General features: G+C 38.8%; 1 protein-coding gene across 2 annotated transcripts; it reads left to right on the top strand.

Annotated features, from left to right (window-relative positions):
• Nucleotides 1-5,203: 5,203 nt before the first annotated feature.
• On the top strand, nucleotides 5,204-109,165 carry RERG (RAS like estrogen regulated growth inhibitor). Of its 2 annotated transcripts, XM_065887443.1 has the most exons (5): nucleotides 5,204-5,368; nucleotides 9,037-9,200; nucleotides 98,267-98,323; nucleotides 106,886-106,959; nucleotides 108,508-109,165. In XM_065887443.1, the coding sequence occupies exons 2-5, from the start codon at nucleotides 9,140-9,142 to the stop codon at nucleotides 108,913-108,915; spliced, it is 600 nt and encodes a 199-aa protein (XP_065743515.1). In that variant the 5' UTR covers nucleotides 5,204-5,368; nucleotides 9,037-9,139; the 3' UTR covers nucleotides 108,916-109,165. The 2 variants fall into 2 exon arrangements, with proteins under 2 accessions (XP_065743515.1, XP_065743516.1); XM_065887444.1 differs by lacking the exons at nucleotides 5,204-5,368; nucleotides 98,267-98,323 and having other exon boundaries at nucleotides 9,140-9,200; nucleotides 108,508-108,915.
• Nucleotides 109,166-144,179: the final 35,014 nt, after the last annotated feature.

The raw sequence follows: 144,179 nt of genomic DNA on the forward strand, positions 1-144,179 counted from the left end.
TACCATGTATCAGCTCACCTATACTAATTTTTTTTTTTTTGCCCGTGGAGCAAGATAGCGTCTGTGGTTAAAAGAAACTGGTAAGTACTTTAGCCTGATTGTTACCTGTATTTCAGATTTTGAGCCTGCTGTTTTATATCAAAATGTAGAAACACACAACTGTCTAAAACCTTATGGATTTATCTAATTCAGAGATGAAAACGCAAAATTAAATAGTTCCATGTTCTGTCCCTGCCATTAACAAATCCTTGCTATTAACCCCACAGATAAAACTATTCCCTGAACCAAAACTAACACAAGTATATTGTCATAACATATTAAAAGTAGCAAGTGATGGATTTTCTCCATATAGGGCAGGCCTGGGGATACTTTCAGGCCTGAGGATACTTAATAGGTAGCTCTAAAATAAAAGTCACTTCACTATAAAGTGAAGGTTTAGGTCAGTAATGCACAATGCCTTCCAGGAAGGACCCAAGTCTCAAATTCTTCATATGCCATCAAGGTTGCTAGAGAATTTTACATCCCTGCAAAGCTTCCCTCACCATAGCAGGGAAGGGACCGTGGAAAACCTCCCTCATCACAACCGTGAAAGCTTTTTGGAAAAGGAACACCCTAGTCTCCTAAGACTAAATGTCATCCCTTATGGAATGCTTCCAGGTAATGGTAAATGATGGATGTCAAAATTTTTTTTTTTTTTTTTTTTTTTGCGGTATGCGGGCCTCTCACTGTTGCAGCCTCTCCCGTTGCGGAGCACAGGCTCCGGACGCGCAGGCCCAGCAGCCATGGCTCACGGGCCCAGCCGCTCTGCGACATGTGCGATCCTTCCGGACCGGGGCGCGAACCCGTGTCCCCTGCATCGGCAGGCGGACTCTCAACCACTGAGCCACCAGGGAAGGCAGGAAGTCAAGTTTTAAAAGTATTTCTTGAAAGGTGAAGATCTAGGAACATAGTTAAGTGACAGCTAGAAGTAGCAAGCCAGGCTGAGGTTCTGGACAGGGCTGAGGAGGACCAGAATCCCTGACTCCGACATGGGAGAAGGATGCGCGCTCTAAACACTGTGTCTGCAGATACACAAGTCTCATCCTGTCTATATATTTAATGATTATTTAATATGTGTGGGTATTTTCTTAAATAAGTCGATTCTATGCTGATAATGTCTCCCCACTATAAAGGTATGCCTAGTGAAATATGCCACAGAGGGCAACAATCCTAAGTTTGGTATCCCAGCCTTTCTGCCATGGGGTGACTATAACCAGGCTTCTATGTGTTCAAGTAGCCCTGAGTTGTCCCTTGGAAAGGTTGGAAATAAGAGAAATACACTTACTTTCTGGGAGTTAAACTAGGGACATGAATGGTGTGGGTATCTTACTGGAGAACACAGACTTGAGTGTCATCGTAGCTGAGAGCATGGTGGACTTGGACAGCGCGGGCACCTGGACATCTGGGGGGGGAGTGGAAAAGAGGATGGAATTCCTAAATAAACAATTGACAAAGAGATGTATATATTTATTTAGTGCCAAACAGCCTTTGCTTCTTCTTGTCTCCTAGTCCCGGACTCTTGCTTCTATATTTTGACTTTGAAAAAAACCTGCTTGTCTGTACCTCTTTCATTGAACAACTCCCTAGACTTTCACATCCTCCTATTTCACCTTGGCTTGTCCTGCCTGGTCTACGTAACTCCAGTCCTTGAGAAAGCTCTCTGGCTGGGGCGACAGATCAGTTCATACGAGGTAAACATTTTCATAGCGTTTGGTAAAATGCTGTAAGAATAGATTCATGCTCTTAACGTAAGAGCTTCTTCTTGGGTATTCATCCCTCTTCTCTTCCACCAGCCAGAATCAGCACACTTGAAAACCTCTAAATATCAAATTTGCCCTCTTTCGCTGTGCATTCATCAGACTATACGATGTACAGCACCATGAATATTTTCAGATGCTTAAGATTTTTTTCAACCTAGTTTTGATAAAAGATTTGCTTACCTGATTTGCAGCATCTTAACTTGGGCCTATCTGAGGCATTTCTTTAACTTGAGTCTTTACAATGAAAACAAAAATGTATACTCCAAGAATGACTGTCTTACGTTATGAAATTAGGAATAATTACACATCAATCTGCTTATATTGCCCGATAGTTGATGTTACTTCCCAGTTCATTCCTTTTAGGCAACTAGTAAAAGATGAGCAGTAGGAGAACAAGCTCTTTCCTCCTTGATTCCAAATTTCTTTTATTACATAATCCAGATTCTATTGATGTTCTTCTGCCAGTTTTAGGTTACTTTTAGGTTCCACTCTCAGATGTGACAGTCACTTCTTTGTATCAGAATTAAAGAATTCTCAGCTCCTGTATTAGTTAAAAGTTTACTTTAATCGCAGATCTTTAAGCTACTAAAATGTAAAAGAAATTGCTTTCTTCCAATGTTTTTGCTAAACACCTAGAAATAGCTTTTTCTTGGTTTGTATGTTTTGCCCGCCTCTGAAATGCTGAGCTCCATGTTATATTAAGAAGTTAATGGTAAAGTTTGGTGCTTGCTCCAGCAGTGCTATCTCCTGATATTACCTTCTGGCTAAAGGAAAGAAAGGAATAAAGGCAAACTGTGTGTGAAATACAGAAAAGGATGCTTTCAATAAGGCCACCTAAAGGGGGCTGTACTGGAGTCAGGCTTTTGTAAAAGTGAGCCCCTTGTGCCATCAGCCCTGTGGTAGCACTAACATGCCTGGGACCAGCAGGACTGTCAGCAGCACAGCTCCCGTTCCCAGTCTCAGACATGAGTGACAGCGTCTTTCTATTCCCTTTCATGCCTTCCTGTCATCACTCTTTGTAAGCAAGCTGGCTGAAATATCATTCACCACTGCAGGAGAAGAGCATAGAGGCATCTTGGCAGCGTTCATGTAAGAGATATAACTCTACAGATATAACTCTGTAGACGCCGACCATGTACCCTTTTTTGTACTGATGGTTTTGTTGTCGGGCCCATTTTCCTTGAACAGGCTTTTTCAACCATCTCCAGAACGCATGTATCAATATTAACTTTGTATTTTCATTATTATTTTAAAGAACAATACAATTTTTGTTTTCTAACAATTATAATACACAATCTTCATTATAAGATGAATTCAATAAAGCCAACAAAAATTTATAAATAAACCTAATGTTCCCTTTATCTATGAACACCAACCCTAGATACCTCTCCACAGGTAACTAACTGTTCATTTGTCGGCTTTACAGCCTTCATATATTTACTATGAAGCCATGTGTGCATGTTTGTGTAACCACATAGAAATTATATAGGGTTTTATACATAAATCATGTCAAATTTTATATACTATATCCTGTTTTGTGTTGGAAATATTTTTATGTCAGTACATGTGGAAATACCACATTTTTAAAAACATTTTTATTGGAGTATAATTGCTTTACAATGGTGTGTTAGTTTCTGCTTTATAACAAAGTGAATCAGTTATACATATACATATGTTCCCATAACTCTTCCCTCTTGTGTCTCTCTCCCTCCCACCCTCCCTATCCCACCCCTCCAGGCGGTCACAAAGCACCGAGCTGATCTCCCTGTGCCATGTGGCTGCTTCCCACTAGCTACCTATTTTACGTTTGGTAGTGTATATATGTCCATGCCTCTCTCTCACTTTGTCACAGCTTACCCTTCCCCCTCTCCATATCCTCAAGTCCATTCTCTAGTAGGCCTGTGTCTTTATTCCTGTCTTACCCCTAGGTTCTTCATGACATTTTTTTTCTTAAATTCCATATATATGTGTTAGCATATGGTATTTGTCTCTCTCTTTCTGACTTACTTCACTCTGTATGACAGACTCTAGGTCTATCCACCTCATTACAAATAGCTCAATTTCATTTCTTTTTATGTCTGAGTAATATTCCATTGTATATATGTGCCACATCTTCTTTATCCATTCATCCGATGATGGACACTTAGGTTGCTTCCATCTCCGGGCTATCGTAAATAGAGCTGCAATGAACATTTTGGTACATGACTCTTTTTGAATTATGGTTTTCTCAGGGTATATGCCCAGTAGTGGGATTGCTGGGTCATATGGTAGTTCTATTTATAGTTTTTTAAGTCACAGAGCAAACAGTGTTTGAGCTTTCTCCAAGAATTTGCAGGACTACTCCTGCACAGAGAGGCAATTCTTACCTCTGCCGCAGACCCAGCTGTTCCGGTCAGCGTGGCCCACAACTCGCGTCTGCAGTGGCTTTCCAGGTCAGCCAGCCCCGGAAACTGCCTCCCTGGCTACATCTCTTCCATCAAGGACACGCTGAAGACTGTTCACTCAGCCCTAGGTCCCGGTCTGCTCTATGCGGTGGCTTTCTGGAGGCCACCTGATATCTTGCTAAGAACACCTAGGTTTCAAAGGAAAAAAATAATGTAGGTGTTTCCTGTTCCTCTAATCAAAATTTTCTCAGTCTTTGGGAAATGATTTCACCTCTCTGAAACTCACCTCCTTGTCTCTGAAAGGCTAATAATTTTAAATACTAGTGCTTACCTCAAGGGAGATTATAAAACACCAAATGAGATGAGCGATGTGAAAGGCACAGCACGGATATTAACCATCTTTGTTAGGTTTTGAGGATGATGGACGATGACTTCAAACGTTGTAAATGCTGACCTTGTAAGGACAGTGTGAAGCTTTTGGAACTTTCTCAAATATACAGATATGAATTTCAGTTGAATTCACTATTTATGTCTCTTCTAGCATCTCAGTTTCCAATCCAGTCTGGATTTCATTCCAACCATTTACTAGCCTTGGACAAGTTATTCTAAGTTTCCTCTCGGGTATCATGGGGATAATTAAACGTGTCTCTCAGGGACGTTGTGAGGATGGTTTGAAGTATGGAATAGAAAACATCACCTAGTAATGCTTTCACACGCAAGGTTTTGACCAAGGAAAGAGGTCCTTCTGCGGGAACCTAGAGGCCGGGAACTGAGCTGGGGCAAAGGGAAGCCTGTCTCCGGCGGCGCGAAGGCGGATATTTGGATGTTCGTACTCACCAGCCTGGGGCGGCCTCGCGGGAAGAGCCGGGCGCTGGCCCCGGTAGGGGGCGCCCGAGCGCCGCACTGCAGCATCCTGGCGGCCTCTCCGGGCTGAGCTCGCGTCCTGCCGCAGTCCCTCGGCGGCTAGTCTGAGCGAGTGGCGGCGAGGAGGTCCTGGCCGCTCCGCCAGCACTTGCCGCAGCTGCCGCCTCTCCCACCCGCGATCGCAGCCCATCAGCCGGGAAACGCGCCCCCCCGCCCCCTGCAGACTGGGCTGCGCAGCGTGGGAGGGTTAGCGGTCCCGGAGGACCGATTCCGAACTTGCAAGGGGACCGCGGCTCTCCCGGGCCTGGAGAGTATGAACAGGTGAGTGTCACGCACGTGCCCAGGTGGCTCTTTCGGGATTGCTTCCTGCAGACCCTTTCGAGCCCCTGAACGCTCGGCCTCTGGGGCGGTCCTCCTGGTCACTGGGTCCTCCCAGGCGGGGGTTGTGGGTCACTGAGAGGGAGATGTGAGCGCCGGCGCCCAGAGCTTGACAGCGCCCTCCGTCCGAGCTGAGACCGACCGAGAATGCCCTTTTGACTTAGGCTGCATTTGCTCCCTAGGTCGAGAGCAAGTGACCTGCAGTCCACGATGGGCTTGTTTATCATTCCAGGATACCTGTTGCTTTCCGAGCAACGGTATAGCCAGGGGTCTCGTTCAATCATCCTCATTCCTGTGCGTGCTGCGTTGTGATAAGGGAGAATTTCTGACAATGAGACCAGGAAAACTTGATTTCAGAGCTAGAGAAGGAGCGGCCCAAAGAGAATCTCATTCCCACGATCAGACTAGATTCTTTGCTTCCCTAAACACCTGCACTTTATTTTGATGAGACCATAAATATAGAAGTTACAAAACTATTACCGTATAAAGATGCTTGCCTTTTTTTTTTTCCAAAAGGAAATAGAAAGCATGGACCTTGATAAGTGTAATAGTCTTGGGATTGATTTATTATGGATAAATCATTATTTTTAAATAAATATGAAAATAGGGCTATTAGTGAACTCAATGTCATAGGCCTATTGAATTGTAAGCTCCTTGAAGGTGGCCATTTAGCGTAAATGCAGGATGAATCAATGCATGCATTAATGTAACACAGAATTTGGGGTCTTGCTTTTTTCTCTTCTTCTTTCTAAGCTTTCTTTTGGTATCTTTATGTTTAGGAAAAACCTTTAATCTCTTAAATACCTAAGTGTGATTTTAGCTTTAGGAGTGACTAGAACTGAGATGTTTTTGCCCTAATAAAGCGCTGTCCACGTAAAAAGTGGATGGCAGCTTCAAGACCCAGCCGGAATATTTCTGCAGAACAACATGAAAAAAAATGTTTTCTTCTATCCGTGTTACGGAAGCTCTTGGATCATGAATTATTTTGAACATCAGAGACTTGGCAACAGGTCCCTTATTAAAACAGTTTACACATTTATCTTTCTTTTCTATCTTTATCAAATGTAACTTTTCACATTTTCATGTGAGAAAATGTTGAAGAATATATGTCAGTTTTGTGTCTTCCTTTAAGGGATTTTTCTAAACATAACCTAAGATTTACAATAACTAGCTACATCTTTATTAGGTTATGTATGGAAAATTTAACCTACACAATTTTTCTTTCTTCTGTGAAATTCCTATGCCTCTGAGGCCATTTGGGAGTTGCTGAAAATTTTAACTTAACAAATGTTTTGTTTTGTTTTTTTTAAACCACATTTGATGGCTACTTTCTTGATTTATTTGGATTTTTATGTGCATGGGAATGAACAGTTCTGTATGAAATAACAAATTGTTGTTTACACAAGCTCCAGACACTTGCATGTTCTATGTTTCAAAGAAATGCTTGCCATTCTTATTCGGAATTTATTTAGTTAATACATCTCGATAGATTATGCTTCTGTGATGCTTCTTTGATGAACCACTGAGCCTTAAGCATACAGGCCTTTTCTTTTTGATTTTCAAAATTTTTTAGATTGTATCTTTTTCGTTTTTTAACATCTTTATTGGAGTATAATTGTTTTATAATGGTGTGTTAGTTTCTGCTTTATAACAAAGTGAATCAGCTATACATATACATATATCCGCATATCTCCTCCCTCTTGAGTCTCCCTCCCTCCCATCCTCCCTATCCCATCCCTCTAGGTGGTCACAAAGCACCCAGCTGATCTCCCTGTGCTCTGCAGCTGCTTCCTACTAGCTATCTATTTTACATTTGATAGTGTATGTATGTCAGTGCCACTCTCTCACTTCATCCCAGCTTACCCGAGGCCTTTTCGTAATGAATGCATATAAAATGACAAATAATGAAATTCTTTTTATCTTTAGCCAAAAGTGTGGGACTGGACAAATTACAGATGTAAAAGCTTCTGGGTTTTGTACTATTAATGATCACTAGGGAGTTTGTTCATTATTCGGATGAAGTAAACAACAGCCAGTGTTATTGTTGACCTTTCTGTCCTTCGGAGGAAGCTCTGGCACTGTGGAAATCAGCGAATACAAAATTTGTGAGGTACAGGTCCATAGTTTAGATGCGTAATGAAGGAGACGATTACACGTTAACGTCTTTGTAGAAACACTTTTTCAGAAAGACTTTTACTTTTTTCTTTCTCTGGAAAAGCTCTTTTTGAAAATTTGTAGATGCCAAAACTCTGGCAGGAACAGTTCATGTGTTTAGATAACAGACTTGAAAGTGAAGTCTTGTACTTAGGTTGAAAACATCGATAGCAGAAGTTCAGAATAGGGGAGCCTGCAATTCACGTGAAAAATGGGAGCCTTAATATGAGTGTACTGAAATATAACTACAGTGCCAGATGAAGAAGAGGAAGAATCGTATGAAACTTTTGCTGGGTCATTTGTCAGGTCGTATCTCAAGGGGCGAATGCAGAGGGTGCCACATTCTTAGAGTAATTAAAATGGCAAATACCAGAGAAGAGAGCTGCACATGGTCAGGAGGGAAGGTGAGGGTCAAGAAAACATAAACAAGAACAGATGTCCCATGAAGAACCAGGGAAGATGATTGGGTCTCATTTTCCTAGAAAGTAGACATCTAGACTGGGGCAAAGGTTCCTAATAGCTGCTTGGCTACTTGAAGGGCTCTGAGTGAAAGAAAAGAAAAAGTTGATATAATGCTTCTCTTCCCCCCATACCTGGAAGTCATAAATTAGACCCAGGATGTTTGTTAGATGGTTGTCTGATCAAAAAGGAAGGCTGGATGGATATTTCCATTGACTCCAAGGCTTTTTCCAATTTTACATTTCCATGGTACCAAGGACCTAGGTGTCCTTCCTAAAGCACCCAACTATATAAAATGTGCTTACATTGTATATAATGTCATTTCCCAAGTGTCAGGACAGTACCATAAACTAATTTACTTGAGGTTGTCATAGAAAAGGAATCAGAAGTCAGCACATGTCATTTATCTTTTGTGTACCAGGGCATTGTGCCCAGAAAAATATAAAAATATTATCTAGATGTTATATATCAATTTTGGAACATGGGTATCTGTCACATGACTCAACCATGTGATCCAGTGTGAACCGAGATAAAATTTAAACCTTGGAATGCAAATTCAATCATATTACGATGGGATACACTAATATGAATGTGTATTATTCAGCCCAAAGGGAAAAAAGAGTTCCAAATGTGACTCTCCCCATGTGTGTATGTATATTGGATGTTGGCAGACATATGGTAAATACACGTATTCACAGCCAAGTATTTATTATCAATGACTGACAAAAAACATTCTTTGAGGAAGTACTTTTGAAAATGCTATCTTGTATAAAAATGCATTTTTTAGAACCAAAGAGATCTATGTGCAAGTCCTGGGTCTATCACTTTTTAGTTGAACGGTTTACAGTGTATTGCTAGAACCCTCTCGCAGGATTGTGGTGAAGATCACCAGGGAAGATGCTGATCGAGTGAATGGTGCTGGCACGTAGGAGATGCTTCAATAAATATGAGTTTGTTTCTCCAGTCAGTTATGAATTCCCAAATCTCTTTTGTTGAAGGATTGCTGATTTACAATGATATGGTGAAACCAAGGGCTGGAACCAAAAAGATCTTCTCAGCTCTTTAGTTTGAACCACAGTGAATTGCCTACCAGCAGGCGGCATGGCTAAAAGTTCAGAGGTCAAACTGGCAATATTTGGGAGAGCAGGCGTGGGCAAGTCAGGTAAGTTTTTTGTGGTGGTTTTGTGTGTGTGTGTGTGTGTGTGTGTGTGTGTGTGTGTGTGTGTGTGTGTGCCTCTCTCCTGTTCTCCTGTGTTGCTCTTTTAGATGAAGCCTCTTTCTCTTTATCTGAAATTTTCATTTTGTATAACCAGGTTTTATGTCCTCTTTTGCTCCTCTGTGGTAAAGAAGCTCTGCTGGTAATACACAAGGCAATGGATACAACACAGGTCTTGGTATTCTGAGGAAGGATGTTCAACTTCCAAAGAAATCAGATTGTAGAAATTAAAAAGTACATTTGCTCTTTTTTTCTCTATATGAGATCTTGAAGGGCCAATGTAATATCTCATCAATCTTGATGCAGCTGGCTCAATGTCGAGCATGTGTTGGGTGCTGAATAAACGCTTGCCGAGGGGATATATCTTTACAAGAAACAGAATTGTATTATCACCCAACACGTCTAAAATTGGGGAGGACTGGTGAAAGCTGGGGCGCGTGTGACCTCAAGTAAGATAGCTATTGCCAGAACCTCTGGGGTGAATTTAAATGATCCAATTGTGGCCCACGTTGGTAATTCAGAGGCTTTTGTATTTCACACCTCAGTAAAGGTTTGCAGACCTTTAAGATGAAGGGTGAAACGGTGGAAGTGAAAATGTATCTAATCCAATATGAGAAACGGATCTCAGATTTTATAATTAAATGTTAAGTACATGTTGCTGAAATATCAGGGCAAAGTGGTTTTTCAGACAACGTCGCTTTGATCTCTCACTGGAGGAAAGACTCATAATTGACTTTGCCTATTGAGCTCTAGGCTCTCAGCAAAGGACTCAAACAGACACCTAGTAGGTGTGTGTTTGTAGAGGGAAACCCATTCGGATCATCCAGTACAAGTCATCCACATAATCTTAAACAAACACGCAGGAGCAGCTTTGAATTCTGTGACCAACCTCTCTTTCCAAGCCTGCTCTCTGGTATAATTTCAGCAATAAATCTTCCTTTTCTGCCATCACCCTTTCCTCCTGCTTGCTCTGGCCTCTGGCAGAAACCAAGCAAAAAAAAAAAAAAAGATAGCTGACAAGGCTAAGAAACCGCCAGCCTTCAGGAGATCGAAGGTCGTCAAACTCCTGATGGCATGAGAACAAACAATTTCCGTAGCTGGTGGAAGGCTCTGGAGAGTGAGGAAACTGTTCCAGTGAGTGGAGGACCAAGGCGACGCCGTGTGTGGGAAGACGTGTTCTAACAAGAGCTGGTCTAAATTTTTCACGACCGAGGGATCTAGACTTAGAGCTCAGCGTTTAACATTCATGCATGCAAAATTTAACACAGGCAATAAGGGAAGGGGAATTTTTACCCTTATATCATTTACCAAAATAAACTCTGCATCATTTGAAAAGTGAAACATAAAAATAAAAATCCAGTGGAGAGAACCACTTAACTCTGTGTACCGTATACCCACCCTTTTTCATCTGTATTATCTCAGAGCAAACTGGGTATCTCTTCCTGTCAAGGCTGATCCATCAGTTAGACCTCAGTTTCCTTTGTCTTCCCCCAAGTTGTTTCAATTATTTCTTCAAGGATTCTTCTCATTCTCTACTGACATTTTCCCCTCGAGCATTTCTTTGTCCACTACTCCATCTTTTTCTTTTCTCCAAGGTTATTGAACTTGGGTTCTGCCTCACTGTCTTAACTTTTTTGGCCTTCCCATTCATTGCTTAAACATGTCAATCTTCCACTGTGATCATGCTGCTGAAACTGCTTTTGTGAGGGTCACCACAGATCAATAACCAACCAATCTAATGAATCTTTCTCAGTTCTGGTCTTCTTAGAACTCTTGTTACCGTTCAACATAACCACTTACGCTTTCCTAAAACTCCTTCCCTCCCAGGTTCCCATGACATCACACTTCTTGGCTTTCCTGCCACCTCTCCATTGACCCTAAGCAGCCATCTTCATGCACTGCTTTTTACTGGCCTACCTCTCTCGAAGATTGGGGCTCTCAGGTTCTACATACCATCCTCTTGTCCTCTCACGGCAGACCCTCTCCCTAGGGGAAAGCCCTCAGACCCAGAGCTGAAGATGACACCTGCACACAGAGGCCACATTCTGTTGACCTTGGTTTTAATTTATGCAAAGGGCAGAAGTTGAACTTGTTCATTTAGGTCCTTTCCAACTCGAAAATCCGATGACTCTTGATTAATGACTCTTCTTTGGACTGGTTTTCCTGTCCACCTAATATGCATTCTACCATGCGTGTTTATTTTCATTTAGGTGAAAATGACAGTGATAGACCACACGCCTTTAAACAATTGCCTTTTTGTCTGTCATCTATAAAGTGTTTTCCTATTTCAACATGAGACTGTTTTCCTGAGACCTTGTAACCACACCTCCCGTTTATAAAGTAGACCGGTTTGACTTATGCATGGGAGACAGTTCTGAGACCTTTTCCCATAGTTCGGTGAGACCAACCATAGAGTACTTCATATCTTATCTCTCAGCTTTGAAACCAAACTGTGAATTCACGTTTATACTAGTTCTTAATTAATATGGAGATCTCTGCCTAATCATTGTATCCCACCTTCGCCTTCCTATTGTACAGATTCAATTTGTCTCATAAGTAACTTTTGTTTTTTTACGTCTGCAAGAAATTATACCTGCTGGAATGTAGCTACGGCTCCTCACTTACTCAGATGCCTCCCCCAAATGGTCCTGACCCACCCGTGGGCTCAAACAATCCATTTCTCACCAAACATTCCTGCAAAGGGGCGGCAGCTTGTGATCTTGGAGTGGTAGAAACTTGAGCGTCTCTGATTTGAACCTGGGTCTGTGCGAATTGCTTCAGAGGCTTCAAGCCTTACCTGACCCATCTGCTTTCCTGCACGGTGAATACCAATTTGGAATTTGGGGTAAATAAGACCATGTTGGCCATTTGCTAATGGAGTCAAGAACAGGAGACCTGGAGTCACACTCTTAGGTCTGACTCCCTGTTCTACACTTTATTAGCTGTGTGAATTTAGCAACTTTAACAAGGTACTTAAATTTTCATTTTCTGCAATTATATGAAGGATGTAATCATGCCTATTTCAAAGAGTTGTTGTTAGGACTGGCTGAGTTATTACACGCAAGTCTCTTAGAACAGTACCTGGCACGTAGTAAGTGCTCAAGTATATTAGCTTAAATTATTACAATTTTTCAAGGTGTGCTCTTCTTCATTTGTAAGTTGTCTAGTGAAACCATACAATCAAAGATATATCTACGGGCTTCCCTGGTGGCGCAGTGGTTGAGAGTCTGCCTGGCGATGCGGGGGACGCGGGTTCGTGCCCCGGTCCGGGAAGATCCCACGTGCTGCCGAGCGGCTGGGCCCGTGAGCCATGGCCGCTGAGCCTGCGCGTCTGGAGCCTGTGCTCTGCAAAGGGAGAGGCCACAACAGTGAGAGGCCTGTGTACAGCAAAAAAAAAAAAAAAAAAAGATATATCTACATTCAAGTGTATATTTGGGTTTTCAGTAAAAGTCAGAAAGCTTATAAGAAAAAATTTTGTATTGCTTGCTCAGCACACCCTAACCACACACACACACACACGCACACACACAGACACAGACACACACACTTTCTCAGTCTCTCTCTTTGTCTTAAATCCAGAGTCTGGTTTATGTCAATTACAGCTTGACCGCTGCTGATCATAACAATACTTCTCCTGGCTAATATCTTGGAAATCTTGGAAAAACAGCCAGAAGTATTATGGTGTCATCAATAAATTAACACCGTTCAATTTGAAAGTGCTTCTGGTATGTGGTGGATGGTTTCCTAAGCCCAGGTAACAGATAAGCCTTCCATGTTTAAAACAGAATTTAACGTTAGCCAGAAGTCTTTGGTTGACAGGTTGACATTGGAAGGGTCAGCACAGGCGAAACTTAATAATGTGTTAATTACAAAACATGTCGGGTATGTATACATGTGTATGTATATTGCAGTATTTACAGGGGCTTTTGTTTCAGGAGGATTCTTCTTCCTTTTGCCTAGTTTTGGCAGTTCTTGCAGTTCTGTCTTCAAGTGAGCTTCCTGGCTTGGCTAGCTTGCTGGTTCAGCATGGGGAACGCTGTGTGGAATCTTCAAAGTGGAGAGCCAAGTTTTCCCAGCCCTTTGCTTCTTCTCTTGCCCCAGCAGAGTAAACGTTTCCCTTCTCTGGCTAAGGGTAAGGCAGCCAGTAATAACACGGCATGTAGGGCATAGATTTCCTTACTCGTGTGTGCCAGCCTGTAATGTGGCAGGCTCCAAGTAATGAAAGCAAAAAGACCTGCCATAAAACCTAGAATGCACACCATATTTATGTAAATGCTTCCTGGATTCACATTATTCGAATGTGTAGTAAGTGGGAGGAGTCGAGAGAAAAACAACTGAAATTTTCAGTTGCGTTTCACAGTTGACGTTCTCATTTTAGGACTAAAATACCGTGTGCCATAGCTAAATATATTTCTTGAAAGGGATAGTCTCAAAGTTAATGGAGTAATGCTATTCTCTGATTCAAAACCAATTGATGCACTCGTCCGTGAAGGCTTAAGTTCTTAGACTCAGGTTGCTGGGCTATGAATTGGGTGCCAAACACAAACAAGCATGGGATACCGTTTCCCTTGGCACAAAGAGATTTATTTTTTCTTCCTTGTCCTTGTTCTTGTTTGCTTTTCCCCCTCTCTCTCAATTATTAAAAGTTTTAAAAAGCCTTTTTCATTTTATTTTCAAGTGAGACAGGCAGGGACAATTCTGATTTTAATTATGACTTTTCCAATGAGCACCAGATACTGCTTTAACATATATGTTTCTTGATGGCTGAGTTACGTTTATGAGATCTCATATATATTAAATAAAGACAATATCAATAGCATCTTAGGTAGGTCAATTTCCTTATGCTATAGAGCTCAGCTTTGTGTTTTAGAACTTTTTCTTTACCCAAGTAGCTATACCAGTTCGTTCCCTTCATTTAGACTTCATGGTGTAGTCTGATGCTTCTTAAACGTTGTCTTCAAAGTACTTCTAAAAGAAGGAGGAGAAAGATCTAGGGGATTGGGTCATGCAAGCATCTCATTACAATCATGTAATTGTTTTGCATGTTTTATTACTTATAGAAATATAGGCAAATTTTAATCCACAATATGTCTATGTTTGTTTGAATATAAAAACAATTTTATCCCCAAATCGGTGACTAAAATGGACTCTTCAGGAAGATATAGCAAATTGATCTGTGACTTCAATAATGCCTAGGCTTTGGGTCCAGTTTCAGGACCACGAGCAGAGGAAATAGCCTCAGCTGTGTGCATCACATGAATGTGAGCACCGGCAATGGTCCTGGACCTCACTTTCTACCTACTTACGTTGCCAAGCAGCTCTTCAAGTTCTCGTTTATTCTTGTTCTAAGATTATACAGTATAATATTCATGGTAATTTTTCTTTAAATATTTGTTTAGGTAAAAAGAGGGACAGGTTGTGTTTCAGGTGGGTACAGAAGTTCCACAACTCCTGGAAACGTGTGTGTGTGTGTGTGTGTGTGAAGAAGCCTTTCCTAAGTGGTTGTTGAAATTTAAAGATTACCGGAAATCAGGTCCATTGGTTCCTGTGTAGATGGTGGTTAGAGAAATAATTGTTTTTTAATGGACTGGGCCAAAGGGAGGAAGGTGGCATTGAGACAAGTTAGGATAATGCTGGAAAAATAGCTGTTCTCTTGTCATAAAATACCGTGATGTGGTTACCTGTGGCTTTCAAGCATTTATGCCTTCCTTTACCTGCAAAGATAGAAAAGCAAAAAGAGACAAACAGCCACAATGAGTTTATTTTCATTTGATTCTTCCACCCCAAGAGGATTAAAAGGGTGTTTTCAAACTGCAGGTGTATACCTATGGATATGTACAAAAAGTCAGACTTCTGTGCTAGGCTTAAGTCACACAGACTTTTCTTGCATGCCCAGGAAGTTAAGCAAAGATGAGGAATCGTGCATATAAAGACTTAGAAAAAGAAAGAGAAAGGAAAGAAAGAAGAGGAAAGAAAAATTAAAAGAATCAAAATCAATTGTTTATTGGTGGGTAAACATTTTTGTAGGCTGGCAGTGGCCAATTCTTAAGCTTTTCTCCCAAGAAAAATATAATTAGGAAAGAAACAATACTGGAAAACAAAACAAAATCAAGAACTGTTTTTCAAAGTCAAAAGGACATATCTCTGTCTCTGCTTTTTTCTGCTGGGATATATTATCAAAATTCAATTGTCCTTAATTTTTATCTGATGGCTAATTTATTTATTGAAATATTTTGCTGTTGTTTAATTATCAGTTACCAATTGGTTCCATTTTGATCATGACTTGTTTTCTTGGCAACAAAGACTAAATTTGAGGGAGGGAGTGAAGAAAATTGTAAATCATCCTTGTAATTCCCCTTTTTATTACTGGTATTTCTCCAACTCATGGGTTTGGGGAAATCAGCCAAATTTTCAAGGTGGTACTGGCCTTGAAGCCAAAATTCCAGTGCAAACGCATCCCTATTGCTCCAGCTGCCTTTAAAAATTGATGTCGTTTCAGAAAAACAGCCATAATTTCTTCCATCCCATTAAAAATGAAAGTAGTTATATTATGAAGACAAGGCAGCCTGAAATAGGTAATTTCAGCTTGGAATACGCAAATAGGTAAAGCTCCTATATATACACATGAGAGAGATTCTTACCTAGATCACCCAACTTATTGGAGCCGCACCCAAGTCTAGAATCCCAGTTTATGACTGTGCGAGGCTTTTGCAACTTTGCTACTAAGTGTTTTCATTTTGTATCACCCTGTTCCTCTCAAACAGCTTTTATTAGGAAACGAAATGATCATTAGACTTTTGTAATACGAATTTTGTAAAAAAAAATCTAAAGGGTTTTATTTTCATAAGAAATTTCCAGTAATCAATGAATTATCAATGCGTGGCAAAGCCCCCTGGGAGTACGGGGTAAGTTGCCAGTCAATACAACCAAGATTCTCAGCACCCCGTATATGTAGGAAAGTTCTCCTGTAATGCAGTATTCCATTTGTTATAGCTTTGGATCAAGAGTAAGAAGACCAATGAATCATCTTCTACTAAAGGGTACATTTTCCGTCGTTACCAAAAGAGACTATGATGCTCCATGTCCTGTCAGTATGATCTAATGAAAAAGAAAAGCACCCAGCCGAACCGAGTGAAAGGATTGGGGTTTAAACTTCACCTTCAACCCATCCATGACTCTCTCTTTTTATTCATCCATCAAATGATACTTTTATTCGCTTTTTTTTTTTTTTTTTTTTAGCAGTGATGCAGGTCGGATAGGCTGTGAAGGTACTTTGAAAAGTTACACGTGTGATATAAATATGGTTCTCATACTATCATGCTTTTATTATTGAAATCTGTGCAGTTCTTCCCCTGCGTTCCTTAACATTCGTGTTTGGAAAAGCAGTATGGTCGGTTTCCCGGCTGTCCATCACTGGAGGCTGGATGAACATGCTCAGGTCAGTAGTTGGCTATGAGGGTTCCTCCACTGAGTGTATAACGTTACAGACTATCCAGAGGTTGTAGATTCTGTGCTGAAGGAATCTGCACTTTCAAATGTGTGAAATGAATAGACATTAAGTCAGGGTGCTTTTTTTAGGCTCAGTATGTAAGGGGGTCAAAAAAGGAGAAGAGTTTAGGAAAATAATTTGGACTTATGCCTTACTGGAGAAGGAAATATGGCATGTTATAGAATTTTTTGATAATCAAATCTTATCCTTATTAAAAAATTAAAGCTTTAAAACATTTACATATTTTTGATAGAAACATTTCTCAAAAAGTATATAAATATATATATCTATATATTTCCCTATAATCTTAAACTACGTTTTTATTCATTCATTCAATTATTGATTCAACAAGTATCTGTTGAGCGCCAACTTTGTGTTCTAGAATAGCTTGCACATAGTACAGGATTCATGTACATTCCAAAAAAGCAGAGTAGTAACTATTTCTGCTCATTGTTATATTCCCAGAGCAGATGAAGACTGGCTCCCCAATAAAGTGAATAAATTGAGATAGAGTATGTGGTCTACATGTGCTATATAATTCCATCAAGAATCATATCTTCTAAACGGTCTCTTTATTGTTGCCAAAGTGGTTTCCTCTCCTGCACTTGAATATCTCTGGTAACAGAAACTCAGCATGAGAAGAAATAGACCATTCTATCCTTGGGCAACTGTATCAGTTACAGTCTTCCAGAGAAACAGAAACAGAACCAGTAGAATACACACACACACACACACACACACACACACACACACACACACACACATTACGTCTTTCTATATTTATTTGGGCTGGCAAGAGTGAAATCTGTAGAGAAAGATGACAGTCTGGAAAGTCAGGGAGGAGTGAATGCTGCAAGCTAGAGGAAGAATGTCTTTCGCTCTGGGAAAGCTCAGTTTTTGCACTAAAGGCCTTTCAGTAATCAGCTAAGGTCCACCCACATCATTCAGGCTAATCTCTTTTGCTTAAGGTCAACTGATTGTAGATGTTAACCATATCTACAAAATACCTTCACAGCAACTCCTACAGTAATATTTGATTGAATAACTGGGCCATAGAGCCCAGACAAACTGGCACATAAAACTATCACAAGCCTTCCTGTCTGTTACTTTACCTTCTTTGCAACCAAAGGCTGTTCACCAGTTCCTACTCACTGACTTTAACCCCTTCAAGTTCCACAGAGCACTTTAAATTCTTCTTCCTTATGACAGCCCTTAACATATTTGAAGATAAACCAGCATGCCTCCACCCATGCCTGAGTTTTCTTTTCCATTGTCTGGTTCCTCACCGTGATTTCATTTGCTCTGCAGAGATCACGGTTTCTGGTCACAGCATCATCCTTGCTGTTCCACTCCAGCTGTGCACTCCACGAAGTGTAGGGCTTGGAAATGAATGCAGGCATTTCAGATGTGGGATGCCCAGACCAGATCAGAGCACAGCTGTGGTTTTGATACCAGATACTTTGCTTCTGCTAAGACATTCTAAGGTCACTGTTGCTTTCAGGGTGACAGTGGGTACAGTGTTGGCTCATGGGGTGTATACTGCAAATGAAGTCTTTTTCTTTAAATATATGCTGTTGCTGAGTCAAATCTTCCCATACTTGTACCTGAGTGTGTGTATGTTTCATTCAGGTGTAGAAGTTAATTTTTATCCTCTAAAATACTGTTTTGTTAAATTTAACTTATACTTCTGGCTTGTCAGGAGCTTTTTGGATACAGCATGTGTATCATCCTTCTCTTCTTTCTGTCATCTAGAAATATGTTGGTTTTGGAACATCTTAGGCCCTGGATGCTCTTACTGAATCATAGAATTTTCCACTTTGGTATTATTTAGCTCACTGAAATGATGAGGAATCCCAGTGAGTTTTTTGGATACTTTTCAGCTAGTAAAGAAAAACAAAGGTCTTTGACTCTTGGTGTGGGGACATTAACACCATATCACGTTACTTCCACGTTCATTAAATAAGTTCTGTTTAGATTTGCCACAAAATAGGTTGTCTGGGGGGAAGCCTTACACACAGTCTTGTCTTACGATTCAAGGTATCTTGCTATATAAAGTGCATAAGAGTGATCAACTTTTATTGGCCCACATATCTAGCCTTTACAGAAAGTCATTTTCCAGAGAATCATTCCAGGATATGTATGTTTCTGTGCTGAAATAGCTGAGTTTATGTGATGCAAATCAGAGCTGAATTTTGGAAAGAGTTTTCTTCCTTAGATTATACTGGTAGATATCAAACTTTAGCATGCCTCAGAATCACCTGGAGGGCTTGTTAAAATATATGTTTCAGGTCACCACTCCTGAGGTTCTGATTCAGCAGATCTGTAGTAGGGCCAGAGATTTTTTTTTTTTTTTTTTCCGGTACGTGGGCCTCTCACTGTTGTGGCCTCTCCCGTTGCGGAGCACAGGCTCCGAACGCGCAGGCTCAGCGGCCACGGCTCACTGGCCCAGCCGCTCCGCGGCACGTGGGATCTTCCCGGACCGGGGCACGAACCCATGTCCCCTGCATCGGCAGGCGGACTCCCAACCACTGCGCCACCAGGGAAGCCCGAGAATTTGTATTTTTTAACAAATTCCCAGAGGATGCTGATGCTGCTAGTCTGAGGACCACATTTTGGAAAACACTAAGTTTGCTAAGTACTCAGTTTCCATTTGAAATAGGTGTTTTCGGCTTTGGAAAAGCATATAGATTTTTGTGAGCTACATGTAATAAACATTGAGTGCCAGGCACTGTCATGGGTACCAAGGATACCAGGGTAAATAAAACAGACAGGGTCTCTGCACTCATGCAGTTAACATTCTAGCGGGAGTAGACTAGGCCAAAAATTACTCTATTGGGGCAGAGCAAATGTGAGCTTTCCCTGTGGTTCCTTAAGACTAGAATTTTTCATTCGCTTCATAGTAAGATAAGTTTTGTTTAAAAAAAAAAAAGTGTAAACATCAACAACTGTGACATGCTGAGCTTTGATTTTAAGATGATACTTTGAGCTATTTGGCAACAGTACGGGTGGGTTGGGCTAAACTACAGTGTTAAGAGTCTGGGAGTTAAACATGGTCGAAGACCATGGTACCAAATATCCTACTGACAGAAGCTAAGTAGACCACATAGGAATTGAACCTAATAAACTTGAGCCTATTAACACAATGCTCCATCAGTCAATTAAAGCCAGTGTAGGTTAGCTTTAATTAATATAAGATAGTTGTTCTTTCTCCAACATTTGGAAAAAAACAATTTTCAATTGCTTGCTGACAGTGGCATTTATAAAACTTGCGCAATGATTGTGTAGACAGAACTACAATATTGAGAAAAGTTCATAAGTTTCCACTGTTTTGGATAGAAAGATAACATCTTTTTCTCAGTGATGCATTTCCAGGTTTTTTTTAAAATGTTTTTTAAACTTCTCTTTTGCTTTATGCTGTTGGACAGTAATTTAAGTGGTGAAGCCAAAAATTAAAAAGTAAGAATAGAATTGTGAATATTTATCTGTCTGAAAAGTATTTGACTTCTTTTTCCATTAAGGATCTTGTAAATTACAACTGAACCTAATAACTGAGCCAGCTTCCTAGTCATTTGGCAACATGTATTGAGTTAGATGTTTTAAAGGAAGACTCAACCACACTTAGTAGTGTGAGTAATGGTTATCTGTTCCAATGCCTGGGACTATTTTTCCATTCATATATTTTATAATTGGAAACTGTTTTTCTAGCAGTTTCCAAAAGAGGTGAAATCTAGAGCACAGTAACCATACATTTAAATCCTTGAGTCCCAAAATTTAACCCATGATTTCTTAATGTTGCCCACTTATCAATTTACAAATATTTATGAAATTCCTCCTATGTTCCCAATTATTCCACCCTCTTCATCCTCCTGCCATATGCCTAGTGAAATGCCAATATTTGGGGGGAAGTCCAGAGAATTATATGATTATCCTTGTCTCAAGGACCTTAGTGTTTTGTTGGGCCTGTATGACTTGCAACTAGAAATCAGCTGGTGATGGTTTCCAGCACAATGATTGATTTTGACAAATTTGCATCTTGAAATATTTTTAGAAAATTGTCAGATTTGCAAAAACAAACAGAGAGCCCTTGTGTACCCTTCACCTAGCTTCCCCCAATGATTAACACCTCACATAACCGCAATACATGATCAAAACCAGGAAACTGACATAGACAGTGTATCAGTTGTATGACATGGTTACAACTAAGCTGTAAATATTAGAATGATTGATTTTTGACTCAATTCAGGCTCGGGACCCTTTTGAAAAGACAACAGCGATACAGAAGGAGAGACTTCAGTTGTTTTAAAATTAGTAATTATTTATTTTACAGTCTGTTTGAAACAGGCTTTTAATAAAGGCTATGGACTGTAATTTTGTTTGATACATGTCTTACATATGGAATTTATGGAATTCATGGAATTTATGAGATTTAAATTTCCTCCTCCATCAATTTTTTTGGGTATTATTTTTGTTAAGAAAAGTGCATCATTTGTTCCAAGCAGTGTCCTGCAGACTGGAATCTGCCATCTGGATCCCCAGAGTGTTGTGTAACACAGTCCTCTGTCCCCTGTATTTCCTGTAAATACAGGAAATTGGTGGTTAGATCCAGAGGCTTCATTTTATTCAGGTTTTCTTGTTGTTGTTTTTTTGGTTTTTTGCAAGGTGTTATTGTATACTTCTGTCACTCAATGTCTGGTAGCAATTGAAGCTCATTGTCTAGAGTAGACTTTCTAGAACAGCACTTTCCAACAGAAATTTCTGTGGTGATGGAAGTGTTCCGTATCAGTCTTTACTTATTAGCGGGAATATTTTTATAAGGAGAAACTTCCTCTTAACAACTGTGTTGCAGCTGTGAGGTTCAGTTTATATAGGAAAGACAGAAAAATTGTTTAATTCTTACTCTCTATTATCAGCTGTCAAAATAATAAGTTGGTTCCTTAGCATTCTCCAAAAGTGATGCACCCTCATCTTTATGTGTTTTTTGTTGTTGTATGTTGTCATAATTTGCATTTTAATTTATTGTAGTTATTCTTGTTGAGGCTCAAATCGGTCAATCCTTGGCCAGAGGGGATTTATTCAAATGAAGCTCATCATGGGTTTTCAAAAGGTGAAATTCAATAAGCTATTTACTATCAGAAATTTATTTTTTGAGACCTGTGCAAGTTAGTGTCTTAAACTGTACACAAGACAGTGTTCTAGCAGTTGAGTTCAGGCCATAAATGCTATAAGAGTCAAGAAGAGGGAGAGAAATCAGTGGGAAATACTTGGGGAGCTTTGAGGGAGGCGGTGGGAGACTGAAATACCATACGTTCAGTGAGATTTTTATGGTTCCCTTTCATTTCTTATCTTTCAAAATTATGATGTTTTCTTCATACCAATTCACATATGTCATTAATATTGGAATTAGGAGGGGAAAAAGGACAACCAAGTAATAAATGAAAGGGATAGGAACTAATTGATGCTTAGGGAGCGTGAAGAGCCTTGGGCATCCTGCTGATTCAGTTGCAGGAAAAGCCCTTATAAAGCTTCCCAGAGCCAGCTTTTCAGTCTTCATTTCCCTTCAGTGGCAGGAACACAGGTTTGGAGCCTGACAGGCCATATATTAACTGTGTGTGTGGTCAGCTTACTTAACTTCAGTGCACCCCAGTTTCGTCTTCATCTTCTATTAGGGCTGCTGTACGCCAAGCCCATATGAGATCTGATGATAACCAGCAATTGCAATAATTAGCTAATGTTTATAGCATTGACTATAAGCCAACCGCTGTTATAAAACTTGACACGTATGAACTCACATAATCATAACCACTCCTCTATGAATTGGCCCTGTTATTATCCCTTCTTTACAGATGAGAAGCTTGAGGAGGGTGTAAATAACTTGCCCAGGGCCTTACAGGTAGAGATGAGACTCCAGCAGAATTAGGACTCAAACCCAGGCAGTTTGCCTCTGGTGTCTGTGCTTTTATCCACAGTACTCGCAAAATTTCCAACAAAATGCCAATGCAGAGTTGTAGATGCTCAGCGATTGCCTTCTTCCCTTCTCCCTCTCTTGTCTTCTCTTCCTTGTTACTTGGGAACATTCATTTCGATTAATCAGTATCCATGAAAAGTACTTTACTTCACTGGAACCATTACTAGGGAAAATGAGGAACCAGAACAGAGGAAACGGTGCTTAAACTACCAAGAGATCTTCTAGCTTTATATTACACTTTTCTTCAGCTCAGTTTTTAAAATAATACTTCTATTCCAAATTCTGCCTATGATTTCATGCTGAAACCACTTATTGGGCTTTTGAGGCACAGCTGTATGCGAAGGAGGTGTTACGGGAGAAAGGCGGAAGTTGTACAGAAAGATGGGCGAGCTTAGCACTGAATATGTGAAAAAATGTGAAGCGTGTTAAACATCTTCAGTGGGAAGGGAGGATACATTAATAATTTGACCTGGAAGAGCCCCAAAAACAAAACTCAGAAGCTATTTAAAAACGTGAAAGTCCTAGGATGTCAACGTTAAGGAAAATATATAGTCAAGTCAAAAATTGTAAATGATGGGGTGTGTTAAAAATATTGGATTGCCGAGAGTTGCTTCATTACTTATCACAATAAGAGGGTGTTTTCTTTCTCCACTGAAATGCAAGATGTTCTTGTGAACCAAATAGCTGGAAGAATCGGGCTCCTACATGGGGCAAAATGCCAGAAGGCTTCAAACATTTTATGAGGGCGGATTGGATCCCATCAGATAACTGGAAATCTTTTATCTGCTATGAATAATTCATGATTCATTATTGCTGGAGACTTCTAGGTCAATAAATATTATTGAAGACTACGACGCTTCTTATAAAGGCAAAGGACCTCTGTCATCATTATTGATGATTGTTTTTGACTCCGTAATTCATTATGCAAAATTACTTTATGGTGGTGCTATTTTGAGTGTATAATTGGTGTAAACAGCCTTGATGGCAAAGCAGAAGTTCTACATATTGTTTTCTTAGGTCATTTTTTTCAGAGTCAGTCAAAAGGAGATGCTGTTCAGGACAAAGTAAGAAATTCCTCAAGCCAACCATCACGAGAAAACATGAGCTTTTGTAAATGGGTTTTATTTAAGGCATAATGAAAGAAGATTTCTTTTGTATTGTCTTTTATTTATGCAATGTAGCATTGCCATAGTTAGTGAGTGAACACTTTTATCTTATTTGGTCACCTTCAGGATATTCATTATAATTTCCCAAATGCCTTTGTCTGTGTGCTCAGCCAAGACTATTGTTTAGTCCTGTGTACTTGTGCCCAGTTCCAATAGCATTCACAATATCGATAGGTTTTATTTCTAACATGTTCTGGTTTGAATGGCTTAAAACTTACTGTAGAGTAATTTTATTACAGTGAAAGGGTTTCATTTTATTGAGGGACACATGCAAACAAAAAGAAAGAACTTGCCAAGAAATATCAAGTTCATTTTAATCTTGGAATGCTCTTTCTATAAAGATGTATCGATAAAGTTAGAAACAAAACTGAATTCTTCATGCTCCACGTTTTCAAGATACTGGACTAGCCATTAGATCAAATTAGATAATTGAAAAATCTCCACTGTTATTTGATGAGTGTGTGTATGTGAGTGTGTGTGTGTGTGTGTGTGTGTGTGTGTGTGTTGGCTAAGAATGCTAGTCCAGAAGATCAGAACCTCAACCAATTATGAATGGCAGTGGTTTCTACATTTGAAACACATGAAAAATTTTGAGATACGAATGGGCTTAATACTTAGTCTCTATTTAGTCTCATGTTTAGCTTTTTCCTCCATATGTGGCAAATCTAGAATATAGGAATAGAAGAAAAACATATAACTAGCTCTGCCCTGGGAGTAGAGAGTTGCAATCAGAATGGGAAGATTGTAATGGCATACAGTAGACATAGTGGGACATGCAGGAAAAAAAAAAGAACACTCATGGTCTTTTCAATAAACGCCTCAGAATGCCATCAGGAGTGGAAACCTTTGACAAAATGTGTAAACTATAGAAATAAAGACAGTTGAATTATTTCAAAACATTCACATTAGAAAAAGGCTACCTTATGTTGCCACCTAGAGCCTCAGCCTTGCCTGGTTTATCTGAAGTAGATAATGAGATTTGGGACTTTTGAGCTGATGAGATTTTGAGGAGATTTTTGGACTTTGAGTAGATGCTGTAATGGATTGAGAATATTGAGGACCTTAGGACGGCATGAATATATTTGCAAGCGGAATTCCCTTGTGGGGCCAGAGAGAGGAACGAGATGGACAGAATAATGATCACAAAGGTGTCCATGTCCTAATCTCCAGAACCTGTGAATATGTTACCTTACAGGGCAAAAGGGACTTTACAGACGTGGTTGAAGTTACGAACCTTGACATGGGGAGACTATCCTAGATTCTCCAGGTGAGTCCAGCTTAATCACGTGATTCCCTGACACTGAAGAACCATTCCAGGCTGAGGTCAGAGGCTGAGGTCAAGGGGAATTGTGGCGAAGAAGGGATGGTCACAGAGATGTCATGGTGCTGGCTTTGAGGATAGAAGAAGGGAACCTTTAGCCAAGGATTATGGATAGACTCTGGAAGGTGGAGGAGGAAGGGAAATGGATTCTCCCCAAGAGCCTCCAGAGAGGCACTAATGACCTGTGTCAGACTTCTAACCTATGGAAGCGTAAGATGGCAAATTTGTGTTTTTTTCAGGGCACTAAACTTGTGACCGTTTGGATTCTTATTCATGAAAATGCAGCGTGACTCCCAGAAGCTTTGATTTCATACACTAAGAGCCTGCTGAGAATCAATATGTATTTCACAGAATGAGGTCTCTGAGTCTGTGCGGACATTTGCCCCCTTACCCTGACGTTCAGAATCATCTGTGGAAACTAAGGAATGGAGCCCAAATCAGCCTTGAGGGCGACCAAATGGATGGGGATGATCAATATCCCGAAGAATCATAACTGGTCAATTTCCAAGTTTAGAGAATTGCATTGAGCGGTCATTTGAGTGGGCATGACCCAAGGGGATTCGAATCCTGCACCCCTCTTGGTAAAGAAGGGGAGTGCCTTTGAGAACGACACCCAAAGGAGGCTGCTCACAGGTCAGACCGTATGGGCTGATCAACAGAAGCATCCTCACTAAGAGAGAGGACAGGAAGATAGAGAGCAAAGGAAGTAGATCCAGGGGTTGTAAAGGAAAGAGAGCTGAGGCCCCAGGGGTGGAGCACCCAGACCAAGAGACAAAGCGGTTTGTGACCTTTAGGCATCTCTGCTTTCTATGGGCTCTGCGTGACCTGGTCATATTGTGGACAGAGACCTAAAGCAAGCAAAGCTGGGGACACAGGATGAAAGACTCAGGCTCCTTGATACAGGGAGCTCCGTTTTGGTGCCCCTGGATAACACAGGATGTGTGCACTGCATCTTGCTCTCTGCACTGCCTGTGCCCGTGAACACACACACTGAAGACACATGGGCTAGAGACCTCTGCTCTGCCTCAGTCCGTGCAGTCAGGCATTTATACAGTGCAGGGCTGACGCTCCAAGACGACTTCAATCGGCTTCTGACATTTTATTGTCCGGCTTTGCGGGTCCATAAGAAACAAATAAGAAGAATAATTTACTTTCTACAATGCCGGGCACTTGGCAAAGTATTTTATTTCTCTTATCTCATTGAATAACTCACCACAACACAAAGAATGTAGGTCTTGTTATAATTTCTCTCTTCCAGACGAGACTCAGAGAGGCTTAACAACTTGCCCCAAGCATCCGTGGAATATATAGCAGAGCCAGATCTTGAACCTGGGTCTGCTGAATCCAAACGCCAGCTCTTTTCAGTTTCAGGCCCTGCTCCTATTTCCATCGAGAAGAGCAATCCAGCCACATCAGTCACAGAAAACACATCTCTCCCAGGTGTTTCTCTCCCAGGTGTTTCTCTCCCAGGTGCTTCTCTCCCAGGAGTTTCACATTTAACTCTTCGTGATCTAAGAGATTCTTACTGGTCTCCAAAAGAGGCTGCATTCTGTGACACCTACTAATAACTAGGATGGTTTTACAGCCCAGTAGCCAGACTGCTGAGGTTCAAATCCTGGCCGCACTGGGATGTAAGTTACAGAATGCAGGCATTTGGGTGTGTTTTGATCGGAGCAACAGCCCCAGCCCCCAGACTAGCGTCTGACACGTGGTAGGTGCTAAATAGATATTTGGAGAATAAAAGACTGCTTCAGTTGTCACTGTAAGTATTAAGTGGAAGAATCCATGAACATACTTAGAACAGCACCTGACAACGAATAAGTGCTCAGCCAATGTAAGCGATTGTTATTGTACATGAGATTGACACCCTTGGTCTGTGGTCCAATAGGCCTGGTATCCCTCAAGATGCCAGCCATGAGGAGGTTCGGTTATTTTACGATTAGAACCTTTCTCCCTCATTCCTAACCTTTCTTATTTCTCCTCTCATTCTCACCTAGGACTGTTCTGGTTCAGAGGCAACAATTAAAGATTACACAGTGTTTCTAAAATATAAACTGTGCTATGAATGCTGAACTATACTCCTCTGCAGTATAGTTATGTACAAAATACCTTTCTCTGAATGAATTACTGACAGTACTTGGAGAGTCGCCATTTCTAACGGTCTTTGGAAACCATTTCTCAGCCCAGAGAAGCGGCATAGGTTTTGTTTTTAGTGTAAACCAGACGCTCACAGATCATCAAAAGCTTTCCCTTCAATGTGTTTACTGGAGTTGATTCTTAGTATATTTGGGGGGCAAGGTCCACAGTCTTGGTAGCAGAGGAGACGTGATTGACCTTTCCACCAGGGTTTAAAACTTGAGCGGTGTTGCTAATATGAAGCCCAAGTGTGGGGTTGCATCTGTTTGAGAAATACTTGCTCAGGGGAAAAGAATGATTGAGACAAGGTGTCATTTTCTAGCATGTTTGTGCCAACCTTGTAACAAGCTGATAATGTTAACTATCTCCATCCAAGGAGCCAGGGTCAACTCTTCAGTCAGAAAAGCTCTGCCTGGGCAGAACGAAATATTCTTTTTTTCCCCCAGAAATAGACGAAAGCTCTGCCTCTACCCCATTTCACTGGGATGCGCGGTGTGCCCCTTCGTCTCCTGGGCTTCTTTCTCATTTGCCTTAAGATGAATCCTGTTCACCAAATCGTTAACTAGAGAGGTCTCACTTATGTGAACTTGTGGAGGAACAGCCCCCCGTTCTCGGATTTTAAATGTCCTGAAAGGAGGCGGGAAGTGATGGGATTGTATTCCTCAGGTAGTCAGGGCTCACACACTCAGCTTTGGATGGGGCACGTCTGCAGCGCACTGAGCTTCATGGGCGGATGGCTGCGTCCCTTCCATGTGCTTGTCCGTGTAGCTTGTAATGTGGCTCACGATACACAAACCCCCAAACCATCCGACTGAGTGGCTCTTCGCCTTACGTTGTCCAAGTTAAGCCATGATCTGGGGACAGGAACATAGGGTGGAACTGAAGCTGTGAACCTTCTGGGGAGGAGGATGGCGTATGGACAGTGCATTCATCATCAGTGATGCTGCTTCTGGGTAGCTGTGTGACTCAGTCTGGTGCCACGTGGCGGCCGACGCTGTTTCCTCCCACCTTCCTGAACTGATTTTCTTTTGACCTCAGTTCAATTTGAGACCCAAAAATGCTGATAGATTTGGGTAATTAACTAAACCAACAGGAGAAAAATGAATAAATAACCCACAGCCAACCTTGCTGTGCATTAACAAGGTAAGTGGAGATTTTCCCATGGGCGGCTACAGAACCAGGATACACAGTCATTCGTAGCGCAGGGTGAAAGCCACCTACTTAGCAGAAAAAAAAAAATGAGTGGGCAAAACCTATTCAGAGATTACCAATGACCTCTGTTGATTCAACTCTTTGTTTCCTAATTAGGCACCCTTGGCATTGAAGGCATCGCCCCTTATGTTTGAGGTGGGAAGGGGAGGGGAGGTGACTGTAGTGTTGGCACTTCATGCCTTTTCTGACACCTTAAGCTCATCCTCAGCCATACTGGACCTTATCCAAAGCAACACACCTGAAGGCAGTGCGGGAATCTCCTCAATTCTGCCACCATCTCCTGGTGGCTAATTAGAATTTTTCCATTTCATCCCTTATTTGTTCATTAGCCCAGATGATAATGACGTGCAGAAGGGCTAGACCCAAGTCACTTGGCAAGCATTAATTTGAGAGGCTCTCTAGCTTTCTGGGTCGTGCATTAAACTTTTCCACAAAGCGTATTCTGGAAGATAATATAGGTAGATGTTTCAAAAACCAAACCAAACCAAAAACTCTCTCCCTTTCTGATGGATGTAAAGGGGTGAGTCCTTGACATACGTTACCCCATGCCATCTGGCAACCGGAAATTGGTCTTGCAGAGGTAGTGGATTTCAAGTTGGTGGCGAAATCCTAACATCACCGGTACGATTTTCTCTGTGGATTTCATCAAGTTCTCAGTGGTCAGACCAGCAACCCAGGATCCTGCAGCAAGCTGAGGGTGAAAAATGGACATAGCAAGAGATCCTGCTGTCAACAGAATTGCTTTAACAAAATAAAGCAAAGTAGAACTTCCTTCTTGGCAACTGCCTAGAGAACGTCATGTGAAGCATTCTTGGAAAGATGGGCTCCAGGCTTTTAAACGACACCAAGACTGTACATACTGTGCATGAATCTGAGCTAATGAAATACTAGTAAAAGAGTAAAGCATTCCTCCTACAGATTTCACTTGAACCCCATTTTTTTTTTCAGGAGATCAGAAAACTTTTTTTTTTCTCTCTTATTAAAAACAGTCTAATAAAACCTATTTTCAAAAGTATAGGTTCTGAGGGGAGAATGTATAGATTTGGGGAACTGAGGGGCAGCAGACCATATGTGAGAGGGGGTAGGAAAAGGGTGCTTCAAGAGATCTGTTTCTAGTGACTGCGAAAGGATCATTTACAACCCTGCTGAAATGTCTTCTGCCTTTCCTTCCTTCACGGCAGGCCTGGAAGGTGCCATTGAAGGAAGTCAGGGTTTGTTGTTTAGAGCCCAGCCTGGATCCTGTAAGTGTGTGTCAGGCAAGCTGTGGGAGTCCAGCTGTACACTGTCTCTTTTTCACCCTTCAGCGTATAATTTAGCATAATCCTCTGAAGCTTTTCAAAACAGGGAAATAATCTTAAATCCTTGCACCGAGTTTGTGAGTCATTGTTTTGATTGTTCTTGTAAAGGTACGTACCTTTCTTCCTGTTGGCAAAGCAAAAATCTCAGATTCAAATTATCTTGGAGGAGGGGTGGGAAAGTTGAGGATAAAAAGAAGCAAGCCTCTTTTCCCCGATTCATGCCTTTTTATAGAATAATAACCTGAGTCGCTTGCCTACCTCTGAAATTCAGGAACAGGAGAATGAATGCAGGGGAAGTAATAGCCAAGCGTTCGGAGGCAGATTTCTCTCACTTGCAATGGTATTTATAGTTTCCCGTACTTACAGTACTTTTCTCTCCAAGCCAGACCCAGAGTCAAAATGCCGGATGATCAGAAACATCTCCCAGCTCTAGGTTCAGCGCTCTTTCCACTACACCGTATTGCTGTGTCTCCATTATTATGTCCTGGACCCACAGAGTTTCTAAAGCTGTCATTTTAAGTGTGTCTTTCTTTGGGGGAAATAAAAGAGGGGATTTCAGTGTGGGAGCATAAGAATGAGTGCACAGATAAGACTGTCACAATGGCAGAGAGGCAGGTATAATTCTCCACTAAAAGGAACAAGAATTCCTTGGAGAAGGGGTTCCAGGGCTGGGGTAGGCAAGTGAAAGATGAATGTGGAACACCTTGTGGCACCAGAAAGTAAGAAAGTGCTGGAAAACGAGAGAGGAGGGAAATATATCCACCAACCTGAAAGGGCTCCCAATGGCCAGAGTTGGAATAATTCGAGCAAAGCAAATAACAACATAAATCCAATAATAGTATCGATTATAATTCAATGGATAACATGACTCTCCTTGAGCCCACACTGATATAAACAAACAACCAGCTAAATAAAGACGAAGAAATAACAAGTCTTCTTTACAAAACAATTCCAGTTAATAAATATAGAATGAATGAGAGGAATAGAACATTATAACATCACAGGAGTAATTTATGCAGGCAACCATGGATGGATTTTGTGGGTGAAAGTTTTAAGCAGAAATGGGACACTTGCATAGTTTCAAAAGATCTCCCCTAAAATAAACATTTACTAATTGCAAAGGAAAAAATAGTAACATTATAATGAAGAAACCTGGCAGGCACCACCTTAACCGAGTACTAAAGGGGAAATTAAATAAGAAAACAACTAAATAAAATAATAATCACTAAGTGCAAGGCATATCTACATAGTATGATTCACTGAGAAGGGTACATCGTATCTGTGGCAGTCTTTCCAATAATGTATAACCTCAGTCTAACCGTGGATTAACACCAGACAAACCCAAATTGAAGGGCATTTTGCAAAGAGCTGGCCAGTACTCTTTAAAAGTGTCAAGGCTGTGAAAAGGAAAGTCTGAAGAACTGTCACAAAATGTAGGGAGACTAGAGAGACATGATAACAGAATGCAATGTGACATTCTAGATTGTATCCTGGAAGAGAAAAAAAAAAAGGACATTATTGCAAAAACTGGCGAAATCCAAATAAAATCTGTAGTTTGGTTAATAGTATGGTATCAATGTTAATTTCTTAGTTTTGATAATTGCACCATGGTTACATGAGATATTATCATTACATGAATGTGGGTGAAGGGTGTACAGAACTCTCTATTTTTATAACTCTCCTGTAAGTCCAAATTTATCTCAAAATGAAAAGTTATTGCATCGGTGATATTTAGTTATCTCTCTATATTTTTCAACACTGGAAAATAAATGAGTGTAAGGCATCCGGGACAGTGGCAAGAGAGCTGCTTATAAGAAAACTTGGCATTTGTTCATTCAACAGTTATTCAGAAGCCACTAGGTTGAATCACTGTGTTCGTTTCAGGGATTTAGCAGCTAACAGGCGAGACAGTTCCTGACAAATCAGTAAGTGTCAGCATAAAAAGTACATGGTTCTATGTGAAAACACCGAAGCAACACTTAACTTAGGCTTGGGGGGTCAGAGATCACAGAGCTGAAGATGAGTACAAACAAGCCAAACTGATTGGGTAAAGATGGAGTGCAGGGTTGGGGGGAAGTAACAGGCAGTAGAAACAGTGTATCAACAGTAGAAGCAGGAGAAAACGTGGAACTTTGGAAAAACAAAGAAATAGTGAACTTGGCTGGATCCTGAAGCTCAAGGGGAGCTAGAAAGGTAAGAATCCACCTGCCGATGCAAGGGACCTGGGTTCGAGCCCTGGTCCGGGAAGATCCAACATGCCACGGAGCAACTAAGCCCGAGCACCACAACTACCGAGCCTGCGCTCTAGAGGCTGTGAGCCACAACTACTGAAGCCCGCGCGCCTGGAGCCCGTGCTCTACAACAAGAGAAGCCGCCGCAGTGCGAAGCCTGCACACCACAACGAAAAGTAGCCCCCGCTTGCCGCAACTAGAGGAAGCCCACGCACAGCAACGAAGACCCAACACGACCAAAAATAAATAAATAAAATAAATTTATTCAAAAAAATAAAAAAAAAGGTAATCAGAAACCAGATGATGTTAAGAAGCTTGTAACTTAACCAAAATGTGAGGGGCAATGAGTAAAGAGCTCTAATCAGGGAGTGACGTTATCAATTTATATTTTAGAAAAAGTACTCTGGCTTCCTTGTGAGGACCAGATTATACGGGGAGGTGGGGCAGAGGTGGAGGGGTAGGGACACCAACTAGGAAGCTACTACAACAGTCCCAGCAAGGGATGGTGACAGCCTTGACACCACAGTGAGGGCTTTAAAGAGAAAGTGGACAGATTTAAGAGGTTTCAGGAAGGCATAATCAACAGAGGTCAATGCTTGATTGCATGAGGGTGGTGAGGGAGAGGGAAGATTTACTGTGGAGAATGTTCAATTCCACATCTAGACTCTATACGTCATTTCTTAGGCTACACATAGATTGATGCTATCATGTATGGCAGTGGCCTGTGACTCAAATATGATTATCTGGGGATCCTTGATGATGCTTGTGTGACTGTGACAGACACACCTTAAGATGACCCCTAATGAGCCATGTCCCTTCCCCTTGAATTCACGTAGAACTGTGACTTGCTTCTAAACAATAGAAAATGGCAAAGGTGTCACTTCTCTGATTAAGTTACATTACATAAGACTCTGTCTTAGCAGACTGGAGTGAGAGAGACACCCTCCCCTTGCTGGCTTTGAATAAGTAAGATGCCATGTTGTGAGACAGCTGTGTGGCAAGGAATTATGGGTAACTTCTAGGTGCTCAGAGCCCCCTAACACACACCCTCCTCCCCACAACAGTCAGCAAAAAAAATGAATATTAGTCCCCAACCATGAGGAACTGAATTGTACCAACAACCCGAGGAGGCTTGAAAATGCATCTTTGCCAAGTCAAGCCTCTGATGCGACCACAGTCCCCGGCTGACCCCTTGGTGGCAGCCCGGGGAGCCCCTGAGCAGTGTGGTGGGACAAGAAGCTACGAGATACTAAAGGGTGTCTGAGCCACTACGTTTGTGACCATTTGTTATGCAGTCACAGAAAATGAATACACTTGCTCCAGATGCCTTTATTCCCTCTTTTGTATTTCCTATCTTTAGCTCTGTCCATTATCAGGGTCTTCAACCAGGGATCTTGTTCTTGTTTTTACCTATCCTTATATTTTTCAGCTATTAAACCTGGAGGTTCCGAATATCAAAAACTCTCTTTGGCTCTAGTACCAGAACCTGGGTTAACTTAAAAATTAAGGAACATCTTACCACCTTTGGACAACCCTAGGTTATGATGTGTACATAACCCATGACCAGTGACATTGGCTTTCAGGTTTTGGAGCAGCCTAAAGGTCTTCTCACTGTTTAATCTCTGAGGACCCATCGTAGACCCAAGTTGCCTTTTTGTGCTCTCCTATGTCCCTTACCATAGGCCCTGTGGATGGAAGGTCTTTCAGGCTTTACTTAAGGTGTCAACAGCTGCTTTAATTCTTGCAGTTCTTTGAAACCCCTAATCTAATCCCTAAGCCAGACTCTATATAATGCACCCCCAACTCCTCCCTGTCTTTCTATTACTAAGAATAGTAACATTTAAAATTAATATTAAGAAGTGGATAGATGATTATGAAAAGAGCATATGTGGAGATGTATGGAGTCTAAGAAATCATATGGATTTCTTAATGTCAAGATCTCTGGTCTGTATCCTTGATGAAATAGGTGATAAATAGGAAACTGTGGCTTTCTGCCTTATTCATAAATTTTTGAGGATGGGATTTACCAAACTCTTCACTTCATAACCCTCACTTATTGTGAAAATTCCTCTCCCAGAAGCCCTTTCTTCCTAACAGTCTAGCTGTAGAATCATTTACTCAATCAATATTTATATACTAGTCACTGTCTGAGGCTCTGGGAATATGGCAATAAACAAAATAGTTAAGAACAATGGAATCTGCATTATAAAGGGTCAGAGATATAATAAGAACATGAATATTTGCAATGTACATTATGTCAGAGCATGATAGCTGTGATGGGAAAAAATAAAGATGGGAATAGAAACAGAGTGTTGAGGATTGCAATTCTAAATAGACTGATCAGAGCAGATGTCAGGAAGAAGACTGCATTTAAGCAAAGATCTGAAGAAAGTGAGGGAGTGAGTCATATGGTCATCTGAATAAAGAACATTCCTGGCAAAGGGAACAGCGAGTGCAAAGATCTTATGTCTGAAAGGACACCAAAGAGGAAGCCCAGTTTAGCTGGAGAGAGAGGAGTGGAGGAAGAAAGAGGTCAAGGAGACTCTTGAGGATGGTGAAACCACATAGGGTCTTAGGTCACTGTAAAGACTTTAACTCTTACTGGAATGACATGAAAAACCACTGGAATTTTTTAAGCAGAGGAATGACATGATATGGCTTATGTTTTACTAACACTACTCTAATTTCTACACTAAGAATACAATACGGTGTGCACTGGGGGAGAGAGATTGAAAACAAAGGTAGGAACAGAGACCCCAGTTAGGAGACTATTTCAGTAATCCAGGTAGCACAGTGCAAATACAGAACATCTCCATCAACAAAGAAAGTTCTGTTTGACTTATCGGGAAGAGGGACAGTGTGGGATACCCTGGCTTCTTCTGGTGACTGATGTCAAGAGATCCCTTGATCTCTTTACTCTGAAAGAACATGTGGGGTTGGGGTGTTCTCTTAACTCCTGCCAGTGGAGAGCGGAGAGCTATGGAAGGGTTAATAGATTCCTCCTTCTCTCAAGTAGAACATTTATTTCTCTCTAAGAACTGTAATTGGGGCTAGAAAAGCCCTTTGAAGGAAAAGCAAATAACAGCTTACTATTGATCACCCGTTACATGCTAAATACAATTTTAATATGACATTGGTATAAGCACACATTATGTGTACCCATTCTGTGCTAAATACAGTTTAAACAGTATCTCATTTTTATCTCCACACTAAATGTGTAAAGGATACCTTCATTTCTTGGTAAAGCCACAGTTCAGAAAAAAATTAATGACATGTTCAGAGTAGGAGCTATAGTGCTGGAGCAAGTCTTGATCCCAAAGACCGTTCCCTTTTCATTGATGTACTTGTACTGCCTCCTTTCTGAGCATCTCTTCATGCACGATGATCAAAGAAGAATGTTAATAGATTCAAAACCTTTGTCTATGTGTTTGTGTAACTTCCTCAGTATATCTGTAGAGACACTGTGACCTTCTCCAAGTAGCAGTGTTTACCCAACCTTGGATATTTGAGCAGAATGTGCTTTCTTATCCTTTGTCAAAAGCCTATTCTGTTGGAGTGTGAAAGATAGACATCTCTTCAGAGAAGGCATTAACTCTGGCCATGTGAGAAAAAGAAAACACTGGCGGAAGTACGTGAACATTGGATTGGGTGAAGGAGGGGGGAGAATTTATGGTCTTGACTTTGCCGCTAATTAGCCTTGTGACCTTGGGCAAGTAAGTTATCCAGCTCTTTGTATATCTATTTCTCATCCTTATAATAATACTACTGCTCGTCCAAGAACCCATTCTAGCTCTGTAACTCTAGAACCCAGCTTGGTGTTCTTTATCCTTATTTACTCTGGTGGGAAGAAATTTTCTAGGTTCCTGTATCTTTGGTATTTATTTCCTGATAATGCAGAGGAAAACAATATGCAGTCTTATAAAATTATGATAAAATCTTACTTCAGTGTAGTTCCCCTAGTACGATGCAAACAAGGTCTCGGGGCTTCACTGGTGGCGCAGTGGTTGAGAGTCCGCCTGCCGATGCAGGGGACGCGGGTTCGTGCCCCGGTCCGGGAAGATCCCACATGCCGCGGAGTGGCTGGGCCCGTGAGCCATGGCCGCTGAGCCTGCGCGTCCGGAGCCTGTGCTCCACAACGGGAGAGCCCGCAACAGTGAGAGGCCCACATACCACAAAAAAACAAAACAAAAAACAAGGTCTCAGAGTATTTCATTTTGCTGCTAGAAATAGCCAAAAGACCAAGAAAAAGCAGTATATGTGTATGACCTTAATTCCCATCTGTACCTAACATTGTCACACTTAAGAGCTAACAGTGTTACGGCTGGTCATTGCAGTACGAGCAAATTAGTAATAGTGCTAAAACCCCAGACCTAAAGAACTTTCTGGCTGCCAGTCCAATCATACTTAAATTTTGCATTAATATATTCATATTTAGCATTTGGTTGTGCTAAATACTACATTTACTCTCAGGTTCGTGGTAAGCTTTGCTCTCCCAAAAGAGTAGTGCTTTTTACTTAGGATTCATCATGGTGCCTTAATCCTACTTGTTGACTGGAACGCTGGTTCTACCACCTCTTGAAATCCCAATTTTCCTAAAGTCTATTGTTACTTCTTTCCCACCTTCTCAAAAGTTATCCTGGTCATAACTCCCAGTTTAGCCTGGGGTAGTGGAAAAGTTTTACCTATAGTTAAGAGACTTGAAGAGTGAGAGAGGAGATAGGCGGTCTAATGATCTCTGTAGGAATCTGAATTGAAGCCAAATCGTCCCCTGCGTTAATGTTTTTTAATAGGAAGAAAAAGAAGAAAGCAAAAGCAAGCACCCAAGTCCTCCTCCATTTTCTGCTTCATAGCGAAGCTAACAAGAGGCTTTTCCTGGGTATTATTCCTTGACAGGCATCATTTTGGCCGTCCCCAGGGCCATCGACTCTTCCCAGCTGCTCCATTAATCTCCGGGAAATCCCCAGAGCTGCAACTGTCACTGTAAAATTAAATGCTTTGTTATTTTCTGCACAGTCCTGTACTTCGGCAGCTTATTTTCATTAATCGCAGGGCCTGTTCTTTGTCACTTATCCCATATGGCTGTAACAAAGTAGCCTCTGATCTTTAGTCTTTTTTTTTTTTGCGGTACGCAGGCCTCTCACTGTTGTGGCCTCTCCCGCTGCGGAGCACAGGCTCCGGACGCGCAGGCTCAGTGGCCATGGCTCACGGGCCCAGCCTCTCCGCAGCATGTGGGATCTTCCCGGACAGGGGCACGAACCCACGCCCCCCTGCATCGGCAGGCGGACTCTCAACCACTGCGTCACCAGGGAAGCCCTTTCGTCTTTTTTGTTTCTTCCTCTTCTCCTTCTGAATCAAGGAGTTTCCCGCGTTCTTTCTTCCCCCGTTCCTCCTCACCTTCTCCCCGCACATTTCGTCCTCCTGCATCCCCTCCCCTCCTTCTCCATCTCTCCCCCCTCCCCCTTCCCTTCCCCTTCCCCCTCCCTCCCTCCCTCCTCCTACTCTCCTCCTCTCCACCCTCTTCTCCCTCATCTCTTTGACTCCAAGACAGATTCTCTAAATCATATATCAGATTGATATCACGATTTTTAATTTTCCTTCTAACCTTTTCCTCCTCAGACGAAGATTTAAAACTTTAGCATTTAATGTGCATTGCTTTTTTATGTTTCCCGCACAGGGGTTAATCTTTGGCTTGAGTGCACGGCTCGGCAGACATCCAGACGCTATGAATGGCTGTCAAAGCTGCACAGGAAAAAAATCAACCATTTCACTTCTCGAGGTTGTCATCATGCTAGTGATTTCTTAATTGTGGTAACAGAGACCACACTTTGATAATAATACAGGAAGATCTTTTTAAATCATTATGGTCCCCAGAGAGTCCAACCTCAGAATTTCCCCCTAAGATACCTTATTATTGCTCAAAAGTGATGCCATCACTTTCATACACACTTAAGAGGCTTCCTGACACTAAATGAAGTGTCTTCCCCCAGTGGAAGGTAGTGGCATCTGAGGAGATCTAGGGGAATGAGGGGCTCCCAGGGTGGATGGTCACTGAGTTGAACTGCAAGTTCCTTAAGGAACTTCCCTACCCATTTTCAATTGATTCTCAGCCTTTGGGTGCACGTTAGAATTAGGTAAGGGAGCTTTACAAATCTTGATATCTAGGTCACAGCCAAGACCATTGTGAGAGGGGATCGTTAAGGGGAGAGGTTATTAGTTTCATAACTCCAAAGGAGAAATTGGTGATGAGAAATGACTAAGAGTTCTCACTGGAGGCCAAGTGATCACACAGTTATAAATTGGGTACCTGCCTAGCCGTCTCACTTTCTCCTTACGTGGAGCAGGTGATGCATAGGCTCTGGAGTAAGACCTGGATGAGAACTAGCACTGATGCCTGAAACCTGCAGCAGTGCTCTTGACCTTTCTGGGCCTCAGTTCTCTCATCTATAAATGAGAATAATTATGCCTCCGGAGCCTGTGCTCCACAACGGGAGAGGCCACAACAGTGAGAGGCCTGTGTACCACAAAAAAAAAAAAGAAGAGCACACACATAATGTGTGACACTTCCCAAGAACCTAATAAATAATTAAGGCCTTGTTTAGCATGATGACGCTGGTCTACACCTTGCTTCTCTTCCGTGTGCCCTCCGCTCTCGCAAACTCACAGCAGATGATCCAGTATTCACAATTCTTGTTCATGCCTCTATAATTTTATTTATGTTTTTCATTCTAACCACAAGAAGCTATCTTCTTTGACTGTTTACTTGGCAAAGTAATATTTATCCTTCCTGGCTTAGCTTGGTTTCTACCTGTGAAACATTCTACAACTTCCATAATCAGACTTAAGTTCTCCTTTGGTAACTTTCCTCCTGAACTTTGTACCTACCTTGAAAAGGGTAAAAAGTATGCTGATGGTTGAAAGGCCCATCTGTCTTCCCACTAGATTCTAGTTACTAAGGCCAGAACTAACTGGTTTTGTTTTATATTGTTTTATATCCTGGTGCCAAGCACAATACCCAGAACAGAGTAGCTGTTCAATAAATATTTTTTGAATGAATGGGAACAAATGAGTTCTTTTAATGCATTTTTCGCAAAAAAAGGTTGGAGTTGCCCAGAATGCTGTCAGGAGTCAGAAAGGAGAGGAAGACATGGAGAGCTAGGCCTCCGAAGGTAGAGATTACCTGGTAGTCAGAGAAAAGAAACTTGGAAGTTGAAAAGAGGGGGTCAAATGCCATTAGCCTCTCAAGGAAAAGTGTTGTGTTTTTATTTTTGGTTTTTTTTTTTGCCACGTGGCATGCGGGATCTTAGTTCTCAACCAGGGATCAAACCCATACGCCCTGCAGCCCATAAGCACGAGTCTTAACCACTGGACCACCAGGGAAGTCCAAGGAAAAGTGTTTTGATTGTTTATTGAGGGCTCAAATTTTAATTCATTAAATTGAATTGAATTGCAAGCTTCCTGGGGAGCTTCATACTCACTTTGCTCCCCTTTTCCACTGACTCTCAAGCTGTCAGTGCATATTGAGATTATGTGGGAGCTTTTAAAAAAATCTTCTGCTGGGCTTCCCTGGTGGTGCCGTGGTTGAGAGTTGGCCTGCTGATGGAGGGGACACGGGTTCGTGGCCCGGTCCGGGAAGATCCCACGTGCCGCGGAGCGGCTGGGCCCGTGAGCCGTGGCCGCTGAGCCTGCGCTTCCAGAGCCTGTACTCCGCAACAGGAGAGGCCACAACAGTGAGAGGCCCGCATACTGGAAAAAAAAAAAAAATCTTCGGCCACATCCTAGACCCAGCCATCAGCATTTTTTAAAGTTCCCCTTCTGACTTCGGTGAGAAGCCAATGTTGAGGGCCATCGCCCAGCGCAGAACCCAGCTTAGTTCGTTGCCCACAGTGAAGGCTCAAAGTCTGTTTTCCAATTTCATCACTGAACCTCTCACTCATTACCTAACTCCTTCCTAGCTTATCATAGCTGAGAATGAGAGCACAGAGCAGTGTTTTCCAAATACTGAATTAATCAGACCTACAAGTCTTCAGAACAGACAGGAGCAACTAATTTGTAGCTTCAGGGAATGAATGTTTGTTTTTACTACTTTTTTGTGTGTGCTCATCTTTGCTGTCATATTAATATATTATGCTCTCAGAGTAGTAAGACAACTCTAAAACTATTGTGGCAGGAAATGGTGATTCAGGGAGGGAAATAGCGTGAAGGGGGCCTCTGTTTCTGACAATTGATCGTTCCAGAATACTGTCACCCTTATCGAAGCAAACAGAAGATTCTCCCATGAGGACATTGGCCGTTCAGCACATAAAGGCCTGTAGGCATTCCCCAAAACTGCTGCACTGGACTTAATCGTTAGTGTCAATGTAGAATTTCACAGCATCATATGGTAAAAGGAAGAATCTGCAAGGATCAAGGTAACAATCACTCCCACAAGTGAGAGCACGTTTATTGCACATTTGAAGACAGGAAGTGAAAGAAGAAAGGAGATTAAGAAGGAGTACCACTTTTAACTCTGATTTACCTTACCATCTTGGAAATCAAGGAATTCTGACTTCCAAACCAAACCTCAGAGCCTGTGGATTCATGTTGAAACACGCAATGCCAATATGCTGCTGATGGCTTCTGCAACTCTTGCATGCCATAGAGAGAAACATTTAAAAGCTCATCTTTCATCAGCATTCCTTGAGGGGGTGGATGCGCTGTGCCTTACAGATTGGCACAGATGAATATCATTAAGGAGATTGACTTTGCTTCCTTCAGAAGTACATTACCATAGAAGAAGCAGTTTAACTCTTTAAACTTCACAGGTGTTTAATGTAGTACCTTGTGTTGCAGCACGCGGGGACTTCGTTGCGACATGTGGGGTCTTCCTTGCGACATGCGGGGTCTTTAGTTGTGGCGTGTGGACTCTTAGTTGTGGCATGCATGCAGGATCTAGTCCTCGACCAGAGGTTGAATCGCGCCCCCTGCATTGGGAGCGCGGAGTCTTACCCACTGGACCACCAAGGAAGTCCCTCTTATCCCAGCCTTATGTAACATCATAATTATGGGACAGACGTCCCATCACCTTTGCCATATTCCATTGGTTCGAAGCCAGTCACAGTTTCTACATTCAAGAAGATGTGTGGGGCAGGGGTTTGCACAGGTTGGGACTCATTGCTGGGACTATATTGTGTTTGTTGACCACAATATTCTGAACAGGCATTTTACTGAAGTTGTTGATTTATTAGAACCAACTCAGTAAAGGTGGCATAGGTGAAGTAGAAGAGAGAGCCCTGGGGTTAATGTGCTTTGCAGTCATGCAGCTCCATGACCTTAGACTAGTTACTTAAACTCAGTTTTATCTCCAGTAAGATGGGAACAACTAACACCTACTCTATAGAACTGTAAACAGAATATTACATGTGTATTTGAAAGTTCCTCTATGTTGTTCAATCAGTCTTAGTTTCCATTAAAAAGAGTGATCGGTAGAGATTATTTTAGTATGTCTGAGTCCTTTAAACCCAAGATCAAGTCACCAAGATTAAATTCTTTTTCATTTAACTCCATTTCTGGAATTTCAGCAACCTATCTGGAAACAATACAACTTCTTTTCTCTAGTACGTATGAACTCCTCTAATAAGCGTGCAGGGGAAACCTCCAGTTGAATCCTCCAGGGCCAGATTATATAGATGGAAAAATAATCAGACAAACCGAGGTAATTTAATTACTCGAGACTTTCCCCCTCCCTACGAAAAGGAAGAAAGAGGCACAGTTTTTACCATGGAGATTATAATGAAGGTCTTAGAATATCAAGCTATAGCTCCCAGAATCCTCTCCCAGCTCATACTATCCCTTTTTAAGGAACGCATTTGAGGTTTAGGTTGTTAACAGGCACTATTTTAGGAATATGGAACATACCGCTGGACCAGAGAAATTAAATATTTTGTGTTCTATATTCTACTTGTTGAAACACTGCATGATTTGGATTCAATTTGTGTGTAGTCTAGCAATTGTGGCAATCAACATAAGATCTAAATGTTTGCGGGGAAATGAATATTATATAAACATAGCCACCAGGAAAAAAATGATCAGGGGCGTGCACCCTTCCCTAAGACTTTGCCGGCTTAAGGATAAAGTAAGCGTTGGGGGAATTGTATGGAGGCTACTTGTGCAGTGTTTGGTCTGTGTTTGACAAATTACTGGAGCTGCTTTTCTGTCACTTTCCATCCGAGTGTTATATTAGGTTACGGGAAAATAAAATTACATCTAAAACAGAATATCATTTTATGCCTGCCTCCGTTCTTCCTTGTGGTATTTCCGATCATGCCAGTTAAGGGAGACATTTTAAGTACCTCGGTTCATATTCTGAAAGAACTCCTGAGGGTTGGCCCACTTAAGAAGTAAGAAGTACGGTCACCCCCAAACTGACTTGGTAATAGGCATTTTTCATAATTCCCCTCTGACTGCTTTTGCGACACACCCTCTGTCATTATGATTTGCTGTCATTGGATGCTATTAGATTCATCAGTTCAAACACACTCTCTTCCCAGGTTTACAGCTTGTAATAATGATCTGGATCTCTGTGCATTCCTGATAAATTAGGCCCGTATGATCACGTAGCATGCATAGGGATTAAAAAGTTTCAGACATTCTGGCTTATTGTATCTTCTCTAGAAAAACATGTCGCAGGTCATACTTCTTTTTGGAAGAAGAAGCAAGCCGATAGTTTAGAAAAGCAAACAACTTCCGTTCGAGGATAAATAACACCTGCTTTCCTGCAAAGCTAGTCCTATATACAAAGGAACATCTTTCCCTTTTATTTGGACTGGACCCGTTTGGTTTAATCACCTGTCACTGTGGTACTGATATATTATTTGCCTTATAAAAATATATAAAATGTAGACATTTTTAAGAGATTAAAATTAATAGAAACAGAAGTTTGAATATTTTCTCCCTGCATCCCTTTGGAAACTATTGGTGTGTGTGAGGAAATGGGATAAAAGGTGTTGTGATTCGCCCCTTTCTTCCCTTCCCTGATTTGTGCTCAGCACCATATTCTGACTGCTAAGTGTCACTGGGTTTGATGTGGGTGTCTTGGTCACGGGAGTTGGGGAGTGACAGCGGTATAGAGCGGATTTCCATAAATTCACATCACACGTTTTACTTTTGGAAAAGTTACTTGGCTTCCTACAAAAATCTGATAGGAGGACAGAGATATTAAGTGTTTGCTTACAGGCTCCCTATTAGGCTCTGCAGGGAAGATGAAGAGATACATAGTTGAAATAAAACTGGGCATTATTCCCAGCTGGGTTCATGGCAGGCTAATCCTGAAATGTGTGAGTTTAGGGTTAATCAGGGTGAGCTTTTTCTTTCTATGCTATTCATGGGCCTGTGTAAGAACTGTGCTTTTTATGGATTTAGGATAAACTGTAATAAAATAATTTTTCTAAAATGATATGTGCAGGTCAGTTATTTAAAGAAAAGAAAACATCTTAATAGCTTTATAATTTTTTGAAATCTCAGAATGACAGATTGTAAAATAAACATGCTGTAAGGTATAAAACTTTACATAACATCAGGGAAAATATTCTTCCTAGGTTAGAAATTGTACACCTGAACAAGAAGTTTGGATCGAATACCCTATTTCATGCCTTCATTGGCTTTCTTTCACTAGTGATTGAGAGAGATGCTTACAATTTTTTGGCTGCTAAAAAGGAAGGCTTTTTTTTATCAGCATATATTTCCGGAAGATGACACCAATTTTTGAGTTGTAAACAAAGTGGGGAATGAGTATACCATTACACGTTTAAATTTGTAAACAAAATTATTTTTATTTAGCATTTATTTTTAAAATTCTCAACTAAGTTGATTAGTCAATTTGAATGCTATAGTGCTTTCTTGAGCACAGATTATTATGTTCTCCCACTTGTCTCACAGGTTTATGTTAAAATTTAAATGACATCATGACTGAAAAGGCATTTTTTAAACCATTAAAGATGATATGATATGAGTTATTATTACATTATATATTATTACATGTTATTATATTATTATCATATTTCAAGTTATTATTATTACATTCATTGCAATTTATGTCTTCCAACCCACATAGCTTCCATCCCACTTTTTCATAATGTTTGGACACGAATCTCCCTTTATTACTTTCTTAATGAGATAGTGTCTGTAAAATATTTTGAGGTCATCAGGAAGTGAAAGATCATTATTGTTAAGTCAGAAAGTCGAGACGAACCATTTATATCACTCGACATTGGTGTTGTTCTGGAATCAACGTGTATATGTAGAAAGTACATGTTTTGCAGTTTAGCAATTGACTCACTTTTCCTGGAATTGTGTATCGTTTAATGGCTTTAGATGAGGAGAGAAGAAATAAGCCGTGTACCTTATGATGTGATCTTACATCTTGGAGTCAATATTCGATTATTTTTTCCCTCTGAAATTCTTACTACCCAACAGCTATTCTTTGATTTCATTATGGTTAACCCTTGGGACTTGGTGTGGATGGATAGTTCTTTTAGCAAGAAGGCAGACCTTTTTCAAGACTAATCTGCCAGGTGTTTTCTTCTTCTGAGATAAAATTATCTCATGAACTGAAATTTAATTCTTCCAAGTATAAAAGAGAAAATGATTGAATTTCCTGGTGGCCATAAAGACATTCTTCCAGAATTTACTGTGTGACTAGCAGAGCCATTTGGCCACACCTTTGCAACGACCTCCCAAGGGCATTTTCCACCTGGCTGTATGTGTGACCTCACTTCTCCCCTTCTTTCTTCCATTCTCTACTCTCTCCTCATTGAAGTAAGCTTAGAGGGCTACCCCAGCAGACTTTTATCATTTCCTTTCTTCCTATATGGGATGAAGAGTAGGTTCACCCAGACATAATAATAAAATCTAACATTTATTGAGCTCTTCTGATGTTCCAGGAATTGTTCTAAACATTTTATGTATATTAATTAAGTCCATAACAACTCTATGAAATAGTTAACAGTATCCCTGCTTATAGACGGGGAAACTGAGGAGAGAAGGTTAAGTAAGTGGCACAACCAGGATTCGAAACCTAGCAGCCCTGGCTCCCAACACCTTATACTGTGTCCCTACTTATTGCTCTGTCTTTAAGTCTGCAAAGCTCAGCGATTAGCCATCTTGGTAAATGGCATACCTGTGGACACGAGGAAGGAAACAAACCCCATGCCCGCTTTTGAATTGGATGCGAAATTTCATAAAAGGGTTCTAGCTTAATATTTCACATATTGTTCAGATCATTAAGATTCTTCAGGAAGAAGAAGACTCCCTTACTGGAGGTTGGGTTCCTGACTTAAATTCTCATGACTCAGTCATTATGGGAATCGCTCTGGGCCTCCACTGCCTTGCGAGTGTTGAAGGCTTTCTTTGGCCTACTCTGTATGTGCTGGTTCTAAATGAAACCAGAGTCTCAGATGCAGAAGGTGAACCAAAAACAAATTTTCAAAACTATTGATATCTGTGTTTGGTTTCTTCCCAAGGGAAAAAGAATAAGTGGAAAAAATGAATGTCTGGATGCAATAGAATTGTCACTCTTAATCATTTTGTACATATTAGAAGAATTGAGACTGGGAATTTATGAAATATTCTTATAATCCATGGTCTGCCTAACGACCTTCCACCCAGAAAGCTAGGGGCGTCCCCTTCTGTCCCTCACCACATCAGAGGGGGAAGATATGTCCCCATAGAGTCTTTTTTTTTTTTTTTTTTTTTTTGCGGTACGCGGGCCTCTCACTGTTGTGGCCTCTCCCGTTGCGGAGCACAGGCTCCGGACGCGCAGGCTCAGCGGCCATGGCTCACTGGCCCAGCCGTTCCGCGGCATGTGGGATCTTCCCGGACCGGGACACGAACCCGTGTCCCCTGCATCGGCAGGCGGACTCTCAACCACTGCGCCACCAGGGAAGCCCCCCCATGGAGTCTTGAGTGAGGCTTTTACCTATGAGTGAGGCAGACAGCCACCTCGGATATTTATGAGTAGTGCAAGGAACAGATGGCGGTTCAGTCACCTAGTTCCTAGCAGACAGGAGGGCTCCACATACTTCCTATCACCTTCAGCCAGTGTGACTTCAGTCTCAAAGCCTGTGCCTCCAGTTACAGGGTGTTGGGGATGATCTACTGGATTTGCCTTAAGGGCGTGGAGCTTTTCATTTGAACATACTTGGCCACAGTCTGTGGAGCTACTACTTACAGGAAGCTGGGCTGTCAGGACTGTGCAGAGAGGCAGGTTTCCTCTTCCTGCCAGAGTCTCAGCTAGGAGCTCAGGCCTCCCCACTCAGGGCCCCAGCTCTCCCACCTCTCACTCCGGGACAGGAAGGAGTAGTTTGAAGAAGGCTCCTGAGGGGCCGAATGGCCCAAGGCGGGGCTCTCAGGATCCACAGTGGATATGCCTTGTGGGTTCATTTCACACCGAAAATAGGGCTGCATCTTTATCTTTTTTTCGAAGTATGTTCGATTTACAGTGTTGTGTTAGTTCCAGGTGAACGGCACAGTGATTCAGTTATACATGTATATGTATGTGTAGCTCTTTTTCCAATTCTTTTCCCTTATAGGTTATTACAACATATTGAGTAGAGCTCCCTGTGCTATACAGTAGGTGCTTGTTGTTTACGTATTTTCTATATAGTAGTGTGTTTATGTTAAACCCAAACGCCTAATTTATCACTCCTAACCCATCTTTATTTATAATTTGATAATTCAGACCTTTGTTCACTTCCTATATCAGCACTTTGCAGTAAAATTCCAAGGTTTCATGTGGAATTCCTCTCTGTTGGAAAGGACAGTATTCCATGAGATTTTTTGACTTTGCAGTTTAGAAAACGTTAAATCCCTAGCTAAGAAATACTGTTATCTTTTTCTTTAATTTTCTTGCACTGGAAATCTCCCCAGATAGGTTCACATGGGTGAATTTCATGTCACTTCTTTCTTCTTCCCCAAACTACTAAACTCAACCCACCTGCTTTGCATTACATTACAACTTTGGCCTGGCCACTGACCCTCAAGATCTGTGTCCAGGCTTGTGAAGTGCTGTCCTAGGCGCTTCACGCGAAGTCCAGAAACGATCTTTTGAAGCTCCCGCTGTGCGGTGGAGAAGCTGCGATAAAGTGTGACTATAACTGGAACTGCCCACCCCGCATCCCTCTGTGCCTCATTTTGCTTTCTCTGTTGATTGGTAATTTTCTCCGAGAAAAGCCATGAATCACTGTTGTGGCTTTCAGAGATGGCAATTGGAATAAGAAAACCCGTAGGCATTTTCTCACACTTCTCTTAATACCTTGATATTTTTGGATGTTACGTGGCAGCAAGCAAATGTTTCCTAACAGTTTTTTGGAGAGCGATGCAACCTAAATATGGAAGATAATGCATTCAGCGGAATAAGCCAGACACTTCAGAATTTTTTTGATGGAAATTCAGAAAATCTCTACATTTAACTGTAGCACGGTGGGGCAGAAGATTGCATTTGAGCAGGTACAGAGCTCTCATCCTGGACTTGAACAGTGATTGATGGCAGAGTCCTTAATGTAGTTCTACAGTTCAATTTAGTTAGGTAAAAGCAGTGCCAAGCCCTAGCTTTCAGCCCTTCTGAACTACATTGGTTTTGGAGATCCTTTCCTTCTAGACTGCCTTTGAGATTGCAAGATGTTATGGCCGATCAGGTAAGGAGAAAATCGCTGCTGTCTTTAGAAGCAGTTGTATTTAATTAATATAATACAAATTTAACTAGGACAATGGAGGGGTTTACCTTGGTCCCAGGATAGCTAAGTAGTAGCCACCCACAGCAGCCCCCGGCCAACACACATACACACTCATTCCTACCGCCCTCTCTTCCTCACCACCTCCCCCAACATAATCACACATTCTCTCTTGCTCTCTGCCTTCCCTTCTCTTCTTTCTTTCTCTCCATCTTGAATTTTTTAAATTAAAAAAAAAACTTTTGTTTTGGCTGCACCACGTGGCTTGCAGGATCTCATTTCCCTGACCAGGGATTAAATCTGGACCCCAGCAGTGAAAGCCCAGAGCCCTAACCGCTGGGCTGCCAGGGAATCCCCTTCCCTTCTGTCTTTTCCTTTCACATTTCTGATGTCCAAAATCTTCATTTCACAGGGGCATGGGGAAAGAATTGTGTTTTAAGCAACACACTAACTAGAGAAAGCAGAGTTATAATTTCAACACAAACTTTTAGTAATTAATTAAGAAACTTTTACTGTAGGCATTCACCTCTTCTGAGATAAAAGAGTTGACCTGATTTTTAATACAACTGTAACTCCAGAAAAGAAAACAGTTATTTACCAATAAATAACTTTTCTTCAGGAAAGCACAGTTTTTTCACATCTCTAATAGGTTGGTCCCTTTACCACATCTCCACATAAGTTGAGGAACTTGGAGAATGTTGCTATGCACGTGTCCTAGATGAATGTCTTGGAGGTTTGTAGGGGTCAAACTTTCGTTTCAATGCAGTCATTTAATTTATGTTGATGATTTGGTCCTCACATCGGGTTTCATTATCCATATTTTACAGATGAGAAAATTGAGGCTCAAATATTATATGTAACTTGCGTAAGATCACACAGTAAGAGATGAACTTGGAACTCAAGTCCAGGCCTTCATGAATCCAAAGCATATTCTCTCCCCAAATAAAACAACAGTTTATAAAATTAATGAAAAAAGAAAAGAAAAGAAATAGATGGATACTGTCTTGTGTACCTTCCTTGATATTGTGTTGATCATTTCTCATACTTTAAGTTTGCAGAACATATGTCAAGTCTATTCATTACTGCCAAGCTCCCAGTCTTCATATTTTTACTACAGTCTCCCAAAATACATAACAGTAAATATTGCAGAAGACCCAATGGTGTCATTTTAAGTGGAGTGGGAAAATACAATGTTTCAGTCAGAAGAATGGTTGAAATGAATAAGAAGAGTGTAGTTAGTGAGTTTCTAGAGAGCTTAAAGCTACTCTTGAACTTATTTCATTATAGAATCAAGTTCTTAACACAGTCAAAATGAGAGAATTGCAGTGTATCCCTCCATTATACCATTTAGCTTTCCCCTTTCCTGCTCCAATATAGCAGTAAAAATGTGAAATCTGTTCCCTTAGTCATCCAGGGAAGGGTTTCAAACTATTTGGGGAAAAAAAGCTGAAAAGGGCAGATCTGGGGATGATAGCATGTAAATGTCTAAATATATGCTTCCAGCTCCCTTTGTTCTATGTGCTCTGGGTTTCTGGTTAATACAGCAAAACAGTAAAGTTATCATGCTTTTAAACAGCAAAAATAATAGATGATACAAGTAGAAAAGAAAGAGATGGAATCAAGAGAGATCACAATTTTAGTCTCATTTTGTCTCTTGCTTCTTTATTCCTCATGTCCTTTATAGATTCTGTCTTTCAATATATATATTGTATATATATATATATGTATATGTATATATTTGGTCTCTACTCTAGATTTTCAGCTGTAGCCAATGTGTTTATAGGCTAGGAGACTGATAACAAATGTTCCTTGAAGCTGACAGCTTAGGTGTCTTTAATTTTAAAATACTGTGATTATTTTTGCTGCCTTTCATGATCAAACATGGAGCCATTGGACTTATCAGAAAGACATACAATGTGAGGTGCTCTATTAAGCAGTGGTATGAATTTCAGAAGAAATTCATAAACAAGTCAGCTAAATCAGAGGGAGAATTTTTCTATATGAGTTTTAAAATTTTTAAGAAATTAGAAATTATCATTTCAAAATATATTCTTAAATTTATTTGAAAGCAATCAAAAGGATTATGAACACCTGTATATCATTTAGATGTAGAAAAACCAAGCGATGATGTTTTCAATAAAATCAATCATTTTCACACATTATGATAACATTTTAATAAGATATCAGAAAGGTGTAGCCACCCTCAAATAAATGTGTTTACAAATAAATGTGTTTACCCTTTTTGTTTGTATTATTGGTACTTAAGGGGTGTGAGGGGTAGTTAGTTAATGGGAGTGTATTCTTTTATTGAAAGATCAATTATTAGAAAAGTTCTCTAAGGCAATGCATTACCCAGAAGAAGAAACTAGATTAATGTAGTTTTTTTTTAATTAAAATATCTTTAAAGAATACAAAAGAAAGTACCAAGTAAAATTTTGTGTGTGCTGGTATTTTAAATTATATCCTTATAATCATGAAAGATGAGTGGACTTTTTTTCTTTCCATTATTTCCTAAAGTATTTATGTATCATGGTAGGCAGTTTGAAAGATGTCAAACTGACTAGCCTTCTGACCATTTTCAAATTGCAGTATACCTAAGTACCTGACCTCCAACAAAGAAAAACTAATTTTTTCAGCATCTATTTTACAATTTTCATTGTTCGGTGTCCTATTTTAAGCTGATATGGATCTGTGCATGTTCGCATACTCAAGCAAGTGTGTACACTGAAAAATAAGAGCAATAGAAGCATAATACCTATTATGGGGAGATGGAAAAGCCCTCCTATGTTCTGCAAATGTCTGATAGCATAGGCATATTGTGTTCTGTTCTGGGTACCAGTGATAAGAAACACAGTCAAAATAAGGGGAAAGAAAGGAGGATCACTTAGGAGATTTAATATTATTTATAATATGAGGAACTATGTGATATAAAGAAGGGACTGGAAAAAAGTAGGAAAATTTAGATTTCTGCCACATGTCATAAATTCATGAACTTTGAACTAAAATGTGTAATCACCTAAATAAATTAGATGAAAACAAAGATCAAGAATCACTTATATGAAAAGTTTCAATCAAATTACATTTCTCTTTAAGAATAAATAATGGTAGGAGACTTCTGGAATGGCTGAATGAGGAGCTCTGTAAATTCGCCCTCCCATAAAAGCAAAGAAAACAATGGCAAAACCATCAAAATCAACTTTTTAGACCACAGGAAATTAACTGAAGTCTTGTAACAGTCTGGTAATAGTTTATTTGGGAAAAACTGCTGAACCTCATTAAGAACTATAGAGTTTGTGGCATTTTAACTTGATCTGCTATTGTTACTCTCTTCCCAACTCTGCACAGTAACCTTGAAAACCAGCCTCACAACCACATAACTGTGAAAAATGGCAGCCTTGGAGTCAATGGAGGGGCCGTCAGGTTGGGTTTGGAGCTCCTCAAAAAGTTCTACCTATGGAGCATTGTCATCATTTGATTTATCTCACAGCCTGGGGAAAAGCCCATTCAGGGTGTTGTTATTTGATCTGACTCAGAACAGCTGCTGGAGGAAAAACCCTATCCCCAGGGCATTTGTCAAAAAAAATCAGTAGTGATTGTTTAACATTACAGACAAGCAACTAGAGACTTAAAAGGAAGATAAGGGAAATGTGACATCCATAGGGGGTTTTGAAACGCTTCTAACATGTTCCTGGGGATCTAGAAGGTTGTATTCATGTACAAAGTTATATGCATGCCCAGAAAAGATGTGAAAGGGCCTAAATCTCTCATCTCTAGCCGATCTTGAAGCTCTGTGCAAGTAGAAAATGAAGTCTAAGGCAGAGATATAAACTGACTGCCTGGGCATTGAAGTCATGTCCCAACACACAGGGAAAGTCTGACAAAAAAGGTTGGAAGACTTATTTTTTCAAGACTTTTAAAGAAGTCTCGGACCAATCACTAGCTGATTAATAAGTTAACTGAACAGATACTTCAGCTGTTATATGCTACAGAGAATACAAACTTTGCAAGATTGGTCTGGGAAAGTTATAAAACAAACAAACAGCAACAACAGCAACGACACAAAAATAATAACAACAGTGACAACAAAAATACTTTTTTGGGAAGGAGTGATCTAACTTCAGAGTTTCCATATTATTTTAGAAGTCTAGTTTTCAACAAAAAATTATGAGACACACAAAGGAATAAGAAAGTACCACCCAGACACACGCAGTCAATAGAAACTGTCCCTGAGTGATCCCAGATCATGGGTTTAATAGACAAAGACTTTAAACCAGCTTTTACAGATATGTTCAAATAACTAAAGGAAATATGTCAACAGAATTAAAGGAAAGTATGAAAATGATATCTCACCAAATAGAGAACATCAATAAAGAAAGAGAAATTACAAACAAAGAGCCAAATAGAAATTCTGGTTTTAAAGTTACAAGAACTAAAATGAGAAAAATTCACTAGCAGGACTCAACAGCAGATTTTAGCTGGCAGAAGAAACAATCCGTGAACTTGAATATAGGTCAGTTGAGATTATCCAGTGTAAGGAACAGGAAGGAAAAAGAAAGAAGAAATATAAATAGAGTCTCAGGGACCTGTGGGACACAATTAAGAATACTAACATACATATAATGGGAATCCCAGAGTAGAAGAGAGACAGAAGCAGAAATATTTAAAGAAATAATGGCCCCCAAACCCCACAAATTTGATTTAAAAAAAAATTAGTCTCCACATCCAGGTAGGATACAAACTCCAAGCAGGATAAACTCAAGGAGATCCACACTATACATATCACAGTCAACATTTCAAAAGGCAAAGACAAAGAGAGAATTCTGAAAGAAGCAAGAGAAAAATTATCCATTGTATATAATGAATCCTCAATAAGAATAACAATTAACTTTTACTGCAAAGCTATGGAGGCCAAAAGGCAGTGGAAAGACAACCAAAGTGCTGAAACAAAAAGGCTGTCAACAGAGAAGTCAATATCCAGCAAAACTATGCTTCATAGAGATTAAGACACTTCTCCCAAAAGAAGAAGCTGAGGGAGAATTTGTCTCTAATATATCTGCCTTACAAAACATACTAAAGGAAACCCTTCAGGAAGAATTGAAAAGACACAAGGGAGTACTTGATACCACGTGAAGAAACAAAGAGCATCAGTAGAGGTAACTGCATAGATAAATATAAAAGGCAACTTACAGGTATGTTTTAGTAAAAGGATCCAGGTTAGAAAGGAAGAAATAAAACAATATCTGTTTGCATATGGCATGATTCTGTATACAGAAAATCCTAAGGAATTCACACATACACAAAAATCTACTAGAAATATTAAATGAGTATATTGAGATCTCAAAATACAAAATCAAGTTACAAAAATGTTATATTTCTATACACTGACAATTAACAATTCAAAAATGAAATAAAGAAAACAATTCTATTTAAAATAGCATAAAACGAATAAAATGCCTAGGTATAACTTTCACAAAATAAGTGCCATACTTGTACCCTGAAAACTACAAAATATTGCTGAAAGAAATTAAAGAATACTGAAGTGGAAAGATAACCCCTGTTTATATATTGGGAGAATTTCTATTGCTAAGATGGCAATATGGCAGTACCCCCCAAACTGTTCTTCAGACTCACTGCAGTCCCTATTGAAATTTCATCTGACATTTTTTCTGAAATTCATAAGTTGATCCTAAAATTCACACAGAACTTCAATGGATCCATAATAGCTAAACGATCTTGATAAAGAAGAACAAAATTGGAGATGCACATTCCCTAACTACAAAGCTACAATAATCAAGAAATTGTGCTACTGGCATAAGGATAGAAATATAGATCAATGGAACAGAATTGACAGCCCAGAAATAAACTCATATTTATGACCAATTGATTTTTGACGGAAGTATCAAGAACAATTTAATGGAGAAAGGATAGTCTTTCCAGCAAATGGTTTTGAGACAACTGAACATCCACATGTAGAAGAATGAATTTGGACATGTACCACACCATATAAAATTTCTAACTCAAAATGGATCATAAATCTAAATATAAGAGCTAAAAACATAAATTTTTAGAAGAAAAAAGAAAAACTAGGAGTATTTGTGACTTGGGGTTAAGGAGTAGTTTGTTAGATATGACATGTAAACACAAGCTACAAAGGAAAAATAGGTACATTTGACATCGCCAAAATTAAAAGCTTTTCATGCATCAAAGGATATTATCAAGAAAGTGAAAAAAACAACTCAGAGCATGAGAAAGTACATTCAAATAAATTATCTGATAAGGGACTTATATCTAGAATTTTATAAAGAAACTTTACACTAAATGATAAAAAAGATGAATAACCCAATTTAAAAGTGGACAGAGGGTTTGAATAGACATTTCTCCCTGGAAGACATACAATAAGCAATAAGCACATGAAGAGATGTTCAACATCATTAGCCATTAAGGAAATGCAAATCAAAGCCATAATAAGATGTCACTTTGCACCCACTAGCATGGCTATAAAGAAAAACACAGATAGTGATAAATATTGGCAAGGATGTAAAAAAAAATGGGACTCTCAAACAATGCTGATAGGTATGTAAAATGGTGTAGCCCTTTGGGAAAAAAATAGCAGTTCCTCAAAATGTTAAACATAGAGTTACTATATGAAGCAATTCTTCTAGCTATATATCCACCCAATAGAAAGAAAACATATGTCTACGTCGAATCGTGTACATGGATGTTTACAGCAGTATTATTCATAGTAACCCCAAAATGAAAACAACCCAAATATCCTTAAACTGATGAGTGAATAAACAAAATGGTATATCTACATAATGGAATAGTTTCAGCAATAAAAAGGAATGGGTACTAATACATGTTATAACATGAATGAGCCTTGAAAACATTACATTAAGTGAAAGAAGCCAGGCACAAATGATCACATATTGTATGATATCATTTATATGAAATTTTTACAGTAGGCAAATCTGTAGATACAGAATGATTAATGGTTGCATAGGGCTGGGGGCAGGTGAGGTGGGGTGGAGAGTGACTGCTAATGGGCATGGGTTTTCTTTTCCGGTGATTAAAATATTCTAAAATTAGACTGTGTTGATGGTTGTACAACTCTGTGAATACACTAAAATACATTGAATTGTACACTTTAGACTGGTGAATTTTGTGTTGTGATAATTATAATCTTCTAATAAAGCTATTTTTAAAAAGCTATTATGACAATCTCTAGGTCCATCCATGTCACTGCCAATGACATTATTTTGTTCTTTTTTATGGTTGAGTAATATTCCACTGTATATATGTACCACATCTTCTTTATCCATTCCTCTGTCGATGGACATTTAAGTTGCTTCCATGTCCTGGCTATATATATATAATAGATAACTAATAAGAATCTACTGTATAGCACAGGGAACTCTACTCAATACTCTGTAATAACCTATATGGGAACAGAATCTAAAAAAGAGTGGATATATGTATATGTATAACTGATTCACTTTGCTGTACAGCAGAAACTAACACAACATTGTAAATCAACTATACTCCGATAAAAATTAATTTTAAAATGCTACTATATAGCTTTAAAATGTAAACAAAAAGTGTTAGGTCTTATACATGTTAAAATACTTCATGGGAATTAGAGTGCTACAAATCATTATTTTATTAATTACTAACATAATTTTTATCGTTAGGATGTTTAACCAATACTCCCATTATTTTAGGTAGGTTGCACTCTTCAAATGTGTTAATATTATTTCCTATGGAAATACATCACTTACAAAATACTCATTTGTATGCGCTCAAGGAAGCAGAATAATTTACAATAATTTTATTGACATTTCAAGACCTTTTCAGGTTAACCTAAAATGCATTTCAAAATAATTTAGTAACAATATAAAGTTAAAAGAGAGAACAATTGCTTTGTAGGTGTGTCTATTATATATTTACTTTGACTCATCGTAGCTCCTAACCACATTCTTACTAAAGCGTGCTTTCCTGTTTTCATTGTGTTCCTGCCCCACTGAGAATGCTTTAGCGATCCCCCTTAGGCTTCTCTGCTGGCCATGCAGGATTTCCCACAATCTAACTCCAATCCAGAGGCCAGCCTTATCTGCTGTTCTTACATAAACCCTGTAAATCATTCAAATTATCTGGTCTCTGAACTCACCTGGCATTTATTCATCATTTATTTCATTAGTCTTTCAATGAAAACATTTGTTCAATGTCTATCATGTATCATAACTACTATGATCTCAAGGTCTTGATATGTGGCGAGAAATCAGAAGACCACAAGACAGAGTAAAAAATAACAGTATTAATCAATTCATACAAATGCAGCAAGGAGGCCAAACTTCAGCTCCAATCACCAGCTCTGATTACAGCTCCCCAAACAGAGGGATACACACATCCCAAAGCAAGACAGTGGCATCACACTGCAGTGATCCTCATAAGCCAGAGACCTGCAAATCTTCATTCATGTTATTCAGTGATAAAACCAATAAATACATCAATTAAAGCCTCTGTGTTGGTAAATCACAGAGAATAATAACCTATGCACATAGTTGAGATTTTCTAAATCTCCCTTAAGTTGTCTGCAGAGCTTTAGGCTCCCAGTCAGTCAGATAGGGTTCTACTTCCCCTGGTTGTGAGGGAAGTGATTTCGATTTTTAAAAAGTGATTGTTTAGGGTCATTTTCTCTTTGGGGAGCTAAAGTAGTTAGTAGGCAGGGCATATGGGCAAGTTTTGGTACCTTCAGTGAGAGCTGGAAATGTCATTTTGACCCAGAGTGCCTTAACACTGCAGAGTTCTGCAGGCTTCCTTAAAATGTGTCTGCCCATCGTATGCTCTACAAAACACATTCATTCAGAACAAAGGTCTGTGACCAAAAGTTCAACTAGAGTCTAGCCTTCAGATCAACATATTTCACTCAGAGATTGGAATCACTGGCCCCTGCATGTTCGTGAAATGCCCTTGATAGCAGTGATCCTAAAGGCTACAACTCCAGAAAGTGTGACCTGAAAAAGTTATGAATATTTCTTTTTAAAAATAGACTATGTTTTAGAACAGTTTTATGTTCACAGCTAAATTGAATGGAAAGTACGGGGAGTTCCCATATAAACTCCTAAACCCCACCCCCTCTCTGCTTTCCCCAGCTTCAACATCCTACACCAGAGTGGTTCATTTGTAACAGTCAGTGAACATACAATGATATATCATTGTCACCCACATTTACATTAGGGTTCACTCTTTTAATATTTATTTTTAAATGATTTAGAACATTAATTTTATTTAAATAGTTGTATTTTTATGTTAAAATGGTCCTAAGTCTTATTATCATTAGAGTAGTTGAATTCAGTTATGATTGCCATTTCTGTATATGTATGTCTCACTTTATATTCGATGGGGTTTACAGCAATTAAAAATACAAAACACTTTGCAAGCTGGGTCTTAATATCTTGTCCCCTCAGAATTCCTGCGCTGAGATCTCTGATACACACACACACACACACACACACACACGCGCACACACACACACACACATACTTTTAAGTGGATGATGTGTTGGTGTGTGCCCTCCTTGTTCCATTGCTTATGTGGTGTCTGGCTTCTGTTAATGTTCCCACCTCCTGTTCTCCATAAGAAGTGTAGATTAATCATTAAAAGAGGAAGTTTAGTACAGGCCAGGAATTGCTGTCACATGAATGACTGACTAGAAACTCATAAAAATAAAATTCTGTACACATTTAAGGGGGAGCCCTTTATAGCTAGAAGGAACGCTATAGATCTGTCTCTATAGGTTGGCGCTTATTGAACCTGTCATGAGCTGAAGCCATTTAAACCTCATCACTTCAAGCCTTATAGATTACAGTCTGGGCTTACGGTTCATTTCACTGGCAAACCAGAGGTAACTCCCATTCTCTTGCTTTATTTCCCTGCCTTGGTATCCCTTTGATTTGTAAACTAAATCAAACCGTTTCTTTCCAAAAGTCATTAAAATAATTTTCTTCTCAAACAAAGGAGGAAACTTTAGTGTATCAACAGAACACACCCTTTGGTTGGCCATCTGTCTACTTGTCTGTCTGTCCATCCATTATCTATCTATCTATCTATGTATCATCTATCTGCCTATCACCTGTCTATCTACCTACCTGTTCATTTAGTGATTTAAATTTGGTTTCCCAGAAGAAAAGCAGCTTAGTGATGGTAAGACCATGGATTTTTGATAGGGCTGGGTTCTGTCCCTTACTTTGTACTTGAGAAGACAATAAGAATCTGCACCTTTGTTTACTCATCTGTAAATTGGGGGAACTAATATTAACTGTACAGGGTTTAAGGGTTAAGAGGGATCACGTATTTGGAAGTGACTTTATTACCCATACCGCAGCAGTGAAGTGTTAGCACTGCCGTGGTGGTTGAGTGGGTGTGGAGCTGTCATCCTCTCACATCAGTCTCCAAGAATACATTTGAGAAACCACTCACTTGGAGCAGGAATGCAGCCTGTGAACAGGGACCAGGGCAAACTAACAATCCATCACTGCGAATACAGGGCACCCATAACATAACACCAAGAAGATGGAAACCTCGCTGTTTTTTAAGGCAAGTTTCCAAAGTGCACTCACTCATGTTATCTCATTCTTATTTTGATCATCAAAACAACCCAATGAAGTAGTCCAGGCACTGATTATTGGCTCCATTTTACAATGGAAAAAGTCTGGTGAGTCAAGGGCTCCGTCGAGGTTCTGGAACCGATGAGCATTAAAGCTGGATGGAGGCTGAGTCTTTAGACTCAGAACAGGACACGTTCACTGCTGGGTTGCTTGCTTGCTAAGTAGGCAAGCCGACTGAGTGAGGCAGAGGCTGGACATTCTGGTTTGTGGTGGATGATTGAAGCTAGAGGGGACACATCCGCGTCATTAATATTGAACATGAAAACAACACGTAAATCTTAGGAAATGTAGCCTTTTTAGGAGATCAGGGAATTGTACACATTTTGTTTAGGTGCAGTGTACGATTAAAGTGGAGGCTTGGAGCTCTGTGTGGGACAACAAAAAGGGCTAAGAGCTTAACTGGTTAACTAGATGAGAAGCAATCATAAACCAAACTTGCAAGTATAATGAAGGGGGAAAATGAGGTTGAAAATTGACCTTACCTTCTCTCGGGGCATAATTTCTAATTCTTATTCAACTTTCAAAGGACAAATTGTAAATTTGTGTTGCCAGTCTGAAAGGCTTTGTCCTTGATTTGGGTGAAGAACCAATTAAAACATTATTCACTTTTATAGCCCGAGGGGTGTAAAAAGATTAAACCAACACACAAAAGATACCAGGTGATTTTGTGTCTTTATAAAAATATTAAAAAGTGAAGTCTACATGAAAAAACTAATATTATTTGGATGTAACTTATATAACAATATCATCTATCTTAAAAGTTTATATCCATTATCCACCTTTTTAAAAGCACCTTTTTTTATTCCAGCTGCCATCAGAATCAACTCGAGAGGCTGCTTGTTTCTGAGGCACATTTAAAGGGTTTTATAGCCAGCATATATGCTGGCTCCTCCAGAATGTGAATCTCAGCGTGTGGTCCTCAGAACACCAGCGTCAGTATCATCTTGCACATGCAAGTTCTCAGGCCCCACCCTAGACCTACCAAATCAGAAACTTTGAAGTTGGGGTCCCTGAATCTCTATGCTACAAGCCCTCCAGGTGATTCTGAACTTTGAAAACAGCTGCTCCAGAAGAGACAGGCATTGTCTTGGGGGTGGGTTAGGGTTCTTCCAAGGCAGAAGAGGTTAATAACAATACAAATGTCTTTGGCATTATTGCCCAAATTACAAATGATGGGTTTTCATGGATCTAAGTCCTTCTCCACCCTGTATATACAGAAATGAGTGTTCTGAATTATCTCCAGTGCTGTTCATGACTGTACAGCACCATATCCTCTCCCAGTTCTCCTGTAATTAGTGACCTACACCTAGGAGACGGTCAGGGGAGCTTATCATAGTCATGGAGCAGACCATGATCGAAGCACCTCCTTCTATCTCTGAAGATTGACAGGGAGAGATGGAGAGGATATGGTTCTAAGATTAGCAAACTGCAGAGTGATCCTGGGATGTCGGAGAGAGGGCGTTAGCTGATCCCTGAAAGCAAAGTTAATTTTCAGGGAATCTAAAAATGTACCAAGTTGGGAGTGTTATGGTTATTGTTATTTTTTAACCTTCTTGGGTCTCCCCGGTACTAACTTCAGGGCACCATGACCCCAGTTTAGAAGGAAAATATTCTGCTTGTGAAAGCTTGCATAGCAAATCTGGGTGGGGCTGTTATTTAAAGCCTCTCTGGTCACGGCATTCTGCACATGAAGGCACCTTCCACATGGTAACTCTTAGCACCACCCATGACAGCAAAACCATTTGCCTAAGGGCAGGCGGTGCATGGAAGGAGGGAGCCCAGAATCCCACATCATCCATTCTGCGAGGACACTTAGGGAGATACAGAGTGTATATTTTCTGGAAGTACAGTTTATTATGTTGTTTGAAAATGTTACTCTGAGCAACAGATGTTATTTTTGGAGGCCGAGCAACTTTATTTTAGTGAAAAAAGGTCTTGGCAGAAGTTAAAGATTGTTGGCTAGAAGAAGGGGTTGGTATACGGGCTTCCAATCTAGTCTCTTGAGTGGTACTGGGACAGCTTGCATGCAGAGGCACAGGGCTGTAATTTGCAGTCTTCGAGTGGCTGCTGCCCTGCCATGACTAATGCCACCAGGGCTCAGCAGGGAAGCAAGGAGCCTTCATCTCATCTTCAGCTCTCAAGTGCCAAAGGGAGAAGAAAAGTGGTTGAGGAGCTGATTGTGTCCTCAAATCCACTGGGGGTTTCGGGACACTTCATTCCCCCTCTTTACTTAGCTCAGAGTCTGCTCTGGTGGAGCAGATTGAGACCTTGATCCTCAGTGCCAAGAAGATTATTTGCTATCTGCTCGTATATTTAAATTTTCAAAGTGGCACCCTGGCTTTATGAAGAGAGCACTTCAATGGAAAACTTCAATCACACCCTTTTCGATTCTCTCCAGGGACAAGAAGTCAAGTTTCCCAAGGAAATTTAGTTTTATTTCTATCTTATTCTCATACACCTTTGACTATTTTGTGCTAATTAATCTCTCTCGTGGATGGCAAATTACTGAAGGACAGATAGAGAAGGAAAATTCAATCTGACTGCTTAGTGGACCAGGGGTGATCCAAGTGCAGAGAACTGAATCGAGGCTGTATTGCCCCCAAGGCTGGTAGACTTTGGATGAAGGCATGGTGCTGCTTGGGAAATTCTGTTATTGACCATATCAAAGAGACTCAACCTGGTGGGTGGGGACACAGAGCCTGGGGACACACTGGTGGTGATCAAGAACATCCCATAGGCGGCTGCACCTAGACACCAGATGATCTGTTCATTTTGGATCAGTATCTGCATCCAAATTTAAGGGTTCAGGCCTTACTCACATCCCTTAGAAGAGGGAGTTCATAAGAGCTGCTTATTAACGGGCTTTCAGAGTCTCAGAAAAATGCTTCAGGATCAGAGTAGACTCTTGTGGTGAGCTGGAGGTTGACTTTATAATCGACCAAACACTTTGATTGTTTAGGGAAACTCTAAAGTTTGGCAAATAGACAATGAGTTTGGAGCTTTCTTCAAAAGCACTAAAGAGGAGGATGGACAAATCCAGACCCCATGGCAACAGAGGTCCTAATGGAAAACTTGCTTCACTTAGGACTGGCTCAGAGATCAATGGAATGGGATCTGCTAGAGTCAGACTTCATTAACTCTGCTATGTGTTCTGGTCAACAAACTGAGTAATTTCAGATTCATTTCTGCCCTTTTTCTGCTCTTCTCTGTTTCGAATGAAACCACATTTCCTAGGCTCCCATGTCCTTTGCCTCCCTGGTATGTTTGGCCAGTATGAGGCAATGACAGAAGTTTGAAGGGCTGGAAGGAAGGAAAACCACCATATGTCTCCCTCTTTCTCTCTCTGCTCCTTGCTGTGTTTCCTGTAGTATCAACATTTCCTCTTGAGCTCTCATTACCTCAAAAAAGCCCCTCCCTCCATGAGCCCATCTCCCACAAGGCAGTCTCCACTGACTCCAGCCCCTTCTGGAAGTCTTCAAACGCTAGGCCCTCCACTTCCTCCTGCTGTCCCATCACCTCTAGTTGTGGTTATAGCTTTCTGCTGTTGCCTCCCCGTCTCCTGACCGGCTTCTCAGTTCTTCCACTGTTTTGGATAACAATTTCCCTCTATTAAGTGCCTTCAGTTTGAAAGATCTATGGTGGTTTCTGTATTCCTGGCAGGACCCCAGGGTACACTTCCACTGAGCAGATGTGGAATTGCATCAGAGACCATATGATTATTAAATTACTCTCTTTCCCCTGTTTCAGATTTATGTCCTATCCTCTACTGGAAACATTTCCCCTTTCTAGCCTTATTGTTCACATCCATGTTGAATTTTAGTTCCTTGGGAACTAAAATTGTGTCCTTTTCATCTCAAATCTATATATTCATCTTAAAATTAGCTGGCATTGTTTGAAATACAACCTAGGAAAAGTGGCTCAATGAGTCACAAAATAAAATTATAAATGTAAATTCCCATCCTTTCTTCCCTACAGCCTGGGTCATCCACTTTTCCAACTATGTTATTCCTTTCTGCTATCTGAATATCAGGCCACCTGGCAAGGGTAATGTCTGCTTGAGTTTCTACAGCACTTCTGGCATTGTTGGCTCACAGCAAAAAGAAAGCACTCATCTCCACCTACATCTGTCATATTTCAACAAAGGACAGAAATGCCATGTCACCATGAAGCTAGGGATCCTCGTTAACACAGCCAGGGGCTCAAGAGAAAACAATAACTTGTATTGTTTCAGCAAAGTTTGTCAAAATTCTTAGCAAAAATTTAGGCTTACCATGAATATTATTCTGTGGAGCTACTGCTAATGGTAGAATTTAAATTTTTCATAATACATATGTATATTATAGGACTCCAAGGTCTGGTACTACCTTATAAGGAGTCCTGGGTTCCATTATACATGGTGTCAGTAATTAGCTGTGTGACCAGAAGCAAGACTTTCATTTCTGGGTTCATTTTCACATTAGTGAAATAAGGTAATTGGACTAGATAATCTCCAAGAGCCCATAAATATAAAGTTATAACTGTATAGTAAATTTGGGTTTTTTTTTGCTTTTCACTGTTCATGCTTTATTTTCCCTCCTTGAGAACAAAAGAGATTGTCATGAGCAAAGAAAGAAAAAACTTTTCTCTGCTGGCTTTTCCCACTTCAATACTCCCATCCATATTACCCCTTTTTTCCTTTAATGTGTGATGCATGCTTAATATTATCCTTTTGCCCTAGAAGCAGTGCTAAGTGTGAGAGAAAAGACCAATGGGCTTTTGATTCTGCATGTTCGGTTTGTGTAGCTAGTATTCATAAACCCAAGCTGTCCCACTCTTCTTAGCTTGGAATATCTTAGCTTTGGTATACTGGAAGACTTGATCCCCTGATTTTTCCTTTATTCCGATTGACCCACCCATGTTTTATCCTGGTGGCAATGCCTTGTCAGGGTTACGTATGGGCCTTGGTCCATTTTGTGCATAACCAGAGTAGTTAAACATTTCAACTATGAGATTTGGATTATTTTGCCCTCAAACCTTCCTCTTCCCATTCCCCTGCCATTGTCCTGTGTGAGGACCCCTAAAGCTTCATGAGATTCATTTTGATTAAGATAGTATCTCATCTTTCAAATCTCAGTTTATTCAACACTTCCTCAGGAAAGCTTTTCATTTCTACCTCTAGCATGGGTTAGAGTCTGCTTCTATGATGCCCTCTACTCTCTTTACCAAGGAGAAGAGCTACTGGAGCCAGACTGGTTTTAAATTCTGCCTCTGCCAGGTAATAACCATGTGAAAGTTACTTAAGCTTCACAAGACTCAATTTTTAAGATTCTGAAATGGGAATAATAACTGCATATACGTCCGTGTTTGGGGGGAGGATTTTTAATGTAAAACACTTAGAACAGTGCCTGGCAATTGGTAAGTGCTCAACAGTACGGTGTGCTGTTATTATTATGATTGTTATTGACATTATTGATTGTTTATTTCTCTCCATCACCAAACTGTAACTACACGAGTGCAGAGATTGTATGTTTCTTCTTGCATGGTCAGAGTCCAAACTCCTAACACCGAATAGGTGCTTGATAAATATCTATTGAATGAATGAATGAATCCCTAAAATCTCTTCTAAAACGCATGTATTTCTAGGAGAATTAATTGAGTACATCAGCCAGTCACATTGAGTGAAGGGAATCTGGCTAGTTCCTGAAGAGGCAAGATATAAATGGGAAGAAGGCAGAAAGAAGGTCCAGAGTATGGAGAGCAGGTCTGTGCACTGGACAAGGGGGTTTCAGTAACCAGCTTACCCCTGAGATAAGAGAGTGCTTCAAGGGGAGATAGAGGGGCTCCAAAGAATATACTTTCATTGACTATGAGGTTTTCCTTACAATTGCCCATATATGAAGGTTTTGCTGTGTGATGCGGTGGCATACTTTATACCAGATAGACTGGAACATTCAGTGATGCTTCTACTTGCAAGAAGCATTATTCCTTTAGGCTTTAATGCTTACTGAGCATCTCAAGATGTATTTTTCCAACTCAGTTCTTAAATTTTCATCTCCACTATGCTACCATCCATGTGATGGGGGCAAAGGGATTCTTAATTTCCAACACTCAATATAATGTCCTCAAATGTCCTTGAATGAAGTGTGATCATAATTAATATGACTCTTTGTCTGTGCCAAGTATTTTACTGTACAGATTTTTTTTTTACTATAATAACCTGTGGGATAGGTAAGGTAAGTATTATTATCATACCTGTTTTAGGGATGATGAAACTGTGGTTTAAAGGTTAAAAGACATTTCTGAGGTCACACTCCAAATTCTGCATACCTTCTACTGTATGGTTCTTTTATGTTTTCTTTATGGATGGAGGCTTTACAAACTTTTCCAAATATGTGGGCTTTAAAGAGCCATATTTCAGTGGTATCCGCACATCTCTTGCATCTCTTCAGCCCTCATGTGCTGCATTCTGGCTCATGAAGTGGCCCGGGACCAACAGGGCTACTGTGCTCCCCAACAAGGATCACAGTGCTGCAGACGGAGAATTAGTGAAATCCGCACAATCTAACACTATTTCTTTCAGTACGGTATCAAGGAAAGGATTTAAAACAAAAATGACACAAATGTGCTACTATATATATAGAACACCCCAAAAAACCTGCTCAACTACAGAGAGTATATCAGCCATTCTAATGAAACATATTTGCAGATTTATACAAAGAAAAATAGCTATGAGCATTTTTCTCTCTGTTCGTTTTCCAACATTTAAGGTAATCTCTACTGCTCTCTTCCTTCTTATGTGAACAATGGACTATTACAATCTTCCTTCGTTGTCTAAGGCCTCGGCTAAGTCTCTAAGCCACCAAGTCTCTCTTTTTCCGTTCTCAGGAAGATAAACTTGGTTAGAATTTTTTGTTGTTTGTTTTGGCTTTGGCCTGATTTATTCTTGCATCCATAAATATAAAGTGCCTGAAATCAATAACTGACATGAAGAAACCACAAATCCTGAAAAGCCAAATACGTACTTTAAAAAATACATATACATAGTTAAATCAATCATTAATCATTATTCTCCTTTCTGTAAAAGTAAAATGAATCATCTTTATGTAAGAACCAAAGATTCATTTCTGTATAGCAAGGCAGCAAATTTTTCAAAAGAATGAAATACTGTTTTTGTTGTGCTCAACAACTAAATGATGGGGGCCTGTCAAAAGGACACAGGAGCCAGCTCGAAAGGGCACTTGCTGGACAATTCTGGGACAAAATATTGATAGTAATGGATTACAACCTTGAATAAAATAAGAATATATGAGTCTATGTTGATAAAAACAATAACTTACGGTAGAATGCCAACCAATAAGTGTAGAAAGAATGACAGATTTAGAAAACTACCACTTGGGAACCATTGTAGTACTAATTGATTAAGGTAAGAGTCATCCATGGATGCTGGAAGTAATGGGTGAAAGTTTGTTGAGGATCAGGGTATTTACATAGTCTTAGAGGATCTCTCACAAATTATTTATTAATTGCAAACAGAAAAATAACAACTTTACCCTGAAAAATGCCACCTAAATCAAGTGATTAAAGTTAACTTTGGACAAACCAACAACATGTGTCTTCTGATATGATTTACAGAGAAGGACACACTGTCACTTCTGTTGTATTTCTGCCCCCAAATGCATAAGCTGACCCTAGTCACAAGGAAATACTAGACAAATCCAGTTGAGGGACATTTTAGTTTGTCCGTATTCAAAAACTGTATACTCTTCAAGATGCCTTGTACTCGTTGAAAATGTCAAAGGTTTGAAATATATTTTTTTAAAGACTAAAGAAATCTTCCAATTTAAGAGCGAGTAGAGATGTATAATAACTAATTTTAATGTTTGCTCCTGGATTAGATACTGGACCAGGAAAAAAAAAAAGTAAATATAAAGTGCATTATGGGGACAATTGAAGAAATTTGAATAAGGACTGTGGATTAGATAACATTATTGTGTCACTGTTAAATTTTCTGATATTGGTAATTATTTTGTTACATTACAAAATATCCTTATTAAGTATATATATTGAAATACTTAGAGGTAAGTATGCACAATTTACTCTCTAATGGTAAAGAAAAATGCAAATTATATATATTATATACCATATAAAGAGAAAGAGAGAATGATAGAACCAATGGAACAAATTGTAAACAGTGAGTGAATCTAAATAAAGAGTATATGAGGGTTATTTATTCTGTTTTTGTAGGTTTTTTTCTAGGTTTGAAAATATATTCCAAAAAAGTGATCCAAAAAATTGGAAAGCAAAATTTCCCCATCAGCAGACGCCATCATTTGAATTTCACTGTGATAAGAAAGAAAAGCCCAGCTTCCAGAAATAAGCAGCCTAAGTTCTCATTTCCTAGTCATCAGTTATCTTTGTGTGTTTTGGAGTTAGAGTTCTTTTTTGTGGTTTTGTTTTTACTTTTTGCATCCTTAAGTATAAGGTGGAAGCCAAAAAGAGTAAAAATGGGACACTCCTGGTAAGTTTAGAGCTACCACTTCAGGGACAGGAAGCAGTTGATCAGTTTTAGTACCATATTTTCATGAAACAGGAATATGGTTGTTTCCCAAGAATGGCCATAAATTATATCCTTCAAGTCAACCCCGGCTAGTGGGAATTCGTATGAAAAATTACTTGCTAGTTCTCAAGCTTCTTGCATGTCCCTGCTGACATTTTGGCAGAGCAAAACTGGGGGTGGCTGGATTGTAAACTATTTCCCCAAATTACAAAATATTTTAGAGCTGATACCAGACCTACACTCTTATCTGCTGACTGCAAAGATTTTTAAGCTATTCTGCTATGTCCTGTGCATCTTTCTCAAATGCAATCTAAGTGGCCTCTTTTCTTTTTCCTGCCTTCTTGAACCGAAGAGATCCAGAGGTCAGAATGAAAAACAGCCCATCCGCTAAAGGGAAGACCCTAGAGCAGGTCCAAGAAAAGAAGCTGAAAGGGAAGACAGGGTGAGAGATGTTTATTAATCTGTAGCTGGTCCTTCTTTTCTCATTTCACGACAGGCGAGGGATACTTTACGGCAGGCACTGGTTTAATACATTACCGTGCATTTTCTCATGTAATCCCTTAATATTTCTGAGATGGGCACTACTTTTATCTCCATTTGGCAGCTCAGATAACTGAAGTTTAGAGAGTTAAAATCATTTGCCAAATATGAGCGGTGGGGTTGAGATTTGAATGAAATGTTGCCTGACTTCAGAGTCTCATTAGGCTTTAATTATCCTGTTTTATTAACTGTAATGAATACCCTGCTCTACTTGTTCTCCCCCCCGCCACGAGGACACATGGTGCAGTGATAATGTCATCCACTCCTGCAGAATTTGTTGCATATCTTGGTTTAGACAGAAAATATCAAAACTATTATCTGTTTTCGGAACCCAGTGATTTCACTAACATTCCTCCAACCTACAAGCCAATAGTATTTGATCCTCACACTGTTACCTCTCGGTTATACTGCAAGATTTTTTGGGGGCCTCTCACTGTTGTGGCCTCTCCCGTTGCAGAGCACAGGCTCCCGACGTGCAGGCTCAGGGGCCATGGCTCACGGGCCCAGCCACTCTGCAGCATGTGGGATCTTCCCGGACCGCGGCACGAACCCGTGTCCCCCGCATCGGCAGGCGGACTCTCAACCACTGCGCCACCAGGGAAGCCCCATACTGCAAGATTTTGAAGTGACTTCTTAATCACCAGAAAGATAGAGATTAAGTTAACACGTTTTTGAAGTAGGTAATCATAATACAACTGCTCGAAGACTGATGTGGCATTTGTGGTAAACTTCTGTATCAGGATGGGTAAACCTCTACAGCAATGTTTCTAACCTTGAGGCCCAGACCCACCAAACAGTCTTCAGAGGGTCTGTCAACTTGTATGGGAATACATTTCATCTTCATTTTCACTAACCTTTGAATTTCATTTAAGCGAACTTTAGCCTTGCCTTCCATTACAAATGTTGATACAAAGCTCAGTGTTGTTAGCAATACCGGTAACTGTCACCCATAGATACCACAGATATTTTCAGTCATATATATCAGTTGCTGCTGAAATTTCAAAATGTCATCTATACTCATAATTTACTTGAAATTATGATAATTCGTAGATAATTATTAATTAAACTCGTGACTAGATCTTATTTAAAATGTTAACAAAGAAGCATGTAATTGCTATATCAAAATTTTGTGTTTTTAAATATTTTTAAAACAGTACATCAATATTTTAAAACATTTTAATAGTAGTATTTCAACCTAGGTTTTATTTGTAATTACACTTTTTACGTTATATATTATAAAATATTATTCTGAGAATCAATATACAGGCTATGCCAAAATGGTCCATGGCATGAAAATGGCTAGGAATTCTGCTCTGTAGCATGAACCCCTTCATAGCCTGAGTGGGGAATACCGTGGCTTAACAACTGGCTGCTTTCAGAGTCCCCCGGAAAATTGCAGTGACCCCAGGAATGGAGAAAAGCTCTAAATGCTAGAACAAGATGATTGTTAGGTCCTACCAAGCGTGTCCTACCCAGTGCTTCAGGAACCTTCTCCTCCCTTTAGCCCTCACCCCTTCCAGGTCCCAGAAGATTGGGCAGTTATTATTCTGCCCAGCCCCACTGCCTGTACTCCTTCCTACTCAATTTCAATGAAAGCAGTTCCTCCGGCAGCTGCTCCAGTGCGACCCCAGTGCTCTGGGGAGCTGGGCCCGTGTCAGTAGGCCACGGGGGTAGATCAGAGCCAAGACTCTTGTGATCCTCTCCACCCTCATTTTCCTGTGAAAACGCATCCCAGGAGGACTTTGCTGGAGGGTTGATTAACTTAGCCATATATTTACTTTGCTGGAAACTTAAGTTGTCCTTTTATGTGTCATTTTCTCTAATTTCATGTTTTTTCATCCTTTATTTTCCAACAGGCAGATTCTGGTCACACCTACAGAAGTGGCCCCAGGTGTGTGCATATTTTTCTGATAGTTTCAATACATCATAGACCCTTCCTGAAAATGAAGGAGGAAAAAACTTAGTGGTGTTTATATATTCTAAATACAATGCCTGCTTCCGTTCCTTTTTGTTTTTTGTTTGTTTGTTTTTTCTTTTTTTTTTTTCGCTTTATATTTTCTTCATTTAGGTTTCCTTATTTGGTCTCTTTATTTTATTTTATTATTTATTTATTTATGCAGTCTGAATAGGTCTTAGCTGAGTTTCTCATCATAACCGATCATTTTATACATATACTATTCAGTTTCTTTCCCAAGTCTCTATAGAGCAAGGATCAAGACAGTGTGACATCAGTGTCTAAATGCCTAAGCATGTGTAACTTATATTTCAAAAATGGAAAATGTGTGATACTATCATCACATTTAAATTAGCTTCTCCCAGGCTCCTTCATCAAATATTAGGGCAGACCCATTCTGAAGTTTAATATATCTTAAAAACTGTGATGTAAAAATTCTGTTTGCATGCAAGTTTTTAAGTCTTCATCTGACCCAAACAATATCAGAGGTAATGTTCATAAACGTGATTTCTGAGTGTGACTGAGGCAAGTTTTAATCTACATTATTACCCTGCTGGGCAAGGGACCAATGAACTGCCACATTATGGAAGCACCAGAAGACTTCTGGCCATCAGTGAATGTCTATGGTAGCTTCAGTGTTCTGTTTTGTTTTTTATAAGTTTATTTATTTATGTATTTATTTTTGGCTGTGTTGGGTCTTCGTTGCTTTGCACGGGCTTTCTCTAGTTGTGGAGAGTAGGGGATACTCTTTGTTGTGGTGCCCGGGCTTCTCACTGCGGTGGCTTCTCTTGTTGTGGAGCACAGGCTCTAGGCGCGTGGGCTTCAGTAGTTGTAGCTCGCGGGCTCTAGAGCACAGGCTCAGTAGTTGTGGTGCACGGGCTTAGTTGCTCTGTGGCATGTGGGACCTTCCCGGACCAGAGCTCGAACCCGTGTCCCCTGCATTAGCAGGTGGATTCTTAACCACTGTGCCACCAGGGAAGTCCAGTTCCAGTGTTTTTTACATTCTGCAAAATTTTCACAAATCAGACTACTCTAGCTATTTGGCCAAATTTTCCTTGAAGAAAATGAAATACAGTCAACCCCTGATTCTTTTCTAATTATTGGGGGCCACTGCTTCCTTCATGAGGAATAATAATAAAAATAGAATTTGTTTGGCTTCATAATGCAATATGTGAGCTTTTACAACAGAATCGCCCTCCTAATTGCTTTGCTCTGGACAGTTCTAAAAGGAACTTGCCTTAGCTGAATGGCGGTGTGACATGTTCCAGAACCGGATCAGGTGGTTGAATCTAAGGGCAATCTGGACACAACTTCTGTGCTCTGTTGATGGCTAGGGAGACTCAGTGGTAAATGACAAGCCAAAAGACAGGGCTCAGGAATATATATCTGGATTTGTTTCCAGGGGCTGCCATAACAAAGTACCACAAACTAGGTGGCTCAAACAACAGAACTGTGTTATCTTACAGTTCTGGAGGCAAGTCAAATCAGGGTGTCAGCAGCACAGCTGTTTCCTTCTGAGAGCTGCAGGGGAGAATCTATTCCTGCCTCTCTCCTAGCTTCTGGTAGCTTCAGACATTCCTTGGCTTGCAGACGGTGTTCTCCCTGTGTCTTCATACTGTCTTCCCTCTGTATTTGTCTATCTCTGTGTCCAGATTTCTCCTTTTTATAAGAATGTAGTCATATTGGATGAGGGCCCACCCTAATGATGTCATCTTAACTTGATCATCTGCAAAGACCCTATTTCCAAATAAGGTCATATTCAAGGGCACTGGGGGTTAGGACTTCAATATCAATATCAATTCAACCCATAACAATATCTATCTTGAAAAATCACCAGAGACGATAATTTGTAACTATTAGTAAAATTTATGGGAATCCTATAATTTGCCTTCAGTGAATTTATTTATTCTAGACATCTTATTTAGATGATAGGATGCCAAAAGTAATGCACCATGAATGTTCTTTTTCTGTAAATTATCAATGCTATTCAATTATTCCTACGTCTTCCAGGGACTATGGTTCCCTATTGTTTTCTCATAGACCTTGTTGGCATTTTTCTGAATTTCATCGCTCTCCCTTCATTTTATAAACACTAGACTCTTCCTCTTTTATACTGGATAAGCAAATGTTTAAAGAGTGGGTAAAGGATCTCTTTTGTAAGTAAAGTACGTGTCTGGGGCCCTGCTACTTGGGAAACTTAATTCAGTTTCATTCATTTGTAATATACAAAGTCTGTACCACTGCTTCATATTTTTCAGAACAGTAACCGTCACATTAGATGGTTAGATATGGTTAGCTATGTTCTCTTAAAGTAGAATACGATTGTAATCAAATTTAAAATTAAGCATCCATCACAACTCCCCCCTTTCTTCCTTTCAAGAAAACATAAAGAAACCTGGGCTAAACCTAGGGCTCTGTGGACTTGTTGGAAAAACACTGACCCAGAAAATAAATGTGTAACAAGTCAAATTTTTTCCGTTACTTAAGGGAAATTGTGGTGTTAATTTTTTCCTTAATCTCTGGGCTAAGTATAAATCTGTGACTCACCCAAACTACCTCATTCTTAGACCATAAATATTAGGAGTGATGACTTATAAGGAGGTCATGTTGATGTGTGGTGAGTAAATGCTTGTCCACACATATTAATTTAACAAGAAAATAGCATTTTCCTAAGTAGCATAACATAAACAGTAGAGAATTTAATATAAGTGAAAAGCAGTGTTATTTCTGAAGAGTAACTATGACAAAAGAATCCTTTCTTCTCCTCCAAATAGTAATAAAATTGTATTAGGCTTCAGTATCTAAGAATATGTGTATAAATCTGGTTCCAATCAAAAAAAGTTCTATTAAATTTCCAATATTATGGGAAAATTAAATTCTAAAAACTATATTTATTCATTGCAAATTTCTATTCCTAGTACATGGGAAACCACAGGGAGGTGTTCCAGCTGGGTTGGTTTTCTCAATTCAGGTTGTCAGTGTTAAACTTCAACCCTAGGGGGCTTCCCTGGTGGCGCAGTGGTTGAGAGTCCGCCTGCCGGTGCAGGGAGCACAGGTTTGTGCCCCGGTCCAGGAAGATCCCACATGCCGCGGAGCGGCTGGGCCTGTGAGCTACGGCCGCTGAGCCTGCGCGTCCAGAGCCTGTGCTCCACAGAGGGAGAGGCCACAGCAGTGAGAGGCCTGCGTACCGCAAAACAAAACAAAACTTCACCCCTAGGGCACTGCTACATGACTTGAATTTCAGTGACACAAATGGGGTGATGTCATGTGTTCTTTGTTCTTGGAGCAAACCCCTACTTTGTTTCTCTCCCAGAGATGGCTTGCTTCAGAGTCTACTCTGTTAGGGAAAATAAAACACTATAGATAACAGCTTCAGAAAACATGAAAAGCCCACTTATTACAGTAGGTGGGACAGATATATCACTTGGTCTCTAAAGTAGGTGAATTGGTGCATTTAGAAGTTTTCTAAATCAATGTGGACAGCCAGAAATATTAAACGAAAGGCATTAGTTTCCATTAGTAATGAAATTTCTACTTCTGTGACTTTGCTAATGCTGGTTTCTGCTTTCCTTTCTGCCTATTCTAGTAGTACATCCTTCTCTGCTTTCCTCAGATGGCTTTCCAAAATGACCGTGGCCAATTTTCCCATCACTCAACAACAGTAATTAGCAATGCAAAACAAAATAACACCAACCTTCTAATATTTTTAGTTCCTGGGTTATTTCATGTGCCTCTTGGCTATCTCAGAAGCTATTTCTCTCCAACCTGCAGGCAAGAGGGTGGTCTTGTAGTTAATTTATTATCGTCATGGTGACAAGCTCAGGACTTAGCCCATGGGAAACACTCGACATTTATTGTAAAATGACGTGTTTACAATCAAATGATGACGGCAATTTGAGTCATAAGAGTAAAGGTAACCCATAGTCCATGATCCCTTCACAGGGAGGAAAGACCTCACCTGATTTATGCAGAAAGAGCAAGCAGAATAAAATGGAATCAGGTTGACCTAATCCCATCAGCTTACTCTGCTTAGAATTGGGGGGTGAGGGAGTTCCCTGGCATCCAGTGGTTAGGACTCCTCCCTTTCACTGCTGAGGGCCCTGAGGGCATGGGTTCAATCCCAGGTTGGGGAACTAAGATCCTGCAAGCCACTCCGCGTGGCCAAAATAAATAAATAAATAAATAAACTTCATACATCTTTATAAAAAAAAAAAAACACAGTTGGAGGGTGGGAGGGATGGACACTTTTCCTGAGAAATTGTTGTCTTTACTGGTAGTGCCCCCTGGTGGATTAACGATCCTCTTGCGTCACTCAATTCCTGGACACTCTATTTTACCTTTAGCTACCTCTTAGCACTCCCCCACCTCAGCATGAACAGGCTTTTCTTTCAGTGACTTGGGATGTTACAGTCTACTACAAATATTGCTGGTGCGTGGTTTGGAAGAGACACCTAAGGTGAATTCAACTGAAGTGAATACCAGTTGTTACCCTTCCAAGTCTATCAGATGCCAGTGTTGCGTGCAAACCCTTGGATTGAGTGTGTTTATGTAAACAGTTCAAAGCTGTGGACTGTGTGTCTGGCAAGTTGCTTCCAAGACACAAAGGAGAAATCGGCATGTTTTCCATTTACAAGACATGTGGTTCTTATTGCCTTACAGAGATTGGTCTTTGTTTGTACTTCATTTTATTTTTAAAGTGAGTCTTCCACAGTGAAATAAAGTGTGTTCATTATAGGAAATGTTGAAAAGACAGAGGCAAAAAAATTATCTGGAATTCCACCAAAGCCAAGACGGATTTTAGATGCAGCCTGACAAGGTATCCTGCTTCCCGGGAGTGTATAACCTCAGGGAACAGGCATTAATGGACTGAGGATGAGCATGTCATTAACCTTCCTCGCGGCTGTTTTCTCAATTCATAAAGTGCAATGAGAATACGGCATTTGTTTACTTTCATTTTCTGTCTCAAATTAGGTCTGCTAATTGCATAGCAATAATAGAAGCTATTTATTTAGTTAGCACAGAATTTCAAAGCCTAACCCGAGAGTCACCACTTGCCTCATGGAGTACAGCCATTTAGCCCAAAGTCAATTTCCCCCATAGCCTCCCATATCTCTGCCAGGATTTGTTCTTGTAATAGTAATAACTACCACTTATTAGGTTCTTATTACACAAGATAACACAGTGCTTAAGTATGTAGCCCGACTGAATTTTAATTCTGGCTTTTTCCCCTAATAGCTGTGTGATCTTGGATGAGTCTGAAGTCTGTTCTACAGTTTCCTCCTTTGTCAAGTAAAGGCCCTGCCCCGCAGGGTTTTTAGGAGAAAATTAAGTCCCTAGAACAGATCTGGGTACCTGGGAAGCACTCTGTAATTATTAGATGTTATTATTACTATATTGTGATGATATATTAGACATTATACTACATTCTTCTTTACTCATTATGCCATTGAATGCTCTGTACCTGGGAAGCACTTTGTAATTGTTATGTAACCATAACAATCCTATGATTGTTATAGGCTCAGTCCTACTGAGCCTGCGCTCTAGAGCCCGCGAGCCACAACTACTGAAGCCCGCACGCCTGGAGCCCGTGCTTGGAAAGTCTTGAATTGTTATGTGATTGTTATGTAACCATAACAATCCTATGAGTTAGATATTCTTGCCCTGTTTCAGACAACGAATGTGAAACAGAGAACCTCAGTGACTTGTCCAAATCACATGGCATGTTACCCCCAGACCTAAATCCTAGCCCAGATCTGACTATCTATAAAGCCTGAGCTTGCCATCTTATTTTTGATGTGGTTGGATGTGGTGGGTTAACTATTACTTTGTTTCTTTAATTTTTATTGAAGTATAAGCTATATATAGAAAAATGCACAAATCATAAGTTTAAAGCTGTGCCAATTTTCACCAGTGAAATCACCTGGGAAGTCAGCACCGTAACTTTGCCAGACCTTGGAAAGTGCCCTCGTGCCTGCATCCAGTCTCTAATGCCTCCAACAGTCACTGCTAACTTCATTTCCAACATATAGGTTGGTTGGCCTGTTTTTAAACATTACATCCATGGAAGTATACAGGACAACCCATTTTATGTCTGACTTCATTCACTTAGTTTTACGTTTGCAAGATTTATCCACGTTACTATATAGCGTTATAGCCATTGACACATCACAATGTACCCATTCTACTCTTGGACATTTGGAAGATTTCCAGTTTGGGACTAATATGATAATATTGCTACCAAAATAATGCTTGTACATGACTTTTGGATTGGAAAGGATTAATCCTTTCCATTGGATTAATACCTAGGAGTGGAATTGTTGGGTCATAGCGTAAGCATATTTTTAGCTTTAGTATTTATTGCCGTATACTTTTCCAAAATAAGTGTAGCAATTTACACTCTTTAGAGAGTTAACTTTTAACCTATATAAGAGAATTAGAGGCCGCTTTTTATCTTTAAAACCATTAGAACAAAAGATAGTTTGATCTAAATAATTTTTGGATTTAAAAAATAAGATCAGTTAATAATTAGCTGTTCTTGCAAAGCACACGAGTTTTTCTTTTTTAATAAATTTATTTTTATTTATTTATTTTTGGCTGCGTTGAGTCTTTGTTGCTGTGCGGGCTTTCTCTAGTTGCGGTGAGCAGGGGCTACGCTTAGTTGAGGTGTGCGGGTTTCTCATTGCGCTGGCTTCTCTTTCTTGCTGAGCATGGGCTCTAGGCGCGCAGGCCTCAGTATTTGCAGCACGTGAGCTCAGTAGTTGTGGCTCGTGGGCTCTAGAGCACCGGCTCAGTAGTTGTGGCGCACGGGCTTAGTTGCTTTGCAGCATGAAAGTACACAAGTTTAAATTTACTTACACAATAAAACTAACTCATTTTTGACATAGTTAAATACCATCATGTGAATGAAATATCAAGAAATTAAAAGAATAAAAAGAGTAAGCACAGTTGTGGTATTTACAGCAAAGTATCTCATGGATGGAATAGATAGTTCGCTTGCTGGTGTGCTTGGAAGCATGTTATACGGTCATCCATAAACTGTGTTTTCCACACAGAACCAGCTGTTTAATATCAGAGATCTTGTCTTTATTAATTAGGAAGATTGTAGGAAGACAGAAAGGGACCACATTGGAAAATTTTAATATTTTTCAAATTCTTAGTAACAAGTCCATTGCCCCAAAGAAATCTTACTTTGAAGTGCAAAATGTTAACCAGAGGAGCTGCTGTGGCAGAAGCAAAAGTGAGAAACCTCGGATCTCCACCTGCACTGCCTTCCCTTCATTGCTTCCTAGGACGACAACAGATCCGAGGAGCATGGCACAAGGATGTGCCTATATCCTGGATGATAAAATGCACTCATCTTGCACCACCTCAGTCAATTGGTAGCAACTCTCAGGATCAATATGTCAAGAAGGAAGGCTCATAGGCCATGGTGAGAGCACTAGCAAAGTATGCCATGATCAGTTAGTCATGTCTGCCACAGGCACAGAAGGGGATAGTAAGGGTCTGTAGGCTGGCCCTAGGTATCATTTATACACATATACATAAGTATGTATACACACTGTCTTTTAAATATTTTATTTCCTATTAACTCCAAATTCTGTAAAAATGGCTAATGTTCAGTACAGATAGGCTAAATACTGACATAGGAATCACCTAGGTACGCATACCTTTCTGTATTTGTCGAAAACATCTTTGGGGATAAATTACTAAAACTGGAATTTCTTGCATTAGCGTTAAATCTCCCATACTCTTCTACAGAGGAGAACTCTGCCCCGCCAATGTGTAACGCAGGTCACATTCTGCCCTGTATTATTGGCACTAGTGAGCATCCACCTCCCCAACAGAACTGCAAAGCCCTGGGTATAAGTTCTGTTTTGTGTGTCTATATTTCATTCCCTTCCCCCACTAACAGTGCCTAACATGGTGTTTCCTTTTTCTATAATAGATGTGGGTACATATTTTTTTGCTTTAAATAATAATGATACATTTTAATATTCTAATGAAATGCTAAGAACTAAGTGACAGAATTCAGCTTACATAAGGAAAGCCTGAGGTGAATTAATAAAAAAATAGGAGAAAATTTTCTAGAATTTAATATAGAGCAAATAAACAAACAGTGCCTTGTTCTTCTCAGTTACTTTTAGGGACAATAATAACAGTTAAAAGACCACTAATGAGTTTCATGGAACCATTGTCCAGAGCATTGATGTTCACTGTAGAGAGCAAAATTTCAGAGCTAAATAGACACATTAATATTGGAGCAGGAATATATGAGTTTTAAAAAATCTCTAAATACCTATGGAATTGGTAGTTTTAATAAAAGTGACCTTCTTTAATTCACTTCATGTCCCCTCAGTGCCTCTGCCCCTGGCATCAATGGCTGATTTATCAAGTCACCTCACATAAAGCTTTTTCTTTAAATTGTTAATACGCTAAGATTATTCTCTATGAAGCTTCTTGTGCTGACATCACTGGCATTCCCCCTCATTTGCTGGTTTTGTGTTCTGGGTTTTTTTAGGTCATTTTTGGTTTGGGTCTCTACATTCTTTATTCACCTCTTCTTGTTTTATTCCAGTTAGCATTTCCGGTGGTCCTTTTGGAAACCCCTGAAGTCCCCATGATGGCCAGTCTGCCTAGCCTTCTGTGTTCTTTGACTTTATTACCTACAATTCACTTGCAATTTGTTTTGAACGCACCTGTAGCCTTGTCTTCTGGAAACTGCTCCCTCTGGATTTTTCCTCTCAGTTCAATTATCTAAGAAGATATTGCACTCACAAAACTTTGGCAGTGTTTTCTTGGATCTACCTAACCACTCTCTCTTCGAGAGGAGATCTCAGATCCCGACGCACCTCCACGTTATTCTGAGGGAATCTGATGTACTTTACATATATGTTTGACATGTTTCATGTACACAGACAACTATTATCCATCAAAACCCCAAGACATGCTGTCTGGTTCCAGAGACACATTTGTATAGAAAAGGTAGAAGGCTCAGCCCCAATTTTATGAACACACATTTTTCCAAGTAAAAAACAATTCAGTGGTTTCTCTTGTTCAGCATTTTAATACATGGATTTCTCACAGTCTACCATCTAATGTATTCAGATCTTTTCTTCAGTTAATTATTCTGGAGCAATGCTTTGTTTTCTGTTGAATGTTGCTAAATAGTTCACCACATTTTGATAGAGGTATTCTGGGTCAGTGGGCATAATTTCAGATACAGGTTCTACATTTACATGTTTGTAGTTTTCAAAGTTTCAGTTTCCCCCGTCTTGTGTCTGTATAAGAGGATGCTAATTTATGCACTCACCATTCTGAAAAATAAATATATCTGCACAATTACAGTTATAAAGTGATTCCACTTTTCCTCCATCTTTATTCAGATTATTTCAGTTTGAATTAACTAAAGACCATTCCTCCAAATATTCATCTCATTTGGCTTGTAAAGACACAGTTTAGTTAAAGAATGTTGCAAAAGGCTTTTTTCTTTGAGCAAAGTTTACAATATGAATTATGTTCATTTTCAGGCCCAGATTTTCATCTTTTTGATTTATAATATTAACTTAAGGTCAAATAATTCTGTAAACCAGAGCCAGAGTCTTTCTGGTCACCACTATAATTATAACTTTCAACCAATGTTTACTAGGGGATAGTGAATTCATTTTGTTAAAATGAGATCTGGCATGAACCTTACTCCAGGCTTAACTGAAGTAAACATAACCTTTTTTTTTTTTTGAGGTTTCACTAAATTAGATTTACAAACTGGACACAATTAAAAGCTTTAGAATACCAAGGAAAAGGCAGATTTGAGGGAGATAGAGATTTTCTTTTAAGAATGTTTGACTAAAACAAAAAAGAAAACTGAAGAGAGGGGTTGTTAATGTAATATTTCTAAGTTGATTTGCTTAAAGCTAATCTGCGTGTTTTTGAACGGTTTGCCAAACCAATGCAAAGGCCAAATCCCTAAAGGTAAACAGGATTTGGGAAGCTGCCTGCTCAGGAATTCAAGGATTAGCCTTCACTCTGCTTTTGACTTGCTGCTTCAGTCTAAGTGGGTCCATTCCTCTGTGCCTCAGAGAAATTGCCTCTGTTTACATACACATAGTTCTTAGGTAAATCAAAAGAGTAACATTGTACCTTACATGAGGGCACAGTAGATAGAAAAACAGACTGACCTTTCAAGCTGGTGGGCTTAGATTTGACTTTCCATACAGCAGCATAACCAACTGTGAGAGCGTAGATACGCTGCTCAAGCCATTTAAACTTTAGGCACCTCACCTATGAAAAGAAAATAAAAATACCTACTTTACCTTGCAAGGATCTGGAAAGTATATACAGGGTGACCATGTTAGTTATCATCCAAACCAAAAATACTTTTGAGTGTAAAAGCTGCATTTTAAAAAATTATGCCAAGGCAATAGCAGTAAAATAAGGCTCTCCCAGACAAGCCAGAAATATAATGTAATATAAACTAACATAATATAATAGCTACATATAATTGCTACATATAATATGTTAAATACAACACAAAATACATATAATATTTACCAGTACAAGGAGCCTGGTACGTTGCAGAATCTGGTGTCACTTTCTTTACCCTTTATTTTGGAACATTTATACTTTTTAAAACACTTATATGTAATGTGGCATTTTATAATCACAGTAGTCTTGTAGGATATATTTACTTGTTCTCCTTTTACAAATAAGAGCACTAGAGCTCAGAGAGCATAATTACCTGGCTTGAAATTCTTTGGAAAGTTACAGAGGTGGGACCCAAACCTAATTCTTACCATTTAAAGTAGAGTGTATTGTATTTCCCTATACCACAATTTCTCCCAAAGAGCTTGTAAACACACTTTCTGTGTAATTGTGGGCTCGGGTGGTTGGTATACATTTTTCTAAAACTACCTAATTTCAATCTCTAATCATATTCTGTGTTCTGAATGAACTTAAAATCGTCCATTTTTATGAGTTTATTCTGAAACTTCAGATTTTGTGTAGTGGACTTATGGTCCACTGTGGGGTTTTGCTGCTGCCTATGTATTCCCTTGTGTGAAGTGGAAGTTACAGGGGCTTCCATCAAGCATTGGAAGTTCTTCACAGTTTGTCCCTGACGGTGTCTGCTGGCTTTGGTATTCAGGCAGGGCCATCCCTCTGTGCTGATGATCTTGAGCACATCTGCTGTTGAAATCCCCTCATCAGACTATAGGATGTGCTCAGGTCCACTGGCTGTTGATGACACACCCATGGCACTTTCCGAGCCACGGAGCAAGCTTTTGTATGTGCTCTGGGTCCTACTTGGACAGTGGCTCTGCGACCCTGTTTGAGATGCATCTGCCCACTCATCCCATGAGCTACTGCTACTGTTCCTCCTTAGTCACGAGGGGTCTGGAGAGGGCTCTCAGGACCAAGACAGGTTGCGGAGGAGAGGCGTCCCTTTGTTCTAAACCTCCTAAAGCTAACCAGGAATTCCTGTGCCCCTTCTGCAACATCTCTGGCTCAGCCGAAGAGGAAAGGGATATAGCTCCACATCAGCACTTCTTTCACTTACTTTTCTCTCTGACCTCTCTCTTCCTAGACTAGAAAGAGTGCTTATCTCAGGGATCTAAGGATGGAGGTGTTTGGAGGGCAAAGGGATAGACAAGGGGTTCTGTCTAGAATCTAATTGTTAATGTCAAAATCTTGGTCACTGGAATATGCTAAAATCCAGGAATAACTGTCTGGTTTCTCTTGGTAGTATATTTGTGCTCTGTCTTACCTTCCCTTGCAGAAGTGAAGGTCAAGGTCTAATTTAAAGGGGAAAAAATCCAAGAAATCTTCTAAAAAAACCCCACTTGAGTAAATGCTTCACAACATTGTCCCCCTCTTTCATTTTACAACTTTCTTTCATTTTGTTCTACTCTTCTTTCTGTGGCATTCCACATTTAAACTACTAAATAGTAAATGAACATCTTAAATTTCTGTGATTAAAAATGGTATCGTCAAACAAAATGATGACTGATAAATGTTTGAAATGGGTCCATCTCTGTGATTTTTATGTGATTCAGAACACTTTCATAATAGCTTAAAAGCCTACATTTACTTCTCCATTTCCTCTCCTCTGTATTCTCTTGAGCCCACTCCAATCAAGCTGCCATCCATACTGTGATTTCACACAGCCAAATGCAATTCTCAGTCCTCCTCTTACTTACTTGCAACATTGAAACAGTTGATCAATCTCTTCTTCATGAAAGACTTTCTTTGCATAGCTTCCATGATTCTAAACCCTTTACGATTTCCTCCTACTTCACCTTCCCAGTCACCTTCACTGCTTTTACCTCATCAACCCAACTACTAAAGGTTAGAGGTGCCCCAGAGTTCAGGGTGCTCCTATATCTATACGGTCTTCAGGTGACTTCATCCAGTCTCGTGTCTTTAAATACCATCTTTATACTGACATATTTGCAAATTTACATCTCTAGCCTGTATCTCTGCCCTCAACTCCAGATTCCGATATCCTCTACCTCTTCACATCTCCATTGCATGTCCTAAAGATATCACAAACTTATCTTGTTCAAAACTGACTCCTGATCTTTCATCTAAAATCTTCCCTACTCATAGTTTTCCCCCATGTAAGGAAAGGGCACTTCATCTTCCTAGTTTCTTAGGTCATAAACCTTGGAGTCATCCTCCAACCTTCTTTCCTTCTCATACTCTGTAGCCAGTCCAAAAGCAAATCTGATTATTTCCCACCACCTCCATGGCTCCTCCCTGGTCCAAGCTGTCATGATATCAGATATCAAAATAACCTCCAAATTGTTCTCCCTACTTCTTCCCTTGCCCTACTCCCGATAGTCTATTATCTGCAGAGCACTCAGATCGTATCACTTCTTTTCTGATGTGTCTCTGCCTCCAATCAATGTCCTTACATGCCAGTGAATTTTTTAGTAGTTTAATTTTATCTAGCAAGAGGGACTGGTATTACATTTTTTAATTTCTTCTCTCCCCACACTCCTTCTCTTCTCTCCTCCTTTAGACCCCAAATATTATTATTATTATCCAGAGAAGATACTAGAAAAATTAAAATAGAAAAAGAGAACTAGTTGATAATTCACCACCAAATAATCCATAGTTGACACTCAAATTACACCACATGAGCATGATCAGCCATACACACATATTAGGATCATGTATATAATAAATAAATGAACATGACAATCATTTGGTGAGCTTTTAAAATTAATTTATTTCAGAACAAAGGTAATTATAAAGTGAAATCTTCCTATAAAATACCCTAGTGAGCAACATAGAAACATTGTTCTGTGTTCATTAATTTCTAGATATTAGATATTGGTCTTGTCTCACAATTTACTGTTAGAGAAATTGTTAGCAAGAGAATATCCTTGTGTCATTTGCATTGAAAAGAAAATAAGACTAGCAAAGTGAATCTGAAGTATAACTTGCTCATTTGAAGAAAACAATGACTCTGGGATTATTAAGACTAAAAGATAACACATGTAGGTTTATGAGTATATGAAAAAATTTAACACATTTTTATTTATTAGTAGAGGATAATTAAGAGTATGTAATCATATATGTGTGTATATGTCTAAAGTTAGGTGAATATGAGTAACTTGAAAGAGCTAGAAAAAACTAAATAAAACTAATGGTGAAATATTAAATACTTGTTAATTGAACTCTGTTTCTAAGTCCTATGATGCCAGTGTAGGTCAGTGAAATCCATTTTGCATTGCACACATGAAAAATACTAGAATATATATCACATATGGCTGAGCTGAAAGAACAGTGAGAGAATACTGAAAAGGCAGAAATAACAGTAAGATGAAGAAGCTCTGAAACCTACTTATCCTGTAAAATATCTAAACAACCTTCCAATTTCAACCCTGAAATGTAAAGAGCTTCTAAATCATCACTCTTATCCTTACAACAGCAACAAAAAAGCTGAACAAACAAAATCAATTACTTTTTTTGGTCCAATCAAAAAAATTGAAGTTGCTGAGCAATATACCATATCCTGAAATCTAGGGAGAGACATGTGAATACAGAAAATTATAGCCAAGATTAGCTTACCTAGACATAAGCTAATGGAACTATCACATGAATAGGCAAGAGAAAAAAAATCACATGATCACAATAATAGGTGCAGAAAAAGCACTAGACAAAATTCAGCACTCATTCATGATGAAAACTCTCAGCAACCTAGGAATAGAGAGGAATAACTTAATAAAGAATATCTACAAAAAAAAACCCCCAACAGCTAACATTATAATTAATGGTGTGATGCTAGAAATTTTCTTGCTAAGATCAGAAACAAGGAAAGGATGACCTTTTCACCACTCCTTTTCAACACTGTATTGGATATTCTAGCCAATGCAATAAGACGAGGAAAGAAAATAAAAGGTATATGGATTGGAAAGAAGGAAATAATGCCATCACATATATGTAGGAAATCCAAAAGAAGAGACAAAAAGAAAGAAACCTCCTGGATATAATAAGTGATTATAGCAAGGTTGCAGCATGAGATTAAAACACAGAAGTCAATTGCCTTCCCAGAAATAGAGACACAGATGTAGAGAACAAACATATGGACACAAAGGAGTGGAAAATGGGGGGGGAGGGGATGAATTGGGAAATTGGGATTGACATGTATACACTAATATATATAAAATAGATAACAGGAACCTGCTGCATAAAAATAAATTAATTAAATTTTTTAAAAAGTCAATTGCCTTCCTTTATACCAGCAATGAACAAGTGGAATTTGAAACTGAAAACATAATATCATTTTTTTAAATTTATTTATTTTTGGCTGAGTTAGGTCTTTGTTGCTGCGCATGGGCTTTCTCTAATTGCAGTGAGCGGGGGCTACTCTTCATGGTGGTGCACGGGCTTCTCATTGCGGTGGCTTCTCTTGTTGCGGAGCACAGGCTCTAGGAGTGCGGGCTTCAGTAGTTGTGGCACACGGGCTTAGTTGCTCCGTGGCATGTGGGATCTTCCCGGACTAGGGCCTGAACCCGTGTCCCCTGCATTGGCAGGCAGATTCTTAACCGATGCACCACCAGGGAAGCCCATAATATAATTTTTTTTTTTTGCGGTACGTGGGCCTCTCACTGTTGTGGCCTCTCCCGTTGCAGAGCACAGGCTCTGGACGCAAAGGCTCAGTGGCCATGGCTCATGGGCCCAGTTGCTCCGCAGCATGTGGGATCTTCCCGGACCGGGGCACAAACCCGTGTCCCCTGCATCGGCAGGCGGACTCTCAACCACTGCGTCACCAGGGAAGTCCCCATAATATCATTTTTATTAGCACCCCCAAAATGAATTGATTCTATAGAAATTTAATAAAATATGTATAAGATGTATATGAGGAAAACTACCAAACTCTGATTTTAAAAATCCAAGAACTAAAAAATTCCATGTTTATATATAGGAAGACTCAATATTGTCAAGATGACAACATTCCCCAACTTGACCCAAAGATTCACTACAATCCCAATCAAAGTCCTTGCAAGTTATTTTGTGAACATAGACAAACTAATCCTAAAGTTTATATGGAGAGGGAAAGGACCCAGAATAGCCAACACAATACTGAAAGAGAAGAACAAAGTTGAGCTGATACTACTTGACTTCAAGATTTACTATAAGCTACAGTAATCAAGACAGTGTGGTATTGGTGAAGTACAGACAAATAGATCAATGGAACACAATAAAGACCAGAAATGAACTCACATAAATAATGCCAACTCGCTTTGACAAAGAAGCAAAGACAATACAATGGAGCAAAGATAGTCTTTCAACAAATGGTACTGAAACAACTGAATATCCACATGAAAAAAAGAAATCTATATACAGACATTATACCCTTCACAAAAATTAAGTCAAAATGGATCATAGACCTAAATATAAAATGAAAAACTATAGAACTCCTAGAATATATCATAGGAGAAAATCTAGGTGACCTTGGGTATAGCAATGACTTTTTAGATACAATACCAACCTTATCTGTCATTAGAGAATTGTAAGAAAACAACAGTGAGATAACAATGCCCACTTAATAGGATGGCAAAAAAAAAAAAAAATCAAAAGAAAATTGACAATACTAAACGCTGACAAGGATACAGAGCAACAGAAACTGTCGTTCATTTCTGATGGGAATGCAAAATGGTACAGCCACTTTGGAAAACAGTTTGGCAGTTTCTTATAAAGCTAAATGTAGTCTCACTATAATCCAGCAATTGTACTCCTAAATATTTACCCAAACTATCTGATAACCTATGTCTACATAAATACCTTCATGTGAATATTTATGGCCAAAACATAATTGCCCCAAATTGGAAGCATCCAAGATGTTCTTCAGTTGGTGACTGGATACACTGTAGTATACCCATACGATGGAATATTCAGCAATAAATAGAAATAAGTTCTCAAGGCAGGACATGACATGGAAGAAATTAAGATGCATATTGCTAAGTGAAAGATGTCAGACTGAAAAGACTATATACTGTATAATTCCAATTATGACTTGACACATTTACTGGTGGGTAGGAGTGAATTTTTCCTTCTGTAGTACTGGAATAGCTCCTTAACTAGTCCCCCTGTCTCCAGCCTTACCTTGGCACTGAAATAGCAGTGGCCTTTATAAAACAGAAAGATGATCATGTCATCTTTGTGTTTATAATACCTTAATGGCTTCTCATCATCTTAAGCATAAGTAGAAATATCTTAGCTTGGCTTATAGGTTGTTCATAGTGTGGGCCCTTTTCCAACCCAATCTCTGACAATTCCTCTCACTTACAGTCTTATTTTGCCAAGCTCTAGTTCTCCATACAAACTCTGACTTTTTTAAGGCTCCATGTTTTGTTTTTATCTTATGAGGTTATGAAGATAGCAATAGGAGTGGTGATGGGGCTACAAATGGAGACACGCAGTTGCTAGAGGTAAGTCTTCAAGACCAGAGTCGTAGACACAGCCTCTTAAATCCATTTGTGCCCATATAGGCAGGAACCAAAATGAGTCTGGAGCAGAGGCCATGTGTGAGAGGAATAACTTATAAGATCCTTGGTTCTTTGTAAAAGAAGGCATTCAGTGGGGATCATATGAGATATTCCACTACTTGTCTGGGATATTTAGTCATTCTGAATCAGTTTTATGCTCCAACAAATTCCATATGTTTCCAGTTGCCAGTTTCTTGTGTGTTCTCGTAATATAAGCATAGGAAAAGAAATTCAGACATTAACACCATACACGTTCCTCTTCCAAAAAAGAGTAAAAATTAAAATTTTATATCCAAATCTCTTGAAAAATTTAGAAAAATACTTAATACAAGACAGGTAATTCTTCTTAAATATAATGGCTTGGTATAAAATATTATTTTAATGAAAATAATTATAAATTATTAAATTTAAAACTCTGGCTTAGGAAATCTGGTAATTTATTTCTTAAGGATCACTTATAATTAAATTGAATTATAATTAAAATGAATAATGATTAAAATGAATAATAATTTCCAACTTATATAAAACTGGTTCGAATTCCTGGGCACAGAATCCATAGCTTTTGACTTATTAACCTTCAAAAACAAATGAAGAGACAGAGCCAAATCAGCTGATTACCATATTTCAAAGTTAATTTCTTTTGTTTCTACTTTCAATTGAAATTCTGGAAAATTTATTGTTATTCAATCATACAAGCTAATTTTTAATTTAATATAAAGCTTTTTCTTGATTTTACATACTCTACAAGCATTCTCAAATCTCTACTCCCTATCAAACACGTTAAGAATTATAAGTCATGGTCCTGCTTTTTTTCCCATTCTCATTTGTCATCCTAAAGCACTGTTGTCAGTACCAAATCCTTACCTTACCATTCCATACCAAAGTAAGTCAATTTTCAAGACTTGAAATGCACTGAAGCTAGACTCCAAGGCTAGGTTTTCAGATACAAAAGCATCTCCCTAATAATTCTTGGAGATTACACCATTTATCTTTAAAAATTTCCTGCACAGAGAACTGACTTTAATTCTGTAACTCTTTCTCAGAGTGATATTTTTGTCAGGATGCAGGACAAGTCAAAATGTTCAGGCTTAAATAAACAATAATTTAAAAGCAATCCTTAGACCCCCATCTGGAACTAATTTACATCTCATTTGAACTTCTGGCATTATAAAGCAACCACTTTTATACTGCATTAATTTAAAATTCCCATTAAATTGCTCAATCTCCATGTTTTTATGGGGCTTAAATGTTTTTTATGTCAATTTATTTTGACCATTACAGGAAATAGAGCAGGGAGTAGGGGATGGGGGATGGGGCCGCTTCAGAAACTATGGCTATATGAACAAATTTTTGTCCCCTGACTAGATCTGTTAAATTTTTTAGTTCAGCTAGAAATTTTAGGAGTTGAGAAGGAGGAGAACATAAGAATCAAGAGAAGTCACCATGAGATGACATTGAAGATAGATAGCACTTCTGTGCTAAGTCCTCTTTTCTTTATCTACATTGAGCATCTTAACTATGCCCATTGCATTTGCCAATCACTAGAAAGTATCATTCTAGCAATTATCAACTCTCTCCAGCTTCATGCTATGATGTCAGCTGCCTATGGGACAGTGCTTAGCAGTGACTGGGACATGACAGGCATTTAATAAATAAATGTTGAATGTATGATAGATGGGTAGATAAATAGAAGCATAGAAGATGGATGGATGGATGGGTGGATGGGTGGGTGGATGGGTGGATGGATGGAGAGATGAGACTTCTCTACCTGGATGTTTTCATTAATGTCTCATGTTCAACGTGTTCAAATCCAGCCTCACTTGCACTTAACTAATTTCTCCATTATATTCTGCCTCAGAGAATAACTCAGACTTTTATTCCATATAGACCAATCCCTCTCTCACACTTTGTACAACTAATCAGTGAACAATTTCCATAGGTAACCAGCTCAAATTGAGCCATCTCCCTACTCAGAACCTGTGTGTGCCCATAGATTTCACTGTAAAATCCAAGCTCGTCAATGTGACATACAAGCTCCTTCAAAGTCTGGGCTGTGAAGAACCTCACAGCCTACCCCCTACATAGCTCCATCCACACACCACTCAACCTACGCTGAACCGCTTGTGATTCCTAAATGAACCAGGGTCTCCCATGACTCATGGGAGCATCATCCTCCAAAGCATCCTTTGAACGTGATGCTCTTTGCCTACAGTACTCTCCCTAAGTTAGCAATTTCAACTCATCCAAGACCTAGCTCACAATTTAGGTCTAATATGAAGTCATTGCAAAGATCTTGCTTAGGGAATCCTCTGTCTTGCTTTCTTTCATGTCTAGCACAGTGATAAATAAATATTTAATGATTAAGTAAATGTGTGTAAATCTCATATATGTGGGGAGGAGAGAAAGACTTAATGAGAGAGCCATACAAGAAGCATTTGAAAATGGTAAATTTAGATATCAGTAAATCTGAAATCTGCTTTCTGTGCACACATCTTTGCTCTGAGCCCCTCTCCATAAGATCTGACATTTCAGAGGATGAAAAAGCATATATATGTATAATTGGATCACCTCGCTGTGCGGCAACAATTAGCCCATTGTAAATCAACTACACTTCAATAAAATGTTTAAAAATTAAAAATTAAAAAAAAAAAGATCTGACATTTCAAGTCACACAATTTCCGTGTGCTTTTTTTGTCATCTCATTTCCAGGGCAGCCTATTTCCATAACCTTTCAGTGAAGAAAGGGCTTTTAGTCTGCTTTGACTAGGGGTCCTGAGATTCCGAAGTGCCACATGCTTGGTTTCAGCCATACTTGCAGCTGTTAAGCCCAAACTTCAAAGAGCTGTGCTGTCTCCCACAGGTCCTTCTAGATCAAGTCTTTGTGCTGAGATTTCCATACTTCAGTCCTTGATTTGAGGCACAATGGCCCAAGTTTCTTGGGGGAGGCTAGTGTAGTCAGAGAAAGAGAAGCCTGCTAAAAGGAAGAACATGAACTTGGGGCTTGGTGGTTGAAGAGAGACCCAGGAATAAAGTACAAAAGACCAGAAGTGTCAGATCCAGGGGGTGGGGAATAGGGAAATTTTATCTGGAGGCTTGATCTGACAGGAGGATGATTGAGGTCAGGGTGAGGGAAGGAAAAAGGTAAAACTGAACTTCCTCTTATATTTTAGCCAAACCCCATCCATCTGAAAGATGGAACAGAAGCAATCATAGGATTGACACTTTATACATATTACTCTGATTTTGTCTATTACACTTTCTCTTCTGGAAAACACAAGAAGGTTTTCTCGCTTTGAGGCACTTAAGTCGGTTAGACTCACCTCACTCTGGCCTTCCTTCTTTTACCCAGGCATCATGACAGGACTTAGACAACATTCTAAATTACCCACATGTCTTTTGATTTTTCCTGGAACGTGCAAAAGTGCAAATTCTCAGCTCCTCGAAAATAGGAACCGTGTCTTATTTTCTGTGCTGTCTTCTTCACTGCCTAAAATGTTTCCTGACATTCTATTCTGTGTTGTTGAAAGAAGGAACTTGTTAATGACTGAGGAAACTAGTAAGAAAACAGTTGCTTATCATATACTACTTTATGTCTGTATCATTGCACACTTGTTTTTTTTTTTTTTGCTCCATCTTTTAAAGACCTTTTCAAGAGGAAAACAAAAATCTTATTTATATAAAATTTCCTTCTTGCATCTTGAAATTCGTGTTCTCTTTCTGTGTTGCCATGGTTTCTGGTCATGGATATTCCCTCCACTGAGGATGAAGAAATCTAGTCATGAACAAAAAATGCACTCTTCAAAGCATGCCTCTTTGTCAGATGTAAGCTCATAGGGAAAACAATTCCAACCATTCAGAATTAAATCATATCCATAGAAATATTAAAATACAGTGGTAAATATTGGACATTAGAAAAAGCATGCATTTTAAAGTAAACAAACCTGGGTTCAATCAGTTCTGTCACTTGACTGCTCTGCAAAATAGACAAGTTTATTTACTTTTCAGTTCAGGTTTCTTATGTGTAAAATAGGAACATTAATTCCCACTTTTGAGAGTGTTTATGAGAAATAAATACGCTTGTAGTCAATATTCAATACAAACTACCCTTTTGAGAGTTAGCATTCCAGAAGTTCCATTAGTGTCTTTATTTAAATCATAACTAAAATCTACTTAATGGTATTTTCTAAGAGTGTATACACTTTAATCCAACAGCTCATATAGTTATTAAATAGGTACTCAGTTCTACAAAATTAATGTATTCAGCGATAAACTATCTCCACAGGTCTAAGGTAGAATTCGCTCTATTTCTGTAAGTAAGCTCATTTTTATTTCCCTGACGCTTATGAACACTGAAGGTTTGGAGTTAAACTTAGGGCTGATAGTAGTATGAGGTCTGGGGCTGTGGTTTCCTCCGGCCCGAGAGAAGGGGCCTGGAGGGTCCTGTAGGTTGACGAATCAGGTTTTCAACAGACATCTGAAGTAGGCATTGAACCTGAGAAGTGGTGCCATATATTCACTGGAAGTTCTGCTGTAAAGAAGATGTTTTCAGATAATACAAGCACACTAGAGTACCAACCTGAGTACAGTAGTAATACGGGGGCCAAATAATTTATCCAGATTTTAATTGTTTCCTCATTGGTTTCTTCAAGTATTTATTGAGCACATATCATGTATCAGGCAGTATGCCAGCCATGGGAGATAAAGGTGAACAAGGCTTAATCTCTGATCTCAGGTCACTCACAATTTGTAACACATAAGGTAGTATAAGTGAATAATTTACAAGGCAGCTGTGCACGTTTTATAATAGAGAAGAAACAAGTGACAATTTCACATCACATAGGGAGTGATTAACGGCTTGGGAAGGCCAGGGAAGACTTGAAAGAGGAGGTGATCCTTCACTGGTTACCACAAGTAGAAATGCTCTGGTGAATAGTAACACTATCTATGAGTCTATTGCTTTCTAAATACATCTTTCTTTTTCCCTTTCATTGATTTAGTTCCATTCTGGGTTACCTACTTAATATGCTGACTAGTTTTTAGCTTCTTTGGACTTTCCTGGGTGCAAAGTTAAAAAAGAAATCAGCCTGAAATTATTTATGGGACACTCAAAATGAGGAAGGATCTCTGCATTGTATTTAAAATAATAATTATTAACCTTGAAAGCAACCTTGAAAAAACATACAGCAAACCACGTTCCGATGAAGCCAAATGATACCATCAGGATGATTACATTTTCTCCCTGTGTGTTAGTACACCACGCATTACAGAATGAAAGGAGTAGGGTCAGTGCCCCACACAAAGGCAAGAAAAGAAGCCCAGGAGTGTTCAGAAGCGTCTAGAAACTCACTTTTTTCTAGAGACATTTCAAGCCTTTATTTTCACCAGGGTTTTGATCCCTTTTTTGGTCACAAAAGCAGTGTTGGGTGACTAAACAATATATTTTCTTCAAAATAGACCCTGTTTCTAAAGTACATACAACTTTCTCCCTGAAATTTTTCAAATTAAGAGTCTAGTAACAATAGAGGAGTATACCAATAAGACTTGTCAGCTTTCTAGTGGCAAATTCCTCATCTGTACAAAGAGGGGCTTCCACTAAATGAGAGAGGGTGACACACTGGTGTCAGACAAGAGTGGGCACATATTTCAGGAAGAAATGTAAATAATCTGAGCCTCAATTTCTTCCTTGAGGTACACACACACCTATAATATGTGTATCCATATACATAATCACATGCATATATTCCATGCTATGGGGCAATGAAGAGTAAACATATACATGTAAAGCTATAGCACAGCACCTGACCTGATAGCACACACTCAATAAAGAAAGGTGGATAACAATACCGACAAAACTGCACGATATTTTTCTTACTGTTTTCCCATTATAATTTTTATGATATTGTTTAAAATGAGGTTGTGCTTAGTGAAGTGAGGAAACCATTCCCAAGTGGTATTAAACTCTTTCCTCTTTCTCTTTTTTATGATTTTTCACATATTTTACTTATTGTGACATTTTCCCTATCACTCATAAAATTCAAACTGAAAGCAATTTAGTGTTGACTCTTGCCGCCCGTTTAAGCTTGGTAATGTATACCATCGTTTCACATTTTTTGCTGGCCAAGTAGTTACACTGTAAGTAGTGTAATGAAGTAGAAACGGGAAGAAGAGGAAAAGAGAGACATTCTATCTTCTATCTTCTATGCATCATAATTTTGAGAAGTTTCACATTTGGGATACTGTGTAAGTTTACTATAATGTTTTTTCATGGTTTTTAAGCTTTAACATGTGTATTAAACATTGAGAAGTTTGGTTGTAAAAAAATAGGAAAAATAATTCAGATAACAGGCAGTAAATATACTTACAACCCAGAATGGACTCTGATTATGCTAGTATTATCCATATCTGTTTTCTTTTCCTATAACAAAAGTTTTTGTTTGTTTTTCACAGCATAATTAAAACTCTTCGTGAAATAATTGCTCTCAATTTAATAGACTCTTGTGGAAGGTCATTTAAAAGTATTTAAAAGTTACCTGGTCTTACAATTTTAAAATAAATATATTTTGTATGAAAGTCCTGCAGGTTACCGAATAAAAACCGTATACATCACTTAATACATATTCACAATAACTTTTCATTATGATATGAATGTAGGACATAATGAGCACCGTCTTAGCATAATATGAAATTAAGGGTTTTCACTGGGTGTGTTACCAGGATCAAAGGCAAGTTCAAAAGTTAGTCAAAATGGGCAGGTGAAAGTTAATGTTCCTTGAAGTACTCTCAATTGAAGCAGAAATTCTTTTCCTATCCTAAAAATTCGGACCTAACTATTTTAAACACTTTTCAGCTGCATTTTTTTCCCAAGATAATCAATTGACCACGATTCTGTAAGCACATGATAATTTTCCCATAATAAATGCTTATTGTTGTATGCTACTGAGTTTGGGGTTGTATTTGTTACATGGCAATTGCTAACTGATACAGAAAGAAAGGAAAGGTTTCATAAAGGAGGTTATATTTGAACTAGATTTTGAAGGATGATTAGGATTTTATTAGTTAGATAAGAACTTTCAAGGCAGCAGTAACAATGTGATTAGAGGCATTAAGAGATGAATATGTGTGATGTTAGTAAGGAGTACAATCAGTCTGGTGGGTGATGTAAGGAGTGCTATGGGAATGATTGAAATTCATGTTGCAGAGGTATATGAGGATCCAGGAGAAGCAAAAGAATCAACTATGAGCCACAAGGTGATATTGCTATCCATATATTATAGATGAGAAAGCCAGAGTTTGGAAAGGACAGGTAATTGGAAACTGCTCTAACTGAGAACACATTCAATATGCATCAATAAAGAGATAAAAGTTCCTTTCAGGCAAAAAGACTAGATTTTTAATAATAGGGATACATCTTTAAGAGACCTAGAGAAAAGACAATGATCACAAATATTTAGGGGGTCTCATATGCTTAAGTATCTTACAACACAGTTGTATTATACAGATTGTTAATCGAGTTATTTCATGATTGTATAAGTGAAAAATAATGACATATATAACAGGATTTTTTTAAAGAATATGAGTCTAAAAAGTAACCTTTGAAAGTTCTGTCTGAATCTCTCTTGAATTTATCTCTTAAATTTTTTTAAAGTATACGAATATCATGTGTGTTAGTTTTCATTTACCTTGAAAAGTTCATTTCTTTCTAAAAGTTGGTTTATTGCACAGATTACATCCAATCAATTTTCATTTAAAAATATCATTCTAGTCATTAAAGCTGGTACTTCAGATGTCTGCCTCATCGTGATAATGACATCAGCAATTATTTTGAAAAACTATCCCAGTCTTGTTAACCTTTAGAAATAGTATGGCTATTTTAATATAGAAACTTTCCCATCTAACTCTTGCTTATAAACAGAATTTTATCCCATTTATTTATTATCTTGATGTCGCTTTTAATAATATTTCTTTCGATTAAGTTCTACTTAGTGAATTTTCCGTTTTGTTGGAAACTAGCTTATATTGACAATCATGACAGACAGGAAATAACCTAATCAACTACTATACTTATTATTGCTCATTCTGCGTTAGCCATACTGGCTTGCTTAATATTCCTTGAGCATATCAAGCACACATTCCTGCTGTAGGGCCTTTGCACTGGCTGTTCCCTCTTCCTGAAGCACTGTTCCCCCCACATATCTTCCCTCATCTCTTTCTTCTATCACCTTCTCACCAAGAATTACCCTGGTCACATCAAGAATTAGCCTGGTCACCCAATCTTAAATAATAACTCTCACACCCTCATCTCCCAATGCTGAATCCCCCTTACCTTGCTCTTCCTATTTTATCTGATAGCACTTAACACCTCTAACAGACTATTGTAATTTATTTATTATTTTTATTTTTAATCTGTCTCCTCCTAGAAGAATATAAGCTTGGTAAGTTCAGAGATCTTTGTCTCAATTGTTTACTGGATTATTGCAAACACCTAAAACAGAACCTGGCACAGAGAAGTCACTCGAAAAATACTTATTCAATGAGATGAGGTCAGCGAGCGTTTGGGGAAAAGATGTGAGAGTTCGTTCAAGTTTTAACAGAATCATTGGCTGCTGTGTGGAGAGTAGTTTAAGGGAGTACTGGGGGGTGCAGTTAAAATAGGGACACCACTGAGAAAGCAATTGTATTATCGTTAAGAGGTAAAACCATGTGATGAGAGTAGTCGTGGTGGAGGAGGTGAGACTTGGTAAGATATATCCCATATGAAAATTATATTTCATAATAAAATTATAATAAAGCTAGGGATGAAATAATACTGGTGAAGTTTTGTTTGCATCAATAAATTGTGAATATCACTTACGCACCTCAGACAATTTAAATAGCAATAACGCCTTTAGCAGATATCATTTCCAAAGATGTAAAAGTATTTGCATTCTTTTGACTAATAATTTTACATTATGATATTATTGAAAACTTAATAATATATAAAATGCATTTGTCTTTTCCATGAATAATCTGTGAGAGATGAAAACATGTTTTCAAAAAATGAATATATGACATGTCCGTTTTTCAAAATGGCTTTTGATGATTTTTACTGCATTTGAAGTAGATTGAATTTTTTTTTAACGTATGATTCTTTTGTTAAAATAACCATGACATAAAGATGTAGATCGCTTTAAAAATGTGTAGATTGATTTCATTGATTAAGTCGAGCAGCACTGCCCATTTCATTGCAAGGTGACAATCTGAAACTAAGCCCAAAACACAGGAGTCAGCAGGAATGACGTTATCAACAACAAAATGATAACTCAAAGGTGCACCAGAATACTTTTTATATTCTTGGAACAAATTGTTTAAAACCAAACCCCAGAAATGATTTACTCCAATATTAGGCAAAATTCTAACAAGCTTGTTAATATGGCTTATCCATCTTTGGAATGATAAAGGTAACAAAGTACATTTATAGATAGGTTATTAAAGGTAGTCTCGGAAACCGTGGCAAAAAGATAAAGCCATGGGGCTTTCCCGGTGGCGCAGTGGTTGAGAGTCCGCCTGCCGATGCAGGGGACACGGGTTCGTGCCCCGGTCCGGGAAGATCCCACATGCCGCGGAGCAGCTGGGCCCGTGAGCCATGGTCTCTGAGCCTGCGCGTCCGGAGCCTGTGCTCCGCAACGGGAGAGGCCACAACAGTGAGAGGCCCGCGTACCGCAAAAAAAAAAAAAAAAAAAAAAAAGAGAGAAAGCCATGGTATTTCAGGGAGGAAAATATTATATATGCGTGTATATGAAAAATTATATTTCTATAACCAAAAATTAAAAATACGCAAAAGCCCTATCGCTTTAGAATTGTTTTGCCTCAATGACTCTACAGCTTCTAAAAGTATCGCCACATAACTACACAGGGCACTAATCAAGATTCTTAACTAAGATCCAGACGTTTAAGAGTGATTTAGTTCTACTCGGTATACTTGGTTTTGAAAGGCAATGGCCTGTCTAAAACATTTTATAAAGATTTCTTTGAGAAATGATTAAATTTAAATGGTCTGGGAACTGGGGTACTTCAAACTTCAGTTATGTAAAAAATTTTGTTAATTTTAATAGCTCATGGCTTGAAATGCCAGATAAATGAATTTTTCTAGGTCACAACATTTTGAGTTAAAACTCCATGTTCTGACAAAATGTGAAACTCTTTGAATACTGTAAGCAGTTATGTTGACTAACACTGACAATTGAAAAACAGAAGAATATCTGTCTAGGCCTTACAGTTTCTTACATGAGAAAAAAAAAAGACAGTCTCAAGAGAGCGGACAGTGACAGACTCTGCAAGTTGAAGATCAAACCACACGTACACTCACTGTGGGAAGTATTATAAGGTCAGTGGCCTTGCTACTTTAGGCACTGCAAATATTTTGGCTCAAATTCGGCCTCACACTCTGTAATTAGAAAGAACATTGCTGCTTTCAGTCTCCAGCCAAGGCACGTTTACTTGTAGTCTGTTTTATGAGGTTTTCATTGCAATTTGCACTGGGATCTCTCATATAAACCACTGCGGTAGGAGGGTATATACCCTGTTGATCTTAACAGAGGCAACGGACAAAGGAGAGACTGACAGTGACTTTCAACTAAATAGTCTTGTTTCTCCAAGGATTATCTTTATAGACTACTACATAAAGGGCATTTCAGTAAAACTACCATAATAGACATTTTTAAATGATAAAATACAGTAGACATTGATTCTTTAGTTAGGGTCAGTGGGATCCCAGAAAGACCATCAAGGGTATTCAAAGGGCTGGTGAGCCTGCTGAAATTATATACTAGACTGTGTGTATATACATTTTTCCAGGGAAAGGGTCCAAAGCTTACATTCTATTTTTAAACTGTCTGTGATACTCTCCTCCAAAAAAAGTTTTTTTTAAGATTAAAAACCATTGTTTTCAACTATAATACAAGAATAAGAAAATGTTCAGCATGTGTCCCATCGGTTTTTTAAGGACAATAGAATCCACCTCTCTCAAGCACCGCTCTTTTTCTGACTCACCTTCTAGTTAAATATTAGCCAGATGGCCTTGGCCTTAAATTCAGTTTAGACAATGGAGAAAGTACAGGCTTCGGAAACAGCCTCTTGAATTCACATCCTGACTCAGCCACTAACTAGCTAGGTGAGCTTAGTTAAATGAGTTAACCTCTCAGAGCCTCAGTTTCCTTATCTGAAAAATGGGGTCAATCCTAGTACCTGCCTCTCAGGGGTGAAGCACTGGTCGAGGAGATCATGCAAGTGAAGTGAATAGCATAGTTCCAGATCCTGACAGTAAGTACTTCATTGGCCTTACTTTTGAGAAGCTTTAGTGATTCACTAATAAAATCTGTAATTTTGAATATTTTTTATAATACAAATATCTTTTCATTACAGTAAAAATCATCACATTTTAACTGGTCTTTACCAATCATTATCAGTATTCAAACTTTAGACATCCATATTGTAATGCTTTACGGCTACATTCATTGTTTTGCTAAAAACTGTATATGTGCGCATTTTCACATTGTGATGTTTTTAACTCTGTAACTAAAGGAACAAATCTAAGATGTTCATTAATGCACAACAAACCATTAAAACATTACACCAATTTTTAGGCCACAATATGAAATTTAAAAAATATCTGAATAAACATAAATCGATATATTGGGTTTATATTGGGTTTATATGCCCAGGAAACATAAAACACATACAGTTGTATGGGCTATTTCTCTTTCCTGATGAGGGTAAGAACTATAAGAAAATTAACAAATTTGATTGAAATGTTCTTTTTCTCCACAGCTCTTGTAGTGAGATTTCTGACCAAACGGTTCATCTGGGAATATGATCCCACCCTCGGTAGGTCAAATTTTGTTTCATCCTTCTCTCTGATCAAAGTTTTGACCCAAAAGAGAGAATGACATTTTCTGTTGCAATGTTTTTAAGCATCTTGCAGCTATTTGGGAAGTGCTTTATCAAATCATGCAAAGAAACCCTGTAAGAAGATGGATGTGCGTTGCATGCCATCTGTGCTTAGAACTCTGTGGAATTTTAATGCATAGAATGAAATCAGGTCAAACCAGAGACAAGGAGGAAATGGGTACAACTTGATGCTCTTCCATCAGTAAACGTAGCGTCATTCTAGTGGGAGAAAGAGGATGCAGCGGTCGTGGATAATTGGGTGTGGGAGAGAATGGCATGGGGAGGAGAGGGTAACAGTAATATAAAACTTGTGAATGCTCATTTTGGGAAAATGTATAAATAATCTATGTTTCTCCCCCTCTTCTCTCCAATGAATCTGATTTAAGCCTATTTAAAAGATAAAAAAGCAGCAAAAATTGATATCTCTGGATCTTGAAAGTAGCAGTAGTGTTAATGGATGAGGTATTTGTCACATGTATTTTTCATAGTCCAAAGCAGAGTACTTATTCGTAATCTATTTAGTTCTCATCTTCAAAATAACACTGAAAATCCATGGGTTCCAAATAAGCTACGATTTGACTCTGAATTAAGCCTTTGAGTTTTTGTTTGTTATGCTTCGGGACCTCAGTTGGTTTTGTAAAGGTCAACGTCTTTGAAATCCATATGAAGAGAGAGAGGCATACAGCATTTCATTACCGGGCACAGTGTCCCAGACGGAGCTGGCCTTACTCAGAATGATGAAGTGGGGCAAGGTGATTCCTGGTTTGTTTTTTGTTTTTGTGTTTATCACTACAAGGTTACACACATTTAGTTTAAAAGGGGGCTTTCTTTCCCCTTGTGCCTCCTTTCATTGCTTTCACTCATTCATCTGACAAGTATGTATTAAATGCCTCCTATGATGATTCTAGGTGCTGAGGATAAATCAATAGGCAGAGGGAGAAAACATGGGCTTTGGTTGAACTTCCAGTCTAATGAAGAGAGAATAGTCAAAAAACAAATATATACATGTCAAATAGTGATAAGCATTGCAAAGGGAAACTGAACAGGGAAGGGGATAGAGAGTGAGCTTATATTTTATCTAATCTTTAACTTTTTCATCTATAGAATTAATTTTACTGAGAGGTAAAAGGTGAAGACCCAACATCTTTTCCAAATAGTTGGCCAACTGTCTTCCTATTATTTACTGAACCATCCCCACCTTTCCCCACTGCTTCCAATGCTGCCTTTTTTTCATACATGGGAGGCATGTTCTAGATTTGCTTTTTACATCCAATGCCAGTACCACACTCTTTTGATAATTGTATGTTCCTGAGAACATGGTGAAACCCAGTAGAGAAAGTCTTCCTTCTTTACTTTTTTTACAGAATTATCTTGGCTACTATCTCTAGTTTATTCTTCCAGGTCAATTTTTAAAACTCTATCATAACATGACATAATTTTTATTGGAATTGCATTAAAACTATAAATTACTTTGAGAAGATTCACAGCTTTAAGATATTTAATCTTTTAATCTAAGAGAACAGCATGTCTCTACATTCATTTTTTGCTTTTAAATAAAATGGTTTTCAACATCAATAATTTTTGACATGTTTTAATATAGCCACAATCTAATCTTAAGATGATATATGTGGATCTAAAAATGCACTTGGTTTGAAAAAATCATTCATTATCTATTGTTTGCCCCATCTAAGTAAATGCTTACTCTCCTCTTATATTTTTATTACTTATCTAAAGTTTTATAAAGATTATAGTCCCTGAGAATCTTGATAATTTATGGGAGTTTAATAGAAAAATACTAATTTTATTTAGCTGTACCAGTACATCTCAATGAAAGATGAAGCTTCTAAAAAATGATCTCATAAAATTTTTGAGCGGTCTCTGAATATGTTCTAGTAACTAATGTTACTTTTTAATTAGTCTTGGGTGAACCATTTTCCCTTTGGTTTTATTCCTTCTGAGAAACGACAGCTATTAATAGAAATCTCCCGCATCAGTTATCTGTAACTCAGGCTTCCTTCACTAAGAATAATGAAATTTTGGGCTTCCCTGGTGGTACAGTGGTTGAGAGTCCTCCTGCCGATGCAGGGGACACGGGTTTGCGCCCCGGTCCGGGAGGATCCCACATGCCGCGGAGCGGCTGGGCCCGTGAGCCATGGCCGCTGAGCCTGCGCTTCCGGAGCCTGTGCTCCTCAACGGGTGAGGCCACAACAGTGAGAGGCCCGCGTAGCGCAAAAAAAAAAAAAAAAAGAAGAATGAAATTTTATTGAGTGACCTTGTACCGTGCTGCTCCAAAAGGATTGCAGTTGCTAGGCAACAACAGCGCTCATCTGACTTCAGGAGTATCAGATAGATGACTCACTCCCAGGTGAGGCTTTCATTCAGTCACCCTGGAAACTGGATGTGTGTGTGTGTGTGTGTGTGTGTGTACACTCATGTACTAGAAGTCACTAATGTTCTAGCCTACAGGAGTTTCCAATCCATCTGATTCAAGATGAACCAAGCATTTCCTGTATGTAACTTCATACTATTATTATAGAGTTTCAAAACCACCATCCAAAGGGAAAGCTACCTAGAAAGTAAAATGGCATATTTGCAAAGGACAGTTTTGAATTCTGAATGCACAGCCTTCCTCCAAAACATGGGGCCTTTTTTCAACCTGTAACAGAATTATTGTTCCATGAGATGCTGAAGACAATGAACACCATTCAACATGTTAACAACACGGGAATATCTATTGCTCTGAGATAATTCTATAAAGAAAATGCTTGCTACAGATAATTCTTGCTTCAGATAATTCTATAAAGAAAATAGCAAGTGATTCCCAAAATTTAGATTTTTTTTTTTAAGGAGAGGAACTATCACAGGAATTCCAGTTAGGGATGGAGGCTCAGAGGCTGAGGGAAAATTAAACATTCTGGTGGCACTTACATTTCATAAAAGAAGGAAATATTATTAGCCTCCAAGTGTTTTGAAGGATATAATCTAAGAAAATATTCAATCCCTTACATTGGACAATTTTAGTTTTCCTTACATTTTTCTCATTTCGCCACGGACCAGTGAAATCTTTGTCAGAGGCCAGAGCTGGTCTGTGAATTGCATTAGAAAACCACCACTGGAGCCTATAGGATTTGGGACTTGGACCACCTAACCAGGAAAAACTCCTGATTGATGGAGGTGGCAGCAGTGTTCTGGGTGCAGGACAGCTTCTGTGTTCTGATTAGATTCCAAAAAAAGAACTGAATCTCTACCTCTGAGAGTCATATTACCTTCAGAAAATGCTGATCATGGCAGAGAACACAGACAAAGGCTTAGATCGTGTACAGTTGTGTGTGTATGTGTACTTATGCTTGTTGGGGGCAGTTGGAGAGAGAGAGAGAGAGACTACTACTACCTAGGAGGCACCCTACTCTGTGTTTGAATGGATTATGGTGTCTCTACTTGGTTAGTAAAGGCTCAGACAAGAGTGAGGGTAGGAAGTGGGAGACATATTGGACACACTGACACTTTGATTTTGAGATTGGTTCTTCCTGCCTGCATTACAATTCCCTCTGCTTGGAAAGGTTCATTCTAAGAGAGAGACACACCCAGAACAAATGCTCTCAACTGGATACTAAAGCAGAGGTGCTCAGACAACTCACAGAACTATTTAATATTGGCACAGCAAGGAACTTTGAGATCGTCATTTGGCAAATAAGGAAGCAAGTCCAAAGAAGTAAATTTATCCAAGATTACGTGGCTAGTTTGTGGTTAGACCAGCAATAGAACTCCCGTTAGTACAATTCCCACTATAGCATAAATAAACATTACTGTCATTGTTACTGTACTAGCCAAGTGTCCATATTAATATGCTGAAATTTGCAGAAGAGCTAAATTAGTGAAAGGATTAATCACACAAAACATCCCTTTGAGCGTCAGCTTCTTTTAGTATACAAAATATACTTCTGTTTATAAAATGGTAATGAATATAGGTTATAAATCATGTATCTCTCATATACAGTGAACTTCAGATATATGTTTAATATATATATATATTTAATATGCCTAATTCCATCTTGAAACTAATATTGACCTTACAGTATACAATATTTGGTTCACTTCAAAGTATCTCTTAAACAATCATTCTCCGTAACATTCAAGAAAAAAGACTAAAAATTATCATTCTCTGTTAGTATGAAAAAAAGAAAAGTGTTTCCACCCTCCAAACACATACACATTTATTCTCATGTTTTAGAATGAATAGTAGAATTTCACTCCAAAGTACTTAGTACATTTTTTAGAATTATCTTCGGATAATTCTAGCACACGATGTACAAGGTTTTGCCTCTGTAAGCAATGTTTCCACTGTTTTACATGTAGACATGGGTTCCTAATGAGAGAGAGAAGGGGCTTAAAGAAAAAAATGCTTCAAACGATATGAAACCAGTGTTCAGCTTAGATGAAATCACTGCTACCACCCGCTGCTCTGTCTGTGGCTAACATTCCCTCATTTCCTGCCTTTCAACGTTTCCGTTTCGGTTAACAAACAGCCAAAGAATTGCACAACTTCATACCATTTTCATTATATTTTATTCCCCCCCTACTGTGACCTTCTGTGGTTGAAATACATATCCTATTTATCATGGGGGCAACTGAGAAAAATGTCCCTGTCAGACAACTTTTGGTGCTAAGAGATGGGCTAGAGCCCGGAACTCTTGTTTTCCAGGCTCCAGGGCTGATGCCAGTCCTTTCAAAGGGAAGGCAGCACAAAGGGCACTGCAGAGCAGTGGAGAGAGAAACAAAAAGGGCATGGATCCTAGCTGTGTGCTGCCCTCTGGCCTCTCCTCTTCAGGCTGGAGCACTGAAGATGAAAAGGAAATAACTGAGAGAAAACTTCTAGATGAGTAGCTACTGTAAATGGTATTTTAGAGCATTCAATTAGACAAAACAATAATCTCCCATTTAACATAGAAGAGTAGGGGGATGGAGTGATCTAGAATTGAGAATCATTATACATACCACATAGGGATTACGTATTATTGGAAAATGACAGTAACGTAAAATACACTTGTTAAAATCTATTGAACATAATCCCATTTTCATTTTTTAAAATGGAGGAATAGTGATTCACAATAGTATATTAGTTTCAGGTGTACGACATCGTGATTCAATTTTTTATAGATTACACACTATATAAAGTTATTATAAACTATTGGTTATATTCCCTGAACTGTACATTTATTTACAATAGCCAAAATATAGAAGCACCCTAAATGTCCATGGCCAGGTTATCATTTATATGTGGAGTCTAAAACAAAACAAAACTTCATTTTAAAATTTTATTTTTCAGCAAATACGTTCGCAATGGGCCATGCCTATGGCAATGATCATTACACACGACTGATGGCAGGTCGAAGGCTAGCTTGGCTATAGCGCTGCTTAGTTCAGTTTCCTTTCTGTGGCTTCTATTTTGAGTAGGAGACTTGATTTACAACAAAGTTACTTAAAACTGTGGTCAGAAAAGAACTGCAAAATAGTTGATGAGCTGAAGAAATGAAAGTCAGAAACATGAGACAGATAGAGAAGAAATGAAATAAAAACACTGGTTTACTGGCTACCCTGATGAGAAAGAAACTTCTAAGTTTTAGTTAGTTGCTTGGTTAGTGATTGGGTACCTGAAGTGCAAATAACTGAGTTAATTGAGTTAATACTTCCGTTAATCATGCTGCTGTTTTCCTGACACCGTGTCATGTGTACGTGAAGCCTTTATATTATTTCACTTTATTTTTCCTGCAACCCCTCTTCTGCCATTCATTGCCCTCCTCTTTCCCATAGGTACATAATCTAATATGGCTGCTACTTAGCACAGCGGTTCAAAGCCTAAATTCCTAAAGCCAATCTTCTGGGTTCCAGTCTCAACTGTACCTACCACTTAACACCTGTGTCACCTTCAGCAACTTATTAAATGTTGTTGTGCCTCAGTTTCTTCACATAAAATAGATCTGATAGTAATACATACTGCATGAAATATTTGTAAGGAGTAAATGAGTTAACATAAGTAAAGCGTTTAGAACCATTCGTGTTCAAATGACAAGCAGTATGTGCTAGCTATTACATATTTTTTGAAAAAAGTATTTTTCTATATATGCATATACTTTAAGTTTATATACATTTTATCATGCTGTAGATCTACCTATAGAGGTAATCATGTGGTTTTTTTCTTTAGTCCTTTAATGTGTTAATTGCACTAATAGTTATAAACACTTTGCGTTACTGAAATAAACTCTACTAGTTTATGATGTACTTTTCTTATTACACTGTTGGATTCAACTGGGTAATACTTTATTTAGAATTTTTGAATCTATGTTTAAGAATAAAATTAGGCTACAATTTTTTCTCTTTTCTCTTCGTATTACTTTTGCAATACTTCTTGTTGGAGTTTGTGTAATGGGTAGCTATTCTTTTTTTTTGTTTTTCTAGAACAGCTTCTTTAATGTTTAATAGCAATCTCCTATAAAGCCAATTGAGTGCAGTTATTTCATTATGACAAAGAGAAATCTACAATCAGCATTTAAATTTCTTTACCCACTATTGATCTACTTGTGTTCTATTTCTCATTGCAACAATCTGTGTATTTTTTTCTCTCACAAAATTTATCAAGTGTTTGAAATTTGTTTGGTATACAGTTCATAATATTATTTTATTTTTATTACTATTTCGCCAGAATGTGTAATTATTTCCCCTTTTTATGCTAAATTTTGTTTGATCGCACCTTCTCTCTTAATTTATTAGTCAACATTGCCAGATTTTTACCTTTCCTCCACCCTTTTTTTTAAAATTTTTCAAGCACCGTGCTTTGGTTTTGTCAACCTTATCTAATGTTTTCTCTTTTACTTCTTTCCTCATATCTTCTTGGATTTATTCTGTTTTCCTCTTCTAACAGTTGAGTTGAATAATTTGCTCACTTTTTTCAGTTCTTCCTTTTTGTCATGTCATCATTTGGAGTAAGACAAGTACATTAGCTCACTCAAACCTGCCTCTGGTCTCTTCCCCCGCCTCCAACCTGATATATTGTTGTTATCTAGAACTGTAATTCTGGATTGCTTTTGTTGTAGTTTCACTGCTTTGCTTGGCTCCATTAGGATCCTGAATTCAGTTTTGCTGATGAGAAGCCCAGGGTCAATCTGAATCACATGCTTTTGTAGGTGATGGGCTTTTTTCCTTTAGATCCTTTAAAATTTTCCTCTTTGTCATTGATAGCCTTACATTTTGTTGTAACAGGTTGAGACATGGGACTTTTTTCCTTGTGTGTCCTGTTAGTTCTTTGTTAAAACTTATTTTATTGAAGTATAGTTGGTTTACAATATTGTGTTAATTTCTGCTGTCCAGTGAAGTGATTCAGTTATACATATATACATGCTTTTTCATATTCTCTTCCATTATGGTTTATCACAGGATATTGAATATAGTTCCCTGTGCTATACAGTAGGACCTTGTTGTTTATCTATTCTATACTGTCAGTCCTTTTGATATGAAGTAGTTCAATGCCTCTCATCCTGGGAAATTCTCAGTCACTACAACCTCAAATATTTTCCATTCTTCTATGGATTTTATTCTCTCTTTGAGGCTGATTTTATAGTAGAAAATAACATGTCTATTTCTATTATCCATATCTCTTATATTTTACTTTCACATTTGCCTTCTTATCATTTACTAGTGCTTTCAGGGAGAGTTCTTCAACCTGAACTTCATCCACTTAATCAGTTATTGAGTGCTTTATGACAGTTGTTCTAGTTTTCATATAAAGCAGCACCATTTTAACTTCTGGTTTCCATTTCACGTTCAGGGGCACACTCAGCCACCTGGTGCCCTTGGCCCTGCTAACTTCTCCTGACTCCAGCAGAGCTTGGGGACTACTCTGATATCATCCTACCAGCCTCCGGCTGGTATTGAACTGCTGCCATTTTTCTACCTTGAAGAGGCAACATGAACTCTGCTTTGTTCCCTCTCCCCTCCATGCTGCCCAGCCCTCCTCCATGTTGGGTAACTGTTCCTCACCAACCCCCAGTCACTGGGGTCCAACCACCTTCTACTGCCCCAAGGGTCCCTCATAGCTTTACACAGTCATTTTTTACATGGATAGCCATCCACTTCCCTCTAATGTTTATTACATTCCTAGGGTTGAGGTCTAGATAGAAATGAACAGCTTCTGTCTATATGCCATCTTGTCTGGAACAGGAATTAACATGATTCCAGAAACTGGAGTTTTAGGAGTATGAAGGTAGAATGCACTTGTGGGAATCACGTTCTCATTTTAGGATGTAGAGGCCTCATTCTAGAAGGAAGAGAGCATCAGGAAGCTGGCCTCATGGGAGAATAAAATAAGAGGCAAAGACTTCCTGGGATGCACATTCCCTTATGCTATAAAAACAGACATACTCCTGTCAATAATTGGTAAGTCTAAGCATCAAATTAAATCATGCACTTATTTACCTTTTCACCTTCTTTTTCACCTTTCATCAGAATCAACCTACCGACACCAAGCAACCATTGATGATGAAGTTGTCACCATGGAGATACTGGATACTGCTGGCCAGGTGAATGAGGAATAAGCTAAAATATTTTCTGGATCAAATAAAAATAAGATGTGCATAATATGAACAAAATTAAGATACTTTCCTATAATTAACTAATGATGCCTAAAGACTTTTTAAATTTAATTACCTAGTTATTTTAAATACAATATTAACTTATTTGCAACAGTATTAACTTATTTGCATATGCATCCTTATGTAAATTACCCAGTATTCCAAAGGGGTTTTGGAAATATCATAACATTCACATAATATCATCTAGAATAGAATTGCCCACCTATATTTTGTGGAGTTGGAGAGATCTCCCAAAACTCCCATTGGAATGCTGTGATAAAGTTAAACAGATATCATTACTGGAGAAGTTCTCAGAGCCTTAATATGCTTATGTATAAGGTGAATCTTTAAGAAATTTACTATATATTATATTCTAAACTTGTATGACCTTAGAATCTTTTTTTGGAATACTTCATTTTAAGAATCCCTTCTGTAATATTCTTTTCAGACCTCACCACATCCGATTGAAAATTTGAGTCACATCACTGAACAATAGTAACTTATTTAAAAATGAAACTAACATAAATTTGTTTTGTAGCCCGTCGTTCTGAAATTATAAACAAGTTCATAGGTAGGTTTGGTTCCCAAGATTAGGCATGACCACTAAGAATGAGGGTTAGGCAGCTGAAGGATTTCATGGTGCTTTTCAGTTACTTGGGATCCCAAGAAGACTTGAATTAAAGTATTTAATCCAAGAAGTATACTTGCAGCTAATTATACAGTTTTCCTTCTCATCACTACCTGCTCCCTATATATGCTCTCTCCTTCCAGCACTGATTCTAAAGAGAGGCAGCAGGGAAATACTTGCCTGCAGAAATCATTTGAGCCTATAAAGGCAATGCATTTTCAAATCACACATGCTGCCTTCTTAGGAAGCAGGGATCACCCACTTTGAGAATCACTGCAAATGAGGTTCTGTCATTATTGGGACTGCATAATATTTGGAGGGTGTTGAGATAGAAAAAGAAGCCCAAATCCCCAGGCTTTGAGTTTGACTCTCTATACAAGTTTTCACTGTTTTTCTGTCCTGGGGGCTAATTGTCTCTAATCTGAAGAGAGAAAAAAATTAAAAAAAAAATCAAAACCAGTTCACTATGCCGTGCCTCTAATCCTGATCTCAAAGGATGGGATAAGGTCTACTTGTCTGTTACCTACCGGCCAATTCTTTATTTGTGATGAAAAGTCTCAGAGGCAATATGCTCAACTAAGAGTATAATTTCTTTATAGTTCTTGGGATTACACACTTAACGATGTGGCAAGAAAAAAATCAGAAGCCGAAAGTTAGGTTCTATGCAGTTAGAAAATGTTTCGTTCCCTAAGTAATGCTTCTACTCTAAACTGATTGAGAAGGTCAGCTTGTTCAGGCAGACTACCAAGAAATTTTAATGACACTGAACATAAGGAATAGTCATTAAGGGATCACCGTTAGCATTTGCAGCATCTACACAGGGCAATTACTGCCAGGTCTCCCGACTGCCGTATTTTCCTTGCCAACAGGAAGACACCATTCAGAGGGAAGGACACATGCGATGGGGGGAAGGCTTTGTGCTGGTATATGACGTTACTGACCGAGGAAGTTTTGAGGAAGTGCTGCCACTTAAGAACATCCTGGATGAGATCAAAAAGCCCAAGAATGTGACTCTCATCTTGGTTGGAAACAAAGCTGACTTGGACCACTCCAGACAGGTTAGTACAGAAGAAGGGGAGAAGCTGGCCACAGAATTGGCATGTGCTTTTTATGAGTGTTCTGCCTGTACCGGGGAAGGGAACATCACCGAGATATTCTACGAGCTGTGTAGAGAGGTACGTCGCCGGAGGATGGTCCAGGGCAAGACGAGGCGACGCAGCTCCACCACGCACGTCAAGCAAGCCATTAACAAGATGCTCACCAAAATCAGCAGTTAGGCAGCTCTGTTCTTGTGAAGGCCCTGCTCAGGTGGGTTGGGTAAATGGAAACACTTTCTTGCCCCTTTCCCCTTTTTCTCCCCCCAAATAAAATACTCCATTCCTTGTTCTGACTCTGGGAAACATCTGGGCTTCCCACTGGTCCCAGCCTCCCATATGTTGGGAAGTTATAGAGTGTTTTAATGCAATTTCAGTGCTGACAATCTCTCTTTTGCCTGCTTGAATAAAATATGCTCTTTTGCAGTTTGAACATGTAATCACCAGATTCTGCAATGGCTGTGTTCATATTAAGATATTTTTAGGCATCTTCACCTTGCTTCGATAGGTGGAAGTCTTTTCAAAGGCATTTTTAAATTCCATTCCTTGTCAAAGTCTACAAATGATCACCCTAAAAGTCTAAGATAATAGAAAATACAGTGAAAACACAGGAAGAGTACCTAAGATGTTGGACCAGGGAATAGAGCCTTAGTTTCTATTTGAAGTGAGGATTTTTCTGAATTATCTTAAATCATCTAGTTTTTCTTTAACCCTTGTTTTGTTCTTAAATTCAAACATGCTCTCACAAAGTTTTCCATTGTCATAGAGAGTTTCATTTCAATTTGAGTTGGTTCTCTCCTTGATCTATTGATCATTGCACCCTAATTCTTCTTCTGTGGCTCCAACAAGATTTAATTATAACAAAGGCAGCAGGACCCCTCAATTCAAATCCTCCTGGACCATTTCTCACCAAGCCCAGGGCGATGTAAAGACGAAGGGAATCTTTTCACCAAGCCCTGACTTTATTGAATGCTAATAGAGGATTTGGAATTAGAGGTGTCTGGTTCATTTCTCCCTCTGGTTATCATCTTAGAAGAAAGACAACATTCAAAACAACAGGAAAATTAAGAATGTGGCTTAACTACTCTTCCGTTGGGGAGCCCAGGCTTTGTGGCAGGCACAGTAAGAAGAACCAGCCTCTGATTCATTAAGTTGGCTATGTGGCTTCTAATATTTCAGATAAATTAATTCACTTAGGAGAATTCAGAAAAGGATGAGTGATTAGAGTTCCCTATGCCTGAATAAATGCGTATAAAACAGATTCTTATATTGAGAAAGTACAGTCTATAATTGATAAAGCTTTATGATTCTTTTTTCCCTATTATGCCCCCATATATCAAGATTTGGGCACTTTACTTTAGAAGAAAATATATATCTTTTACATATGTGTGTATTTATAAATGCATAGATATATGTATAAAAATTTGTAAGAGTTGGAGGCTTTAATTCACCAATGCATTTGGACAACTCAGTGTAACTGACTATTTTACGTGAATATAATAAAAAGCATAACTTTCACATTCTGTGACCTTCAGGCAGTCTTTCTTGTGATAACATAAAAAGTTTGTAGTTTTAGGAGAGACTTCAAGAGCTTGTTGGATTGCAGAGCTGACGAATCAGTGAACGTGATATAGAAAAGAAGCACCTGAACAGCTCTGTTCTTGTGAAGGTCCTGTGGAGGTGGATCAGGAAATTGGAACCACTTGAATAGAATAATAGCTACATTTTTAGAGTGCTTAGGTGCTATTTTAGGCGCCTTATGTACTATCTCATCATATTCTCACAATACCCCTATGCAAGAGATAGTATTATGATCACAGTTGCAAGGATAAAGATACTGAGCCACAAGGGAAAACAAGTTTGCACAGCTATTTAGTGGGCAGAGCCGGGATTTGAACCCAGAGAGGCCAAGTCAGACAGTAGAGCCCATACTATGATTCACTATGGTATATTAGTAGGCTGAGATATGGCTCTTGTTCTTGAGCTGTGGAATGAAGACACAGGAAGGAGAAAATGTAGGGAAGACTTGTTTCATTTATGCTTTCATTCATTCATGAACAAATATTTACAGATAAACTGGGCATGTAACTTGACATGTTAGTCCATTTGATGGTTTCTGAGCTGAATCTTGAAGAATACAGTTGACCCTTGAACAATGGCGGGGATTAGGGGCGTCGACTCTCCACACAGTTGAAAATCTGTGTGGAATTTTTGACTCCCTCCAAAACTTAATTACTAATGGCCTACCGTTGACCAGAAGCCTTACCAATAAAATAAACAGTCGACTGACACATATTTTGTATGTTGTATGCATTATATACTGTATTCTTACATAAATGAAGCTAGAGAAAAGAAAATGTTATTAAGAAAATCATAAGGAAAAGAAAATACTTTTACAATACTGTACTGTACTTATCAATACCGTAAGTCTACATCATCGGTTTACAAGATGAATCATCCGTCAGTACCTACAGCAATATTGTCTCATATGACACAAAACACTGTAGATGTAATACGTATTACTAACGCTAAATGTCAAAAATGGAAAGACCATGTGAAAAAGAAATTCATATTTGCTTCATGCATTGATAACGAGGAAGCTGCAATATGAATGCTTTATGGTAGCCTAGTGTAATCAAAATGATTACTTCACGATAGCCTAGCCTATACTCTAATGAATGAATGGTTATAACAGTATGGTATACAGCACTACAGTCATATTCATAATACAGTATTGGAAACATTTACATTTTTTAAAAAAACACTTACCCATGACGATAGGCTGGCAGGTAATTTCTTCAATTAGGAGAGAGCAGTATACTGTACAGTAATGTAATTTTTTGAACACAATGTTATAAAATGGTAAGAAAACAAACACATTATTAATTTTATGTTAAATATCACTCACCTTATGCCTATGTAAGGATAGACTAGTATCTACATGTTTTATGCATTCATGACATACCTTTTTCTTAATTATGTCGATATTTCTAGGCTATGAGTTTTGTCGGCAGGTTTTTTCGTATTATCACAAATCTCCAAAAATCTTTCCAGTATGTTTGTTGAAAAAAAAAAATCCACATAGAAGTGACCCATGCTGTTCAAATCTATGTTGTGCAAGGGCCAACTGTATGTACAAGTTATCCAGGAAAGGAAGATGGTGAAAATATCTAGGCAAAAAGAATAGCGTGGAACCAAAAGATGGAGACATGAAAGGTGATGGTAAGTATAGTAATTAAAAGAGTTTGGAGAGCCACGTGTATCATTCTTCAGGAAGAAAAGGGAAGGGAAGCAGAGAGAAGGGATAAGAGAAAGAAAAAGGATAAAGGATTTGGAAGTAAGAAAAAGTATCAAAAATTCATAGAACTACAAGTTTAGGTAATTGCATCTTAAAGGACCAAGTAGGTAACTTAGCTGTAATTCATTTTCAGTCCATTTAGACAAGGGTAGGGAAAATGAGAGCAGAGTAAAATTGTTTTTAAAACGTCCTCTTCTAGAAACATAGTCTCTTTCATTCTCTCGTACTCTACTTGGAGATGAAGCTCAGCCAGTGCCCATTAACAGCACGCTCCTAAGGAGGCCTAGTGTGATACCTGGATGCTGCCTTAAGTCAAACACGAAGGAAGTGAAATTCACAGTCACCAACACCAGCATCTTCCTTAGACGTATGCATACAAATCCAGACCTGTTAAAACATAGAACCACTGGCAAAAGTACCAAGTGGTAATTACAGAAGAACATGAGATTGCACAAATATAAATTAGTTATTCCTCTCATGCCTCAGGTTTATCCACAAATGAAGATGATAAACAAGTCGGTTTTTTTCACACAGTATTTTAATGATGGAAACGTGTGTTCTTGAACAATAATGATGAGTTGTTATCATCACACTACCACTACCAACGTTTGCTTTTTGGTAATTGCTTTTCTTTCAAGAGTCCAAAGACTTTTTTCTATATATTGTGTTTGTACTCATATGACTCACAGCACAGAAAGAAGAGACCCGTTAGTCAGGACCTTTCTTTTAAATAATATATGTAATACGTACATATACAAAGATAAACACAACATCTTGCATTCTAAGTATGATACCAAACAAGCTGTCTTATTAAAACAGCCTATGCTCACTTTGAGGATAAGGAACTAGTCAGTTCACTTGGCCAAATTTAATCAGAGTAAAGTTGAATTCAGAGTAAAGTTGTCCTGAGCTAATAACTTATTGGGACAGTCTGAGAAAAAATAAAGACAAATATTTTTTTCTCCATAGGTCTGACATGCTGCATTTAGCAAATTCTGTATTCCCACATATATGGGTCTATTTTGAGACTGTTTGTTCTGTTTCATTGGTCTGTTTGTTTGTTCATGCTCTAGAACCATGGTATTTTAAAATTTGAGCCTGGTAATATAATTACTCCTGTTATAACATGTTTGGTTTTTTTTGGTCAGAGAGCATTTGCTCTTTATTTTCATGTAAATTTATGTTCACCCTGCATTACCATGTAGTAAGGGTAGTAAACTTGCTTCTTTGTGACTGGAATAATGATACTCCCAGGGGTGATCAAAATTAAGAATAAATTTTTTGGTCTGGACATTACTGTACTCTGGGACTATATAACTGTTGGGTCTAAAAATAGAAAATAGAATCAGAAGGAAGATTTTCTGTTAGTGCTTAGAACCCAGTGTCTATTTTTTCCCAAGCCTTATTGAGATATAACGGACAAAACATCGTGCAAGTTTAAGGTGTACAACATGATATTTGATACATGTGTGTATTGTCAAATGATTACCACAATAAGGTCTGTTAACATGTTCATCACCTCACATAATTACCTTTTCTTTTCTGTGGTGAGACTACTTAAGGTTTACTGTCTTAGCAACTTTCAAATATATAAAACAGGCGGTGTCAGCACCCAACAAAACAAAAATTGCAATGTCTGCATCTAGTCAAAAATTACCATGAATGTTGGAAATAGGAAAATATGACCCATAAATAGGAGAAAAATCAACCAATAGAAACATACCAAGAAATGCTAGATGACAGCATAACAAACAAGGAACTTAAGACAGTTATTATAAATATGCTACATATGCCTAACAAGGTAGAAAGAGACGTGAACATTATGAGGACAGAAATGAAAGCTGTAAACAAGGCCTAATTGTAACTTCTAGAGACGGAAAATGCAATATCTGAAATAATAAAACACTGAGTAGGATTAACATCAGATGAGATCCTAAAAAATATTACCAGTGAACTTAATGACATAGTACTTGAAACAATCCAAAATGAAGCAAAGAGAGGAAAAAAGACAATAATAAACAGAGAATCGGTGACATCTGAAACAAAATCAAGCAATCTAACATACATATAATTATGGTCCCAGAAATAAAGGAAAGGGATGGTGGGATAGAAGAAAGTATTTGAATAAATAACAGTGAAAAATTTCTCAAATTATAAGCTCACAGCTCCAAGAAACTCAGTAGACACCAAGTAAAAAAAGCAGAGGAAACACACCAAGGAACATCAAAATCAAATTCCTGAAAAATAATGCAAAAGAGAACATTTTAAAAGCAGCCAAGGGTAGGGGGTACTGGATGGAAACACATATGTATAGTGGAACAAAGGCTGATAAAATGTAATTATATTATTTGAAGGTAGACAGTGATAAGTTGAATGAGTATATTATAAATCTTAGAATGACCATTAAAAACAAAAGCAAGAACAAAAACATAGAGAGATGTAGCTAATAGGTCAATAGTGTTTATAGAATGGAATCATAAGAAATACACAATTCAAAAGAAGGCAGAAAAAAGAGGAAATAAAGGAACAAATAACAGATGGGATAAATAGAAAATAAGAGCTAGATGGTGGCTTTAAACGTAATCATATTTTTAACTACATTAATTGTAACAAGTGGGAACAGACCACAGAGGGTCTCAAGGGAACATTTCTAGGATGACAGAACTAGCCTATACTATGATTGCTGTGGTGGTTATATGACTACATACATTTTCTAAAGCTCGTCAGTTTGTAAACTTAAAATTAGCTTCTTTATTGTATGTGAATTATATCTCAAAAATGTTGAGCAGAAAAAGAAATATATCTTTCAGCTGGGAATTCAGCAAGGAGGGCACATCAAAGAAAGCCATCCTGAAAACTATTTAAAGCAAATGTTCAGGGGAGACCAAGATGGCAGAGGACTAAGACGTGGAAATCACCTTCCTCCCCACAAACACATCAGAAATACATCTACACATGGAACAACTCCTACAGAACACCTACTGAACGCTGGCAAAAGACCTCAGACCTCCCAAAAGGCAAGAAACTCCTCCACGTACTTGGATAGGGCAAAAGAAAAAAGAATAAACAGAGAGAAAAGAATAGGGACGGTACCTGCACCAGCGGGAGGGAGCTGTGAAGGAGGAAAGGTTTGCACACACTAGAAGCCCCTTCGCGGGCGGAGACTGCGGGTGGCGGAGGGGAAAGCTTCGGGGTTGCGGAGGAGAGCGCATCAACAGGGGTGCAGAGAGCAAAGCGGAGAGATTCCCGCACAGAGAATCGGTGCCGATCAGCACTCACCAGCCCGAGAGGCTTGTCTGCTCACCCGCCAGGGCGGGCGGGGCTGGGAGCTGAGGCTCGGGCTTCGGTCGGAGCGCAGGGAGAGGACTGGGGTTGGCGGCGTGAACACAGACTGCAGGGGGTTACTGTGCCACGGCTAGCCGGGAGGGAGTCCGGGGAAAAGTCTGGAGCTGCCGAAGAGGCAAGAGACTTTTTCTTCCCTCTTTGTTTCCTGGTGCGCGAGGAGAGAGGATTAAGAGCGCTGCTTAAAGGCGCTCCAGAGACCGGCGCGAGCCGCGGCTAAAAGTGCGGACCCCAGAGACGGGCATGAGACGCTAAGGCTGCTGCTGCCGCCACCAAGAAGCCTGTGTGCAAGCACAGGTCAATATCCACACCCCACTTCCGGGGAGCCTGTGCAGCCCGCCACTGCCAGGGTCCCGGAATCCAGGGACAACTTCCCCGGGAGAACGCACGGCGCACCTCAGGCTGGTGCAACGTCACGGAGGCCTCTGCCGCCGCAGGCTCGCCTCGCATCCGTGCCCCTCCCTGCCCCGGCCTGAGTGAGCCGAGCCCTCGAATCAGCGGCTCCTTTAACCCCGTCCTGTCTGAGCGAAGAACAGACGCCCTCCAGCGACCTACACGCAGGGGCGGGGCCAAATCCAAAGCTGAACCCCGGGAGCTGTGAGAACAAAGAAGAGAAAGGGAAATCTCTCCCAGCAGTCTCAGGAGCAGGGATTAAATCTCCACAATCAACTTGATGTACCCTGCATCTGTGGAATACATGAATAGACAACGAATCATCCCAAAATTGAGGAGGTGGACTTTGGGAGCAACGAGATATATATATATGGTTTTTTTTTTCCTTTTTCTCTTTTTGTGAGTGTGTATGTGTATGCTTCTTTGGGTGATTTGGTCTGTATAGCTCTGCTTTTACTATTCATCCTAGTGTTCTGTCTGTCCTTTTTTTTTTCTTTTCTTTTTTTTATTACTTTTTAATGTTTTTTATTTTTAATTTTAATAACTTTATTTTATTCTATTTTATATTTTTCTTTCTTTCATTCATTCTTTTTTTTCTCCCTTTTCTTCTGAACCGTGCGGCTCACAGGGTCTTGGTGCTCTGGCCGGGTTTCAGGCCTGAGCCCCTGAGGTGGGAGAGCCGAATTCAGGACACTGACCCCCCAGAGACCTCCCATCTGCACGTAATATCAAACGGCAAAAGCTCTCCCAGAGATCTCCATCTCAACACAAAGACCCAGCTCCACTCAACTACCAGCAAGCTGCAGTGCTGGACACCCTATGCCAAACAACTGGCAAGACAGAAAAACAACCCCACCCATTAGCACAGAGGCTGCCTAAAATCATAATAAGGTCACATACACCCCAAAGCACACCACCAGACATGGTCCTGCCCACCAGAAAGACAAGATCCAGCCTCATCCACCAGGACATGGGCACCAGTCCCCTCCACCAGGAAGCCTACACAACCCACTGAACCAACCTTAGCCACTGGGGATAGACACCAAAAACAACTGGATCGACGAACCTGCAGGCTCCAAAAAGAAGACCCCAAACACAGTAAGTTAAGCAAAATGAGAAGACAGAGAAGCACACAGCAGATGAAGGAGCAAGGTAAAAACCCACCAGACCAAACAAATGAAGAGGAAATAGGCAATCTACCTGAAAAAGAATTCAGAGTAATGATAGTAAAGATGATCCAAAATCTTGGAACTAGAATAGAGAAAATACAAGAAACATTTAAAAAGGACCTAGAAGAACTAAAGAGCAAACAAACAATGATGAACAACACAATAAATGAAATTGAAAATATCAATAGCAGAATAACTGAGGCAGAAGAACAGATAAGTGACCTGGAAGATAAAATAGTGAAAATAACTACTGCAGAGCAGATTAAAGAAAAAAGAATGAAAAGAATTGAGGACAGGCTCAGAAACCTCTGGGACATTAAACGCACAAACATTCGAAGTGTAGGGGTCCCAGAAGAAGAAGGGAAAAAGAAAGGGACTGAGAAAATATTTGAAGAGATTATAGTTGAAAACTTCCTTAATATGGGAAAAGAAATAGGTAATCAAGTCCAGGAAGCACAGAGAGTAGCATACATGATAAATCCAAGGAGAAACATGCCAAGACATTAATCAAACTATCAAAAATTAAATACAAAGAAAAAATACTAAAAGCAGCAAGGGAAAAACAACAAATAACATACAAGGGAATCCCCTAAGGTTAACAGCTGATCTTTTAGCAGAAAATCTGCAAGCCAGAAGGGAATTGCAGGACATATTTAAAGTGGTGAAAGGGAAAAACCTACAACCAAGATTACTCTATACAGCAAGGATCTCATTCAGATCTGATGGAGAAATTAAAACCTTTAGAGACAAGCAAAAGCTAAGAGAATTCAGCACCACCAAACCAGCTTTACAACAAATGCTAAAGGATATTCTCTAGGCAAGAATCACAAGAGAAGGAAAAGACCTACAATAACAAACCCAAAACAATTAAGAAAATGGTAATAGGAACATACATATCAATAATTACCTTAAACATGAATGGATTAAATGCTCAAAACAAAAGACACAGGCTTGCTGAATGGATACAAAAACAAGACCCATATGTATGCAGTCTACAAGATACCCACTTCAGACCTAGGGGCACATACAGACTGAAAGTGAGGGGATGGAAAAAGATATTCCATGCAAATGGAAATCAAAGAAAGCTGGAGTAGCAATTCTCATATCAGACAAAATAGACTTTAAAATAAAGACTATTACAAGAGACAAAGAAGGATACTACATAATGATCAAGGGATCAATCCAAGAAGATATAACAATTGTAAACATTTACACACCCAATATAGGAGTACCTCAATACATAAGGCAAATGCTAACAGCCATAGAAGGGGAAATTGACAGTAACACAATAATAGTAGGGGACTTTAACATGCCACTCTCACAAATGGACAGATCATCCAAAATGAAAATAAAAAAAGAAACACAAGCTTTAAATGATACATTAAACAAGAAGGACTTAATTGATATTTATAGGACATTGCATCCAAAAACAACAGAATACACTTTCTTCTCAAGTGCTCATGGAACATTCTCTAGGACAGATGATATCTTGGGTCACAAATCTAGCCTTGGTAAATTTAAGAAAATTGAAATTATATCAAGTATCTGTTCCGACCACAGTGCTATGAGACTAGATATCAATTACAGGAAAAAATCTGTAAAAGATACAAACACATGGAGGCTAAACAATACACTACTTAATAACCAAGGCATCACTTAAGAAATCAAAGAGGAAATCAAAAAATACCTAGAAACAAATCACAATGAAAACACGATGACCCAAAACCTAGGGGATGCAGCAAAAGCAGTTCTAAGAGGGAAGTTTATAGCAATCCAATCCTACATCAAGAAACAAGAAACATCTCAAATAAACAACCTAACCTTACACCTAAAGCAATTAGAGAAAGAAGAACAAAAAAACCCCAAAGTTAGCAGAAGGAAAGAAATCATAAAGATCAGATCAGAAATAAATGAAAAAGAAATGAAGGAAATGATAGCAAAGATCAATAAAACTAAAAGCGTGTTCTTTGAGAAGATAACAAAATTGATAAACCATTAGCCAGATTCATCAAGAAAAAAAGGGAGAAGACTCTAATCAACAGAATCAGAACTGAAAACGGAGAAGTAACAATGGACACTGCAGAAATACAAAGGATCATGAGAGATTACTACAAGCAGTTATATGCCAATAAAATGGACAACCTGGAAGAAATGGACAAATTCTTAGAAAAGCACCACCTTCCGAGATTGAACCAGGAAGAAATAGAAAATATAAACAGAGCAATCACAATTCTGAAGTTGAGACTGTGATTAAAAATCTTCCAACAAACAAAAGCCCAGGACCAGATGCATTCACAGGCAAATTATATCAAACATTTAGAGAAGAGCTAACATCCATCCTTCTCAAAGTCTTCCAAAACATAGTAGAGGGAGGAACACTCCCAAACTCATTCTGCGAGACCACAATCACCCTGTTACCAAAACCAGACAAAGATATCACAAAGAAAGAAAACAGCAGGCCAATATCACTGATGAACATAGATGCAAAAATCCTCAACAAAATACTAGCAAACAGAATCCAACAGCACATAAAAAGGATCATACACCATGATCAAGTGGGGTTTATGCCAGGAATGCAAGGATTATTCAATATATGCAAATTAATCAATGTGATACACCATATTAACAAATTGAAGGATAAAAACCATATGATCATCTCAATAGATGAAGAAGAAACTTTCGACCAAATTCAACACCTATTTATGGTAAAAACCCTCCAGAAAGTAGGCATAGAGGGAACTAACCTCAGCATAATGAAGGCCACATATGACAAACCCACAGCCAACATCGTTCTCAATGGTGAAAAACTGAAACCATTTCCACTAAGATCAGGAACACGACAAGGTTGTCCATTCTCACCAACATAGTTTTGGAATTTTTAGCCACAGCAATCAGAGAAGAAAAGAAATAAAAGGAATCCAAATCAGAAAAGAAGAAGTAAAGCTGTCACTGTTTGCAGATGACATGATACTGTACATAGAGAATCCTAAAGACTCTACCAGAAAACTATTAGAGCTAATCAATGAATTTGGTAAAGTAGCAGGATGCAAAATTAGTGCACAGAAATCTCTTGCATTCCTATACACTAATGATGAAAAATCTGAAAGAGAAATTAAGGAAACACTCACATTCACCATTGCAACAATAAGAATAAAATACCTAGGAATAAACCTACCTAGGGAGACAAAAGACCTGTATGCAGAAAACTATAAGACAGTGATGAAAGAAATTAAAGACGATACAAACAGATGGAGAGATATACCATGTCCTTAGATCGGAAGAATCAACAGTGTGAAAATGACTATACTACCCAAAGCAATCTACAGATTCAATGCAATCCCTATCAAACTACCAATGCCATTTTTCACATAACTAGAACAAAAAATTTCACAATTTGTATGGAAACACAAAAGACCCCGAATAGCCAAAACAATCTTGAGAAAGAAAAACGGAGCTGGAGGAAACAAACTCCTGGACCTCAGACTATACTACAAAGCTACAGTAATCAAGATAGTATGGTACTGGCCCAAAAACAGAAATACAGATCAATGGAACAGGATAGAAAGCCCAGATATAAACCCACGCACCTATGGTCATCCTATTTTTGATAAAGGAGGTAAGAATATACAATGGAGAAAAGACAGCCTCTTCAATAAGTGGTGCTGGGAAAACTGGGCAGCTACATGTAAAAGATGAAATTAGAGCACTCCCTAACACCATACACAAAAATAAACTCAAAATGAATTAAAGACCTAAATATAAGGCCAGACATTATAAAACTATTAGAGGAAAACCTAGGCAGAACACTCTATGACATAAACCACAGCAAGATCTTTTTTGACCCACCTCCTAGAGAAATGGAAATAAAAACAAAAGTAAACAAATGGAACCTAATGAAACTTCAAAACTTTTGCACAGCAAAGGAAACCATAAACAAGACAAAAAGACAGCCCTCAGAATGGGAGAAAATATTTGCAAATGAAGCAACTGACAAAGGATTAATCTCCAAAATATACAAGCAGCTCATGCAGCTCAATATCAAAAAAAAAACAAACAACCCAATCCAAAAATGGGCAGCTCATGCAGCTCAATATCAAAAAAAAAACAAACAACCCAATCCAAAAATGTCTAAATAGACATTTCTCCAAAGATACACAGATTGTCAACAAACACATGAAAGGATGCTTAACACCACTAATCATTAGAGAAATGCAAATCAAAACTACAATGAGGTATCACCTCACACTGGTCAGAATGGCCATCATCAAAGAATCTAGAAACAATAAATGCTGGAGAGGGTGTGGAGAAAAGGTAACACTCTTGCACTGCTGGTGGGAATGTAAATTGATACAGCCACTATGGAGAATGGTATGGAGGTTCCTTAAAAAACTAAAAATAGAAGTACCATATGACCCAGCAATCCCACTACTGGGCATATACCCTGAGAAAACCATAATTCAAAAAGAGTCATGTACCATAGTGTTCATTGCAGCTCTATTTACAATAGCCAGGACATGGAAGCAACCTAAGTTTCCATCGACAGATGAATGGATAAGGAAGATGTGGCACATATATACAATGGAATATTACTCAGCCATAAAAAGAAAAGAAATTGAGTTATTTGTCGTGAGGTGGATGGACCTAGAGTCTGTCATACAGAGTGAAGTAAGTCAGAAAGAGAAAAACAAATGCCGTATGCTAACACATATGTATGGAATCCAAAAAAAATAAAATAAAGAATAAAACAAATGTTCAACATCTCAGAAGAGGTTTTTATTTTGCATCTTTTCCATTCTTAATAAAGTATCAATATTTTATTTTAAAATAATAGTTTCATTTAAATTCTCCATGCTCCTATATCATTTCAGGCTCCCTGGAGTCAAGTACCTTTAGTCACTAGAGACCCATTTCAAGAGAATGCCATTCTGTTCTCTTGTGAATCCAAAGACCCTTTTATTTTTCCTTAGGAAACACAGATGAGTGCTTGGCCTTATGGAGTGTGGGAGTGTGTGTATGTACATGTGTCTGTCGAATCTTTACCTGTTTTCTGAGAGAAGAAAATAATTTGGTTTATTCTATGAAGGAGTATTTTTAAGAATAAAACCTCGCTGTTTAGTAATCTAGGGGAGTGCTTGTTGATGCCTTCTTGATGCTTTTATGATTTATCAGATCCTATAAACATTGCCATAAAAACTTTTATTCTGTCATGCTCTTCATCTTCTCACTGTTAGGAGAAGCAAAGAGCTTATTGAGAGAAACAAGGTAGGACATTGAAGTAAATACAGGATATTGATTGCTTCTCTTCCCTGAGTTTCTGAGACAATCTATATAGTAGAAGTGTCCAACTACAATTTATGTTCCTAACATTTGCTTGTAAATTGGCTTTTGGGGATGCTGAATGCAATTTCCCTGGCAAACAAAGTTATAAACCACATTTAGGTTCCCCAGCTTGTCCATGGCAGCCTATTAATCGATAACATAGCACTTTTCTTGGTGAGAAATACATTAAAAAATAACATTTCAAAACAGATAAATATCTTTTCTGCATCCTCTCATCTTTCCCACACATTTTGGTGTCCTCCTGTCCTTTGAACCCTTCACTATATATACTTTCTTTGGGGAGTGGGGCAAATCAGGTATTTTTTAAGAGGATGATTCATTACACAAACATATCCAACTGGCGATATTTCAAATAGCCTAGAAAAGTGTAAGGAAATATTTTATGCAAAATAGAGGAAGGATTTTTTAGAAAAGAAGCATGCATACAGTTTATATAAACATAGGGGAGACAAAAGGAACTTGGTGATCATCTAATCCAACAGCATTTCCCACAATAGCAACTTTCTTGAGTCTGTAGACTGCTACTAGTCATCATTTAAAAAAAAAAAAAGAGAATTATGTTTCAAATGATTGGAACACGGTATGTTAATATAAGAAAAGCATTCATCCATTCAAGTATTAATATTATGCTAATGAATGTTGTAAATCAATAACTGTTGCCTAAACTCACTTGGCTATGGGGCTGCACCTCACGGGACTAATGTTCTGTGAACTATACTTTAGGAAATAATGTTTTCATCCCATCTTCAAAGAATGTCTTCTACATCCTCAAGGCTTTCCATCAATAATGGAGAGTTCTCTGGTCTTCTTCAGGAGTGTCCCTTTGTAGGACGTTCTGTCCCTTTAAAGGAGTCCAGGGCAATGAAAATAACATGTGAGCCATATATGGAAGTTACAATTTTCTATTTTAAAGTTATTAGATTCTTATTAATTGCCTAAATTTAAATTATTTAAATTAAAATGGTTTACATTTAAAGTAAGAAGGAAACACATGAAATTAATTTTAATATATTTTATTTAACTCAATATATCCTTATATATGATCATTGCCACATACAATCAATATGAAAGTATTAATTCATGAGATATTGCACAAGTTTTTGTACCAAGTTTTTGAAATCCACTGTGTATTTTACACTTACAGCACATCTTAATTTGGACCGATCATATTTTAGGAGTTCAGTAGCAACACATGGCTAGTGGCTACCCTATTGGATGGTACAGCTTTAAAATAGTTTAACATCTATTGAGTCTTAATCCTCCTTTATTTTGAACAAATCCAGTCACTAAAAAATTGAAATCAGAATCCTAAGTTTTAGACATGAATGTGTTCTTAGAAATCATTTAATGCAATCCTCTCAATTCTACAGCAAAGTAATGAAAGAGTGATGGGATTGGAATGCAAGTTACATTCTCCTGGCCCCTGATATACTATACTATTTTAACATGGAAACATTATGGTTTGAATTTATAAAAAGAATTGCTGGCTTTACTTAAAAAAATCACTACAGAATCCCCCTTAAAAATTGTCCACCTCCAGAAAATTTAATAAGTTATTCTTTAAAATAAAAATTCAATTTGCAAACACATTTTCCAGACTTCATCTACTGCACAAAGTGATACCACCTGCTCATTTTTAGTGCCAAACTAAAAACAGGGAATCTTTTTTTAGATTAAAAAGCAACGCCTGTCTGTTGCTACATTTTATTGTATGAGGTACTTGAGTCAGCAGTACAAACATATAATAAACACAGCAACCACAGCCAAGTTAGCAATATGGTGGTCCTTCTCCATTTCTCTCAGGAGAAGGGGCATCCAGCTTTCATTCATCTGCTCAGCCTCTGTCCTTAAGCCAAATGATATCACTTAAAATTTGAATTTTAGAATTCGTTTTGCTAGTTTCTCTAGCCAACTCATTCGACTGGCCTTGGGGAAAAAATAGAAATAGGAAAACATTAAGACATGTAATAGACAAATTGAGATTTAATTATCTATGCAATCTTTATCAAACTATTCTTAATGGAAAATTGGGACATTCCATATCCATATTGACTTTCTGCAATAAGTGGGCTTCTAGTTTTGCTCTTTTAGTATTATTAAGCTAATCTCTAGTTAATAGTCAATATGAAGCACCCAAGTCAACCAGTGCACCAAATGAAAGCTTTTATGGGAAAAAAAGAATATAATCCAAGGATATGTGAGAACAAAGCAGACAAAGAACTACCCATCCAGATAGCTCATGGATAATGACAAAAAAACAAACGAGATGTGCGGCTCTGATTATCTTTCCAGTTGAAATTAATAGTGAACCAACATCCTATCTCCAGCTACCACCTTGGCTAGAAACAATCCATTAAAATCACAGCTCAAAGTGGGGAACAGAAATTATGCTGGACAAATAATGATGCTGATAAATGATCGGATCGTGACCATAAAACACCATGAGCAATTAAAGCAGATTGGAACTCTTCTCACCAACTCTAATTACTGGGCACCTGTCCACAAACCATATTGCTGTATCTGAATTCTGCAAAGACTAAACCTAAACTACATTCTGGACTGCCAACCCACCAACTTTATAATAATACTTGTTTAATTAAAATGGTATAAGAACAAGGCCACCATCAGACACCTGAATAACAAAGTCTCTCTATTCATCTTTTTGTTTTGTATCCAGAACAGACATTGTCTCCAAATAGCCTTGGCATCAACTTATCAGGTTCCTTTAATGGGCAGTCCTTACTTAAACTGGGCAGAAATGCATCCAAGTTATCAGGGAAGGAGATGGATACATTAATTTCTGATTCTTCCAGGGCAGTATCCCAAGAGGTCAGTGTCTCCCAGCAGCCTGTAGATAATTAAACTGTTAAACACCCTGGGACATCAGAACAAGGACCTCTGCACATTACCCTGCAGAGAGAAAAAAAAAAGCACTCCAGAGCTTGCGAGGAGGTGCCAACGCCGAATCATACCTGGAAAGAATGGTGATTTGTGCTATAACTTAAAGAAAAAGGGAAAATTGTTTAACCCAGGTACTGGGAGAGTCATGGAGAAATAATTACAAATGTTATCTGAAGCTCTTTGCATCTCAAACATCCAGATTATTCTGCATAACAGGAAGGATCTTGTATCTAGGCACCAACAACTCAAAGTTATAAAATCTAGAAAGTATTGACCATTTGGAAGGAGGCTTAGACTTCATACTTCTTAGTATGCAATAAAGCAAAACAAATTTACAACTACTTTATTGGAAGTGTAGAGGAGAGATAAACCTAAAAATGTCTAGCAAGCAAACAATAGTATATAGAAATTCATTGATATCCATCATACAAAAACTTACTTTAAAAATCAATAATACTATGTCCACTCTGTTAAATTTGTTTGATTTTTTTCAACTTAATAGGTACTTGTAAGTGTGTTTGACCATCTAATCTTATTTTTGTTACACAAAGTCCTTGACCTTTTCCAGGGCAAGTTCTTCTATCATGGGGATTTTCAGGAACTTTAACATAATGGCTCAAAAGGGAGTACAATATATTTTACTTTCTTCCTTCACAGAGTCTTCCAAATATATATGCCTCGTCTTTAACAAACTCATTTCTGTGGCCCGTAAGAAATACACAGCTCGTATTATTACATTTTCAGTCATAGCTGACAGAAACTATGCAATCTAGCTTAAGCATGATTGGAAATGTCAGGAATAAGGGCTTCAGACATTGATGAATCCAGGGAATTATCTCTCTTCATTTTCTGTTCACAAGACAGAAAAAAATAGTTACTCGTCAGCCCAGGGGAAAGAGTATTTGGTGATATTTTCCGCTGGGAAAAAAATTTCACAGACCTTGATTATCCTGATGTGTGTATTAGACCCATCCTTAGACCATTCATTGCGTGTGTATTAGACCCACCTTTAAACCATTCATTGTGTTCGGTAGGTTGCGTACTCTAATTACTCACAATCATGTTTACTGCCAACTCCTCTGGCTGGAGAAAAGATCAGCTGCACCCAGATAACACGCACTGGTTTCCCTAGAAGAAAGAGAGGTCCTAGTTCTAGGTGAATGGGGATCTAGCACTGGGTATTTTTGTTTGTTTGTTTGTAAACCATTGAAGCAAACAAAATGGAGCTCCTTGTGAAACTGCTACCGTGCTGGTGGAGGAGATGTTTCTCTTTGCTGCTGTCACCCAGTGGTGAAAAGGGACCATTTCTGGCTAAAGAACATAGCCTGGCCTAGTGTTTTCCTCTACTATGGCCATCGCCAGCTGGTAGGCAAGAGCTCTCAACTCTCCATTCTTTGTGGATGGGTTGGGGCACACTGGTGCTTCCTGACCTGGTAAAAATATCCCTGGGAGATTTGCACTGATTTCCTGTCACTCAGAGGCCAAGCTCAGCTCCCTATAAAAGCACTCCAGAAATTCCTCCTAGGTTCTTCCTGTGATCCCTCTGTTCTAACCAAAAGAAACGGCATCCAGGGTCCATGCCTGGGTTGTTTCAGTCCACATCTCCTCTTCTAGCCCCACCATTTCATCCCTAGAGACATAAGATCTTCTTTTTCGGGGGTAGGAGTTTATTAATTTATTTTATTTATTTTTGCTGTGTTGGGTCTTCGTTTCTGTGTGAGGGCTTTCTCTAGTTGTGGCAAGCGGGGGCCACTCTTCATCGCAGTGCACGGGCCTCTCACTATCGCGGCCTCTCTTGTTGCAGAGCACAGGCTCCAGACACGCAGGTTCAGTAGTTGTGGCTCACGGGCCTAGTTGCTCCACGGCCTGTGGGATCCTCCCAGACCAGGGCTCGAACCCGTGTCCCCTGCATTAGCAGGTAGATTCTCAACCACTGCGCCACCAGGGAAGCCCAGATCTTCTTTCAATTCTCTGTGTGAATTTTGTTTGGCCGGTGCCTCACTGTTAACTCTTCTTCTCATGATTTTTGAATCAGAGCCTCTGGATACTGTGTGTTTAGGTCTCTGGAGTCCCTCTATTACCAAGTCATGTAACTAGCAGATTCCCTCTTAAAATCACTTTTTACTTATGATTTCCAAGCCTCTGCCCACCCAGACCAGCTGTAAATTTCCTTTCTCCCATTTGGAGACATCTTATCTCTGTTACTATATTCAGGGATTCACAAGGCTATTTATCATTTAAAACATGCCTGCAGACTTCTGCTCTGTTTCTGTTTGCATATATTCACGTGTTAACATAGGACCTATGTGGAAAATCATTTCTACATTTCACAGTCATCTTTCTAGATGAAGTTTATATTTCCACAGTCATTTTCAAACCAGGGAAATAGCAGTGATTACGCTGCTTCCTGTACCTAGAATATTATTTCTGTCTCTGCCCTTTTATACCTCCAAGAGTTTACACTCAAGAGTCTACTTCTAGAAAACTATTTTAAAGAAAGAAAAAAAATGCAGCAAAGACTTAATACCAAAGGTATTAAGGTAATTGCACTGTCTCATAACAACAACAAAAAAAACAACAACAAAAAAAAGAGGAAGTCACTTATATATCCAGTAATGAGATTTATTTAAAATTATAGTATAGGCCAATACATTTTATATAGACATTGAATATTATTGACAAAGTTTTAAAAAATACAAGAAAGTGCTTATGACATCTTTTAAAAGATAAATGGGATATAAATAATTCAGATAAATCTCAACCATGTTAAAACTATGCATAAAAAGAAAAAAAATTGAAATAAAGCACTAATGTGGTTATTTTTTACTGGATTATGGAGGACTGACTAGTTTGGGTGTTTGTCAAGTAACCTGCATATGCGTAACTTTTAGGATAAGAAAAATAACCTATAGACAGTATTAAAAATAAATACAACCTAATCTTAAGGATTCAGCTTAAATATCATCTTCTCAATGAAAGTTTTACTGATCTTCCTCCTTTTTCTTCTTTGTATTAACAGATTACTTGGCTTAACAATGATCCCCTTTTGACTTGTGCTGTGGTGATTTATGTTTTTGTCAGTCTCGTGAACCAGATCACCATTCATTTAATTGTAGGAGCTGTGCCTCGTTTGAATTTGGTTTCCATAGCCCCGAGGACAGGGTCTTCTCAAACCTTAGTACTCATTTGCAGTATGTTGTATTAAATTGAAAGCGTAAGAATTGTAATTCCCTCGGCTTTTAGTTACTACGGCTTCTACCTTCTATATTAATGAGCTTCTGAGGGTGTGGCGTGGGACATAAAAAAAAATCAAACCAGCATCTGATCACGAACAAGAGACATCAGATATCAGCTACCTGAACACAAGATCAGTCTCTGGATGAAAATTGCCATTGTTCCCAGAAAAGAGTGAAAGTAAAGGGACAAAATACCAGAAGTAGAATTATAGCCCAATGATAAAACCAAAATTTAAACCTCGGGATCATATAATCCGTGATATCTCTCCATGATGAAAATGTCACTTTTTATTTGACACGTCTTCATCCACTCAGTCACGATCAAGGCTTGGTTCTGACCCTTGATTCTAGCCATGACTACAGAGCCAAAACCACCAGCTTAAAATGCCCAGTTAGTAAAGTCAGTCATTTGTTTCCATGGGACCCAAAATAAACCAGTTGTTAAGATTTTTTTAAACCTTAAAATCTTTAAAATCTGAGGTTAGTAAGTTGATCTGTGGTCTTGCCTTATTCACACTGCAGGGTTGGACCGACCTCAGTCAGTATTTGGAAATAAGCAGTTTGCTTTGTCTCCTTCACTTTCCCTAGGGGAAAGTGGGGAAAGGGGGTTTTAATAAATTCCCAGCATATACTCACTTGCTCTCCAATTGAATCTGTAGCTTTAAGAAAGACAGTTCTAACAGTGGTAGTTATTTGGACTTTTCAAAATGGTGTTATTTAATGCCAGTCATATCGATCCAATTTCTTCTAATTTTCTCAGAGCATTAATTACTTCAATCTCTTCTTCCCTCTCTGTTTCTGTGCCCAGACTTTCCAGAGAGCAGCTTTGTTCCATGGAGAGCAAAATGGCCCCTAAGTCTGAGTAACTGACTTATACATAAAAAGGAGGTTCTTTATTGCACCATTTGTTTCATTGGACTGCAAATTCGGCAGTACTTTGTTCAAGCACTCGGTGTGAGTGCTGGTAAAGCGTTGATATTTGGCACATAGGCTCCAAGCACAGGTATTCTGTGCATCGTTCAAAGGTCCAAATAGCAGTCAGACTCTAGTTGCCTCCTCTTAAATGCCTTTAAAATGTTGACAAGTCATACATTCTGCCACATAATCTTATGTCCTGCTTATTGTGAATCTACATCTGTATAACTGTCTCGTGCTTCTTTACTGAACTTTAAATTATGTCTTTATATACTCTTGAACCTACGACAGTACTGAGAACAAAGTTGGCACCACGTTTCATTTACTTGAAACCAGAAAAGCGCTTGTCAGAATATAATTTTTATGACAAACTTATGATGTTTATTAGTATTGAGAAATAGTAACTATGACTTAAATAAATAATGAACGTAAGTAGATAATGATAAACACAAATGGATAATGAACAGCGTGAGGAAAACCCCTTTCGCTTGAAATCTTTCTGCCCTTCCCTACCTAATGGACCCACTTACCTATAAATATAACCCATAACACTTTCTTTTTCCTGAATAATTCAAAATTACTTGCTATAATTTATTTGCACTGAAGACAGCAAAAATTACAATCCAAAATGTATTTAGTATAATGTCAAGTCATTTCTTCCAGATATAGAAACAACCAGTGATAAATTTCCAGTCATCACTGATGAAAGGACTGGTGTCACCCAGATGCCACATCTTGTGTTTTGGGACCATTATACCTTCAGTGTGTCTATGGGGGACCCTCTTGGAATCAAAGGCTAATTACTTCCTGAAGTAAACACCTGTTGTTGTCCCAATGTTTTAGAGACTATAAGCCTACAAGTAATCAGGAAATGTTTCCAACTTACTTTTGAAAAACACACCAAAAAGTAGTCTTTTGAGTATGGTTTACACTTGCTAATAAAGTTAGCAAGTGTAAGTTTGCTTACCATCCAAACTGAAGCACTTTGGAGCAAAGGAGAGGATAATTAATAAGTTTACCAAGAATATAGGCATAAACTAAGACTGTCCCAGGCAAAATGGCTTCTGCGTTCATCTTACTCATAAATGCACTTTTGCCACAATATCAAGGAAAGGTAATTTGTGCCTAAAAGTATATTATTGCTCTAAGAGTACCATGATTTTCATCAAAATTTTGCAGTCTTTTACTGTCTGCATCATTTTCTCCTGACTGCTGTAATCCAAATGTCAGTCAAATATATAGAACTCACAAAGATGCACAAAAGAAAACTCAAAATCTGAGCTGTCCAACATCAGATGTGATTTCCTGATACTGCTGGAGTCTGTCTCAACATCGGATGTGATTTCCTGATACTGCTGGAGTCTGTCTTGCAAGGCATGGAGAGAAAGGGTGCCAAATGGGGAACTTGACCTCTTTCAATGCTCTATCTCTCCCACCCCGAACAATACAGTGAGAAATAGAATCAACTGTTTTGTCTAGACAGTATCAATCAATGTCATCCATTAAAAAATGAACAAGCGTGGAAACTAATAATGAGAAAGTGAACTTGAAGTGCTCACAATTATCTAATTGCACACATATCACCACACAGAGAAGCTCAAAATTAATGCTTAGTTCTTGCTAATGCCTTCAAAGTATGTGGCTTTTATAAATCCACAACCCCTGCATAGGCAGAGCCCCCCAAAGCCATTTTGATTCTAGAGTTTGAATCTTTGGGGAAAATAAATAGAGTGAAAATATTTTTATCCCACATAGTTAAATTAAAACATGAATCTTGTTTTGTAATTGAAAAAAAGATATCGAGTTTGAAATGTTTTTGCTTCAAGACCTCAGGGAAATTATTTCATTCATTTTGGATGACGGTTCTGTCCAAATGAATGTACACAGGTCTCAAGAGCTAAGGTGCTCCTGAGACAAAAGAAGGCAACACCTCCATTCCCCTGGGTAGCCTCGCCTCCTGTGATGTGGAAGGAGAGAGCCTAGATCCCAATCTAAATCAGGCACATTCAATATTTTTGTACTAGAGAAGGCTTAAAAGACTGGTCGAGGTCAACTTCTGGTTTTAGTTACACTCAACATCAGTGGCTACTATTCCAGGGTCTGGCTGATGATACAATATTATAATAGCTTCTGGGGGGAAATATAACTGAATCACTATAGCTTAGTTAATGTTCTTCACAAAAGGCTTATATACTTCCAATTCTGTAGTCAGAGAGTTTTCATTCTAGAAAAATTGGAAAGAGCTTGCAGAATAGGAGTGTTACCGTGCACTCCTTTGTAAGAAGAAGCTTAAGTGCTAATAGATTTCGTGGTTTACTTAAGGTCACCCTGTGTGTGTGGCAGAGCTAAGGATGTACTATACGGGTACCTTCTGTTTTGTTAGGCTACAGGGAAGTGAAGGATATTTTTTGGCATTTCAAGAACATTCCCGCAATGTTTTTGGAGAAGAGCACACTGTACGTTTTAATATATCACCCTGATCAGTATTGCACAAAGTGTGGTCTCCAGACCAGCAGCATCAACATCTCTGGCGAACTTATTAGAAGTGCAAAGGTTTTGCTCCCCCCCACCCAGATCTCTGTGTGGAGCCCCCAAAATCTGCTTTAACGAAGATTCCAGCTCATTGTGAAGCATGCTAAAATCTGAAAACTATTGAACTAGTTTCCCAGTATCTATATAATTGGCAACATATTTAGGAGATTCCCTTCCCACCTCTAATTTAAAAGAAGAAACAACTTTGAAATCAGGGTAATCTGCTCACTTAATGGGTCTAAAGGGTGAGGAAATAGCTGAAATTCATCATTTATTCATTTCATTCATTCAAACTGACCAATTATAAACTTCATCCTATAAGTCACCTGTCTGTGTCTTAGGGATGGGGGAAGAAGAAACCAAAAGAAAGTATAAGGTAGGATTTCATCCTTGAGGAGCTCAAGTAATACCAAGGTAAAGACGAAACTACACTTAACAATACTTTCAAAGTGATGCTTGGTAAAGGCACTATTATCTAGTCATTAACTGAGACCCTCCCTGCCATCCTCCAGGTAAGATACTTTAGAATTCCATAGCTTATGAAAGCTTCCAGCTCTTCCCAAGCTTCCAGAAAATTGTTCTTGTGGTCACGTCTGTCTCTTGATAGCTGATCTCTCCAGTCCTTGATCCTTTGGTCTTGATGTGAAACACAGTGCTCTTCAAATTCTAAAGATCAAAATAAAGTAAAATATAAAACACTTGCCCATGTTATTCATGAACGCAGTTAGTTTCAGCTGGAGATTTGAGGGTGATGAAAAAGGGTTCTGTACTGAAGCAAGGAGATTAAATTCAAAATAATACAAGGACATGATATTAAGAATAGCATGGTTGTTACTAATGATGAATGCTGCAGAGGTTAAGGAGACTGAAAATCCATATGAAATCTATTGTCTCAAATGAACTGAAAGTCATTGAACTTGTACAGAAGATACCATAGAGCAAAGAGTTTAAAAATTATATTGGCAGGGCTAATGGGTTGGAAATAAAAACTCAGAAACAGTAAGTTTACCCTATTCTGCCCACTCCCCACTTTAACATTCTTGGGAGATAAGGTAGGAATTTGATTGCCTAATAATATAAAGATAACGAATTTTCCATGAAAAAAGCCTTTTTGACAAAATTTTTTGAAATAATTTATATTATCAAAAGCCAGCCAGGACATACCATTGTCCATGGCAAACTTGGTGAGGCTTAACCAAGCCCTTTTCCTACCAAGCAAGAGGATAATGGAATCACTATATCAACGTGGCTTTGATGACACCATCAAGTTTTTACTTAAAGAAAGTTGCTTTGAAAGAATGCTTAAAATTTTATAACGCAAAACATATTTCAGAGAGTTCTTGATGGAGGTTTCTGATTAAATCCTTTTTAAAAAGTGAAAAGAGGGCTTCCCTGGTGGCGCAGTGGTTGAGAATCCGCCTGCCGATGCAGGGGACACGGGTTCGTGCCCCGGTCCGGGAGGATCCCACATGCCGCGGAGCGGCTGGGCCCGTGAGCCATGGCCACTGAGCCTGCGTGTCCGGAACCTGTGCTCTGCAACAGGAGAGGTCACAACAGTGAGAGGCCCATGTAACGCAAAAAAAAAAAAAAAAAAAAAAAAAAAACAGAAAATACCGTCATCAATAGTTAAGAGTTAGACAAAACACGAAGCATATAAACAACTCTTTGCAGGCACTGAACGGCAACTGGAGCATAGCTCCAATCCTTGACAGAAGGAGAGAAGAGAAGGTCAGCCCTACGCTCTTCCTAGCTCTCCTGGAGGGCATCTTCCAAACCTCAGTGCAGGAAAATAGAGTCCAAAGAAAGGGCAGTGGTTCTTACTGGCAAGAAGATGCAAGCCTTTGGGGTTTCCAGGGCAGGTAGGATTTGAAGGGAGTGTCCTCAAACAATAGAGAACAATAGAGTAGCAACTCCAGATATCCGTGCTAACAATTCCCTTCAGGTCCATGGTTAACCTCTAAGCTGTATACCCACAGGGCAAAATTCCCAGAGGCCCAGCAGAGAACACCACACAAGTCTGGGGAGATAGAGGTTGGAGTTTGGGCTAAACCAAGGTGCAGAGACCTTGGTGAACAATCTAGTCTTTGATTCCAAGCCCAGAAAGGTCACACCTTAGAAGAAGGAGCAAAACAAAACAGACTTGCTCCAACAAAGTCTAAAATCAGAGTGATCTGCCAGTAATTTAACTGACTGTCAGAACAAGATTTATACCTCTTAAAAGGAAGACATGGTAGTGTGGAGCCTGACAATGTATCATGCAAAATGTGATTAAGCAGGAAAAGGTGATAAAAGAGCTTTAAAAAATTAATGAGATTCAGAGATGATTCATGTGTAGGAGTTAGTATGTAACATAATTAATGTGATAAGGAAAATGTAGACAAATTAGATACAAAATGGAATATTTAAATATAGAATATGAATCTAAAAAATTAAATGGGAATTCTAGAACTGCAGCTTGCAATAACTGAAAAATATCTAAAATGAAGAACTCATTGAATAAGTTGAACAGCAAACCAGCACAGCAGACAGGATTAGTGCATGCAAAGACAGTTTAATAGAAAGTGTCAAAACTGAAGCACAGAGAGAAAAAGAATGGAAAGAATAGACAATGTAGGACATTCGCTCAAAGTCTGACACCTTTCACTGGAGTTCCAAAAGGGGATATGGGAGGAGACGGAAGGAACATTTGAGAAATATTAGCAAAGGATTTTTCAAGTCTGCTGAGAGATATCAACCTACAAATTCGGACTCACAACAGGACAAATGCAAACAAAATCACACCGAAGCACGGCATAATCAATTGCTGAAAAGCAAAAAAAGAGAAAATCTTAAAAACAACCAGGAAGAGAGGCACAGTATTGAGTGCTTCCAAAGGAGCGGGAAGAAGACTGACTTTCCCCATCATCTCCTATTTCCTTCCTCCCTCCCCCTGTGCTGGGCAGCCCACAAATTCCCACCTCTTTCACTAGCAAATAATTCTCTGATATCATTTGTCCTCATAGGCCCCACATTTTAAAGATTTTGTCAAAGACAGAAAAATGAGAAGACTAAAGAAATATTTCTGGACCAGAAAGCTTCAGTCCAGATGGCCGCAAGCTTCACAAGGTCACCTTTGTCCGTGGCCACTCACCTAGTGCCTAGGACAATATAGGCCATGGAGGGATGATTCCATCAATTTTTTTTTTTTTTTTTTTTTTGCGGTACGTGAGTTTCTCACTGTCGTAGCCTCTCCCGTTGCGGAGCACAGGCTCCGGACGCACAGGCTCAGCGGCCATGGCTCACGGGCCCAGCCGCTCTGCGGCATGTGGGATCTTCCCTCCTGCATCGGCAGGAGGACTCTCAACCACTGTGCCACCAGGGAAGTCCCCCATCAAATTTTAGATTATGAAATCAATGATGAGTATTGAAATCTGAGTCTAATAGACTATGACCAAAAATTACGGAAGTAAACTCTACTGTAAATCAGGAGTATATTATTAAACATTATTTAACATTATAAACATCGTTTAAACATTATATAAATACTATAAAACAATATTTGTAAGTGCTCTAAATCCATTCTGAAAGACTTGTATGAGAAAGAAATCAAGATTCTTAATAAGAGTCTACCTGATATGGAAATCTGTCTGACACTTGCAAATATTATAATAAATCTTTTATTTTTAATGTCAGGGTTTTTTAATTTGTCTTTCTAGACAATCACATTTCAAGCAAAGAAATTGTTTTCTAGGTATTTTGTCATGTACTTGAAATTGCTTTAAAATTGTCTTTCATTGTAAGGCAAATCACTTGGCAAGGCACATTCTTTAAAGTTAAAAAATGGCGGGGGAGGAGGGGTGGAATGGCAAAAAATTTTAAATTGAAGTTCCACCCATGGTATTACATGCTCTTTGATCTTGCCCTCAAACAGTAGAGACTGAGGAAGCATCACTAATATTGATCTTAATCTTTAAAGAATATAGTTGAACATAAATGGCTTGAATATCAGAGAAAAGAAGACAGTTCACCATCTCATGCTAGTAGTATCTGATAGCAGTAATATGACTAAGAGTTGGAGGGTCTCTCCCAGAATAATCACAGTAAATTTGGACCTGCTGAAAAGAGTACATTGGTTCAAACTTCTGAGTTTAGTTATAGCGTAATATTTTTACTTTTTTTTTTGGTATGTGGGCCTCTCACTGTTTTGGCCTCTCCCGTTTGCGGAGCACAGGCTCCGGACGCGCAGGCTCAGCGGCCATGGCTCACGGGCCCAGCCGCTCCGCGGCATGTGGGACCTTCCCGGACCGGGGCACGAATCCGTGTCCCCTGCTTCGGGCAGGCGGACTCTCAACCACTGCACCACCAGGGAAGCCCAATATATTTACTTTTTATTGAAGTATAGTTTACTTACAATATTATATTAGTTTCAGGTGTAAAAATATTGATTCACTATTTTTATAGATTATACTTAGCCCAGGATTCTTTTTAATTTAAAGCTAAGATGGCACACGCGCACACACAAATAATACAGGTAATTAGAGTTTTTAAAGTTGAAAACTTATATTACAATAACTCATTGTTAGCTTTTAATTATTTTGTTTTTTTGATAATCCTAGACAATTTATTTATACCATATGTTTCCGTTTGAAGATACTTAAGTTACCTCTGTAGTACTACATCTATTATACATAGAGAAACCAGTGGTATGAACATTTGATGCTGGCCACAATTTCACCCCTCTGATATGCCCTCTGGGAAAAAGTGTTATTTCTGATATTTTGATTCATTTTGTTTGCAGACCTCTTATTATATGTTATGTTGGCCACAGTGCTATTATACAAGGTACAAAGATAAATGAGACAAATTTCTGCCCTCAGGGTTCAGAGTCTACTGGAAGAGAAAAACAAATTATAACATTTGATATTATATAACATTTTATTGATATTGATGTAATGCTGTGCTTTGAGAGAGGTAATTACAGACAGAGCATCTGATCCAGCAGGATGGGTGTGAGAGGATTCAGGACTCCATGGCAGAGAATGAACCCTGGAACTACATCTTGAAGGCTAAGCAAAAGCCAGCTCAGTATGAGAGCTGGCAGAGGGGCACAGGGGTGGAGTGTTGAAAGAAGGGTAACTGTTTCAAGAAGGATCATGCACAAAAGATACAGAAGGAGACTGGTAGGCCATCTATTATAGTCTGTCAGCTGGAGCAAAAAAATAGGTGCATATAGGCAAAGCTGGCTTGGCGTGGAATTTTGCCACTGTTTAACATAAATATTCATGAAATGATATAGATACATATGTCTATACGGGCTAACAAAACTGTAGTCTAGTACAATGTGACTATTACACAATATGTTTGCAATGAATAAAACTTTCGGATGTGCTGGAAATTTTCTCCAACCTACCTTCTTTTAAAACCCTGTGATATTTGTTTTTCTCTTTGACTTACTTCACTCTGTATGACAGACTCTAGGTCCATCCACCTCACGACAAATAACTCAATTTTGTTTCTTTTTATGGCTGAGTAATATTCCATTGTATATATGTGCCACATCTTCTTTATCCATTCATCTGTTGATGGATTGCTTCCATATCCTGGCTATTGTAAATAGAGCTGCAATGAACATTTTGGTACATGACTCTTTTTGAATTATGGTTTTCTCAGGGTATATGCCCAGTAGTGGGATTGCTGGGTCATATGGTAGTTCTATTTGTAGATTTTTAAGGAACCTCCATACTGTTCTCCATAGTGGCTGTATCAATTTACATTCCCACCAAGAGTGCAAGAGGGTTCCCTTTTCTCCACACTCTCTCCAACATTTTTTGTTTCTAGATTTTTTGATGATGGCCATTCTGACCGGTATGAGATGATATCTCATTGTAGTTTTGATTTGCATTTCTCTAATGATTAATGATGTTGAGCATTCTTTCATGTGTTTGTTGGCAATCTGTATATCTTCTTTGGAGAAATGTCTATTTAGGTCTTCTGCCCATTTTTGGATTGGGTTGTTTGTTTTTTTGATATTGAGCTGCATGAGTTGCTTGTAAATTTTGGAGATTAATCCTTTGTCAGTTGCTTCATTTGCAAATATTTTCTCCCATTCTGAGGGTTGTCTTTATGCTAACACATATATATGGAATCTAAGAAAAAAAAAAAAAGGTCATGAAGAACCTAGGGGCAAGACGGGAATAAAGACACAGACTTACTAGAGAATGGACTTGAGGATATGGGGAGAGGGAAGGGTAAGCTGTGACAAAGTGAGAGAGTGGCATGGACAGATATACACTACCAAATGTAAAATAGATAGCTAGTGGGAAGCAGCCACATAGCACAGGGAGATCAGCTCGGTGCTTTGTGACCACCTGGGGGGTGGGTGGGACGGGGAGGGTGAGAGGGAGGGAGATGCAAGAGAGAAGAGATATGGGAACATATGTATGTGTATGACTGATTCACTTTGTTGTGAAGAAGAAACTAACACACCATTGTAAAGCAATTATACTCCAATAAAGATGTTAAAATAAATAAATACTTCTTCCAAAAAAAAAAAACCTGTGATAGAGATTTTGTCATAAATCACGCTAAATACTCCACTCATCTAGTTATACACTGTAACTACCTTCTTTATAAGGTAAGAGGACTGCAGGGATCCTATTCAAGATAGTAAATTGGGATACAAATATTGAAAGTTATTCATGTGTGGAAGGAAGTACTTAGCACTATTACTTCTCCACAGTCATTAGGACTGAACCTCTTGGGAGCCAAGGAAACAACAACTTCCTCTGTAGTTTTCCTGGGTAACCTAGATGTAGTTCCATTTGGGCTCTTGATTAATAACAGAAGACTACCAGCTCCCACAGCTTTTCCCTTGTCTCAAACCACCTTATTTTAGGGTCACAGATGTAGGTTCATATTTGATGGAAAGCTGTTTTATTCCTAAACATCGGGGAGAAGGTAAACACTGCTTTTTTTTTAAATAGGAAGAATCAGTGCAACCTGCCAACCATTGTTATTCATTATGACTTAAACACAAGTCCCTCTACATTCCTATTTCAAACTCAATTTGCTTACAATTCAGGTAAAAGAGTCAAGATGCCAGAATCGATAGATGGTAGAGTGGCCCCGGATAAAGGCAGCAGTGAGAGGTACTTTATACTTTCAGATGATCAAGCCCTTCTTTTTAATGCTGGAGTTTGTGTTTAGCATAGTTTGTGCTTCCTTTCTCTATAAATTCCACTACCATAATCACCAGCTCTAAGCAGAACTGGGCTCTTAGTTACAATTTATTTGTATAATCAACTCCATCTAATAGAAAAATGGCAATCCTGCTTTCAGGATTGGTAAATGTTGCCATTCTGGCTTGAAAAAGGTTTTGTTGTTGTTATTGTTATTTTTAACAAAATTAGGAAAGGAATAGGATAGATTTGAAGTCTAACGTATTTAGCATATTTATTCAAATATTCTTGAAATTTCTGAACCCAGTTGTCATGAAGAACTGTGTACCTTTGAATGATCACAGCTGTGGCTGAAAGGATAATAGATAGCTGATCGGTGAAACACGAAATAGATTAAATACCAGAAAGAATCATAGATCATCTCCTTAAACACCCTTAGTTTATAAGTAAAGAAACAGACCAGAAAGGATATGTGATATTTCAAATGTCACAGTGGTGGTGAGTTAGAATGCTGGATGATTCCATAGCCTAACCATTGAGCTAGTGTGCTTGGTATACACACATTAGACTAGCATTAGTTTACAAATATTGGTGGTTAGAAGTAATATGCAGCACTGCATTTATCCATTCATCATTTCCTTTTCAGTTCTTCAGAAGGGTCTAATGACATACAAAGGCATTTTGCAAAAGAAGAGATTAACATACACAGAAAATAAAAGCCTTAAATTCTATGAAGGCAATCACACCAAGTGTTCCTTACTTCTTGTGGTACCAATACCACCCAAATCAACTCTATTTCAATCATTATCATTCTTTCAGTATTTATTAGAGTTATACTGTATTATAGTATGTCTTATTTTAGTGAATTAATTTTATATTTCCTTCCAGAGGCCCAAAAGATTCCTATACCTTTTTTTAAGTACCTCACAAGACTCCATACAGGAGAGTAGAAGTATTAAGTAATTGAAATGTCAACTGAAAAAAATGCACAACCTAAAAGTTGAGAATTATGTTTTATCTGGCCGGCAAAACTGAGGATTTAAGCCTGGGACGCACCCTCTCAGGTAGCTTTGAGGGACTCCTCTGAAGAGGTATGGGACGAGCCAGGATATACAGGAGTTTCTGAAACAAAGACCACATAATCGGAACATCAAATGCTTACTGTTAATTAAAGAAAACCAGACGTCTCAAGTTAATGAATTTAGCCCTTTTCTGTGTGTGGGAAAATACAAAAGTCGGGCTCACTGAAATCATTCCTTTGATGTGCACCTCAGCTATCTGGGCCAGCGTCCTGTGTTTTCCCATCCTGAGTTTCCTCAGGGTCATTGGTGGGTGGGCTGCAGTGGCTGAGGGCTTGATGGCGGGCATCCTGTTTCTATCTTGAGTTCCCTCAGGGCTCACCTTTGAAGTGGCTGTAACATGATGGCTTGATGGCTGTAACATCCTTTGTTTACTGATATGGCAGGCAACGTTTTTTCATTGACAGAAATAATGTGAAAATATTGCATGTCTCTTATTTCTAAAGGCATTGCTTTTAATGTAAAAATTTTTGGCCATCAGAGTAAAAATGAATAGCTACTACAATTCTACCTCAAACTTAATTGGGGTGGGTTTCTTTTAGCAATAAGTAGAATGCATCTGGTCATTGCTAGATGATTGGATTGAAGCAATCACATATGTGAGCGGTAGCAATGTCAGTATCAGACATTCATCAGCATGCTATAATTTTCAAAGAAAAGAAACTTCAGCTTCCATTGTTCACAGTCAATTAACTTTTATGAGCTCTTGTGACACCAATAAAACCTCTGACTCCACCCCCAAGAGCTCATGTAACAAGACTGAGTATAATCAATCCAAAAAAATTAACTTTGATAACCAAGGAAACATAAAAACCAGTGTTTTCAAGTAGGAAATTGAATACATGAATTTATAATTTCACTTAGCAATTCAAAATGAAAGGTCAAATCGTGTCCCTGGGCCAGGAAGTAGGAATGACTATTACTAAACAGTAATTTAATAAGGGAATAAGTGGCCAACTAATCTTGCAGTCCTGGTAACTGATTTCTCTATGATTATACTGGAAACAGATTTGCCTGGAAAAGTAAAAGCTCTCATTTTATTCATATAGCCTAGATTTCACATAAGACAAGACACAGACATAAACAAGCATTTGCTGCTAATGTTTTCAATATTTGCTATTGAGAAAATGATACTTAAGATGTCTGTAGGAATGGCGAATATTTGATTAACCACTGTACACTCTGATTATTTTTTTCAAAGCACTAAATAGGCGTATATTAAACTAAAAAGCATAAAATTTTCAAACTAGGATCCCAAGCTGTGTTTCTGAATCTGCTGATATTAGAAACAAATTTGTGTGATGAGTCTACCTATAAAACAAAGGCTTCTGATTTGATTTAGAAAAGACAAAGAGGAAAGGTAGATTTGGACATTCAGATAGGCCACATAGAGAAAGCAGCATTCTAATGGCATCTAAACATATACTACGTTATGCATATACGTTCTATATTGTATATATCCTTAAACTAAATATATATATCCTTAAAGAGAACTGATAAATGCCATAGCAATGCATAAAATTCTGAGGCTGTGAGGTTAGCAGAAGGATAGTAAATACTAAAACTTAGAACAAATTTAGGATTTCTTAGGATTCATGACAAAATGTATGCTATGTATCCAAAGACCCCCATCCCTTCCTGTTTTAAATAGGTTTTAATGGGGGAATTCTCTGGTGGTTCAGTGGTTAGGACTCCGTGCTTCCACTGCCGAGGACCTGGGTTCAAGCCCTGGTTGGGGAATTAAGATCCCACAAGCTATGGGGCACGGCCAAAATAAATAAATAAAGTAAGTTCTAATGGAATGCTTAGTAGAACAAAGATTTTTTTTTTTTTTTAACTGAAAGATGAGCTACTTCTTGCAGTGGCTGTAGAGATGCGTGGATCAAAATAAGAGATGAAAAAATTTTAGGACATTGAAAAATCTGTAGGTTCACAGGAATATTCCAGTCAAGAAGAAGAAATTTATGATGCAAAAGACAGAATGAAACTGTAAGACAAGTAGGAGTAAACAGTTTTCATGTAGAAGGGACCCGGTATATCATGTTTAGTTTGCAGAATGAAACCATAGAAATTTAGCTGAGCGCCAGAAATAGTCCTAGAACCCTCACCGCACAATCCTTACTTCAATGTGCTTGTAATTACACTGAGCAAAAGGGTTGTGTTTTTTCTTTGGGGGGGGTTGTTTGCTTGTTTGTTTTTTTTAACTTTCTTAGTCCCCGAGACAGTAGGATGTTATGATCTTACTTCTAAGGCAGGAAAACGAACAGCTATATCCTAAGGCATTCTTTTCTCCACCAGGGCCTGTTCTAGCTACAAAACTCAACTGATAAGGCTCCTAGAGCCAGAATTCCAGTGAAAAGGAACTTTCCCCCCGTCTACTTCAACCTGAAAGGAGTAATCAAATTTGAAGCTACAAAGATATTGTTTCTCTAAACAGGTTTACTCCATAACTAAATGTATCAGATTTCTTAGTCAATTTTTCTCTCCCTGAAAGATAAAGTGTGATAATCCCATGCAATGAAACCAGTTAGAGTCATTAAAAAACACAATATTTCTTGTCCAAACAAACCTTGGGAGAAGACATATGGGGCTTTGGAATATAAGGAAAAAGAACTGTTCTAAGAAATGGAGGCAAAGCAAGTGACCCAACTACAGCACAGGTATTAAAATTTTTTGTCAAGCATAAGCTATGGAATCAGGTAAATATGGAATCAGGTAAATAGGAGACGCATTTCCTGTTTTCACAGAACTTAGGAGGAAACTAAACAAGTAGTCCAGTAATTAGAACAAAGGACGCTGTATGTACACCAAAGGAAACCATAAAGGAAACGAAAAGACAACCTATGGACTGGGAGAAGATATTTTGCAAATAATGCAACTGACAAGAGCTTAATTTCCAAAATATACAAACAACTCATACAATTCAACAACAATAAAAAAAACCCAAACAGCCCAATCAAAAAACAGGCAGAAGACCTACATAGACATTTCTCCAAAGAAGACATACAGATGGCCAATAGGCACATGAAAAGATGCTCATCATTGCTTATTATAGAGAAATGCAAATCAAAACTACAATGAGGTATCACCTCACACCAGTCCGAAAAGCCATCATTAAAAAGTCTACAAATAATAAATGTTGGAGAGAGTGTGGAGAAAAGGGAACACTCTTACACTGTTGGTGGGAATATAAATTGGTGCAGCCACTGTGGAGGACAGTATGGAAGTTCCTCAAAAAACTAAGAGTTGCAATATGATCCAGCAATCCACTCCTGAGCATATACCCAGACAAAACTGTAGTTCAAAAAGATACACATACCCCTATGTTCATAGTAACACTATTTACAATAGCCAAGACATGGAAATAAGCTACATGTCCATTGACAGATGAATAGATAAAGAAGATGTGGTTTATATATATCTACAATGGAATATTACTCAGTCATAAAAAAAGAATTAAATAATGCCAACTGCAGCAACATGGATGGACCTAGAGATTATCATACTAAACAAAGTAAGTCAGAAAGAGAAAGACAGATACCATATCACTCATGTGTGGAATCTAAAATACAGCACAAATGAACATATCTATAAAACATAAACAGACTCACAGATGTAGAGAACAGACTTGTGGTTGCCAAGGGGGTAAGGGTGGGGGAGGGAAGGATTGGGAGTTTGGGGTTAGCAGATGCAAACTAGTATGTATAAGATGGATAAACAACAAGGTCCTATTGTATAGCACAGGGAACTACAATCAACATCCTATTCAGAATGGAAAAGAATATTAAAAGTAACTGAGTCACTTTGCTGTACAGCAGAAATTAACACAACATTGTAAATCAACTATACTTGAATTAAAGAAAAAAAAAATGACGCTGTATGGAGAACTATAGCCGGAAACCTGGCAGGGTAGTAACTGAACTTTAGTGCACCTTCGAATCACTGGGGACTTGTTAAGAAAACACAAATAGATGTTCCCCAAACTCACAGCTTTTGTTTATTTGTTTGTTTTTTGTTTTTTATAGATTTATTTATTTATTTATGGCTGTGTTGGGTCTTTGTTGCTGCGCACATGCTTTCTCTAG

The sequence above is a fragment of the Phocoena phocoena genome, chromosome 11 (assembly GCF_963924675.1).
Source record: "Phocoena phocoena chromosome 11, mPhoPho1.1, whole genome shotgun sequence".
Taxonomy (NCBI): domain Eukaryota; kingdom Metazoa; phylum Chordata; class Mammalia; order Artiodactyla; family Phocoenidae; genus Phocoena; species Phocoena phocoena.

Excerpts from the sequence above, each read along its gene's own strand:
- RERG (XM_065887443.1), top strand. The coding sequence starts at position 9,140 with ATGGCTAAAAGTTCAGAGGTCAAACTGGCAATATTTGGGAGAGCAGGC. Across the intron at positions 9,201-98,266 it reads AGCAGGCGTGGGCAAGTCAG|CTCTTGTAGTGAGATTTCTG; the intron begins GTAAGTTTTTTG and ends TTTTCTCCACAG. Across the intron at positions 98,324-106,885 it reads GGAATATGATCCCACCCTCG|AATCAACCTACCGACACCAA; the intron begins GTAGGTCAAATT and ends ACCTTTCATCAG.